The sequence below is a fragment of the Plasmodium coatneyi genome, chromosome 3 (genome assembly GCF_001680005.1).
Source record: "Plasmodium coatneyi strain Hackeri chromosome 3, complete sequence".
Classification (NCBI taxonomy): Eukaryota; Apicomplexa; class Aconoidasida; order Haemosporida; family Plasmodiidae; genus Plasmodium; species Plasmodium coatneyi.
In genome coordinates, this window is record NC_033558.1 from 459,853 (window position 1) to 584,302 (window position 124,450).

At 39.0% G+C, this 124,450-nt stretch overlaps 17 protein-coding genes across 17 annotated transcripts in view; 8 read left to right on the forward strand and 9 right to left on the reverse strand.

The window, feature by feature from the left end:
* The window catches only part of PCOAH_00004870 (SICA antigen), a gene marked incomplete at both ends in the record, with an annotated part of 4,610 nt that extends 3,269 nt beyond the window's left edge, over positions 1 to 1,341 (reverse strand). Inside the window, 3 exons of the mRNA XM_020057302.1 lie at positions 1 to 220; positions 550 to 1,125; positions 1,264 to 1,341. The exon at positions 1 to 220 is cut by the window's left edge and continues 582 nt beyond it. Of these exons, the coding sequence (XP_019912944.1) occupies positions 1 to 220; positions 550 to 1,125; positions 1,264 to 1,341 (874 nt within the window). The remainder of the gene's footprint in view (positions 221 to 549; positions 1,126 to 1,263) is intronic.
* Positions 1,342 to 19,879: 18,538 nt separating this feature from the next.
* Positions 19,880 to 22,874, reverse strand: PCOAH_00004880 (SICA antigen; the record flags this gene model as incomplete). The annotated part of the gene is made up of 3 exons (XM_020057303.1): positions 19,880 to 20,293; positions 20,686 to 20,876; positions 21,161 to 22,874. 3 exons carry the CDS (start codon positions 22,872 to 22,874, stop codon positions 19,880 to 19,882), a joined length of 2,319 nt encoding a protein of 772 aa, XP_019912991.1.
* A 9,577-nt stretch (positions 22,875 to 32,451) lies between these two features.
* Positions 32,452 to 37,063, reverse strand: PCOAH_00004890 (SICA antigen; the record flags this gene model as incomplete). Its single annotated transcript, XM_020057304.1, is given in 9 exon segments — positions 32,452 to 32,760; positions 32,774 to 33,211; positions 33,663 to 34,484; positions 34,658 to 34,764; positions 34,806 to 34,922; positions 34,956 to 35,481; positions 35,634 to 36,496; positions 36,631 to 36,857; positions 37,035 to 37,063. 9 exon segments carry the CDS (start codon positions 37,061 to 37,063, stop codon positions 32,452 to 32,454), a joined length of 3,438 nt encoding a protein of 1,145 aa, XP_019912800.1.
* A 1,885-nt stretch (positions 37,064 to 38,948) lies between these two features.
* PCOAH_00004900 (KIR-like protein) lies at positions 38,949 to 40,960 on the reverse strand (the record flags this gene model as incomplete). The annotated part of the gene is made up of 3 exons (XM_020057305.1): positions 38,949 to 39,242; positions 39,535 to 40,386; positions 40,949 to 40,960. 3 exons carry the CDS (start codon positions 40,958 to 40,960, stop codon positions 38,949 to 38,951), a joined length of 1,158 nt encoding a protein of 385 aa, XP_019912918.1.
* An 8,074-nt stretch (positions 40,961 to 49,034) lies between these two features.
* PCOAH_00004910 (Protein kinase domain containing protein) lies at positions 49,035 to 56,999 on the forward strand (the record flags this gene model as incomplete). Its single annotated transcript, XM_020057306.1, has 1 exon — positions 49,035 to 56,999. One exon carries the CDS (start codon positions 49,035 to 49,037, stop codon positions 56,997 to 56,999), a length of 7,965 nt encoding a protein of 2,654 aa, XP_019912894.1.
* A 1,284-nt stretch (positions 57,000 to 58,283) lies between these two features.
* On the forward strand, positions 58,284 to 75,147 carry PCOAH_00004920 (Uncharacterized protein; the record flags this gene model as incomplete). Its single annotated transcript, XM_020057307.1, has 11 exons — positions 58,284 to 58,358; positions 58,629 to 58,731; positions 58,906 to 59,975; positions 60,200 to 61,005; positions 61,204 to 61,753; positions 61,905 to 62,189; positions 62,298 to 62,441; positions 62,629 to 62,945; positions 63,049 to 74,404; positions 74,521 to 74,914; positions 75,038 to 75,147. 11 exons carry the CDS (start codon positions 58,284 to 58,286, stop codon positions 75,145 to 75,147), a joined length of 15,210 nt encoding a protein of 5,069 aa, XP_019912869.1.
* Positions 75,148 to 76,412: 1,265 nt separating this feature from the next.
* On the forward strand, positions 76,413 to 78,814 carry PCOAH_00004930 (Thioredoxin; the record flags this gene model as incomplete). Its single annotated transcript, XM_020057308.1, has 8 exons — positions 76,413 to 77,180; positions 77,326 to 77,445; positions 77,557 to 77,654; positions 77,792 to 77,852; positions 77,944 to 78,038; positions 78,163 to 78,226; positions 78,450 to 78,596; positions 78,764 to 78,814. 8 exons carry the CDS (start codon positions 76,413 to 76,415, stop codon positions 78,812 to 78,814), a joined length of 1,404 nt encoding a protein of 467 aa, XP_019912841.1.
* A 1,275-nt stretch (positions 78,815 to 80,089) lies between these two features.
* On the forward strand, positions 80,090 to 84,076 carry PCOAH_00004940 (Uncharacterized protein; the record flags this gene model as incomplete). Its single annotated transcript, XM_020057309.1, has 1 exon — positions 80,090 to 84,076. The coding sequence occupies one exon, from the start codon at positions 80,090 to 80,092 to the stop codon at positions 84,074 to 84,076; it is 3,987 nt and encodes a 1,328-aa protein (XP_019912808.1).
* Positions 84,077 to 85,217: 1,141 nt separating this feature from the next.
* On the forward strand, positions 85,218 to 86,840 carry PCOAH_00004950 (Serine-tRNA ligase; the record flags this gene model as incomplete). The annotated part of the gene is made up of 1 exon (XM_020057310.1): positions 85,218 to 86,840. The coding sequence occupies one exon, from the start codon at positions 85,218 to 85,220 to the stop codon at positions 86,838 to 86,840; it is 1,623 nt and encodes a 540-aa protein (XP_019912777.1).
* Positions 86,841 to 88,456: 1,616 nt separating this feature from the next.
* Positions 88,457 to 92,318, forward strand: PCOAH_00004960 (Uncharacterized protein; the record flags this gene model as incomplete). Its single annotated transcript, XM_020057311.1, has 9 exons — positions 88,457 to 90,548; positions 90,649 to 90,767; positions 90,892 to 90,954; positions 91,096 to 91,155; positions 91,260 to 91,388; positions 91,573 to 91,741; positions 91,884 to 91,935; positions 92,025 to 92,066; positions 92,192 to 92,318. The coding sequence occupies 9 exons, from the start codon at positions 88,457 to 88,459 to the stop codon at positions 92,316 to 92,318; spliced, it is 2,853 nt and encodes a 950-aa protein (XP_019912969.1).
* A 937-nt stretch (positions 92,319 to 93,255) lies between these two features.
* Positions 93,256 to 94,948, reverse strand: PCOAH_00004970 (Calmodulin-domain protein kinase; the record flags this gene model as incomplete). The annotated part of the gene is made up of 2 exons (XM_020057312.1): positions 93,256 to 94,046; positions 94,150 to 94,948. 2 exons carry the CDS (start codon positions 94,946 to 94,948, stop codon positions 93,256 to 93,258), a joined length of 1,590 nt encoding a protein of 529 aa, XP_019912946.1.
* Positions 94,949 to 97,537: 2,589 nt separating this feature from the next.
* On the reverse strand, positions 97,538 to 99,598 carry PCOAH_00004980 (Queuine tRNA-ribosyltransferase; the record flags this gene model as incomplete). The annotated part of the gene is made up of 1 exon (XM_020057313.1): positions 97,538 to 99,598. One exon carries the CDS (start codon positions 99,596 to 99,598, stop codon positions 97,538 to 97,540), a length of 2,061 nt encoding a protein of 686 aa, XP_019912930.1.
* A 1,476-nt stretch (positions 99,599 to 101,074) lies between these two features.
* PCOAH_00004990 (Transcription initiation factor IIE) lies at positions 101,075 to 102,649 on the reverse strand (the record flags this gene model as incomplete). Its single annotated transcript, XM_020057314.1, has 4 exons — positions 101,075 to 101,160; positions 101,314 to 101,685; positions 101,808 to 102,045; positions 102,164 to 102,649. 4 exons carry the CDS (start codon positions 102,647 to 102,649, stop codon positions 101,075 to 101,077), a joined length of 1,182 nt encoding a protein of 393 aa, XP_019912906.1.
* Positions 102,650 to 103,859: 1,210 nt separating this feature from the next.
* On the forward strand, positions 103,860 to 105,013 carry PCOAH_00005000 (Uncharacterized protein; the record flags this gene model as incomplete). The annotated part of the gene is made up of 2 exons (XM_020057315.1): positions 103,860 to 104,679; positions 104,820 to 105,013. The coding sequence occupies 2 exons, from the start codon at positions 103,860 to 103,862 to the stop codon at positions 105,011 to 105,013; spliced, it is 1,014 nt and encodes a 337-aa protein (XP_019912929.1).
* Positions 105,014 to 105,189: 176 nt separating this feature from the next.
* PCOAH_00005010 (Uncharacterized protein) lies at positions 105,190 to 107,630 on the reverse strand (the record flags this gene model as incomplete). Its single annotated transcript, XM_020057316.1, has 2 exons — positions 105,190 to 105,234; positions 105,366 to 107,630. 2 exons carry the CDS (start codon positions 107,628 to 107,630, stop codon positions 105,190 to 105,192), a joined length of 2,310 nt encoding a protein of 769 aa, XP_019912904.1.
* Positions 107,631 to 117,205: 9,575 nt separating this feature from the next.
* Positions 117,206 to 118,232, forward strand: PCOAH_00005020 (SICA antigen; the record flags this gene model as incomplete). The annotated part of the gene is made up of 2 exons (XM_020057317.1): positions 117,206 to 117,232; positions 117,606 to 118,232. The coding sequence occupies 2 exons, from the start codon at positions 117,206 to 117,208 to the stop codon at positions 118,230 to 118,232; spliced, it is 654 nt and encodes a 217-aa protein (XP_019912980.1).
* Positions 118,233 to 119,408: 1,176 nt separating this feature from the next.
* PCOAH_00005030 (KIR protein) lies at positions 119,409 to 120,352 on the reverse strand (the record flags this gene model as incomplete). Its single annotated transcript, XM_020057318.1, has 2 exons — positions 119,409 to 120,185; positions 120,344 to 120,352. 2 exons carry the CDS (start codon positions 120,350 to 120,352, stop codon positions 119,409 to 119,411), a joined length of 786 nt encoding a protein of 261 aa, XP_019912955.1.
* Positions 120,353 to 124,450: the final 4,098 nt, after the last annotated feature.

Sequence of the window (124,450 nt, forward strand, 5' to 3'; positions counted from 1 at the left end):
CCACACTTGACTTATCTCCCCTGAATTTTCCTCCTACAATTCCATTCATGAAATATCTTATACGTAACATAGCTTTACATAATTCTTTCTTATTCCATTCACTCCCACCTGTCCAATCGGGAACATCAGCACAAAGGTGCTTTATTTCATCCGGTTCGTCTTCTCCTAACCTCTTGATTAAGTTATCAAAAGTTTTCTTGAAATCATCCCATATTTTTCTCTGCAGAATATAGGTAAAAATGGAGTACAAAAATATATAGACTTCACTATTGCATTTGTTCACAATTGATTAATCTATATATACACTTATATGTATCCACTACATTCTACATTGTAATTACTTACATCAACAATACTGCTCATATGTTTATTCCTCCTTATATGGTCGAACCATTTTCGTAACCATTTTTTCCACATTTCCTCTCCGTTGGATTGGTCTGTTTGTGCCATGCTGCCATGCCTGTTCTGCCTGCTTTTCGGTGGCAGGACTGTCCGTGGCGGATGTGGTGGTGGACGTTGTGATGGTGTTTTTGGTGGATTTCCACTTACCATATTTATTCCACTACCAGTACTACTACTGGGAAGACCTACTCCTGCGTCCTTTGCACTTTTACTTTCTTTCTGTGGACATGGAATTTTTGGTATTTTCTTATACATCTTTCCCATAGCGTACTTTTGGTACTTTACCATTGGCAAAATGTACTCTAAAATATTCCTACCCGCAACTTCCATTTTTGCCAAATTTTCATACTCACACTTATGCCATCTTCCACCCGTGTCCATATCCTGGCTGAGCTCCTCCATTTTACCAAATGCATGCTTCATAACCTTGTCTGCATCACAATATTTTCTCCTGTACCAATAGAACCACGCGCTCATAATAGCGCAGTAGACATATGCTTCCATTTCCTTATTTATGTCACTGCCCCCCCCCGCAGAGATCTTTGTTTGCATGTTCCATAAAGTCCCTAAAATGAATGAGCACACTTCTTTGTCTATTCCTTCCTCCAGCGTTTTACCCTCATACTCCTCGGCACACCCGCCTGCACCAATACCTTCCTCATCATTATTTACATTATGAACAAATTCTCTAATCCAGTTCCTTATCTCAGTCGTTAATTTTCTCTACAAAATAAATCATTGAGTACATACATCCGCCCTTTTCTTATTTGGGCACTCTACTATTTTATTTTGTAGCATACATGCACACTCATTATTCTTGCTTATTCTTCTGGAATAAATAATATGCAACTAAGCACCTACCACATCCTGAATATCCTTTTCTTGCATTCCATTTTCTTCGAACCAATCTCCCTTCAATTTATTCCATTTTTCTTCCATTATGACACATGCATTATTCAATATTTGTGTTATTTAATAATTCAATATATTATTTTATCAAATATTATGTGCAACGTACATTTTTTCTCCCAACCGTATTATTATCCTCCGACTAACTCTTCGAAAAGTCCAAAGTTACTGTTCCTTCTTCTTTTTTTTCCTTTATTCATTTTTTAGAAGTAATATTATACATATTTTATGCATTACTTCCGTCATATTATGTGCTCATTTTTTTCATTCTGTATGCAATTTTACACTTGTTCAAAACAATGTTCTCATGTGGAAGGTATTTGCATGCGCATTTGCTTCCAAATTTAATATAAGTTGTTCACGGAAGGGGAAAAAAAAAATCACTAAAAACAAATTATTATTTGAAAAAAAGATTACGCATGCTAGAATTGTTAAATCTACAGTTTTTCCATTAAAATTATAAACAACACATTGCGAATAAATTGCGAACAGGAGAGAAGAATACTCATGTACCACCGTCTGGGAGGGAACCAAAAGTGTGGCCGTAATGGAATTCTCACCTGCAATATGGGAAAATTTTTGCTCAACTTGAATTTATATGTATCACTGTATAAATACTCTCCCGTATATATCCCTAAAATTTGCATTTATTCCTTATTAAATGCAAAAATATTAGAATAAAAGGGGGAAAACAGTAGAATGTTCGCCTCTTGTTTTTCTTTCATTGTTTATTCACATATGTTTGCATATACCTTATTTTGTTCGGTATAAGTTATTCCTCAAGGGGTGAATTCCCCTTTTTTTCCTTTTCCTTTTCTTTTCTCCTCTATTCAATTTTTCCTTCTATGTGAATAATTAAAGAAGGAATGGTCTCAAAATAAATAATTATGACACGTATGAATTATTAATAAATGGGGCCACAAGAAGGGGAATTATTCCTAAAAACATTTCTAAAGGGAATATTTGCGAATAACGGAATTCACTTACAATGAAGTTGCTAAAATGAATAATTATGAGTAAAAATTTGCACGCACACAATCGTCATAATACTGTGGAGTGCTACAATTATTTTTTTCCTTCGCATTGAACGCATGCATTTACGAGGTCCGTGGCCCTTACATATAGTGGACGATTCCCCTGTCCGCCCCAATCTTCCTCCCTAACAGTTCTTACATTTGTAGTGTTATATATGCTTAATGAAAGTGCATTGACTCCTCTACTCATCTTTTTTTTTTTCCAACTGGAAATATATATACAAACTGATGGGAAAAACTATACTATCCCTTATTCTTTATATATACCTATTCATTGTGCAACTCCCGCGAATCTATAACTTATATGGGTATATACAACTTATATATGGACTGGTTTTCATAAATATATAGAGCGGGGTAAGGATAATAATCCTAATACGTGTGTAAACCTACATTTAGTATTGTCATATGGAATGGATGGCGGAGAATACGGGGTCCCTAATAGTGTTCTTGGTTCAGGGTTGATGAACTGTATGAACTAGCTAAAATAATTCACTATGTATGTAACGAATATTATGTATATATCGGATCGGAAATAAACTACATGTACTGTAAGAAGAGTGTGTATAGCCTCATATTATACGGTACGAATTTGTCCAACGTTTCTTTATACACGTAAGGGGCATGGTATGGGTGTAGGAGAACATTACATACACTTGCACATCAATAAATAATAGGAAGGGAAAGTGGGTGGGACTCTACCATCCCTGGGACAACGATGAAAGCGAATTGATAAAAATTCTTACCGTGTGCAAATGAACTGGTTTATGCTGATTATTTATCGGGAAATAGGTTATAGTGTTAATTCCTGTAATAGGATCTGCAGGTACTTTTCCCCATGCACAATCATGTCAGCCGTCCTGATTCCCGGTATTTTACTTAAGGGGCGGATTTTGTCGTTATACATGAAGAGCATAACCTTATGAATAAATTAGACATTAGGCCTACACAGGACAAGTAATACTTGTGTTTCATGTATGACCTGTACATATATAAGTGTAAATTCTGCAGAGAAAAGTTCACTACTGCAGATTAGAATATAACAATTGTAAAAAAAAAAAAGGGAGTACAGGTGCAGCACGGAACCAACATCTATAGAGTATGTGAATATGGCACATAATCTATATGGAGTTAACAGTGAATTTCTTGCTCCCCCACTACCGGCCCTTTCCCAATCATACATATATATATTTCTTATAATGCAAATACATTATATGCACTTTCCCCCATAAAAGAAAAAAAAAAAGAAATGTACTTTAGAAAATATTGTGGAATTATGAATTTCCTCCATTTGTGATCTGTAAACATATATTATAATAAATACCTGTAAGGATAATAATAATGAGGATGCACAGGGATGATGATGATGATGATAACAGTGATCGTCATCACAATGATAATAACAACCACGATAGAGGGCGGGTGATACATGCACATATATATATAAACATTCTTCCAAATGTATATACTATATATATATGTATATAGAGTCAAATATTTGCTGCAGAAGAAATATTACCGCACAAAGAAGTAGGGGGGGGAGGAATTTTTCTGACATTTTATACCTAATCTTTTCATCCTTTTTGAACTTTATTAACCTTTAAAGCGAAAATGGAAGAGGGGAAGATATACTAAACAGTGAAATGTAATATGGAATAGAGGGTCATGATGCATGAATACGTGAAGTATGAAGTTAATTGGAGGAGAAACGCATATATCTCAAATAATATAACATACGTTCTATAGAAATAAATTATAGTATACTCATAACAAGAATGAGGCAGCGGGTTAAATATTATGACTGAACAATTAGGAAATAGATGGGGTAGCGTGTACTGCAAAAAAAAAAAAAAAAATGGTTATTGTGACGGTAAGTACGCCCTTTTTTCATTTACAACTAATGCAAATTATTTTTTCTTTTTTATATTATATCCCTTCCTTCATTTATTCCATAGAGGTACACCCTCCTTATTACATATACATATAAGTAATGCACATGCATAAAGTAGGAACAATGAAGTTCCGCATACATATAAACTGTACACTACATACATATTAATAATTTTTAATAATCTATTAATAACAAATAAAATGTGCATTAATAATACCTATTAAAAATTTTTATTGAGAAAAAAAAGAAAAAAAAGAAATTACACCTCCCTCCTATATGAACCACAATAAATAAGGAATGAATATTAATATACTATTCTAGGTGATTTCATATAAAATATAATAATAATATAATGAAATAAATGTATAACGAATTTGAGAGCTACACTTATTTCACCTGTATCCACTCTATTATTTTAGTACATTCCCTTCCTACATTTCTACCTGAACTATGAAAACCTAATGATTTTAATGCATACATATGAATACGTTATCATTGCGTCATTATCATTGTTTTATCATTGTTGTTTGTTTGTTCACAAAAAAATTTTTTTGAGCAACATGCGCATCCTATAGTAGAGGGAAAAATAAGAACTTGCTACATACTCATAAAATAGCCGTAATGAATAGGTCAAAATTTTTACACTTCCCTTATTGAAGAATATAGAGGACCATATATAACCATGTGGGAAGAAGGAACAACATTTCCATATGGGAGGAACAACATTTTCCCTTAAAACACAGCTACATTATATAGAGAGGAAATATACACATATAAACAGTGACAGTAACGAAAATGTCTCCGCCGCATGTTATCCTTTCTTTATGCAGAAAAGTGAACATGCATAATATGCATATTATGCACACATTACATATTATTTGTATAATGTACTATGATTACTAAAATAAAGTGAAGGACAGGAATAAATATCTTTTACTAATTATCTCCTACAAAAGATGGACGACCCTTTGGATGCATTACCTTCAAGGAAAGCATATAAAGATTTCGATTCTAGCCGAGAGAAAAATGGTACCTCTAGTCTCCAGCCTGCCATTCTGGTGATTAATCTCAAGATTGCATTGGCGGCATATCCAAATAATGAGGATTTTATGGACAAGATTGCCCATGCCTGGTACTATGTGACGCAGCAAATGAAAAACGGGCATTTCAATGATGATCGCTGCAATTTTTTATATTTTTGGATTGGAAGCAAATTGCCTAAAGAACTGGAGGGCGAAAAATTCCATAATGCTATGAATACGACATACAGAACCTTAATAGGGCAGTTGCATGAACATGCATGCCCCCAAATAACCACCAATGATGATGTTACTTGGTCTCTCTTCCAACAAAGAAAATTGGTATTCGACTATTATCATGACTACCAAACTATATTCGACGCATTACCACCGACTGGTGATGGGGATAAAAAAAATTGGTGTAAAAGTGCTGCCTATAAGTCATATCTGGAAAGGGTTCTTGCAGTTTATGAGAACGTTGTTAATGGTTGTGCAAATGACCAAACTCATGATCCATGTTGTGCCAAATATAAAGAGAAGGTTGGGGAAATGTCCACTGGGACAGGTGACAAATATAAGGAATTATTAGGAAAAGAGTGTAATGCTGCAGCAGCAACAACCGAAGAGGAAGGTGTGCAAGCTGAAGATAGGGATACCAGCACCACTACAACCTCCCTCACCACCCCTATCGTATCTGCCGCAATACCCATAGTGGCACTTCCATTAATGGCATTTTCCCTTTACAAAGTATAATTACAACAATTATTCCCCCTACGATTAAAAAATATATATATGTATATATATGGACATATACACATATATATATGAAGTATATATATATATATATATATATATATATATATACATATACCCCATATATAAGTGCACATATATGTATATATCCATATGTATATAAAATACACACATTTCCATACCTCTTCCTTTTCTTTCCTTTCGTAGTATGGTCTTCTACCTTCCTGGATACATAATACTTTTGGTAACCATTTTGGTAACCAACTTAAAGGAAGAAGAAAAAAACGATCCATTGGACGAGACTTTGACGACACATTAACAAACGATGGAACAGACACCTCACGGATAAGTTCCACACTATATTCAACGGACGAATCTACCATATATGATCGTGGTAGATCACCACCACCAACATCCAGAGGAAGGAAAAGGGAAAATAATGGAAGACCAGGTCTTCAGAATATAAGTTATCAACGTATGTGATGTAATATGTACCATATTAAATGCGTAATGTTCCTCCTTCTTTTCTCCTGGGAGGAAGGAAGGTGTATAAATAAGCACGAATTTTATACAGTATGTAAGGGAAAGAAAAAAAATGGAAAATGACATTTTCCCCTTCTTTTTTTTCTTTCTTTTTTTTTTCATGTTAGCGGCAAAACATATTTAACACACCTGCCTCGTTTGTTCTTTTTTTTTTTTTTTTTTTTTTGTCCTTGATATAATTTATTCCAACAATTGTCCACTATAATAATTCCAACATGGTAATTCCCACTTTTTTTTTTTTTTTTTTTTGTTTTTGCCACATTTACATTTTTGAATAACTGTGCATAGAAGGGAAAAAGTACTGCAGAACGGAGGGAGGCAGAAAATATAAAGGAGAAAAAGAAGTATTGACCCCTTTTCAAAAGAGTATTTATATGTTTTAGGGAAGAAGAGAAAAATAGAAAAAATAAAATAAAGGAAATAAATGAAAATAAGGAAAAATTAATACGTGCAAAGTAATCTGTGCTGCAGAGTGGGGGAAAAGCTCAAATAGAACATGATATAACGTGCCCATCTTTCACATAAATGAGCAATCTGTTATGTATTCATCATGAAATAGAAAAAATAAGGGAGAAAAGAACTAAAGGAAAGAAAAGTAAAAAGAAAATTTTTTTAGCTCCCTGAGGAAATTCCGTCCCTTCTCCTCTACATACACGTAATAGTGGAAAGCCCGTAGGTAATTATATATATTATTCTAAGTAATCATGCAGAATACACCAATACAATAATAAACTACATGAATAGAAGGAATGTATATGAAAAAATTCGTTGCCCCTCTTTCTTCTCTTTTCTTTCCTTTTTTCTTTTTTATTCTTTTTTTTTTTTGTACATTCTTCAGTTCCTTAAGAAATTGCTCCTCCAACATTTCTGGCTTTAAGTATATGTACATATGCCATAAATTTCATACCTATATATATAAATATATATATATATATATATATATATATATATATATATATATATATATATGGTATATGTATATATTCGTACATTGTATTAACAACGCTCATGGTATAAACAATGTTACTTGAAAAATTGGAACAATATATATGTACATTGTTTTCTAAGAAAAATATAAGAATTCGAATAATATGTATTCGTCCATAACTTTAATAATCCTGGACAATTTTGTACAAAATTTATGCATTTGGACATTCTACATCTATGGACACATATAAGGAAAAACACATTCTTTAACATAAATTTTATTACATATACAAATTACTTACGTGAACTATAACCATGTCAACATCAACAAACGTAAGAGAAGAATTACTAGTTATTTCTATGCTTGTTTAGGATGTTCACATAAATATAGTGCACGGTAAACCTATTGCGGTATATAATTGAAATATAGGAATATATGGAAGCACCTACTTACATATATTCCACTCTTTCCACTTCCTTCTTTCGTCAATTATATGTTCGCAGCTCCTGGGTCCAACAAGGTTACCTGCACATGAGTACTTCTATGGCCCACTTAAGGAAAACAACGTCGCCGCTCAGAATTGCCAACATGACAGCAACTTCAGTAGTATACAGAGCCAACTAAGCACTTGTAGCGAAGGTAAAATTTCAAGTTTAGCTCACCAAATTGAAGGAGCCTACTGCTTTGTGTCTGGATTGAAACCATACAAAAAGTATCCAAACTATAAAGACCGTTGGTATTTCCTCTATTATTGGATAGGAGAACAAATATGGAATGAACTGAAAAGTGGAACAGAAGGGAGCGACAAGTTTTCAGGCTGCTTGGATGAGGTTTGTAAAATTATAAAGAGTAAATGTGAAAGTGAAGGTGCAGGGGAGGAATGTAAACTTACTTGTAGTAATAATATTGACCATAACACTTTCACGAATAGAAAAACAGTATTCGACTTCATCAGCAATTCCAATTACATACAGGATTATTTACATAGTGGTGATTCCGACTGTAATGAAAAATGGTCCACTTACAAGCAGAACATAGAACCAGCATGCGCTGCTGTGCAAAAATATTGCTCACCAGAAGGGGAAGGTATAAAAAATAGTGACCCATATTGTGGAGAACCTTATCAGAACGATAAAGCTCCCTGTACCGGGACACTACAAATATGGACATGTAAATCACCACCTACAGAAATAAAAGATACGGCATGTTCCCACGCTACTGGGGACTTACAGACCTTGCCCATATTAGATCCACCTCCCTCCCTAATCGACGAAGCGGTACGTGGTGCCACCATCAGAGCAAGCATCACCTCTGTACTTGGCACCTTAGGACTAACGTCAGTTCCTTTTCTGCTATATAAAGTACACTTAAAATTGAAATATGAACAACTTAACTAATAAGCACACCATCCATTTCTATATAAACAATAATTGCAGAATAAACATCAAATTTTATATATAGGTATATGTGTAAAAATTCTTCCTTCCTTAGACCACCTTCCTTCCTCCTTAGATCTTTTCATCCCTCCTGCTCCTTAGATGCCTTCCTTCCTTTTTCCTTAGATCTCTTCCTTCCCCTTAGACCTCCATTCCCTTCCTTCCTTCCTTAGACCCCTTTCTTTCCTTTTATCCTCCTCCTTAGACATCCTTCCCTCCACCCTAAGAACCTTCCACCTACCACACCTAACACAACCTCCTTCCTTCCATCTTTAACAACCCACCTAACAACCCACCTACCACCCTAACAATCCTTCTTCCTTCCACCTACCATCACCCTAACAACCTTCCTTCCAACAACCACCCACCTAACAACCCACCTTCCTTCCACCAACCACTGAACAACCATCCAACCACCCTACCACCACCACTAACAACCTTCCCTTCCACCACCCTAACAACCCACCTACCACCACCCTAACAACCCACCTACCACCACCCTAACAACCCACCTACCACCACCCTAACAACCCACCTACCACCACCCTACTACCACCACCCTAACAACCCACCTACCACCACCCTAACAACCCACCTACCACCACCCTAACAACCCACCTACCACCACCCTAACAACCCACCTACCACCACCCTAACAACCCACCTACCACCACCCTAACAACCCACCTACCACCACCCTAACAACCCACCTACCACCACCCTAACAACCCACCTACCACCACCCTAACAACCCTCCTTCCAGCTACCACCCCCTAACAAACCTTCCTTCCACTTACCGCCCTAACAACCTTTCTTCCACCGTACAACGCCAAACAACCTTCCCTTCCACCTACCACGCCTAACAATCTTTTCCTTTTTAACCCTTCCTTCCCTTTAGTATAAACCATGGTCTTCCTGGTTCGGTAATCACTCCTCGGGAAATGGAGGAAGAAGCGCCAGAAAGAGAAGATCCACCAGGAATGAATTCGACACATTAACGGACGATGCTTCCACAACAGATTCCATACTGAATGCAAGCGAAAATTCCACAGTAGGATCTGGTGCATACAACGCAAGACCGTCTACCAGAGAAGGAAGGACATCCGCTAGAAGAACAAATAGTAATACACTCGGGCGCCAGAATGTAACTTATGGTCGCATGTAAGACCTGGAAGGGAAAGCAAAGGGGAATGTTCTCTCCTCAAGGGGGCATAATTAACCATCATGAAGCTTATACGCAGTGTAGGAAAGAAAAAAAAGAGACACATTCCTTCTTTTTCCTTCCATTCCTTTCTTTCCTTCTTATTCCTTCTTTCCTTCTTTTTCCTTCTTTTTCCTTCTTATTCCTTCTTATTCCTTCTTATTCCTTCTTATTCCTTCTTATTCCTTCTTATTCCTTTTTATTCCTTCTTATTCCTTCTTTTTCCTTCTTATTCCTTCTTATTCCTTCATTCGTTTTTGTTTTTTTGTTTTTTTTTTTTTTTTTTAAAAAGTAAAAATGAACACACAACTTTCTCTCTCTTTTTATATACTACATTTTCACTCCATATTGGGGTTACTTATTTTATAAATATGTGCATGTTCCCATTCTCCTCCTCCTCTTGACTGAATGCGCATAAGTATGTACACACACCTTATAAGGATGGAAGAAGGAAGAATAAGTGATCCACATATGCATAAGAACTGCCCCCTACTTATATGAACAATTTTTAATTAATCTTTTTAGAAAATGGGAACAAAGCACAAGTTAATAGTGTATGTTAAACTTCCTACCCCCCAAAAGCAAAAGAATTCCAATCCTCCATATATTTAATAATTCCGACGTGTAAACAAATATTAATAATATAATGGCACATGTAAACAAATCCCATTACCATCGAATATATATAATAAATAAAGCACAAAAGCATAAGGAGGGATGTGTAGGATGTTAAACTATTCCTTTTTTTTTTTGGTACATTTTTGAATTCCTTAACAAATTGCCTCCATATTTGCTCAATTCTATGCAGGATAATTTAATATATACGTATAGGATATTTTGATTTAATAGAAATGGAACAATATGTATTATTCAGAGAAATAAGAATTTAATGTTCATTCGGAATCATTGAACAAGAATAATAATCGTACTCTCTCCTTAGAATATATGATTAACAGTTTAGAATAAACTATGCACAGTAGTATTCATAAACCGTGACAATGACAGTCACGAAGTTGCCGCAGGTTCATTCATTTGTTCCATTAAAAGGGGGGGATACATAACTATTATGAATATAATTCCCGTGTGTGACCTAATAAATTTATAAGTAAAAATGTATAGCACACATATATTCTCACAATGAAATTTGTAGGAGGATCCTTTAAAGGACCTACCCTCACGGAAAATATACTATGAATTAAATGATGCCACAACGAAACATAAAAAATTGGACTGCGATAGTGATATGAGTAATATATTGGGAAAGTACATTAAAAATAAAACTACTGAGAATAAAATCATGGGAGCATTCTGCTATGTGTATGAAATGGAAGAGATTGAACGGGAAGGAGGAAGGTGGTGCGATTACCTATATTATTGGATGGGTGAAATAATGTCAGAGAGTGTGAGAAGCGCAGAATTTAAGAATGTTATGAGTGAATGTTACAGCAGAATGATGGATTATAAGGAAGGGAGTGTATGCATCCCCGTGTACCCTGGTGATGACAGTAAGAAGTTCATAGCATTAAAGAAAGTATCTGATTACCAGGGAGACAAGGACTTTATAAGAAGAAAAGAAGAGAATGCAGGAGGACAGTGCCCTGTGCAATATGGAGCATACCTACAGGATGTACAGAGTGCTTATGAAGTTATACGTCAAGAATGTGTAAAGAATAAGGGGAAAGATTGGTGTGATGATTTTGTGGAGTGGTATCCGAATTATACACAGGAGGAAGAGTTAACATTGGAATGTACACCAGCAAAGGGTACACTTGAGGTTCGTTCTTACTCGTTCAACATGCACAATTCCACAGTGCACATATAGTACCCTTTTTATATTACAATAAGGATAAGAATATGTGAATATATTCTTCTATTTATATATGTAGGATCAACTCTTAAGTAAGTTACCCTCAAGGAGTATGTATAATGAGTTCAATAATAATAAACCCAATTGCAGCCAGGCGGATAATAGGATAGAAAGTATGGAACAAGAGTTAAGGGGTAAATTAGCTAATCATGAACACATGAATAATTATATGGATAGAATTGTAAGAGTCTGGTGTTATGTAGCTGATAAAAATGCAGGAAGTCAGTCCCCCGCGAAACTCTGTAATTTAATGTACTTTTGGTTGGGGGATGTAGTATATAAGGGAGGGATGGACACAGGTAAATTTAGAGGAGCCATGAATACAATATACACGACATTAGCAAAGTATTTCCCCGGATATGATTGTACAGATGTATACCACAACAAGGGCAAGCATCACTTCGATCAGATGAAGAAAATATTTAACTATTACCACGACTTTAATACCATATGCGCGCAGTTACAGAAGAATGAACCTGGTTATGAGAAGAATTATCACGGTTACCTAGCAGAAGTTGCTTCAGCCTATGAACACATGGGTCAACACTGTGGTAGGAACCCTGGAGATCCATATTGTAGGGAGTTCGAGGGGAAATATGGGAAATACGGGAATGGAAAATTATCAAAAGAAGCATGTACTAGAATATATGAAGGAAAAACTACAGAAGATGTAGAGGATAGGGAAGATTCAGGGGACGAAGGATTGACTGCCGGCGGGGAACCTGGAGGGTGTGGTGGACTGCGACGGGAAGTGTCAGGAAAATGTCCCCAGGACGCAGGAGTTATGAACAGTGCAGGAGGTCCAAGAAGTCCAGTTAATTCAGGAGTTTTACTGGAAAGTTCAGCAGGTCCAGCACACACCACATCAGGAGCAGCCACCCCTACGACCATCACTACTGCAACCATCTCTTCAGCAATTGGTACAATAATAGCATTACCAACACTTGCTTTCCTTTCATACAAGGTAATTACCACAGCCGAGAGCACAACATACAAACGTTTGGAAGTATATAATTAATTACATTCTAATAAATATATACACTTTTTTTTTTTTTTTTTTTTTTTCTTAAAAGAATAAGCATAGAATGAGCTCTATTATACATATGTACTACATTCTCTCCACCCCTAACACAACCATCCTTCCATCCTACCACCCTTAATAACCTTCCTTCCACCAACCACCACCCTTACACCCTTCCTTCCTTCCACTCGTAAAAACCCACCTACCATCACCCCTAATACAATTATCCTTCCACCAACCACTCCTAACAACACTCCTTCCTTCCACCTACCACGCCTAACACAACCTTCCTTCCACCTACCACGCCTAACACAACCTTCCTTCCACCTACCACGCCTAACACAACCTTCCTTCCACCCTAACTCCCCAAACACAACCTTCCTTCCAACCTACCACCCCTAACAACCTTCCTACCACCAAACAACCTATCACCTAACAACCTACCACCTAACAACCTATCACCTAGGAACCTATCACCTAACAACCCACCTACCATCACCCTAACAATCCAACTACCACCACCATAACAACCTTCCTTCCACCCTACCACCTACGACCACCCTAACAACCACATACCACCCATAACACCCCTTCATTCTACCACCCCTAACACAACTTCCTTCCACCCTACCATCTACCACCACCCTAACAACCCACCTACCAACCACCTAACAACCTTCCTTACACCCTAACAGAATTTTTTTTTTCTTTTCCTTCTTAGTATACCAATTTATTCTCTGGAATAGGTGGAACGCTCTCCCTTAAAAGAAAAAGAAGATCAACCAACTCTAACTTTGACAACACTCTAACGGACGACGATACTTCAACGTACAACTCAACATATGATTCAAAAGAAGTTTCAACCACATATTCTACAACAGCAGACACATCAACAATAGGTGATTCAACAATGGATGGATCTACCATATATAATGGATCACCACGTGTTGGAAAGGGAACCAATAATGGTAGAAGTGGAAGGAAAGGTCAACAACAACAGAATAGAAATAATATAAGTTATGGTCGCATGTAATGCGTTCCTTCCCTTCCCTCCCAGGAAGGTGTAAGTAATACGCAATGTCCCCATTCCCGCCCAGGGCACTATAGTAAAGTGAAATACTTTCATATAAAAAAAAAAAAAAAGGAACATGCACTAACTTTTAAAATATAATATAAGCTCAAGGGGGAAGTAGAGCTCATGTAATATAATGCATATATATTCGGTATGTGAAAAATTATTTAGAATTTAGATGTAAAGGAAAGCAAGGAAATGAAGGAAGGGAGCTCAGATCATATGATACACCTTCTGTATAAATAAAATTCTATATACTAATTCAAAGGAAAGGAATAAAAGGAAGAAGGTGTTACTTTTATTTATTAATCATAAATAGGAAAATATTTATACTATAGGAAATGCTCGTATATGCGTACACATATTCATTTATATATTTAATTTGTACAATTCCTGTGTATTATATTTTCCTTCTGTTCATTCCATAAATGCATGCTCACTATTTGGAATATGAATAAATATACAGAATTCTAATGTAAAAAAAAAAAAAAAAATAGTGCTCTGCATGTGGATCTGTATACAATATTTGTTAACAATTCCTAATAATCCTTCAAAACAGCAGTAAAAAAATAAATCAGTTTTACGTACTGAAATTTCCCTTAAGAAAAAAATAGCACTTCTCTATATACATAATAGTTTAGGCGTATAAATAATAACACAGTACTCTGTTTAGTCACATACAATCCAATAACATAGTGTGTAAAGAGGGAATGTACAGAAAGAGTTTTTTTCCTTTTCTCTATTTTGTTATTCCACTAGGTTTATTCCTACTTTTGCCCTATTTATGCGTAAAAGTTTAATATAATACATAATAAGTTATCACTACTGGAAAATTAAATAATGAGTATTGTGTAGGGGGAGGGAAAGTTTGGTATATACCTGTTTATTATAGTCATTGTGGAAGAAGTGAATTCCTTAAATATATGTTCTGTATAAATAAGTAGAACCCAATTTAACATAAATTTCCCATATACACAAGAATGTACAGGAACAATGGAGGAAGATCCGGAAAAAATACTGATGGTTCGCTCTTATGTGCTCGAGCAGGATACCTTAATATGTGTATAGTATTTTATAGTTAATGTAAAGGAGATGTACAAATGCTGCAATCCCCACTAATTATATTTATAGGACCGATGTTTTCAAGATTTACCTTCAAAGCTAAAGTACTACAATAAGTTCGATGACCCTACTACATGTACCTGTCCCGATAACGATCAAATAAGCAAACAGTTGAAGCAAAATACTGAAATTGCAAACTGCGCCGATATAATTGTAACTGCCGCATGTTGCTTATCTTCAATGAATAGCAACTATTTACCCAGTGATAAGAAGTGTGATGTTCTATATTATTGGATATGGGATGTGGTATCAGAGCAATGTGCGAAGAGTCCGTTTCAGAGTACCATGGAAATAATTCATACTGCACTAAAAACATGGTCTGTCACAAGTATTTGCGAGAGTACATACAATACTACCATTAACGAAGACCTATTCAAACATAGAAAAGCAGTATTTGATTATTATCATGACTTTAGTGAATTACAAACATTTTTCCAGAATAAGAATCCTACATGTATTACTCCTTATATGGGTTACCTTCAGAAAATTAAAGCAGCATGCACTGCAGTGAAGGATGCTTGTCCAAATGAAAGTAGTGGTAATGACCCATATTGTCAATGGTTTAAAAGAGAAAATGGACAAAGTAAAAATTACTGTGATGATCAGAAACTGAACGAACTGAAATCTATACTAGAACTACAACCGAGAGATAGGGAAGTAGAGAGTGTGAAGGAAGTTCATATGGGAGAAGGGCCACCAGGACAAGGACACATGGCAGCCAATAGAAACTCTTCCGCGGGCAACATCGCCCCAACCATATCCTCCGTTTTCTCTGTAGCAGGACTAGGCGCCGTCACCTTTTTCCTATATAAAGTAATAATAACCACTGAAATAGAAAGATTATGTAAACAATATAACTAATATGTGTGCACACACGCACCATAACGAATATGCACGTACCATCATTCTTCTTTTTATATGAACAAACAAATGTAGAATGAACTTTTTTCTTTATATATGCAGCACATAAGTCACCCCCTCCCCCTTACACCATTCCTTATCACTCTCCTTTCAGTATACTTCCTTACCATCTTTGTTACGTGCACAATTTGGAGGAGGAGGAGGAAGGAACAATAACAACAGCAGTGTAAGCAACAATAGAAGCAGAAAAAGAGGAACATCTGCCAGAAGGCGGAATTCGGACCTATTCACAGAAAATGCTTACACAACAGACAGTTCAACAATAGCAGAATCGACATTCGATTCAATAGACTCCTCAACAGTGTCTTCAGGAGTGGATTTAACAGAAACTTCCATGCTATACAATGGTGGATCACTACAACGACCACCTAGAAGCGGAAGTGGAAGGGGGGCAAATAATAGGAACAAACAAGGAAGGAATATTCGTTATCAAAACATGTAACACTATTGAGTAAACATGTTCTCTCCAAGCTCCTAAAATCGTCGTATGTGTATAATGCTTTCTTCTTTTTTATTTATTTATTTTTTTTTTTTCTTCCTATATTCCTTTTAAAAAAAAGAGAAAAGAAAATATAAAAAAAAAGAAATAATAAAATTTAAGAGAAGAAGTGTAAAATGCTCAAAATAATGGTATATATACATATAATATAATGTTGTGCATATATGCAAAAATCTTCAGCACACATGAATAAGGAATTTATAGTATACATATTACACAGAGAAAAGGAAGAAAAGGAAAAAAAAAGGAATCGCAAAAAAAGAAAAAATATGAATTTACTATAATAACTACACTATCATAAATAATAGAATGGGTGAGGGTGTATATTACGAATTATTATCATAAACATACGTAAGTTCCTTTTTTTTTCCCCTGTGGTACATAATGAATGTCACTTATTCGCATTATATATTTCCTTCCTATGATTGAATATTTTATAAATGTATGCTTCATTTATTACATATTGAACAATATATGTACACATGCATAAAGGAAAAAAGGGAGTGAACGAAAAAAAACAGAAGGATGGGAAAAAATTCCTTCCATAAGAAGGAGAAAGGAGGAAAAAAAAAAAAAAAAAAAGAGGGTAAGCTCCCTTTTTACAATGTACACATGCACTGAGGAGGGAAGAAGGAAATAAATAATCTGTATATGTATAAACTATGTTATATTCATACATAATTTTTTTAATAATTTTTCAAAAATAGCAATAGAACATGTTCTGATAGTATATGTGCAAAAAAAAAAAAAAAATTCCTCCCTACAAGGGGGGGAAGGAAAATTTCCGCTCCCTTCTATGTATGTAATAGAGAGGAACACATGAAAGGATAATAATAATAATGATAATATACTGTTACACCTAATCATGCAAAATCCAATAGCAAAGTCGATAAATATGGAATGTAAAGGGAAAGAAGAACTTAGCTCTTCCGTTTCTTTCCATCCCTCCCTCCCGCCCTCATTTTAGTATTTGAAGAATAAGTTTGTTTTATATTTTCTACCTGAGTTACTGTGTATATATAAAGAACTTTTGGGTACATACATGTAATATATTATCATCATTTAAGAATTAAAGTACAGTACTTGAGAAAAGTGAAATTTTAATATTCCTTCATAACCGTAACCATAAAGCTAACAGAAAATTTTGCATACTTCTTTTGTATAAAGTACATAATTTTGTGAACAATTCTTAAGGCAGAATATAGACCAAAGAAGTGCAAATAAAAAATGACGCTGGGGGTGGCAGTACCACTGAATGTTAGTTCTCCTTTTATATTTAAGGAATAATACATATAGAAAAAAATATTATTCATATATATATAAATATTCCTTGTATATATAATAGAATAAAAAATTCAAAAGGAAAATACATAAGAAAAACTTGCACTTACACATTCTTCCTTTTGACAACGATATATTTATAGCCACTGGATCCGCATAATTTACCATCACATAGGTTATTCTATGGCCCCTTTGAAAAGGACTCCAAAGACTGTGAAGTTAACGGAAAGGTTAATATACAGAACGCCCTGAGTTCATACACTGAAATTGCAAGTCAGACTGACAAGATTGAGAAGGCCTTCTGTTTTGTTTCGGGATTGAAACCATACAAAGAGTATACACTATATAAGAAGCGCTGGTATTTCCTATATTACTGGGTAGGAGAACAAATATGGACCGCATTGAGCAGTGCAAATAAGAAGGAGGAATTCCCCAGCTGCCTAAAATCGGTTTGCGACGTTATAAGTAGTAAATGTAGTACTGAAGGTGGAGATGGAGGGGGATGTAATATTCCTTGTTCTGAAAACCTTGACGGAGAATCTTTCACCAGTAGAAAAAAATTCTTTGACTTTACACAAAATTATAATGCTATAAAGGATTACTTATGGATGGGTTATGACAACTGTGGGAGACATTGGTCCCCTTACGAGCAGAGCATTAAAGCAGCATGTAAAGCTGTGCAGGAATATTGCAAAGTGGGAGGGAAGGGGCAACCCACGAATGGTGAGGCTGACCCATATTGTACACGTACTTATGAGAACGATAAATCATACTGTACGGGTGCGATGCTACCAAAATTAAAGTGTATGTCGAAACCTGACCTAGATAAAATAAGATGTCAGGAATGTACCTCTGATGACCAAGAATTAGATGCCTTGCACATATTAAGTCCACCATCCTCCGTAATCAACGAACCTGTTCGTCAAGCCACCACCACCACCGCCCTTTCTTCCATAATCGGCACCTTAGCAACCATAGGTGCCCCTTACCTTCTATATAAGGTAACAATAACAAATGTAATTACCATTATAATTATAATTGAAATATTAAAAATATAATTCTCTTCCACCCTACCACCTAAGAACCTTTCCTTGCCTAAGGAAGTACCTTCTTCCACCACTAACAACCTTCCTTCCACCTACCACCAACCACATAACAACCTTCCTTCTACCTATCACCCCTAACAACCGTTTCTTCCACCTACCATCGCCCTAACAACCTTCCTTCCGTTCAGTATAAACCATGGTCTTCTTGGTTTGGTAACCACTCTTCTGGAAATGGAGGAAAAAGTAATAGAAGAAGGAAAAGATCAAGCCAACAAAAATTTAACGAATTAACAGAAACTTCAACAACAGTGGACTTCACAGCAAGTTCGGAAACAAGTTCCACGTTTGATCCCACTACAGTACGTTCTACTACATACACAGGACATTCTACCAGGAATCGAGGAGCAAATAATGCACCGGGTCCTCATCAGAATATAAGTTACGGTAGCATGTAATATTAAATATATCCCCGCCGGAAGAACATAAATGACACTGAAATTTATGCTGTGTAAAGGGCGGAATGGAATTTCCATTTTTTTCACCCCTTTCTTTTTTGCCTCATTTTTTTCTGTTTTTCCCTTTGTTTTCTTCTGCTTCTTTTTTTTCGCTTCATTTGTATGTTTAAATAACTGCATGAAGAGAAGGAGGTACTCTGCGCACGGGGCGCGCAAAAAGCAAAAAGGTGCTGACCTCCTTTTCAAAAAGGTATTCATGTATTTTAAAAAACAAGCAAAAAAAATTTATGAAGTTAAAAAATTTTATAACAGAATGAATAAGAATTTTTTAATCTGCAATAAGAAAGGAATTTCCTCAAACAAATCAAAATAGAGTGGGAAGAAAATTATTTTTTTTCTTCCGCATATATTAATTACACATGAACATAAACAATTTAATGGAAAACAAAAAAAAAAGAAAAAAAAGAAAAATATATCTACTACACCCGAAAACCGGAATCTGAACTTGGAACCTGTTCCTTGGGATCATCAACCATAGGACGTGGTTTCTTAGGAACATTTTCTTCTTTTATTAACTGTGATCCCATAAATTCTTGAACCAAAATTTCAAAAAAGTCTTCCTGTACCAGTTTGGTGTTCCCCTTTTGACATTCGTTTAAGACTTCTAAATGAATATCAATAATCATGCGGCGACGTACACGACGACGACGACCAGGAACCCATTCTTTCCTCCTTTTTATAGGCATAGAACGAGGTTTACGTTCCTTTACTAAGGTATATGCATGTGGACCACCGTCGTCCACATGGTCAACAATCTGCTGTTCTAAGGAGGGACCACGTATTTGAGGAACTCTTCTGTAACGTATTCTTGTTTTACGAAGCATTCCAAAGTACTAAAAAAAAAAAAAAAAAAAAAAGGGAAAAAAATTGTTTCTTTAATAGGGGTGTGAAATGCTTGTTCATACAACAGTAATTACTACATCAAACCCTAAAATGTGAAATCCTACACACACACAACCCTAAAATACGAAATCCTACACATATACCCTAAAATGCGAAATCCTACACACACATCCCTAAAATGCGAAATCCCACACAAACCCTCACTGATTCATTCACCTTTATTTTTATTTATTTTTTTTTTTTCTCTTCTTTTTTTCTTGTAATATGAATTTTTTTTTTTAATTTTTCCTTTTTTTTTTCTTTCTTCTTTTCTTCTAAGATTAAATTTTTTTTTTTTTTTTTTTCTAGAAAAAAAAAAATTTTTTCCTTTTTGTTTTCTTACCCGCCAGAGCAAGTAGCTCATAACGGAAATACCAAGCACGGCAGGAGCCAAAGGAACGTACGGAAGGAAGGGGTTGTCCTTCATGTCAATAAGTTTGGCAGCAGTAGGGGTGTCACTACTGGCACCCCCAGCACCTAGAGAACCTCCAGCAGCACCAGCTGCTTCTTCTTCGGTTTCAGTGTCTTCTGCTGCTGCAGGAAAAGAGTAAGTAGAAGGAGGATGGAAGGATGGTCTAACGATGGAAGTATTGGAAGGAGTAGGGAAGGGGAAGATTTTTTTTTTTTTTTTTAAATGTGATCTCAGGACCTATTATGGAAATAAAATATTAGGAATCTAAAGTGATGTGTACTCACACCAGGGGTGGACATGAGGGGTGCAAGCATGGTTGTTAGGGGTGGACATGGGGGGTGGTAGGTGGAAGGTTGTTAGGGGTGCACAATTGTTGAGGAACTGTTTGAATTTTTTTTCCCCTTACTTGGTTCTTCGTTCTTATCCTTCTCTTCCTCTTCTGCCTCTTCATCTTCTTCGTCCCCTTCGGTCCCTTCAGTGTGGGCCTGAGAAGGATTTTCTTCTCGTGGAGGATCTTCTTCTGAGGGCCGGTCTTCTTCTTCCTGAGAACGAACGTCCTCCTCAGGAACTTTCTTCTCAGGAACAACCTCCTTTGGTACTTCAGGAACTTTGGCAGGTGGTGGTTCCTCCTCGTTCTTCTCTTCCTTCCCATTCTCTTCCTCATCTACTCCAGTCACAACGTTCTGAAGAATTTCCTTAAAGGCTTCTAATTCCTTAGCACCATTGATTTTTTGATCAGGCACTTCCTCATCAAGGCGTGCAGGGCTTGGACCCTCAGGCGAGTTTTTGCACCATTTCTCCCTGGTTAATTTTTTCATCATAGTATGCAACGTACTTGTTTCAAATAGATCGTAGTACGGGTCATCTGGGTTATCCTTCTGTCCCGTATAAGCAATATTTAGTGCAGCATCATAAGCACATTTCGCATACTTCTCACTTGCATCAAATCCTTCCCTTACCTGTTGCACAGCGTTAAGGGCATGTTTTATAACTCCATCCGATACACAGAACCATTTCATATACCACATCCATATTTTTAATAAATCACATACAGGAATACCTTTTATGATCTTTTTACATGGCATCTGCTTCCCCTGCTTCTGTTCTTTTTTGTTTTTATATTGATTTCCAACAGCTGTCGTCAATATTATATTCTTTATCATAATTTCACAAAAATCTTTATACGTGCTCAGATCCACTTGATCACTATCTTTATAATCACAAACAGCTAACATGGCACTCAACTCGTCATACTGTGCCTTGTCTTCTTCAGACACTTTGTTCGAAAAATGTGCGAACCATCCCTCAATAGTAGCTGTAAAGAAGGAACATAGTAATGGATGTAAGGTTGTTAGGGTCGTGGTTGGTGGAAGGTTGTTAGGTGGTAGGATGGTAGGTGGGTTGTTAGGTGGAAGGAAGATTGTTACGGGTGATGGAATGAAGGTTGTTAGGTGGTAGGATGGTAGGTGGGTTGTTAGGGGCGGTGTTGTACTATTTAGCTTACGTAAATCACTTATAGTAGACATAGTATTCTTTATGCCCTTATTCCCCAGGAGCATTTCCTTCACTTTTTCGCGTAGATTTTCTTTCCCATTAATAGTGTAAGTAGCACATTCGTCCCACTGACATTGAACACAATTATTGACCTTATCTGCGCATGCATCTTCGTGAAGTTTCCCCTGGTTAGTAAAAGCTTGTTTAACAATGTCCCCCATGATAGGACACTTGTTATTTATTTCCTGAGCGTACAAATTTAACATGAGACAACCTATCGCCTGCTCAAATTGTTGATTCTGAACAGGGTTCTTATTTTCACTTGCTTCATACTTAATACCGTATATACCTTTCAATCCTTTAACAATGTTATTACATGCCGTCTTTTCGCTAGTAGTTAGTGTACGAGTTTTGTCCGTACTCTTCTCGCATAGTTTATCGTTTGTATTGTCCTCTTTGCCTAAGGCATCAGCCAATTTGCCGAGTACTTTTTGGATGTCGCCCTCAATTTGATCCTGCTCATACAAGAAAAGGAGAGAAGAAACATGTATTTTTTGTTCGTATGAACAAAGAAAATTTATTGTCCCCAGCCCCTTTGCTAACATGCAGAAGGTGCACAATTCCATGAGTTATGCTTAACTGCAGTGAAGAATATTGCTCCTTACCCAAGTTAACGTCCTATTTCCGTTATCTAACCATTTCTTCATTACATCATTTAAACGTGTCTGGAATTGAGTGGTGCAGTTGTTGCCTATATAGGGAAATAATGAAAGTCAAGGGAATAAGTTTTATTTACGTCCATGAGAGGGTGGTAGGTGGGTTCCCCTTCCACTGAATTCGAGAATTAAATCATGTTTACCATCCTTTGTACTTTGCCTACAGGACAATGGAAAAAAAGAGAGAGAATATACTTTTTTTTTCCTTTTTTTTCCTACCACTACTTTTTAAAGCATGTATACATTTGTGTGTGTGTACTCTTATATATATATACACATAAATAAATAACAGTAATCGTAACCATACGTGTCATCTGAAGCAAGCGTTACTGTCATTCCGTCGTGTGTGGGACCGATAGTTGCAAAAAAGTCTTTCCCAGTTCGAATACCTTCCCTAGTTTCATCGCTTATTCCATCTGCTGCACTACGTGCACGACGTGCACGAGGCGGACCACGTGCACCATGTTCCATTTCCTCCGCTACCTTCGTATGGTCTTGTTGTAATTTACTCTTCTCCTGTAGAGTCATTTTTTTTTTTTTTTTAACCACACTATTTATTCAATGAATGGAATTGTTACATACTAAATGGAAAATAGTATTTCACTAAGTATCTACATGTGTGTACAACAGAACGTACACATACATCCATTCTTTATCTCTTCCTTAAAACCTTCCTTTTTTACACCTTAAAATCTTCCTTCTCTTTTCTGTAAACCTTCCTTCTTTACACTTTTAAACCTTCCTTCTTTATACCTTAAACCTTTCTTCCTTAAACATTCCTTCCACCTACCACACCTAAGAACCTTCCACCTCTACACCCTAAACCTTTCTTCCTTACAACTTTACTTCTTCTTTTTTTACTACCTTAAATCTTCCTCCTTTACACCTTCCTTCTTCACTTAAATTTTCTTTTATTCCTTAAGCATTCTTTTTTTACACGTTCCTTCATTAAACCTTCCTTTTTTACACGTTTTCTTTAACCTTCTTTTTCTTCTTCCTTAACCTTCCTTCTTTACACCTTAAACCTTCTTTCTTTTTCTTTTTTTTTTTTTCTTCTTTTTTTTTAATACACCCTTCGGGTGTACCCCTCCCTAAAGGAAGTACCTTCCTTCCACCAACCACCCCAACAACCTTCCCTTCCTCCCTCCACCCTAAGAATCATCCTTCCACCCCATAACAATCTAACACCACCTTCCTTCTTTACACCTTCCACCCACATACTACCCCTGAATGCACCCCCCTACACACTTTCTTCCCCCTCTCTTTTCCTTTTTTTTTTTATTTTTTTCTTTTCTTCGTTTTTTGTTTTTTTCTTTTTTCCTTTTTTTTCTTCTTTTTTTCTTTTCATTTTTTTTTAATTTTTTTTATATTTTCTTCTCAAGAAAAAAGGGACGAACCTTTCCTTGACCCCAACATGAAAATCCGCACCCCTCTGCACACTTTCCTTCCTTCTTTTTTTTTTTTTTTTCTTCTTTTTATTTTATACACCCTTCTGGTGTACCCCTACCTAAAGGAAGTAACCTTCCTCCCTACCACAACAAAAAACAAACCTACCACGCCTAACAAAACCTTCCTTACACCCCAACAAACTAATACCCCTTCCTTCCACCCCTAACACCCAAATCTGCACCCCGCTGCACACCTTCCTCCGTTCCTTCCATTTTTTTTTTTTATTTTTTCCCTTCCTTCTCTAAAAGAAGTGGCCTTCCTTCTTCTCACCCCTAGCACTCCTTCTTAGGTGCACTCTTCTGCACACTTCTCTTAACAACCTTCAAACCTAACAATCCACCTGCCACTCCTAAGTGCACCCCTCTCCGCACATCCCCTAAACATACATCCTTCCTTCAACCATGCATACTTCCTTCAACACCTTCCATGTATGTGCACCCCCCTCCACATCTTCCTCCATCCTTTTTTTTTTTTTTTTTTTTTTTTTTTATTTTGTTCTTCTTTCTCCTTAAAGGAAGTGACCTTCATTCTTTTCACCCCTAACAACAACCTTCCTTCCACCTACCACCCTACTACCCCTAAGAGCCTTCCTTTCCACCTGCCACCCCTAACAACCTTCCTTCCACCGCCAACAACGTTCCTTCGGCCAACCATCCCTAAAAATCCTTCCTTCCACCCACCACCCCTAACACAACCTTCCTTCCACGAACCACAAGTCTAACAACTTTCCTTGAACCCACCTACCAACCACCCTAACAACACACCTACCACTACCCCTGCTACTTTCTACATGCAGTGGGATGCATTCTTTTCCCATTTAAAATGCATGTACAAAAAGTACAATATCCTATTTGTCCTTGTACATTTAGAATTAGAATCATATATTACATACCCATCTGCCTTGGGAAAAATTTTCCTTTTTATCGACTATTTTCTTGTCTAATTCATATGTGGTGTGCCTGCGGGAATGCAAGTAAAAGGTATGGGTAGTTCATGTGTTCCGAAGGAAGGATGATGATGATGATGAAAGAATATGTTGGTAATTTTTTTATTCCTTTTTCATTCAAACAATCAGTATCATCCGAACGATCACCCTTACAATCAACCTTATAATTAGTCGTACTTGTTGATTGGGATTTGGTTTGAGGGGGTCTTGTAGATTGGGTCTTTTACTTTGTTATTTTTGTTTTTTAATTTCTTCCTGTGTAAAACGTTTCTTCTATTTCATTCTCTCCCATTAGGCCTCTTATTTTTAGTATTCCCTTTTAAAAAAAAAAGAAAAGAAGAAAATACTCACACATTTCTTTTTTTTTTTCTTTTTTTTTTTCTTTTTTTTTTCTTTTTTTTTTTCTTTTTTTTTCCTTTTTTTTTTCTTTTTTTTTTCTTTTTTTTTTTATTTTTTTTTTCTTTTTTTTTTTCTTTTTTTTTTTATTTTTTTTTTTATTTTTTTTTTTCTTTTTTTTTTTATTTTCCTTTTCCTTTTCTTTATCACAAAGAAGACGTAATCCTTCCTCCATACAAATATGCTCTACATTTCTTTCTAAAAAGAAAAAAAAAAGAGGAACAATTAAGCATCTCTTTTTTTTCTTTCCTATTCTTCCTTTCTGAACACCTTTACGCCTTATTAACCTTACGGTTCCATCACTTTACAGCTTCTCTTTCTTACAGACAGTGTCCATTTGCACTTTATATATGAACTGCGCATCTAAAAGTTGTGTAACATAAGAAGGAGGCCGGCCTCCTTTGCGAACGCACTGCGAACCCACGTACAATTTGGTAGGAGCACTTTTTTCAAATGTTCCATAATTGGAATTAGGAAGAAAGAAAATTATTAAGGTAAGAAAAGTTATGGACTTAAGGAAAACATGAAAATAAAAGCTTGTAACAAAATAAATCAATATTTTAAATATACAGTATAAAAAATTTGCCAAACAAGTCAGAATAATGTGAGAATTTGTTTTTGCCTCATATTGACCACACATGAACATGTAAACACTTTCATATAAAACGAAAAAATAGAGAGAAAAAAAAAAGGAATGAGGGAAGAGTGCCATCCTGCCCTTATACAGTACCGGCTTTGAGGTTATTTATCGTTCCTCCAAAGGGGGACCCATTCATTCAATGTTACATTAAAATATGTTACATTCCAAATGTGACGTCACATATTCTGGTAACCTACCATCCCATGACCTGCCCCTGTATTATTATTTGTTCTTCCCTTCGTGCGTTGTCCTATGTAGGCGGTAGGACGATCGGTAGTAGAATTGTCTATTGTGGAACTTGTTTCCGAACTTCCTGTGAAGTCCACTGTGGACGTTTCTGTTAATGTGTCTACTTCGTGTCCAATTGTTCTTTTTCTTCTTGTGTTGCTTCTTCCTCTCCTTCCATTTCCAGAACTGTGGTTACCAAACCAAGAAGACCATGGCTTATACTGAAGGGAGGGAAGGTTGTTAGGTGGTTGGTGTTAGGTGGTTGGTGTTAGGTGGGTTGTTAGGTGGTTGGTGTTAGGTGGGTTGTTAGGTGGTTGGTGTTAGTTGGGTTGTTAGGTGGTTGGTGTTAGGTGGGTTGTTAGGTGGTTGGTGTTAGTTGGGTTGTTAGGTGGGTGGTAGGTGGAAGGAATGTGGTTAAATGATTGAATTTTTTTATTTTGAAATTCTTTAGATGCCTACTTTGTATAATAAGAAAGGGGCACCTATGGTTGCTAACGTACCAAAGATAGAAGAAAGGGCTGTGGTTGTTGTGGTGGAAGGAAGGTTGTTAGGGGTTCGTGTTTCTTGATCTGTTTGGGGACATGTCGTACTTCTCTCATCTGCAGTTTGTGATTCACATTTCAGCTGTAAGAATTCCACTATATCACAATATACTTTGTACTTGTCTTTGAATTCTTTATAATATGGATCATTACTAGTTGTTCCCTGTTCCTTCGTTGCACAATTTTGTTTTACGAACTTACATGCTGGAATAACTTTTTGGCGGTAGTCTTTCCACTCTGATCCGCAATGGGGTTCACTTTTCAGTAAATTTCCTTCTATGGTATTATAATCGTAAGAATATTCCAATATTGTTTTTCTATGTTGGAAATTTTCTCTGTCAAGGTTCTCAGAGCAAATAAGTTTACATCCCTGATCCTTATATTTATTCTTTATTGTTTCACAAAGTGTTTTCACATTGCTTGGGAAGTGAAGAGTATGTTCCACATTTGTAGATAGCATATCCCCTAACCGGTAATATAGGAAAAGCCAATATTCACTTCTGAACGTATATTCATTTTGTTTGTACATTTTGGACACGTAGCATACCGCCCCTGGGACTTTATCAATTAGACCCCCAGTTCCCGCACGTTGACTCACAATGCTCTTTATACTAGTCGCGATTGAATCATCGTCATCACAGGTAGTCCCCTGTATTTTGAACATATTGTAATATGTGTTGTTCGAAGGAAAACTCAGTGGAAATGTATCCTATATATATATAGTTGGCAAAGAAGGGATGGGAAGAGGAGGAAGGGAGAGTGTGGAATATATATTACATATGCGTAGACATATATATGTGTATTCCTTTCACACATTTTTTTTCTCATTTCATTTTACACATACACCACAATCACACCGCACCATGCATATATATATGTAGGGTGTTACATGTACATTATGCGCACATTGTGTAATTATCTATGTTGCATAAAAAGAAGAAGGAGAAAGGAAGAGGAGGGGGAACGAGGAAGGAATGGGGGAAGGAGCAAGGAAAGGAAGGAACAATACCTTCCCCTTTCCCTCACACTTATTCCTTCAATTCTTTTCCTTCAGTGTTGTTCCTTACCATTTCTGACATTGTTATTAGGTATTCTTCGTATATAGTAAATTTATATGTTATAAAAGGTTGTTTTAAAGGTTGTATTAGGAAGGTTGTGTTAGGAAGGTTGTGTTAAAAGGTTGTGTTAGGAAGGTTGTGTTAAAAGGTTGTGTTAAAAAGAGTTGTGTTAAAAGGTTTGTGTTAAAAGGTTGTGTTGTGTTGCTGCTGTTGTTCCTGTTCAAATATATACACTTCTCTCTGTATATATGTGGAATGTGAATTTTATATTAGAAGGCTGTTTATATATATGTATTCAGAAGAAGTTTGTAAAAATTTTACTTTTCTTTTAAAGATTACAGAAGTGTACACATTCCACTACTACACTATCTCATAATATACCTTAATTTTTAAACAATCACAATACACATTATATACACATATGTATGTGTGTCGAATTATTTTATATATATATAATTTAATCAAGTTAAAAATGAGGATCTAGGCAAGGAAGGAGGTAAAGGAAGTAAACAGGAAATGAACAAAATAGAAGGAAGGAACGAAGAAGGAAGGGGTGTGGAAGGAAGAGTGGGAGGGAGGAATTAGCATCTACCATACAATTTCCTTATACTAGTCACATACCCTTGTTGTGCTATTAATAATATATTTTTCACGTGACCGTTTAGAGCATGTATGTTATTACATTACACCCTATTCAGTTATTATGTATATATAGGAAGGGAGGGGTGTAATTTTCTTTTCTTTTAGCAGAAAATGTTAACACGAAGCATTGTTATTATTATTAATTTAAATTCCCCTATTATTGTTATTATTTAACAAAAAAAAAAAAAAACAAAATACATTAATATGGAAAAGATGTAATATATATGTCAAAAGAAATGTGAAAAAAAACTCAGGTAACCTGGTGTGCACATCTTCTGCATGTGAATAAGTTCTTTATGGTGCACTTATCATAGGAGGGGGAAAAAAATTCTAAAGGAGGAAGTTATTATTAGCGATTATAAGTAGAAAAAGAGGTGTACTACAAATATAAGTATTAGGATGTGTATACAATTCTTCCCTCCATTTGAAGAATGTATACACATATATATATATATCCCTTTCCGTAAAAGGTACTTTGTACAATTTTTTTTTTCCATGCCACATATATAGTTCATTTCATTCCATAAATTCGTATACCTCATTCGGTACTGATGAATCTGCATATTGATGAATATGTACACACTGAAAGAAGAGAGATGAATACTCTACATATATGAACTATACTACAACATGTACGTTAATAATTCTTAATTAACTGCTCCAAATAACAATAAAGCATGAACTACAATATCATATGATGAAAATTTTTTTTTCCCCAATTTAAAAAGTTCGGGGGAGGAGGGGTCGAGGGAGTTGCATTCTTATATATAGTTAATAACCAAAGCACATGTAAATAATAATGTAATGTTCTTCTAAGAACTATGCACAAGAACACACCATATAACCATTCCACAATAGAGTACAGCACAATAGTGTAGTGAGTAAATAAAGGAACGTGTGTAAAAAAAGTGTATCCAGCCTTCCTTCTTTTTTGCCTCTATTTTGTCATTCTAAGATATTTTTTTATATGTGTATGCATTATACATATATACCTCATATATACTTATATATATACATATGTAATGATTCTGATACGTATACGTACACATATGTATGTATGTGTAATGTGTGCTACCACTACTACTACTACTATTCGAAAAAAAATATAAGTGTAATATGTGTACGTATGGTTTTTCACACACAGAGAATAAAAAGTGCAAAAATTGCCAAAATTCCAACATTCATATTCATCCATATTTCATATTCATATTCCACATTCATCAATAATCATAGAACAAACAGGCAAAATTTTTGCATATAGTCCCCTCCCTTTTGAATATATATAGAAAAGTTTAATATAAATTCATTACATATAGAAGCACATATATATTAACCATGGCAAGACCACTGGATGTTAGTTCTTCTATTCAAAAATACATACTACAATATTATTCATATATATAAATATTTCCTGCATATAATATAATAAAACAACAAAAGGAGAATACATACATAGAAAAACTTACAACTTACACATTTTCACTTTTTTCCACCGAACAATATATATTCAGCCGTCCGATCATACAAGTTTCCCTTCATATAAAAAGTTCTATAAGCAATTCGATGAAAGCAACGAAACATGTGATAGTACGTGCCAAGCAGAAATAAATGATTATTCACTGGCAAGTAGGGGTCTCAGTAATGATAAGGGTTCAATTGAGAAAGCACTGGGCTCTATATACAAAGTATACGGAAATACTGGTAAACCATCCATCAGTGAGGCGCGCCATTTCCTATACTATTGGATAGGGGACAAATTATCTAACAATAGTACTCCGGGAAGTAACCAATTTAAACTGTTCATAAAACTTATTTGCGGAGAAATAAATAAACGTTGTGGTACGGGAAGGAATCAATCATGTGGAATTCCGTGTGACAATCCTAACGAAGAAACTTTCAAGCACAGGAGAACAATATTCGATGGTTACTACAATTATGAGACCATAAGGAAAGAACTAAAGAATAATGAGTCCGCCTGTGAGCAGAACTGGTTGGATTACTTCATGAAAGTTTCTGAAACATGTACTGTGGTGGAGAAAGAATGCGCAGAAAGGGAGGAGCAAGATGGGAAGGAATATTGTGAAGAATTCAAAAAAAAGTACCTGCAATATTGTAATGGGGCGGAATTGTCAAAACTCAAATGTGAATTAAAATCTGCACAGGACCAAATAGAGCAGGAAGCACAGAGAGCAACACAGGGAGCAACCTCAGCAGCATCTTCTATAGCAAACGAAGCCGTAAGTAAAGCCACCACCACAGCTTCCGTTACTTCCTCAATGGTCGTAGTGGGACTACAAACAGCCCTTCTTTTATATAAAGTAAGTATACAGCAACAACTAAAAAGTGTGGACAATATAACTGAACCTGCATACACCATCCATTTTTATATAGAACAGTATATATAAGGAATAAACTACATTATATGTGTGTGTGTACTACATGATTTCATTCTCTCTTCCTTTCCTTCATTTAACCCTTCTTCTTTTAAACACTTAAACTTCCTTCTAAATCCTTCCTTTCCTAACCCCTTCCTTTCTTAACCCCTTCCTTTCTTAACCCCTTCCTTTTTTAACACCTTCCCTTAACCCTCTTCCCTTGGTCCTTCCCCTAACCCTTCCCATTCCCTTATCCCTAAAGCCGGAATCCATACCTTCACTCCCTCCCCCTTCCCTTAACCCTAAAATCGAAATCTTACATCCACTTCCTTCCCTTTATGTCTTTTCCTTTTAACCCCTTTCTTCCTTCTTAGTATACTCCATTATCTTCCTGGTTTGGTAACAATTCTTCTGGAGGAGGAAGAAGAAACAACAGAAGAAAAAGATCAATAACTGATCGTCACTTTGATACAATAACAGAGAATAGTTCAACATTCGATTCAATGGACACTTCCACAACAATAGGTCCAACAGACAATTCCACAGTACGTTCTCCTTCTGCGCACACAAGACAGCCTGGCAGGGGAGAAAGAGGAGCGAATAATAGTACTGCAGGTCTTCCGAACAATATAGGTTACGGTCGCACGTAACATCATCCTATATGTAACCCCTAAAAAAGGAATGTTTACCCACCTACGGAAAGAACAATAAATAACACCGTGCAAAGTCCGCACACAGTTTATATATAGTGTGTAAGGAAAGAAGAAAACTGACATTTTCCTTCCTTCATTCCTTCACTTCCCCTCATTTTTGCCTCATTTTTTTCTTTCTTTTCCTTCTTTATTTTCTTCTGCTTCTTTTCTTTTTTTCCTTTCTTACACATTTGTATGTATGAACAATTGCATGAGGAAAGAATACTCCCAAACAAGGCGCGAAAAAAGGAATGCAAAAAAAAAAAAAGTGCTAACATTTTTTAAAAAAATATTTAAAGAAAAAAGAAGCGAAAAAATAAATTACACAAAGATAAAAACCTATAACAAAAAAAAATTTAACACATTTTGCATCTTCCACAAAAAAAAAAAATTTTACAAAACAAATCGAAATGAAGTGAACAAAAAATTTTTCTTTTCAGACTTATATTCATTACACATTAACGTAAACAATTTAATATACACAACGAAAAAAAAAAAAAAAAAAAGGAAAAATTTTTCCTACACCCTAAAACCCGAATCTGAACTTGGAATCTGTTCCTTAGGGAAATCCTCCTTAGGAACAAAGTCTTCCTCCCTAAACCCGGAATCTGAACTTGGAACCTGTTCCTTAGGGACATCTTCCTTAGGGACATCTTCCTTAGGGACATCTTCCTTAGGGACATCTTCCTTAGGGACATCTTCCTTAGGGACATCTTCCTTAGGGACATCTTCCTTAGGGACATCTTCCTTAGGGACATTAACATCAGGAATATCTTCCTCAGAAAGTTGTTCCTTAGGAACAAAGTCTTCCTTCCCTAAACCCGGAATCTGAACTTGGAACCTGTTCCTTAGGAACACTTCCCTCAGGAACATCATCCTTAAGAACATCTTCCTTAGGAACATCAACCATAGGAACTTGTCCCTTAGGAATATTTTCTTCCTTGATAAATTCGCTTCCCATAAATTCTTGAACCAAAATTTCAAAAAAGTCTTCCTTCGTTGAATGCAAGTCCCCTTTTTGACATTCGTCTAAGACTTCTAAATGAATATCAATAATCATGCGGCGACGTACACCACGTCGACCAGCACGACGACGAACGCCCCGTTTTTTCCTTCTTTTCATAGGCGTAGAACGAGGTTTGCGCTCCTTTACTAAATAATATTCATGTGGATCACCTTCGTCCGCATGATCAAGGAGTTGTTCTTCCAAAGTTGAAGGACGACGTATTTGAGGAGCTCTTCTGTAACGTTTTCTTGTCCTACGAAGCATTCCAAAGTACTGAACAAAAAAAAAAAAAAAAAAAAGCGAAAAAAATGTTTCTTTAATAGGGCTGCGAAATGTTTGTTCACACGCAACAGTAATTACTACCTCAAACACCCTAAATGTGCGAAATTCTATAAAAACCCCTTAAATGCGAAATCATACACACAACCCTAAAATCTTACACCCCTAAAGTGTAAAATCCTACACACATCCCTAAAATCCGAAATCCTACACATACACCCCTAAAATGCGAAATCATCCTACACACACGTCCCTAAAATGCGAAATCCTACACACACATCCCTAAATTTGCGAAATCCTACAAACACACACCCTAAAGTGGGAAATCCTATACAAACACACCCTACTTATTCATTCGCCTTTACTTCTTTTTTTTTCTTTCTTTCTTTATTTCTTTCCTCCTTTCTTTTTCTTTTTTTTTACATCCTTTTCGTCCTTTTCTTACCTTCCATAGGAGATAACTCATAACAGAAATACCAAGCACGGCAGGAGCCAAAGGAAGGTAAGGAAGGACGGGTTGGTCCTTCATGTCACTAAGTGGAAGAGCCTTGGGTGTACCTGGGGCACCCAGAGAAGCAGCGGCAGCAGTATCTGTAGTTTCACCTGCTGGTTTAGTGGTGGGTGGTTTCGCAGGTTGTGATCGTGGTGCTTCTGGTTTGACTTCTACTTGTTTGTCAGGTTTTGGACATATGTCATTTATTTCAGTAAGAGCGTCCTTTACTTCTTGATCCCCGTTCGTCTTTGGGTCGAGCATTTCACCCAACTTCTTCTTTATATCATCTTTGTGTTTCTCGCAATCTTTACCTGCTTTCTTATCCAACAGGCCTTCATCCACGTTTAGTGTGCAACCTTCATAACTTGTATCCCTTGTGCAAGTAACACAATTACCATTCTTCTCACATAGAGTTCCTTCCTTAATTTCTTCATTCTTCGTGAAGGCATGTGTTATGCCATTCTTTACATCACATTTAGGTTTTTCTTTTTGCGCTTCTTCTTCCACTTTATCTGCATAGGCGTTCAGGAAGAGGCATCCGATAGTTTGATCAAATATTCTGTTATTTTTCCTCTCTTGAGGGTTGTTCCCATGTTCTGAAAAATTATATATATGTTCTAACCCCCTAGTAATGTATTGACATACCTTTCTTTCTGGACTATCTACCTGCCCGACCTCATCGCAATAGTTGTTCATATTTTCGTTATTCTTCGTCATCGCCTCAGACAGACTCGTCAGTACCCTTCCGACGTCATTTTTCGTCCAAAATGTACACTGCAGAAACAGGTAAAACGGGGAAGAACAAGAAATATATATGTGCATACACTCAAAGTGATTACATGATTTATGGTTGTCTCTCTCCTCCCCCCTTTTTTTTGTTATATATAGGAAATACGTGGTCCACACAAATGACGTTGAGTACAGTGGACAAAATGTTATTCCCTTACCCAGTGCTGCTTCTGAGAGTTGTCTGGATATATTCTGTCTTTGAACCAATTTACTGTTACACATTGAGCACGTGTACATAGGTTATCTTTCTTGCTACAGTCTTCACCTACAAGAAGGAAGTAGAACAAAGTGAAGGAATAGTGGAACGTATGAGTATTAGTAGTGTAATAGTTGAATGTGATGATACAATGGTGGTGGTGGTGATGTCGTTCCTGGTGGAACATTGGTTTATGGTGTGTCCGGTGTTGGTGCATTGGTCACAGGCTCCCTAGTCTCTGTGGGCATATTATTCCTTACATATGTCTTCCAGGGTTTTCTTTATGTTGCCATCACTGGTGAGCATTCCATCCACTTCAGTCTTTACATTGGTTTTATTACCGTTATCGCTTATTTGGCATTCTGCATATTGATCATACCTCTCACACTTAACACAATTAGGATCATGCTTATTCACGCACAAATTTGTATAGAAACTTTCTCCTTCTTTAAATGACTTTTTTATTGTATCCTCTGTAACATTACAGTCTTTTCCTCCTTTGAGCAACATATCTGCATAAGCGTTTAGAACTAAGCATTCCATAGTTTGATAAAATTGGTGGTCATTCTTGGCCTTCTGCTCCTTACTTCCGCCTTCCGTCTTATTAATGCTATATATACGGTGCAACCCCCTAGCAATGGACTTGCATGCTTCCCTTTCTGCAAAAGTCACTTTACTATGTGCCCATTTACCTCCATGACAATAACTGTCCACTTGGCGGTTTGGTTCTGATATGGCTTTGGCAAGATCAGGAACCCTATTTCCAACGTCCTTCCACATGTCAGTCTACAATTAGGAAAGGGGGATAGATGCATGTATATATATATGTAATTAACAACTACGTAAAGTTCTTATTTTTCACTTTTCCCAAATATATATACATTCCTCTATATTCATTGTCCACAGTTAGAATGCAGTGGTGAAAAGTAGCTCCTAACGTAATCCTCCTTCTTGCTGTCTAGTCTGTTTGTCTTCCACCTTTCTGCAACACACTTTGCACGTGCACAAAGGTCAGTTTCGTTGCAGGGAGCATTTGAGGAGGGTGCTGCTTGGGGTGGAGGATCAAGGGGTGGTTGTTGGGATTGGTGTTCAGTAACAACAGTTTCTTCTGTGGCTGGTTGTAAGTCTTCTGACACTTTTGCCTTTTTCTCCTTTCCTTCTTCCATCTTTGTCTTAACTTCTCCTAAAATTTTCCTTAAGCCTTCGAACTGAACATTACTGCTACTCACATTATCAGGGACCTCTGTTTCTGTTCGTCCACGGATAAGATGTTGCCGTTCACCCTTATCGGCACACCATTTCTCGCCAGTTAATGCTTTCATCATAGTATATAACTCACTTGTGAAAAATAGGTCGCGCACGTCAGATGGCAAATTATTTACGTTGTCGTCAGGAATATCAGGTACACCATCATAAGTACATTCGGCATAGTTCACATTTTCATTTAATGTTTTCCTTATTAGTTTCGCCATATCAAAAGCGTGCTTTATAACTTTCCTTGGGGCACAAAAATATTCCATATAATATGTCCAGGCCCTCAATAAATCACATAGGGTGATGTCCTGCACTATTCTCTGACAATCTTCTCCATTGTTTTTATATTGATTCTTTGGGTCCGTTACTAACATTATGTTTTTCATCATTATTTTACAGAAACTTTTGTATTTCTCCATGCCATCGCCAGGAGTTTCACCCAAAATATCACATAAGGGTAGTAGAATGCCCAATTCTCTATAGTTCTTCCTATCATCATCTTGTCTTACATCCTCCGAAAATAGATTGAACCATTGCCTAATAGTGGCTGTAAGGAAAGGAGGAACGTTGTTAGGTGGGTGGTGGAAGGAGGGTTGTGTAAGGAGTGAACAATCTATATATATATATATATATCCTTCCACCCTAACGACACATCAGATATTATGTGTAATGATTGCTTACGTTCTTCCTTATCGTCGTCGTCGACTTCGACAAGTTCTTCTACAAAGGTTCCATTGGGACATTTGTACTTTACTTTCTTTTTATTTGTGTTCTTAGCTACTGCTGTGCTCACTTCGTCCTGCGGTTCTGTTCGAGCTGGAGTCCCTGGACTCCAGTTATCCCTACTGATCGTAGGACGTCCCTCTTTATCGAAACTCAGAATTAAAAGAGGACCCTGTGTATTTTGCCTATAGGAAGCGGAAAAACGACGTGAGAAGAGTACTTTTTTGAGAAGAGCATACTTTTTTTTTCTGTACAACTATTTTTTAAAGCATATATATATATATATACTTTTGTGTGTGTACTTTTATATATATATATACACACACACATATATATATATATATAAGTAATCGTAATCATACTTGCCATCTGTAACACGAGTTATTTTCATTTTGGGGTCTGAACCGAGAGTAAATATATATTCCTCCTCCGTTTGAATATATTTACTTTTTCCATCTGTTGCACGTCGTGCACGACGTACACGGGGCGCACCATGTGCACCACGCACAATATTACCATCCCCCGCTTCCTCCTCTTCTTTCGAAGGATGTTGTTCATATACACTCGTCTTCGGTGGAGCCATTTTCTCATTAATCACACTATTCAATGGAATCGTTACTTGCTAAATGGAAAATAGTATTGCACTAAGTATCCATACATGTGTGTACAACGGAACGTACACATTCATCCTTTTTTCTTCCTTTTCTCCTTAAACCTTCCTTCTTTACACCTTCCTTCTTTACACCTTCCTTCTTTACACCTTCCTTCTTTACACCTTCCTTCTTTACACCGTCCTTCCTTACACTTTTTTTTGTTATTTTTTTTCTTAAATCTTACTTCTTTACACCTTTTTTTTTTTTTCCTCCTTAAACATTTCTTCTTTACACTTTTTCTTTTCTTCCTTTTTTCTTTAAATATTTCTTCTTTACTTAAATCTTCCTTTATTCCTTAAAACTCCTTTTTCTCCTCCCTTAACGTTCTCTTTTTTTACGTAATCCTTTCTTTCTTTGTTTTTTTTTTTTTTTATACACCCTTCGGGTGTACCCCTTTTTAAAGGAAGTGACCTCCTTTCATTCAACCCTAACAAAATCATTCTAACACCCCTAAAATCCTTCATTCTAGTACCCTTACACCCTACCTCTACATCCTTACACCCCTTCATTCTACCACCCTCAAAGAACTAACACCACTTCCTACCACCCTAACAACATGCATTCTTACACCCCTTGCTTCCACCCCTAACACCCAAATCTGCATCCCTCTGCACACCTTCCTCCCTTCAATTTTTTTTTTTTTTTTTTTTTTTTTCCTTCCTTCTCTAAAAGAAGTGGCCTTCCTTCTTCTCACCCCTAGCACTCCTTCTTAGGTGCACTCTTCTGCACACTTCTCTTAACAACCTTCAAACCTAACAATCCACCTGCCACTCCTAAGTGCACCCCTCTCCGCACATCCCCTAAACATACATCCTTCCTTCAACCATGCATACTTCCTTCAACACCTTCCATGTATGTGCACCCCCCTGCACACCTTCCTCCCTTCATTTTTTTTTTTTCCTTTTATTTTTTTTCCTTCCTTTTCTTTCTTTCTCTATGGCTATCTTCCCTATGGTGCACCCTCGTACATACTTCCTTCAACACCTTCCCTGTAAGTTCACCCTTCTGCACACTTCTCCTAACCATACATCCTTCCACCCTAACACCCAAATGTGCATCCCACTGCACACCTTCCTTCCTTCAATTTTTTTTTTTTTTTTTTTTTTTTTTTTTTTCTCCTTAAAAAAAGTGGCCTTCGTTTTTTTCACCCCTAACAAACACAAAGTGCAAGTTCGCGAATACCTTCCGCAACACACTGCATGAACTGCACTATCCTGCACACATCCCTCAAAATACTTCCTTTCATCTTTTTCTTCCTTCTTTTTTTCTTTTTTTTTTTTTTTTTTTTTGTTTTTTTCGTGCTCTGTGGGGAGTTCCTTCCCTTGATGCAGAGTTATTCATACACATACAAATGTAGGAAGGAAGAAAGGGAAAGAAATATGAAGAAAAGAAGGAAGGAAAAAAAAGAAACAAAAAAAAAAAAAAATGTAGGAAGGAAAAAAAAGGAAGGAAAGGGAAAAAAGATGAAAAAGGAATGGAGGAAAAAAGAAGAAGGTGTTTCTTTTTTTTTTTTCTTACACTGCATATAAGCTCTATTATGGTCATTTATGACTCCTCCGATGGGGAATGGGAAGGGATCATTCCCCCTTCCGTTTCCCTTCCAGGTGTTACACAGCGACGGTGTTACATACGACCGTAACCTACATTTGTTCTTTGATGATGACCTGGTGTATTATTTGTCCTTGTTCTTCCCCTGGTAGACTTTCCTGTAGCTTGTCTTGTGTATGCAGTAGAATGCACTGTCGTGGAATCATCCGCTGTTGTGGAGTCACCTATTATGGAATCCGTTATTGTGGAAGCATCGTCCGTTAATGTATCGAATTCATTCCTGGTGGATCTTCTCTTTCTTGTGTTGCTTCTTCCTCTTTCTCCATTTCCAGAAGAATGATTACCAAACCAAGAAGACCATGGTTTATACTGAAAGAAAAGAAGGAAATGGTCTAAGGAGGAAATGTTCAGGTTTTAGATGTTAGAAGGAGAGAATCTAAGGGTTGAAGGAAGGTTGCTAGAGGTGGTGATTGGTTGTAGGTGGGTTGTTAGGGGTGGTAGTTGGAAGGAAGGTTGTTAAGTGGGTGATTGATGGAAGGTTGTGTTAGGGCTGGAAGGGAGGTTGTTAGGGGTGGTAGGTGGAAGGAAGGGGTGTGTAAGGAGGGAAGGATAGGAAAAAAATACTATTATTTATATTCCGTAACTGTAATTATAATTGTACCTTGTATAAAAGGAATAGGGCCGCTGGTAATTCTAATGCTGCTATGGTACCAAAAGCAGAAGAAAGAGAAGAAGCTTTATTTGCTTGAAGAAGAGTTTCTTCTAGTTTGGTGAGTGTGGATTGTTGTTCTTGTTGTGCGAGATGCCGTTCGCTCTTTAATTTTTCTTTTACGGAGGTATGTTGCGAACTTTCCCCTAAGGTAGATGCTTCTGTACAATACACATTTAACGCTTCCGCAACACCGCAATGTACCATATACTTAGTATGGAAGTCGGAACAATATGAATTAGTACTGGTGCGGTCCTTCCCCTTGCAATCTGCTCTTATGGTAATACATGCTGAAGCAATTCCCTCTAAGTAACCCATCCATTTTGCTTCACATTTGGGCAAATTCTTAAGTAAATTTTTTTGTATGATTTTATGGTCGTAGTAGTAGTCGAATACTTTTTTCATTTGGGGGAGAAGTGTGTCGTTAACATCGCTGTATTGAAATCTACATTTGTCTGTATGTGTATTTCCCCTCAGCGTTTCATGAATTTCCCTCAAGAGGTCTAAGAAATTTTTATTACCTAAGTCATTCCAGTACTTATCTCCCAACCAATGGTAAAAGAAATAACAGGGTTCACCGTCCATTTTTTTGGTTGTATTCATGTTACATGCGGAACAGTAGGCCTTTGCGATTTTATCAGCGTCGGCAGTAATTTTCTTACAGTCGTTGAATTTACTTTCCAATGGAGACTTTAACTTATCAGGTTGGACATCAATGCCACTACAGTTGTTTATAGTACCCTCATCATTATTGAAGGTCTTATAGTACTTGCTATATGAAGTTAACTGTGTTAAAACTTGTGCCTATAAATATATAATTGGCAAAGAAAAGGAGTAGAATACATATATATGTAGACACAGATACGTATATGTATATATGTATATGTCTTTCCCCCACCCCCCTTCACCCTACTCACTTCCTTCCTTCACCATCCTTAGACCTCCCCTTTCTTCCTCCTCCATAGACCCTCCTTCCTTTCCTTCCCTCCTACCTAGACCTCCTTCCTCAGATCCCCCTTCCTTCCACCTCCATAGACCCTCCTTCCTTTCCTTCCCTCCTACTTAGACCTCCTTCCTCAGATCCCCCTTTTTTCCCAATACCCATCCTTCCCTCCTTACACACCCCTTACTTCCACCTACCACCTCTAACAACCGTCCTTCCACACCTAACAATCTTCCTTCCACCCTACCACCCCTAACAACCTTCCTTCCATCCAACACCATAACAACCTTCCTTCCATCCACCACCATAACAACCTTCCTTCCATCCACCACCCCTAACAATCTTCCTTCTGCCAACCACTTAACAACCTTCCTTACACCCAACCACCCGTAACAAACTTCCTTCCACGATATTCATCCTTACTTGTGATGACATGGTTTATATGTGCAGATGTATATATATTTCTATATATATGTGTATATGTATATATATGAAGTATATATACGTTTATACATAAATATGGACATATGTTTACATTCCCCCTATACTCATTCCTTCAATTCCTTTCCTTCAGTTTTGTTCCTCACCGTTTCTGACATTGTTATTACGTATTATGTGTATATAGTAAATTTATATGTTAAAAAGGGTTGTGTTAAAAGGTTGTGTTGAAGGTTGTTACTTCTTATATACACTTTTCCATATGGTGTATGTTTATTTTAAAATGTTGTGTCATATATATTTCTCTTCTCTTCTGTTATATTTATATATGTGGAATGTGAATTTTTATATATGTTATATAAAAAGGGTTGTGTGTGTTCCTTCTAATGTATATGTTCCCATACATTCAATATAAAAAGGGAGAGAAGGAGTGTATGTGTAAATTTTTCTATTTTTTTTTTTTTTCTAATAGGAACTTTTAGCATGTAATATTTATTCATTTGTGCTTTTAATTGTTATTATTAAAGGAGAAATGGTTGTTAAATGTTGTTAACACACATATATATTTGTGTAGTTCATATATGAAGAGTGCTTCTCCCCCTCCCTTCTGCCCATATGTGTACATTGTGCACATATGTTTATTCCATATGTAATAAGTAGAGTGTGCACGAACTTAGGGAATTAAATGGGGGAAGGAATGGAAAAAGGTATAATTAAAAGCAATTAGATGAGTGTTATTTGTGTGAGTAGGAATGTACACATACATATAATAACATTTTTTGCATACATACACTCCTTCCCCTTCCTTTTTATTCAGGATTTCTCAGTAGTAATAAAAGTTCCTTCTTCCCTTTTTTCCTTCTTTCTTTTTTCTTTTCTTTTTTCTCCTATAATTATTGATACAAACAGTTCATCCATATGGAGAATGTGCACCAGATTCACTTGAGTTATCCTTTCTTTGGTACACATTATATTTTTCACATTTATGTGTATATTCCTTCTTTTTCTATCTAATTTATATACGATTTGAAAGGGTTCAGGGTGTTGGAGTAGGGTTCAAAAGTAGGGAGGTTTAGGGAGGGTTAAAAGTTTTGAAGGGTTTAGGGTTCAAAGGAATAAGGTGTTAAATGTGGGAGGAAGGTTGTGAAAGTTTTATGGAGGGTTAAAAATGGTTTAAAACAGTTTGAACATAGATTACATGGGGAGTGGAAGAAGAACTCAGGCAGTATAATATATATATATTCTGTTTAAAATGTTTATGGTGTAATGATCGAAGGAAAAGGGGAAACGTATTGAAGAAGAAGGAGGGGTGAAGGAGGGTGCAAAATTGTCATAACAAACCGAACATGAATGGAAGGAGGATGGAGGGGAAGGGTTTAGGGTTTAGGGTTCAGGGTTCAAAGGAATGAAGGTTGTTAGAGGTGTTAGAATGAAGGGTGTAAGATTTTAGGGTTCAAGAAGTTTTAAAATGGTTTAAAAGGGTTAAAAGGAGGAGTGGAAAGATAAGTCAAAAGAGTTTTGCCTTTTCCTTCTCTCCTTCTGTATGGAAGGGGGGGACCCACATTATATATATATAGATGTACTCATATATATACAAGTATGTATGTATATGTGTATCATCGTTATTGTTCATTATTCCCATAATATTTATATTGTAACACACATATATATGGTTATATATCGAGTAATGTATAATGCATGTGCTTACTTTATACAGTGTTTTATATGCATATACCTCCCTTCTTCTTACTACATGCCAATGACTCCTTTAAATTGTTAAATGTATATGGAAAAAAAGAAAGAAAAAAGAGGAAGAACGCATGTACATACTCTGTTACACCCCATATATTATGCATTTTATGTCCTCCCGAATGTATGTTATACAATTGGATCATTAGGAGCTACTTTCTATTTCTATGTGAGTACGATAAATATGAACCTACATAGTACATTGTATATAGAACTATACGAAAAGAGTTCATTTAAAAAAAATTCGTAAAGGAACAAATTTGAGCACACATTAATGGTGTAACCACCCCCAGTTCACCACCCCCAGTTCACCACCACCACCATACCTCTTCCATGTGTTCAGAACAGCGTTCCTTCCTCTACATATTTTTCCCCTGCTAACTTACTTCATGTTGTGCTAGTACCTATTCATTTATTACACATTGTTCTACAATTCGCTCTATACATTCCTTATATATAAAAAATTTTGAGTTTATCCCCAGTAGGCAAGCATAGATCCTTTCACATTATGGTACCATATCCCCCAATTATGTCGAACATAACCACAATTATATCAAACATGTAGATTACCAATGCATGTTGCCCCATGTGGAGTGTGAACACAGAGTGAAAAACCGCTTTTTTTAACTGAACTAAAGTAAAAACGACATCGCACATATGTAGACTTCCCTCCCCCAGGCTCTTTTCCAAAAATGGCATGTGCTCGGCTTGGCATATAACCCAAGAGTGTAGTGAATTCTCTCTTCCCCCTTCCCCTCAGCTTGCCATTTCCACTCTCGCTGATTAGTTCCATGGATGTTTCCTATTCTAACTTTCCCTTTTTTTTTTTTTTTTTTGCACATTTGGGTGGGGTCGTATGATAATGTTAGGGGTGTGGGGGGTCCTCCAAAGGGGGAGACTCCAAGGGGAGGTACTTGAAAGGGGTAGACTCGAAAGGGGAGGACCCGGTCCTCCCCGGTGTACCACCTCTGGGGTGTCTCTCCATGTGGGGGGAACATGAACTGATCCCAATACTATGAACGTTATAGATATGTACTATTTTTATAGGGTATATATAAGCCATTTAGATCATACAACATAAAACTGTCCAATTGCACATTATTAATTTGCATAATTCAGGTGCTCCACATAGACATATATATAATTATATGGGTCACATGAACTATATGAATCATATAGATCACTCGGTTAGCTTAGTTCTAAGAACGCCAAGTGTGCGCGGTGCACTTGCGCACAGGGGCAATATTGCAGAGAAGAGTTCCATGGCAGGGTTGAACATTATCACACAATTTGGGGTCTCCCTGCCATCTTCCCAATAAGAACCATGGTGAGTAGCCCATATATGTATAAATTAAAGTTCATATTTCAGTACACAATAAAGGAAAGCCGCAGAGTTTTAATGGAACACATGAGGGTACAGGTTAGCCTGGATATATACATCACGCCCATAATTCTTAGTATGTGTTATGGAAAGTGCGCATTATGTTTTAGCCACTACTCCATATTTTTGAAGGCCAACGTGTACAATATACTCAGCAGAGTGTGTACGATTGGGCGCAGTATTATAACGGGAACAAATAAGCAATGGTCGTGGAAAAGCAGCTGGGTGAGGAGCACTGGGGGTACAAAAAATTGTGCATTTCCTTCCGGGAGATTTTTATATTGTTCCTTCCTGCACAATAACAGAAATTTGCAGAATCCCGTATTTGTATGAGCACAATACTACGGACCATGTGGCTCCGTTATCATTGCGGATTTACATTTCAGCAGACTAAATATGATGTCCGTGAATAATGCATTGCACATTTTGCGACACCTTTTTAACCTTAAAAAAAAAAAAGTTTAAAAAAAAAAGGACAAAAAAAAGATTCCCTCCTGCTATGGATATACTTACGCTGATATACAGAGTCGTCGAGGCAGGCACTGGCGTGGGGAAAAACACTTAACAGTTTGACACACAACACATGTGTAGAAGTAAATGTGTCCATTTTTGCCATTTTGTGCGATTAAATGCTCCATGGCGAGTAAAATGTATATATACACCAATGTGTATATAATGATGAAAGGAAATTGAAGCCATCCCATCAAATGGAAAAGAAAAAAAAATGTGAAAAATTAGTGTAAGAAATGGAAACAATAGAGTGAATGAATGAAAAATAATTAATGAAAATGGTGAAAAAAATGTCACATTGTGTAGACGAATCCGATGTTTTTCAGTGATACTATCACTTTGTACGCTATGTTCATTAGAAAACTCCAACTTATACATTTTTTTTATTAAAATAGTAAAACAAATTAAAATTCTTTGTATTCTCACGAAAAACAGTATGCAGTATATTCATTAAACCATGTCTCCCTTTTTTGTTGGCTTAATGTTCATTATTTCTACATATGACTTTTTTTGTCAGATAAAAAAAATTCCTTGCTAATAGTGTCTATTTTAAAAAGGATTGATACGGATAAAATATATGATTGTCGTTCGTAGGAAATACGCAGTATAAGGCATTTTACCACATGAAGCATCTGCAAACATTTTGGCAGTAATGGAAAAAAGGAAAAATTTATTTTAATTAATTTCAATTCTATGAAGCACATTGAGGGGGTTGTTGCTTTACGAATTATAATGCATAATTAGTTCATAATTGAAAGAAAAACAAACAGTATTATACGCGCACTCGTTTTTACATTATGCTTATGGTTAATGTAGCATATACACGTGCCTTTTATAAGGATAGTATGCTTATCCAGTATTTATTAAGACGGCTAATAAATTAACTGAGTTTTGTAGCATTCATCTTTTTTATATTCCTTCTGAGCGCTTTTCTACAAAAATAGTAATTTTACGTGAAACTTTATACATTTGTTGATTACTTAATGAATCATTTCCCCTTTTGGAATAACACTAAAGTGTGTTATAGAAGAAAAATGTTAATAAATTCCATTTGATGTATGGTGTAACCCCCCTTCCGCATGTGGCATAACATCCGTATGATTTAACATAACACACATATACATTAAGGGGAAACATACATTTTCATGTTTCTAAACTATGCATACCATTTTTTTGCATCACTTTTTGGATAAGCAGCTAAATTAGTAAACCAATAGCAAAACTTTTTCGCATTTTATAACATCACGTACTAGCCTCAATTTGACCGAAGTTTTACATAAAAATTCATGAATTGTCTAAAATGCTGAAAATATGAATAACACTTTTCTTTTGAAGCAGCATCTTAGATAACAGTTCCAAGAGCTCTTCGTAAATTTTCTTTGATAGCACCTATGCAACAATTATACATTATTGCTCTACACTAGCGATGATGTAACATGCTTTCCTTTAATAATAAAAATGAGACTACGTGAAACTGCAAATTTGATTATATGACAAAAGTGACATAAATTGTTTGGGCTTAAGCGAAGGAAATAATAATTATCGACAAAAGTTTAGAAAAAAATTACAAATTGCATGTCGCACTTTTATTACGAAAAATGAGGAATAGCTATAAAAATGTATTCTAATAAGTATAAATTATGTAATGGAACTTAAAATAGATAACAGTACTAATTCGTTTTATTTATTTTTTTTTTCTGCCACGTGCGTATCATTTTATGCAAAACTGTGAGGCAGCTTAAAGTAAACTGTTTTTTTACGTGCCATCTTTGTTAAAAACAGATGTACCGCATATGGGAAAAACATATTTGCAGCAGTCTGCTATGAATCTGCGAACCTGTTTTATTTTGCCATTTTTCACATTATGTTTTTTTCTCTGATAAAGTTAGCTTTAAAATATGCTAGTAAATTAAAGAAAAGCGGTAGGATAAAAAAAAAAAAAAAAAAAAAAAAAAAATGTGCTTTAAAAATCGACAAATGTGTGAACAATGTAGTTCAATCTTTTAAAAATAAAACGAATGCAGAGCAATGGACGCTCCATTAAGGCCACTCAGATTGGCATTCCTATAAAAATGTACACATATACATGATAGATTGATAAATAAATAAAAAGTACGAGATGTGTGTACTTTTTTAAAAATAAGGCAAAAACTGCAAACAGCGTCGAAGGTAAGGCGTATTTCGTTTCAAGCGAAAGTGATATGTATTTCGATATCTACAAAACGTCATTATCGCTATTCTAAAAAAAAAATTACGAATAAATTTTGAAGTTTTAAAATTGAAATTATAAAAGTTGTGGCTGTCTTTAGAAATATATGCCCATATGAAAGGCAAAACATGATGGTGTGAGAAAAAATATTGAGAATCCGTGTTCCACGCATTCCACATTTTGGATGTATTCTGGTCACACCTAGTTGAAAAGAAATTTACATCAAAACAGATATTCCTTTATTTTTGCAATAACTGCATTATGTATGTAAGCATCGCTCATAGTAAGGTAGGAAAAATTTATGTAGGAAATGAAATGTGCATTTTAGAAGTGCGCGTTTTTTTTTCCCCTTTTGCGTACACTTTGATGCTAAGTAAAAAGTGGGAATACGCAATTATGCGAAAAAAATTATAGATTTAAAGGTGTATATATATGCTGGTAAATTTTACTGCATTTATTGAAAGAAAAATGCGTACAGGCTTAACTTTGAAAACGTCCCGCTAGGTGATACTTCACGCGCAATAGTATGCCTATACAGGGGAATTTTCTAATTACGCAGAACATGGTAGGCAGGTTTATTAAACTAAATTTTCATGCCAAAAAAAAAAAAAGCCGCGAAAAGGATTGCTGTGTTCTTATTATCGCCTCTAAAAAAAAAAAAAAATAATCTACAGAATAACAGTGATGAATGTCCGTCGGGGATTATATGAAAAAAAAAAAGAAATACGTACATATATATATACATGCACTGGAAATATATTGTTGTACGCGCACAGGGATGTAAAAAAAAAAAAAAAAAAGGACGTGTACTTCTAAGGTCATTATTTTAAAAAATGCGAGCAAACTAAATTGTCTCAATTGTTTTTTTTTCTCTAATTTATGTTGTGCTTATTTTTAATTGCACTGCATAGTGTACCCAAATAAGGTTTGTTAGCGGCAAAATTGTAAATTAATATGAGGGGAAAATTTTTTTTTTTTTTAAATGCGTACAAGTACACAAATATTTTTTTTTAAAATGCGTACAAGTACACATATATATTTGTTTTAAAATGCGTCCACAATGTGTACTTTTTTTTTATTTTTGAAGTCAATAAGAATCTTTATTGACATTTATTTAAACGTCTAGTTTTAGAATTATAACTCTTTTTTTTTTTTAAAGTTTAGGATATTTAAAATTTTCACTACTGAAATTTCTTTCAAACATCTAAGAAAATTATTTTTAAATGTGCAAAGTTACAAAAGACGAGTTTTTTTAATAGCCTTAAGAGTAAAACACAATTTTCATTTTTAAAAATACCCAATTTTTTTAAAACATAAAGATATTATAAAAGAATTCATATTCAGTTACACATTTTTTTTTTAAAGCATTACATGGAATTGTTTTAAAAAGATTTAACTTGTTATACATGTATCATATGTTCATGTGTTGATGTATACATACACTTACACATATGCATACATAATGCTCCCAAATATAGCTTAGCGAATCTTGTTACAAAATAAAGAATACACGTATTTGTATATGTACATGTACTCATGCATATACGTATGTGTACGCACATGTACATATGTACGCGTACACATTTATATATGCATGCACGAAGGTACGCGTGCTCACTTGGTTGAGAAAAATAAGCCGCGTTAGAAATTATTTTTGGAATTGCACTTGATGAAAAATACGTGTGGTGCATGTACATTTTAACGTTCTATATTGTTTTGAAAATATTACACACGAGCCTACCTAAATTTCTTTATTTTTTTATTCTAAGCGATTATCCGTTATAGCGGCAAACACATGTTCTTCAAAAAAAAATTAAATTAACATAGCACAGCATAGAATAAAAAAAATATAGAGATAAAGTTTTTTTTCTTTTTTAATTCATTTCATGATAAAGAAACGTCCATACCATTAAAACGGCGTCACCAGCAAAATATTAAAGGGGAAGGGAAAAGATATAAGCAAACCTAAGCAGATAGTAAAAGTGAAACACGGAAAGTTATATGCATAGCGATAGTAAAAAGATAAAGGAGAGAAGAGAAAATTCTCCGGAACTTTAAATACACTATGAGGGTTCCCATGTTCCATTTTTTTTAAAGTCCCTTCTATTTTTCACACATCATACACTGTGGTCATTGTGTTTACTTGTAAGATTACGTGCCTTTTGCATAAATTACTCTGTAAAAAAAGCTACAAGTTTGGGTAACGCTTTTGTGGAGCAAAAATGGAAGGAGGCGTGAATGATGAAGGTGGGGAACACACTGTAAAAGGTAAAAATAGCAGCCGTGGTAAAGACAGAATTAGAGGTGGAAATAGAAGCGGAAGTAAAAGAGGCAGTAAGCAGGGAAGTATCAACAGTAGTAAAATTAGCACTATCAACAGTAGTAAAATTAGCACTATCAACAGCAGTAAAAACAGTAGTAAAAGTAGCAGTGCCGAAAGTAGTAAAATCAGTAAGAACAGTAGTAAAAATAGCATTGTGGGCAATAGTAAAAATAGCAGTATCAGCAATAGTAAGACTAGCAGTACCAACAGCAGTTTGAACAAAATGGACGTGAAATCTTCCAGTGATTCACGCGCCCCAAGTTGCAACAGTGGAGACTTTTGCGACCCAAGAAACGAATTCCACATGCAGAATACGGATCAGGAAAATTGCGGAAAATCACAAAAGGACAATATAAAATTCACACAGGTAAATAATTCCCATTCGAATTACGACAACCAAGCAGTTAGACAGAGTTACGACGCGATTACATCTAATGAACTAAGTGCGAACAAAGCAAATATGTGTTTCTCAAATAATAGCGCTATGAATTACCACCCCTCAATGCGTGATGGGAATAACAATTTAATAAAACCAAATAATGTGGGTTACTTAGATTATAATATACTGAATTCTAACCATGTCTACAATATGAATAAAGTGTACATTGACGGGAATCCATTCGCCATTAAGACAAGCACAACAGACAATAATTTACTAAACATGAGTTCTGATTATTTTAATAATGCAATGAAATGTTACGATTACCACAATTGTAGCAACTTGACATATCATACTGGTATGCTAAACACGAGCACATCAGAAAATCAGAAAAATTATTCCAACAACTCAAGTCCGCATAAAAGTGATTACTTGAAATATAACCTGTATTCTGTTAATTCTATACATAATAATCTGAACTTTTCCAATGTATCCAATTCGAATAATGTGAATAGCAACGTTACCACCCCTGCTTCAGATGCAATGAATTATAACCCCATAAGCAACTCATGCAACGTGAAGTACACACCTAACATTCTCGATTCTACACCAGTAAGAAATATCAACTTTTCGAAGGCGAAGGATCTCCATTTTATCCACTCCAACAAGGCATTTTTGCAGGACTCTGATTTGTCTAATCATTCCTATAGAAAATTAAAAAATGAAAATTTGTCGCCAAATTGTTGTACGCCCGTGTGTAATGTAATCTCCATCGTGGATCCTTCTAGATACATTTCGAACAATCGTAGCAAACATCCAAATAAAGACCTCTTAAAAACTAATGCTTTAAGTAGCACTGATTCTAGCGTAGCGAAGGAAGACGTGAATGCGTTCGTTTCTGCGGAACTGGGAATCGCTGGTAACCATAGGGCGAAATTGCAAACTAGGGGAACTGAAAGTTGTGAAGAAGTGGTGTCCCAGGAAAGTGCAGAAAGAACAAAGCGAGGTTACAAACACGAACGAGGAGAAACACGCAAAAAAGACGCAGGCATGGGGGAAGACAAACAGAGCGACAAAAAAAAGGAAAACACATACATACTGAAAAACGATTCAAATACGCAAAATAAAAAACGTAAAAGCTCAGGAAATTCATCAAATGCAGATTTCACATGTGGAAAACCAAGAGGAAAGTCTTCTGATCAAGACAGAGAAAGATGCAACACAAATGAACAGAAAAAAGATTTAAAGGAGGAAAACTTCGCAGTGACCATAACAAAAAACCAAAAGAGTAGAAGAAGTGTAACAAATGAAAATCAACAATTGAAGAATGAAGAGCAAAATTACAATTGTAAAAAAGATACACACGAATGCAGTTACAAAAAGGGCGCAAGAGAAATCCCCTCAAAAGGAAGCAGTAAAAATCAAATAGTTGTGCATAAAAGAAATAGCCAAGTTTTGACAAAGATAATGAATTTCCATGGTTCGGATGAAGATATAAAAAATGATTCCATCTCTCATAAAAAGAAATCTAACATAGAGCACACAAAAGGTGATGAACTCCCCGACATTGTTAAATCGAGTACGATAAAGGATAGGTTGAGATCACGATCATCAAAAGAACAGGCAGAAAAAAATAAAGCCTTACAGGATAGTACAAATGGGAAAAATCTGTCGAAATATGATTTCCTCATGAATCGAAATACCGTTTTTAATAATGTTCCCAGGGAAAATAAAAAAGAAGAGAAAAAAAAAGTGACCTCCCCGAATTTTTTTGAAGAAAAGTGCACCAATTCGAAACTAGTGCAAAACGATAATACGGTGGAAAAAAAAAGAAAACTTGAAGACATCAGCCAAGGAAAAGCCGACTCAAAAGGTGAGCCCGTCTCTGACGTGGTGAGCAAAAATGAGAAAAAATTGAAAACATTGAAAACATTGAAAACAAATGAGGATCCAAAGGATGAAAAAAATGCCCGTGTTTTAAGCAGTGCAGTTAGCACGAAAGGCAATAGCCAAAAAGACAAAGGAAAGGAAAAAGCTCGTCAAGACCAAACACATGTTTCTAATGCCAGCACGGGGGGAAATAAAAATTGTGCTAAAGCAAAAAATGGGGATGTGGTCAAAGGGGAGAATCTCGCTGGAAAGAAGCAAAATGAAAAAATAAATGAAACAGGCGCTTTAAAGGTGGAAAGTCGCAAAAAGGATGATAGGAAAGCGGAACAAGGAAAAACAAGTGAAAAAGTGAAGGAAGCCAAAAGGGCTATACAGGTCCAAAATGGAGAACACCTTCTAGCAGTGCAAACTACATTACTCCATAAAATGAAAGAAAAAAACAGTATAGAAGAAACGGACACAAAGGAACCAAGCGAAGTAACGGTCGAAACGGAAGAGGTTGCAACCGGAGAAAGTAATCTGGACAAGGGCGATAAAAAAGAGGCGTCTTTGCAAGGGAAATTTTCACAAAAGCAGACAAAAAATCCTTTGGAGGGAAAAAACTCTATTAGAGAGAACGGTAGAGAAAGATGCAGTAATGAAGATGGTAATGCGGAAAGGGGTTTTTCTCAAATGAAACTTCGACAGAGGGAAACCTCCAAAGCGAAAGGAATTAACAAAGAAGTGGCCAAACCAGCCATTCATGCAATCTGCGAAAAGAAAAAAACATCCCAAATGAACAACCCGATTAGAGGCAAGTGCGAAGCAGTTGCGAAAGAAGAAGGAGTAATGTTAGGCAGTACACAGGCGGACGCCTCCGTGGACGCAGTAGACGGGTATAAAAAAAAGGAAGACATCGTAAGAAAAGAGCAACCAAAAGGTCACAAGCGGTGTAGCAAACAAAACGGCCCCATGGATGAGGAAAAGAAAGGGGGAATAAGGAACATCACGGAACTTAAACCAAACATATGTAATGCACATCCCGCAAAGGAAGCCGCAGAAAAATTAGAGACACCCAATATTGCGAATAAGGATGTAAATAAAAAACTGAACGATGAAAAAATAAATATAATGGGCCCAAATGGAAAGGTACTCGATAAGGACAAATATAAAATTACAGACTCAGTGATTTATCCCAATGATACAAAAATTGTACAAGTAAAACTTAAAAAAAAAAAAAGCGTGAAGGTGTTAGCGCAAGATTTACAATCAGAGACAAATGAGAAGAGCGATTCAGTACATGAAAAGACAAATAAAATTTGGCCAAACTTGGGCTACATCAACTACGTAGGTAACCTTGTCGGGAACGGTTCCTTTGGCCATGTCAGAAAGGCTTTGTATAACATAGAAGATAACATAAAGGACTTAAAATTTTACATTGACAAGGTGAAAAGTCCAGAATTTGCACACCTGTTAAAGGAGTATAGCACGCTGAACAACTTGGAACACGATGACGAAAAGGACGAAGCGGAGGCAAACCCCGATGCTACCTACAGTAGTAACGCCTGCAGTTTGAAAAGGAGAAGACCCAATTCGCTTTCCTTAAATGATGGAAGCCCCCCAGTTAGTGACCAAAAGAAGGTCAATAGGGGTATCCAAAACGATATCACAAACTTCCAGATGAACAAACGAAAAGAATCTCGCAATATTCAGGAGCCCATTTTAGAAGAACATGAAAAAGAAAACCAGTGCCCTTGCTGTGACCTCAAAGGTAACGTCCCCCTAGCCATAAAAGAAATAGACGTTAATCGAAAAGGGATGGATTATCAATTCCTGAGAGAACAAGAAATGATGGGCCATTTCAACAGTAACGTCATTAAACCTATAAGCACAAAAAATGGAAACTTAGAGGAGAGACGGAATTACGAAATATTAATGCATTGTGCTCATGGGGACTTGAAAAGATTACTTCAAAATTTATTAATCCACAGAAAAAAAGAATTTGAAAAAAGAAAAAAAATTAACAAAATTTTGAAACTAATACATATCATTTTTGGCGAAAAATACAAATGCTACAAAAATGAAAATAAAGGAGAATATACTTGTATAGGTCTATGCTATCAAAAATTAAAAAATGTAAAAATGAAGTTAAATAACATCATAGTAGAGGTAGAATTACCCACACTGGACTTGATATATGACAGCATAAATGCGTACAATTGTGGACTAACCGAACTGGAGTGTAAATTCCTCTTCTTCCAAATAGCCAACGGAATTAGCTTCCTCCAAACATGCCACCAATCTAACATAATACGCTTAACAGACGTTAAGTTGCAGAACATTTTGGTGTTTACAAATGATCAAAATATTTTTAATCCCTTCAAGTGGCATTTGTGCATTTCCGATTTTGGCTGTTCGGTAATGGAATATGCAACTTATCACCTTGAAAATTTGAGAGGATGCACAGAACAGTACAAAATTGACGTACGTCAGTGGAAGCAGGAGTTAATCAATCAGCTCTCTTCGTTCTTCCAAGGAACAGTTTACACTATGGCACCTGAAGGCTTATGCTACGATCATAAGGGAAATTTTAGACATTCACAATATAACCCGTTAATGTATTTTTATGAGCAAAATTTTGGAAACATCGATGACAGATTTGCAGAGCTTCAAAAATCCGTAACAGGCGCGTTGGGCAATGTGGGTAAAGAAAAAGGGCTTAATAAAAATTCGCGCACAAACTTTTATTGCAGTGCTAAGGAGAACACGCAAGACAAGCAAAACGCACCTCAAGGAAATCCTGATGGTTCTAACAATGCTAAGGTGAACACGCAAGACAAGCAAAACATACCTCTAGGAAATCCTGATGGTGCTAACAATGCTAAGGTGAACACGCAAGACAAGCAAAACATACCTCAAGGAAATCCTGATGGTTCTAACAATGCTAATGGCGAAATGGAAAAAGAAAAGAATGCACCCAGTGAGAAAGATCCTTCACAAAAGAAAGAGCTACCCTCGGAAAAAGGCAACACGGAACAGGCAGGTAACGAAAAGTGCAAAGGGAAAGATCACTCCAACGTGAAAGACCAAGAGAAAGATAAAATGAAAGATCAATCGAACGATCAAGGGAAAGCTAAAGGACAAAGCGAAGTGCAGAGCAAAAAGGGCCAAAATGAAAGCAAAAAAAAGATGAACAACACCTCAACGGAATACTTCCCCTTCGACGCAAGATGCGACAGCTGGGCCTTAGGAATCATCCTAGCCGATTTAGGGAAATGCGGAATGGGTTCTTACGATTATATAGCATCAGAAAATTTCAGAGCAAGCTACATTAACTGTTTGGCGAACAGCAAAAATGTGGACCTAAATAGCATAGTAATGAACGACTTGAATTTCTCAGAGGGTGAAGAAGTTTTTTATCTGCAGTGTATAATGCACTACTACGACATTACCAGCTTGGAGTGGGGTGATGAATGTTTAGAAAATGAGGAGCTAAAAATGCGTGAACGCAAAGGGGACGAACCCAAAAGTGGGAGCACTACAGAAGAGAGGGGTGCCAACAACGGGGGTAATGCACCAAACAAAGCAGAAAACAAAGCAGCAAACAAAGAAGCAAACAAAGCAGTGAACAACGCAGTGGGCAATTTGGAAAACCGCCCTAGAGACAACGCCATCGCGCAAGACATGTACCAAGGTACGGACAAGCCAAGGGGAAAAAGACACAGAGACCACAGGTGCTCACCAGGCAGAAGCAACTCCTCTAAGCATCATTCGAAGAGGGCCAAAGGGATGGAAATCAAACTTGAGGATAATGTAAACGATTTTTCAAAGCAAAGTAAAGGAAACCTAGCCTTTAGAAGAAATGATCCCAGAAATGAACCCAGAAATGACGAAGAAAAGAATCACATCGAGGGAAACAATTCGGAACAGGGGAAGAAAAACAAAACAGATGATGACGACGATTCTGAAGACCTAGAGTTATTTACAGACCTATACCGGGAGTTCGTCTTAAAATACAAAGATCTAGTAAAAGAAGATAAACTTCCATATCTAAAACAAGAGTTTGTGAATTATTTTAAGGATAATAAATATATGATAACTGGAAAAAATATAGAAAAAAAAATCCTATTCCTCTTTCTAATAATTAATAACAACCTAATGTACAGTGACGACAACGAGTATCACTCCTTCCTTAAAACCGATATAGCCATAAGGAACATCGGGTCAGGCATTTTCAAATTTAGGGACAAAGGAGAAAAAGAAAAATATCTCGTAGACTTTAGAGCCAACTTACATAAGGAACACATGAATGGAAACAAGGACTACTGGCATAGTCGATTGACCAATAAATATTTGGCCTACATTTTAAAAGAAATTTGTCATAAAAATTTTTGTGATAGAAAAAAAAATATAAAAAGATGTTTCAGCAGATTTGAGTACCCCCTATATTATAGTAATGACTACTGGAATTTATTGACTCTACTTTTGAATTATGTTCCTTATGAAAGATTACTATCCTCTGAAGTTCTTGGGCACGATTTTTTCTCAAATCCAAGTGAAAAAATTAAACACATCGTAGCTACTGCAGACGATGATTCTCTAGACTTGTTTTCCCAAAAAGAATTGTTGTATGTCATAAGGAAGAATTACGTCCAAGAAAAGAAGGAGAACAAATATGTCTGCAATCCTTTTCTACGGAAAAATGAAGATAAAACTGCAACAGAGGAAAGCGAATCCAACATGGGAGACAAATCTCTTCAGTTGCGTTCAAACAAAGGGATTTCAAGCAACTGCGTAACAAAGTCTGTAGAAAGACGAGTCAGTGCAGGAAGAGAAAAAGAAAGAAACTTGTCAAAAATGAGTTGCACCGTGGGAAGTGAAAAGAATGCCAATCAGCAAAAGAAACATATGACGTCTCTGCACAACATCATCACTGAACACATGAAAAACAGGTGCGATTTTTGCGACAAGGTAAAGGACTGTCTAAATTACAGAAACGTTCTGGAGAAAATCAACAAGCTGGAAAACTCCCTTTTAACGGTTAACCAAAGGGACCAAAGAGATGTGAGTAGAACGTGGGGAACAAATGCACCTGTAAGAAGTACACAAAATTGGCGCCAACGAAGCATCTGCAACAATGTGTATTATTTCCTAAACGAAGCGTCCATTTTTGCCCAGCTCACTAAATTAGACATATTCATGAAGGAGCACCTACCATTCGAGCATCTGTACCTGCCCATGTGCAATGAAAAAACGAACAAGGATAAATTACAAGTGAACTTCTTCTTCAAGCCAATGTACTTTTATTCCCTCCCATACAAAATTATACACGCATGGTATACAGGCCCCCTGCACATTTACTTGAATCACCCAGGCATTCCTGATTACATCAACTCCATATGTTTAAGAGAATCGCATACTTTAAGAAGGAAAGAAATTCATTTTTGGAATTGTGAAAATATCGTTATGCAAAGTGCACTGAAACTTAAGCGGCTTTTAAACTGTTCCGATGATTTCCTCTGTACCCCTTATGTGTCCCATATAATAGGAAAGCATTTGCTAATTAAGAAGCAACTCCTTTTAAAAGATCTTCATAAAAAAGAAGAAAATGCCTAATTCTTTCTTCTTTTTTTTAATTAAAAATTTGCTATTTAATAGCAGTCAAATTTTTGCGTGTCCCTGATGTTTCGTTTCAGACTCGGCTTTTATTGGATTTAGAATTTCAACTTTCGAGTTTGAATTTTTCCCTTTTTCAATTTTTTACTTTTTAAAAATTGCCCTCTATTTAATGAGCGCTGCGCATTCTACATTCCCTTTTTGGTAATTTTTTTTTTTTTTTTGCGCAGTGTGCATAAGCGCACACACACGTGGGGCGTGGCTTTTTTTGTGCGTTTTTTAGTTTTTTTCCCATACGTAGTATTCTTCTTATGTATATTTTCCCCTTTTTTTTAAATGATCCCATTATGTAGTAGTATGTGTAAGTTGTTTTTAAGCTCGCAGAGCACACGCAGTACACACACCCTTTTTAATTCACGCAGTCTAAGCAGTTTGAATAACAGTTTAAATAGCAGTTTAACTGTTCGCAATTTCGCGAATGGTATTTCTCTCCCCCTTTTTTTTTGTGTACAATGTGATACATTTTTACACGACTTTGGTTATGATTCCAAAGGTAGTAGATAAAACTTCTTAAAATTATGAAGTGTTAAAATTTTTTAACAAAAAATAATTCCACAAAAAAAAAAAAGAAAAAAGCAGCAGAGGAGGGGCAAAAAATCGCTCCCATGTTTTGGTAAATAGCTTCACACAAAGGTTCCAAAGTTTCGCTTAAAATCGCGTCTTTTGTACAGGATATAGACTTCCTTTTTCAGTTATTTTTTTCTTCATTTTTTGACAAAGCGGCGGTATTGTGCATTGTAGAAATGTCCAAATGTTCAAGTTGCGAAATAAATATCACTGTCCGTATCGTGTTCTTATTATTTTTTCCTATAACGGGGGTATACATCTTTTTAAGCTCTCCGCAAAGGGGAGAAAAGCGCGTGAAGCACAAACTTGTCTTTCCAATTATTATTCAACAGGAATTCGCATTTTCCATAGGGGATGTATAGCGGAATGTGTGGGGTGCCTGCCTTCTTCCCTTCGCTGCATTGATGCATTGATACATTGATACGTGGCTATTTGGCTATTTTTTTTTCCTTCATTATCACCTTAACCGTTCAGGCAAAAAATTGCCTTCTTTAACACTCCACGAATGAGGCTAGGCGAAATGCCTCAAAAGGGAGAAAAAAAGATTTATGTGAAAAGAATACATGAACTTTTAACTCCAAATTGTGGCATCTAATCTACATTTTTTCTTTTTCCAAGTGTAACTTGAGATAAAATCTGAATGAAAATGTGAAAAAAATGAGTGCAAAAAATATTGAGATTAAGCAGAATGTTTTCTTATCGAACATTTTTTGCGACTCGGACAATTTGAAGGTAACAAAAAAGGGGGCACACACCATTGCACATGTAGATGGTCACGGTCACATTTTGTGTGAACATACATGTGTGTAACTTTTCTCGAACTAAAAATGCCAAGAGGGGGGAGACATAAAGATCGTTATAAGGGCTGCAGCCAAGATGGCACAAATTAATTACACGTGTTAACGCGCAACACTTCGTTAGCTGCCCTTCTCTACCCTGTGGGAATTCCCAAAAAGAAATAATGTGCACATGCAAATTGGAACTCCCCACCTGAAAACGCAGAATTTAATGCGGAGCAGCCCTAAGAAAAGGGCCAGGGAAAAGGACAAAGAAAAGAATTACTTGTCGGCCCAGAACTTCTGCTACGACAAGGAGGGCGATGAAGGTGAGCCAAAGGGAAAGACAGCAGATGGGTGTCAGGCATATTGGTACCTAGGCAGATAGATAAACAAACAGGTTAGATCAGCGCAGGGGGCTAAAAATAGGCAACCGCTGGAGTCACCACGACACTGTATCTGTTCACCTGCACGTGTGCACGTCCAAATCCATCCCAACGCAGACATCTTCAAAGTGGAAGAAATTTACGACCGGGATTTCTCGTCGAAGGAAAAAAAATGCAAGCTGTTCGTGCCGTTCAAAAACAAACGGGAAAGGGAACCCAGGTTTATCACCATAGAAAAGATAAAGAAGAAGTACAAAAGCATCAACATATACGATGCGCTAAATGACAAATTGAGATTGCTCGATTCGGAGGAAGCTAATTACAAGTGGCAAGACATACTAAACTATGAGGACGCGTCTTTCGACATATTCACGATAGACGAAATAGTGCAGGAGCTGAAGGAGGAGGAAATTGCAGAGGATCAAATAATAGGGGAAAATAGCCAAAAAGTAGAAACAAACAAGTTAGTAAAGGAGTTAAATCATGAAAATTTAAAGAAAAAAAAAGAAGAAAGGAATATCGTTCCGTTTAAAGCGAAAGGAGTGATATCACCACAGAAGAACATATTTCAAAGTGTCTTTGACGACATATACATTTATGATTATAATTATGAGTCCAACTTATTTAGGGTAAAGAAAAAAACGTCGAACGAATTTTTCGAAATTCATCGAATGCAGTTTTTTTTTACTAGCGAAAATCCAATATTGTATGCAGAAAAAATTTTTAACGCCATTAAAAGTAGATCTACCAACTTGAAGAGAAAGCTGTACTTTGCAGAAATTGACAACAAGTTTTCGCACCTCAATTGTATACTAAACCATGTGGACGAAATTGCCGAAAGTAATTCAATCATTAAGGATGCCAACGATTTGCAATCTATTGCAAGCAATTTGAACACCTTTTGTAATGTATGTTTAGGAAGAAGAATTTGCAGCAACAGATTTTTTAATTTTCCCAACCAGTTGTACAGAGGCCAGAACGAAATAAAATACTATAACTACGATTTCGAGAATAAGAAGAATATCATTAAGCAGTGTGTGCTTCTGGAGAATAAGAAAGTCATCAAGACTTTTTTGGACATTATAAACAAGTGTGCCTTGATTAAGATATCCATATTTGACACCACCATTTCGAGTCCCTACGAGATGAACGACTTTTTCCAGGCGCAGAACGCGTCCATTTTGAAGGTACGCCGGGGTGCAAAAGGGGATAGACGGAGAGAGATAAAATAAAAAAAGGGGGGTGCCCTAAAAGGCGAGGCGAAATTGGATGAAACGGCCTATGCAGGGTGTATAAACGGGAAAGCCCATATGTATGCGTATGCTCGTACGCGGCTCAGCATGCAGCACACTGCCACTTTACCATCTTCATGTCAACATCGTGCTAACATTGTTTTTTCCCCACCGTGCAGTCCTTCGAGCGCGTGAACAGCGCCTGGATGAACGACATGAAGACGATCATCGAGGAAAACCTGAAGAACTGCACCAAGGGCAATTACAACCTGAAGGACATCTCCACGGAAACCTTCAAGTACACCAAAATAAGGATCTTCTTCAACATATTAAAATTGATCATCGAAAGAAGAATAAACGAAATGCTAATAAGCAACATGGACGAGTTTGTAAATATGTTCGTGCAAAACATGGTAAGCTGCAAGAAGAATAAGAATTACCTGCCCGTATTTGTAATTAACGTGACGAAGAAATTTGACCATTCCAGATTTATTCTAGATAATAGTCCCCTCTCCTTTTTTGAAAAGTTGGAAGACCTCATATATTCCATGCTCATAAAATATCAGCAGATAGAAAAAATAGAAAAGTTAGTAATTCCACAGGTATTCAAAAATGATAAATTTATTTTCTACAAATCTATCAAAGAAAGTGATAAATTTATATGTGAAAAATTACTACACATAAAACATATTTTTGACGAATCAAAAAATATGATAGATAGCTATTTATCAAAAATTAACAAACACGCTGATATTCTCAATTTCAATGTTAATGAGGCGATAAAAAATATTGACATAAATACAAGTGTAGAACATATTCAAAATATCATTTACAAGAATCTTGAAAAAATACAAAACATTAATGATACCATTGAGGATAATATCAACTTGGGTATCTTCCTCGTCAAATGTAAAGACATCAAACTTTTTATCATAAATGAGATTAATAATTATATCAAAGCTTTGACTAACATCATTGTCCAGCGGTAAGTTTTGCAAATTGGGTTGCTACGTTGTGAGGGTCGACATGATAACAGGGGTAAAGGGGGCGAAGGAAAGAGTCCCCTTTAGGATTAACACCGCATTTGCAACCGATTTTACCCACCACATTGCCTTCGCAACCGATTTTACCTACCACACCGCGTTTGTACACCGCGTTTGCACACCGCGTCTGCACCCCGCAGGTACAAAGAAAAATACACGTCCAACCTCATGTTCTACAACTCCATCATCGTGCGGCTGAAAAAAAAGACCAACAAAATTCAGGACATCTACGAAAAGGAGGAATACATAAAGGACATGAAGAAGAGCCTCGACTTCGTCTCCCACGACATCAAAGAAATCAACGTCCTCTTCAACTGCCTGAACAAGCTCAACTACAAATTTTCCAACGATGATTATTTGTCCTACTGGAAAATAGTAAACCGGCCCAGCAAGATAGAAAAGATCGTCAAGGAAGTTAATGAGCACATCGTTAAGCAAAAAAATATTCTCCTCGAAGAACTCATAAATGACGAATCCAAGTTTCAGAGCAGCATTGTTGATATGAAGGAAAATGTGCAGTCCATCAAAAGCTTCAACGATGAGGGGAACTACTTAAGCATTAACAAGTTCATTCTGACGGTACAGAATCAGCTAGCCGTTCTGATTAAGGAGTCCAAGGAGATCAATTACAGGGAAAAGCTCTTCAACATTGAAATATCGGATTTCTCCATCCTTCCAAAAATTCAAAATGTGAGTCAGACACATGGTTTGGCCGGGAAGTGCGTCTCCTACGTAGCTCTAATGAAGCAGCACATATGGTTGCACCTTGTCAGATTAATTTCCCATAAAAGTCACTTCATATAATGTGAAAACATCGCTGCATCGTCCCTCACCTTCGCAGGAGCTAAACCTGTACTACACCTTCTGGCTCATATACAAAAGCATAAAGTCGATGGACGAGAGGTTCGACAAAAAAATAAACTCCCTTAATCACAAAAAAATAGAAGAAGACTTTAACCTGATCCTGAAAAATATGAACAAAATTAACAAGCACGCAAATGAGTACTACAAAAACAAGAATGGGTTAATCAAAAAGATGAACGAGAAATTAACCTTCTTCAATTCATACGTGTCTCTGTTAATTTCGCTGAGGAAGCCGAGCATAAAGGAGAGGCACAGGGAGCAGGTAAGGCCCCGAACAGATTTGCGGGTCCCACTCAGGGTATACACTCCGCGTGAAGACATCATCCCCACTTACACCCACATTGATGTGTGCATCTCTTCCACCATGTAGATAGCCAAAATTATCGACGACAAGAACAACATCGACTTCAACACGATCACTTTTAATGAGCTCCTCAAGCTAAACATAAACAACAAAATAACCAGCATCATTAATATTTGTGAGAAGGCCAATAAGGAGAATGCCATCGAGAAGGTAAGGTGTGAGGATTGTATACCGAAATGGGGAATCTTGACGGTATCACAGAGGGAGAAGTGATTCACTTTTTCCCCGTCTAAGAGAAGACGCAGCTATTTCACACGGTTGGCGTTTTGTACACATAGACATTTACGTGTAAACACTTTTTCCTTTTTGGCGCTGCTATGCTCCTTTCGTGTGACAGTTTTTGGGCAAGATAAAAAACAACTTCAACAAAATCGAGTTCCAAATGAAGCAGGAGGAGAATAACAAAATCTGGATCATCTCCAACCTGAACGAAATTTTGACAAAAATAGAGGAGAACCTGGTGCTGAACCAGAACCTGCTCATAATAAATATCTACGAGATTTATCACATCGATATAATTAACAACCAGAATATGATGATGAATGCGAACAATATTATTCACACGTTGAAGAAGAGTCAGAATTTGTTTCTGTACCTGAGTCGGATCTTCGTGCTGACGGACATTTCGAAGCAGCTGGCCAACGAGTCGAAAAAGTGGGCACCAGGAGGAGGGTTGCTAACAGCAACTTCGCTGTTAAATCATCACTTTTCACCTGTTAATCTGTTCATCTTGTCACCTTTTTCTGTACCCCCACAGGTACAAGCTGATTTACAGCAACTTCCACAACCTGTGCAAGCTCATCGAGGAAGACAAGAAGCTGGAGAAGTTCTGCGCCAGGAAGGACACCAAGGAGAAGCTGGTCGAGCTGTACAACAATCTGAACCTCCTCCTAAAAAGCATAAACGAGTACCTAGACCTGAAGAGGGAAATCTTCAACCGATTCTACTTCCTCAGCACAGACGACTTGATCAACCTGATCTCTTCAAACATCAATGACCAAATAAACACCTACCTATTTAAAATTTTTAACAGCATTTACAAGCTAGTCATCGTGAATGGACATATTGTGGCTTTTCAATCCCAAAGGGGAGAGCAACTCCTACTCTGCAACGAAATTCAAATTGAAAAAAAAGAAATTACGGAAATCCTCGTAGAAGTGGAGAAGGAAATGTTCTTCAGTGTGAAGAAGCAAATCTACGATAACATTTTGGAGTATAAAAATTTGATGGACATAAAGGAGGATGATTTTCTAAAGAGCAACAATGATATTAAGAGTTACTCTCAGCGTAAGTCCTATGACTACGATTCGGTGGACTCCGCAAGCAGTTTCTCCTCCAGCGGGAGTATAGCCGAGGAGGGGGATTCCCCAGAGGGGCAGACACGTGACGGGGGGGTTGCCCAAGATGGGGGTGCACCGCTTGATGCGCCACAGGGGCAGTCTCCCTCATCCGCCATGCTGCCCTCGGTGAACAAAAAGGTCCTCTTCTCCCTGAACAAAAACAGCCAGTTCGTACTGATCATAAAGAACCTCTTCTGGTCCAACTTGGTAGAACTCTTCCTAAAATACAACAACCTGAGTAAGTATAAGAAGATCCTGAATGAAGAGCTATACGAATACATTAACATAATAAACAAGGTGGACAAGAAGAAAAGCGTCCTCCTACACACACTGATCATATCGCTAGTTCATAATAGAGACATAGTAGAAGAGTTAATAAAAAAAAAAGTCAATGACGTGAACAACTTCAACTGGTTAATACAGCTGAAATATTCCTACTACAACAAAAATTTGTATATAAAATATCTGAACGAGTCTTATATATATGGTTATGAGTACATCCACAACGACAATAAAATTATACTCACCAGTTTGATAAATAAATACTTCATATCGATACTGCACTCTTATAGCTCCAAGCTGGGGGTATGTTCTGTAGGGTTGGCTGGCACAGGAAAGACAGAAACTACAAAGTATTTTTCTAAATTCGTGGGGAAGTTCTACTTCGTCTACAACTGCAGTTGCAACATTAATTTTGATTTTTTGAAAAATTTATTTTTTGGAATTGCCACGAATGGCATATTTTTTTGCTTTGATGAATTTAACAGAATAACTATCGAAGCTTTGAGTGTGCTAGCTCAGCAGCTGTGTAATTTGTTCGGTGCCAAGTCGAGGAAGTTCACCAGGAGGAGCGGGGTCAATTGTGGTGGGAGTTTTGCGCAGATTGGAAACCCAGGGGGTGGTGACACTGCCGATGAGGTAGTTGAAGAATCCCCTAGGAAAGGGCACACATCCCAACAGGGGATACCACTCAGCGGGGGAACTCACCTAACTGGAGGTGGAACACACCTAGCTGGTGGGGGAACCCACGTGGGCAAAAAGAACATGCTTTTCTTCGAAGGGAAATACATAAAAATTAACGAAGAGTTCAACATATTCATTATCATAAACCCATTTTACAAAGGCAGGAGTGCACTGCCTAATAATATCAAGGCCCTGTTCCGTTTTTTCAACTTTATTAAGCCCGACTTTTTCACCATTGTGGAAGTCATGCTATATTCCAAAGGTTACAAATACAGTAAGGTGTTGTCTAAGAAGATTATCCTCCTCTTCGAACTTTGTGAGCATAATTTAAGTCCACAGAAACATTACAAATATGACCTGAGAACAGTGAAGAAGATAACCTACGTCATGGGGAAAATTATCGTCGACAAGGACAACAACAATCATAACAAGAACATTTTCTACGAATATAAATTTCTCTTCATCGCAATTATCGAGTGTATAATGCCGTCCATAGTGAGGAATGACATTTATATCTTCCTCACCATTATGAAGAACATCTTCTATGAGCTGTACGCCTACAACCAGTCCCTGAACCCGTCCGGCAAGACCTGCAGCGCTATTGACTTGAAGGGCATCCTGTCCAGCAAGAGGAACAACGACAATAGCATACTCATGTACTTGAAAAGTTTCTACTGCAATATGATGAGCGAGTCGGTGGGTGGTCACGTCGGCGAAAGGAGAGATGACACTAACCAAAATGATGACGGTGATAAGGGGGAGGAACCCCAGTTTGGGGACGGATCAGGAGACAACACGAAGAATCGCGAAGTGGACGATTTGGAAATGGCCGCTAACGACCGCAATTACCCAAAGAGCGGTACAAAGATGACGCCAAAAGAAGACTCCCACCAAGGTAGAAGCAACCTGGAAATGCTACCCGATTCAGCAAAAGCACCAGCGAAGGAAGAAAATCACCAAGGCAGCAAACTATTTCTAAGCAAAAAGGAAATCGTGGAAGATTATCTAAAAAAAATGCTAAAAAAGAAAATGCTCGAATTAAATTACGTATGCACAGACAGATATGTGAGCAAACTTATTCAGCTCTACAACATGATAAAATTTCACACGGGAATTCTCTTCCTCTCTTACCCACTCTCCAAAACGACATCCTACAAAATCTTATGTAGAACCATAAACACGATCAACGATAGGGAGATAATTAAAAGAAAAATCAACGACTACGTTATAAATGCCAACGTGGTAAGAGAAATGGATATGTTAGGTTTTTACGAAGAGGTGTCAAATAAATGGGTTCATGGAATATTAACAAAAAAAATAATAGAAATAAATTCTACCTTCAATAGAAGTGATTACCTTAACATTATTTACTTTGATTGTTATTTGCATTCCCTATGGATAGAGAATCTGAACTCCGTTTTAGATGAATCGAAAATTTTGTGCTTGTCTAAATGTGACATAATCCCAATATATGATCATACTCGTTTCATAATGGAGACGCATGACTTGAAAGACATCACCATGGCTACAGTAAGCAGGTGTGGTTTAATCATTTTAAATAACTACGATTTGGATATAGCTTCTTACATCTGTTCCTATGTGAACTCCCTGACAACCAATTTCGATGCCATTCACAAACACATTTTGATAAATTTATTTATCGTCTTTTTTTACAAGTCCCTCCTCTTCATCAGTATCAACAATTTATTTGTCTACACATTTAATGAGTACTACTATTGCATTTCTTTTATTAAATGTATCGATAGTTTATTTTCCTACTGCTCTTTTGAGATTAATGATTCCAGTAGGGATGAGAGCTACCAGAAATACATCACATCTATCTTTTTGTATTCCTTAATTTGGAGTGTGGGTTCTAATACGTACAAACGGGGCCGAAAAATATTTAATGACTTCCTTTGCAAGGAAATTGTGAAGCATAATTTGAAGTTAACTTTTGAGACACTCGACGGGAGGTTGATAGATGTTCGGCAGGTCAAGGGGGGCAGTGCACCACACACGGTGGATATCCCCGATATGGACAGCATTTTGGCTAGTTCGCTCATCGGTGAGGCCAAGCAACAGGTGGAGGAGGATCCCCTTATCAACGCCAACGTGGATCATGTCTGTAGTGATGACACAAGTGACTCCCAATCCGTCAGTAGTGACGCCTCCTCCAACGTGGACATCTACAACGAGCGAAAAGAACCCATCGAGCATCACTACGAAAATATAAACAGTATGTACGATTATTACCTGCGTGCCACTAGAAAATGCAGGAATCTGTTCAAGAGCTACGATCCACGATTGGGGGAAGGTCAAAATGGGTGGCTCCTTGGCAAGTGCTACGGGAACTGCAGTTCCGATTCGAATTCCAGCAATGATGAGAGGTACCTGAAACGGTGGGGTGGACGAAAAAGGAGGAAGTACCTGAACGAGCACGCCCCGGGCAGCGTGGACGACGTGCTGCAAAGCGTCAGTTACTACAATGATGTGTACGGATTGGCGGGCAGTGATAAAAAAAACGATGGTAGACAAAGCGATGTTTGGCAAACCGGTGGTGGACAAAAGGGGAAGCGCCCACGCCCACGACGCAGCAGCGCCCGCCTGGATGAGCCCCCCAAGGAGAGACGGACCGTCCCGCTTTCAGAAAACCAGCTGAGGATAAACCTGTTCGACTTTTACTTCAAATACGAAAAGAACGTGATGAGCCACCTGAACAACAAGGAGAACAAGTTCACCCTGATGGATGAGTGCCTGAGCCAAACAGACATGTTGATAAAACAAAAGAAGCACTTATCCATGCTTTACAATATAGATATTTTTATGAAAAATAAAAAGAGCATTATCATATCTGGTTGTAGTAACATAGGGAAAACGCTCACCGTGGATTACTACCTAAACAAGGTGATGGCAAAGGATAAATTCTTCACAGTGGATTTTTACTTCTCCTACAGTACTACGAGTAACCACGTGAGGAATTACATCGAATCGAAATTAATCAAAAGGAGGAGCAACTTCTACGGAACGACAAACAACAGGATATGCGTTTTCTACATTGACGATATAAACATAGAAACGGAAGTGGGTTCTATAAAAAGGAGTCACTACTTATCTTCGCATGAATTTTTACGTATGCTATTTAATTATAAGTTTTTCATAGATCAGAACTTAGGGGTGAAGTACGTTGAAGATTTGACCTGTCTAGCGACGATGAACAACGCGTATACGAACACAACGCACAGTGCCAGACTGTTTAACAACTTTAACATAATATATTACAACAATTACAAGTATAGGGAAATTTTCGACATTTTTTTTTGCAGCCTGAAAAGCATGTTTAGCATTTACGATATTAACATAAAAAGTTTGGCCACCAATTTGGTACAGATGCAAATAGATATCTACAAAGGAGTCAAAGGAATGAAACACAATTACTACCTGTACAATGTAGAGGATCAACAAGGGAAGGAAATCTTCCTTCACTCCTTTAATATAAATAACATGAGGGATATATACAAGTGTGTAAATTACCTGTCCAAAAATATCAACATTAGAAAGGAACAAATGTTGCTATATTTTCTGTACGAAAATAAGGCCCTTTATGAGGAAAGTTTTTTCTCCAAAAATGCTAAAAAAAAATGTGAACAAATTGTTAAGACGACTTTTAAAAAATACTTCCCCGAGGAGGAGTATGAAAAGGTTCTCAATCAGTATGATAATGGTCTGCTCTTTTGTAACTTTCTAAATTTGTACCAAAATGTGTATGAACAGGTCTCCGATTTTAACGACCTCTACAATTGCGTGTATGGATATATATCCGAATTAAGCAATAGTGAGAAGGTTAATATAATCCTCTTCGATAACGTTCTCATTTACATTTGTAAAATAACCAAAACGTTTATGACGGAAAATTCACACATTCTTTGCATTGGCATCAACGACGCTGTGAAGAGGAAGGTCAACAAGATCTGCGCGTTCATAATTAACAAGACGCTCGTTGTATCTGAGCTGAACAAAAATAGTAAGTCTTCCCAATTTGTAGAAGAAATAAATAGGTGCCTCTTCGATTGCGGCATTTATGAAAAACAATGCGTCTACTATCTTAATGATGAAAATAGTAGCCTCGATTTTGTCCTCGAAAATCTGAACAACATTTACAACTACGGAGACAGCTACCTTCTCTACAATGAGGAAAATTTAAAGAAGATATACAGTGAGTGTAAAAATAAATGTGAAGAGGAACACGTGGTCAGAAGTCTAACCAACATATACAGCATTTATAAGAAAACCATTCGAAAGTGCTTTCACGTAAGTCTGAACATTTCGGCCAGCAGTTCCGATGCCATCCTCAAGTTTCCCTACATCCTGAAGAACTCCCGCATTATCTACTTCGAGGAGGACAACAACGAGGGCCTGCACGTCATCACCAAGAATTTTTTCAGAGACGCGGAGGGAAAAGGCGTAGACAAGTTGGCTAAGGTGATAGAAGGTCCAACTGGGGTGGTAGACGATTCGAGTAAGAGGATAGACGATCCGGTTAAAACTATAGACGACCAAGTTAAGACGATGGATGAACCCACCTCTGATACGCCCCCTCGTGCGCTGGCCTCCATCGACCTCGAGGTTGTGAACCCCGACCAGGACCTCAAATGCCTGGAAGGAGTCGTCGAGGACAAGGTGTTCATCCGGATCCACAAGGAAGTCATGCATCTGGCGAAGAAATACCAAGAGGAGAAGCAGGTCTATGTGTGTGTAAACTCCAACAAGTACGTCCACTTCTTGCACTACTTTGAACACTTTTACAACATGAAGCGGAAGGAGTTCGACAAGAATATTGACCTATACAGAAAGGCGCTCAACAAACTACACAAATGTGAGCAGGACATAAAAACGATGAAGAACTACCTACTCAACATGCAGCCAGTATTAAACAGCACAAACATTGAAATGAAGAAAAAGGTGAACCAAATGGAGAGAGAATCCAAGGAGGCGTACACCAAACAAACGGAAATAAAAAAAAAAGAATGCGAAATGAAGACAAAGATAAAAAGTATAACACATTTAAAAAACGAAGTGAATGAAGAAATAACTAAAAGTTTTGCTCTCCTTAATGATTCACTAAATAACTTAAACAAATTGAAGGTAGAGCATCTGAGAGAATTGAAAGCGTTTGTTAACCCCCCCTCGATTGTCGTCATGGTCATGCAGTGCATCCTAACCTTTCTAAAGGAAGACGAAAAGTACCTACAAGGCAAGTTGATCAGACCCAAAACATTGAACTATTGGATATTAGCACAGAAAACCATTTTTAGAGATTCTAAAGTTTTTCTGGACAATTTAAAAAATTACGATAAAAATTTAATTGAAGAAGAAATGATCACAAAAATTTCTCCTCTCATTAAGAATAAAAATTTTAACCCCAAGTTTGTGAGAAAGGCGTCTAAGGCATGTGAAACTATGTGCCAGTGGATCCTCGCTATTTACCACTACTTTATCATTAACAAGGAGCTGAAGCCTAAGAAGGAGGAAGTTCTCACCTTGGAAAACGAAATAAACAAAGAGCTCAGCTACCTGGATGCATGCAAACAGGAGCTAAGCATCGTGAACAATAATTTGTGTACCATCGAAAAGGAGAAGGAAGAAATTACCATCAAACAGAATGAACTAGTAGACAAAATAGAAAACATAAAACAGAAAATTCAGAGATCCAAAATGATCCTCTCCTGTCTCCTCGAACAAGAAATAAAATGGAATAACAAAAAAAAAAACTTAAAAAAAAAAAGGGATCTACTTATTGGAGACTGTATCATCGTGTCATCCCTCATCAATTACATGTCCTACTTTTCATACGAGTACAGACAAGTCATTAAGTTAAAAGTGCAGGCAATTCTTAACAGACACAACATTAAGTATACGAAGGATATTTCCATCTATACCTTTTTGGAGTCAAAAATTAACATAGAAAAATGGGTCTCCTATGGACTGACGAACAGCAGGTTCTACTTTGAAAATATCATCATCATGAATAACAGCATTAAATATAATCTGCTCATTGACCCACATTTCATCGTCACCAATTTTTTAAAAAAAATTTACCATAAGAAGAGGGACGTGGAGATTTTGCGAAATAACAGCTCCAACTTTGTGGACAAAATAGAAAGGTGCATGCAGCTCGGGAACGTTATCCTTTTCACACACTACGATGACGATTGCAGTGTGCTGTTTAACGCACTCTTTAATTACAAAATTGGGAAAACCCTCCTCAGCTTTGGGCGCGATCGGGCGGGTGCCAATGGCAACAACCATGTTGCTCGGCATCGCCAATCGGCTTCGAATGAATGTTCCCCACAGGAAGGGGTGAACACATCAGACAAAGTAGATGCAACAGATAAAGTAGCTGCAACAGACAAAGCGACCGTATCAGATGAAGTGACCACACCAGAGGGAGTGAACGGAGCGCAAGGAGCCCCCCTTGGGGAAGAACCGGTTAAGGTGAATGCACCCCCCGTGAACGGCACGCTGACCCAAAACAACTGCGTCAACTTCAACAACAAAATCATCACCGTGGATAGCGCCTTCAACATCTACTTCATCGTGTATGGAAGCACGAAATTCGATGACAACACGCAAAATCACCTCAACGTGATTGACTTTAACATAAACCTAGACATCCTGGAGGAGTACTTCCTAACGAATCTGATTGATAAGCTCTTCCGAATCACCAATGAAAATAGAAGCGCCCTCATTCATCAGATCCACGACCTCAACAAACAAATGGTAAAACAAGAGGAAGAAATTCTACACATATTAAATTACAAGGAAGACATCCTTAGTGACGATGATATAGTTATCAGTTTTGACAACGCCAATAAAATATACTCGAAAAATAAAAAAAAAATGAAAGAGTATAAAATGAATAAGTTGGAAATTACCAAAATTAGGAAGAATTACATGAGCATGTCGGAACACATCTCCGTCATTTATCACTGCATGAATAACCTAGTCACTTTGAATCCAATGTATAACTTTTCCATTTTGTCTTTTGTGCAACTCCTAAATATCAGTATTGACAAATCGGAGGAGAATAAACTCCTCGATAAGAGAAAAAAAGACATACTAAACATCTTTACCAGGAAGATCCACTACGAAATTTCCAGAACCCTATCCGAGAAACACCAACAAATTTTTTTTTTCTACCTTGTGTGTATGATAAATATATACAAAGGCGAAATAGACTACGATGATTATTACTTCTTCGTGTATGATGAGTACCCTAAGGGGGATGACATTCGCAATGAAGTCTTCCGAAAGGTACAATCTAAGCGGAACAGTAAGCCAAATGGTGATAAGGTTTTGGGCAACACCACTGTATTGATGGACTCTTCTTCCATTTTGAAGGAACCATGTGACAGTGGCAAAGGGGAAGAACCCCCCACTTCGGAAGACGACATGGACGATCTCAGCGAACAGGAAGATCTCCAAACTGGCGTGGATGACGTGTCTATTCATAGTCTTGAATCGGACGGATGCAACCCTCAGGAAGGAGAGGAATATTCGAGTAATAACCAGGCTACCGCTGAGGAGAGCACAAAAGAAGAACGAACCGCACCAATGAATGGTAGCCACCTGGTGAGCGGCACCGTGGAGGAGTTCCTCCTACTCCCCAAGAGGAGCGAAAAGGACGACTTTTTAAATTCCTGCGAAGGGAATGTGCTGCTCCAGGGAGGGGGAGCAGAGGAGGGGCATACCACTAATGAACGTGCCACTAATGAATGTACCACCGATAGCGGGGAGGCCCAATTCACCTTCCACTTCGAAACGAAGAACCTGTCCTGGCTAAGCGCGAAGGAGTACATGAGCGTGAAGAAACTAATCAGGAAGGAAAAATATTTCCTCTTCTTTAAAAAGGCCTTCAACGAGTATGAACACCTATTCAGAAGCATCAAGACAGACCACACGATATTGCAGCACAAGGACTTAAAGCATCTCCTAACAAACTTTGAAAAATTAATCATTTTTAAAATTTTCCGATTTGATATTCTCAAACTTAATATGAACAACTATGTAGATGCGTGCTTAAACATAGGCTCTCAGAGCTACGCGAAGGATCTATACAAATGCTACGAACACTCGTCCCAGAATAAACTGATCCTAATTTTGTCTGAACATAGGCTAAGCACAGCTAGCGAAATTATGATGTTGAGTGAAAAGATCACTGGAAAGAATAACCTAATAATTTATAACAAGAATGACAAGAACTACTTGTTGCAGATCTTAAATGATTCCATTAAAAATGGGTTCTGGGTACTAATCGAAAATGCTCACCTGAATATCCATCTCATTTTGGAAATTGAAAAATATATCGAGGCCTGCAATATACAGTACTCCAACCCGGATTTCAGAATCTGGATCAGCACCAGCTCTGTGAAGAGCTTCCCCGACTACCTCCTCAAGCTCTGCGTGAAGATCACCTTCGAGAATGTCCACAATTTGAAGTCGGGGCTGCTCAATATTTACACCAACGTGGCTCAGGAGGAGGAGGCCGACAACGATGATGAGAATGAGGATGAAGGGGAGGCGGATGATGAAGAAGAAATGGACGATGAGGAGGAAGCGGATAACGAACAGGATGAAGTGGAAGACGATGATGATGAGGAAGATGAGGAGGACAGGGAAAATCACCTACCGTCCGATCCGCTGGGTGGACGGCCCCCTCGATGTGGAACCCCGCGCAGAGGCATCGTCGACGTTGGCGCCAAGTGGGGTGAAAATGATAACCCAGAAGGGCCCCCAAACGGAGGAGGGGAAAAAGGGGATAAGGATCTACCTAAAAGAAGAAACGATAGGAATCAAAAAAGGAAGCATAGAAGGGGCGAAAAAAGAAGTGAAAATGAAAACATCCTGATGAACAAACTGAACTTCAGCCTCTGCTTCTTCCACGCACTCATCCAGGAAAGAAGCAAATTCAAGAGCAAAGGATTTAACAACTGTTACGAGTTCACCGATATCGAGCTAAAATTGTCGAAAGAAAATATCATCAAATTTTTCAGAAACAAAAATATAGACATAAATCTGTTACTTTACCTTATTGGGAATATAATTTATGGTGGCACCATAATAGACATAACGGACCAAAGATGCTTTAACATTATCCTCAACAAGTACATAAATGAGAAGGTCATTTATTCGAACAATGAATACAAGTTTAACAACTATTATTACTGTCCTCACAGTTCAAATAAGAACCTCTTCCTAAGGTATGTGAAGTCCTTAAATTTTATAACAGATTTTTCTATTTTCAATTTACACCCCTCTTTGAATACCCTATATTTACAAAATTACAATTTAAAAATTTTGAAAAATCTGGAGAAACTAGAATATAATGTAACAAAAGACAAGTCGGATATGCATATCTTCTGCATCATCCATGTCTTGACGCAGCTCCTTCCTCCATTCATAGACGCCAACAAATTAAACGACTTCTTCATCAGCAACTTAAGCTGCTCCATCATTACCTTCCTCAAAATGGAAACAGACAAATATAATAATCTGTTAAGGGTCATATATGACGACTTAACGAATATAATTAATTTTGTCAAGGGGAAAATGAATTTTTCAAAAATTTCTCACACTTATAATTCGATCTCTAATTTGTGTGTTCCCAAGAGGTGGATTGCCTGTTCGTTCTTTACAAATTTGCAGATTTTTCACTACGCCAAATTGATTAGCCTTAAGGTTTCCTACCTGAACAGATATATCTCCCAACTGGATAACCGCGTCTTCAACTTGGCCGCTTTCATGTCCCCACGGGTGCGTCCACTATGAATAAGTAGCTAAGCAGAGCCTTATCTTGTCCATTTTTGTCATTCCCCTTTCAACGTAACATGATATTCACCCCCATGCGATATTTCCCCCCCTCGACGCAGAGCCTGATGCTGGCCATCCGCCAAAAAATTTGCACAGAAGCCAAGATCGACGTTAATAACGTCAAGTTGAAGTACCAAATTTCCTCCTACTTTAACGAGGAAGACATCAGGGAGGACGGTTACTTCGTGGGCGGCCTCTTCATCGAAGGCGCCATGTTTGACGCCACAAATATGGTCATAAAGGAGTCCACAGAAAAGTACCTCTACTGCCCCATGCCCTACATCAAGGTCTACTTCATCACCAAGAGCTCACCCGTAGTAGGGAAGCCCCTCTCCAGGAATGCAAAACCTTCCAAACCTGCCAAACCTGTCGCTGTTACTACCAAGGGCCGCTTGCACGGCTCCAACTTCCACATCTTCAAATGCCCCATATATAAAAATATGCACAAAACGGGTAAACAATGCGTGGAAGAGACTCTCTCCCGCAGGGGCGTTCTTCCATTTGCATGCTCATTGGAGCGGTTCACCTGCCCAATTCACCTCCACGTTACACCTGTGTACACCCCTCCCCCCGCAGACAACCGGCTAAACAACAACGAACCCATATTCTACTTAAAGCTAAACTCCAAGGAGAGAAAGGAAAAATGGATTGAACGAAATGTTTCCGGCGTGTTAATACTTAAATGAAGGGCTTACCAAAAAAAAAAAAAAGGAGGGAAAATACAAACCACACTTAATGGAGGTGAGAGGGTTACCCACACGATCATTTAAAAACGTCACGCGGGATGATTCATTCGTGTGGTGCATGATTTTTGTCCCCACTCGCGAACACTGCGCTGATTTACCATAATCACTTTTCTTATTTTTTTCTCCCCAGTCGGTCATTACACACGCCACGGTGTAACATTGTCACAGCGCTAACTTAACCGCTTCATTTGAAAATGAACAAATTTACCTGCGCGATAAAATGTGCATCCCTTTCTTCCCCTCGAGGTGTTACAAAAAAGGGAAGAAAATCCGCTCGTAATGAGTGCGCGGTTTGGCAATTTGGTCAAACGGGGGAACAATGTAGACGAACTGCACAATCGAAAAGGGGGCTCCCCCACACACACATTCTATGGTTCCCCATTTGGGCTGTTACACTTTACAAATGTTGTTTCACCAAACAAATTCTTCTCATTCACACCTCTTCAATTTTCGGGGGGCCCAAAAAAGGGGCACACTGTGTTGTAATGTTGTGTTCACCGCTTGTGCAAAAATGGTAACCCTCAGCGCTGCGGCATACATTTAGCCATTTGTTCAAAGTGTACCTCTTAAATTACCCCCATGGTGCTGAGTCTACACGGGAAGATTCTCATTCGCTTGTTGGGAATCCCCTTTTTTTGGGAGGGGCATTTTTGTTGATCTTCCTGACCGATGGAGCTGAATCGCGGGAGGGGAAAAAAAAAGGGAAGGGCCTCCATCACTGGCGAAATGATAACAAACAAATCAAACCAAGTGAAACAAGAAAAAAAAAATCAAAGATGTTGGTAAACACTCGCCCCGTGGAAGCATACTGGAGTAACCGCGCCTATGAATGGTGCAAAACGAGTTCCCTTTTTCCTGATCAGAAAAAAAAAAAAAAAAAAAAAAAAAAAAATACGACGTTGAATGGGTTCCAATATCCGCAGTTTTATGTTGCAAAAAAAAAAAAAAAAAAAAAAAATCATTTATAATTGGGTGAATGACGAGAATGTCAAATTCGCACGTTCGCCAGATGGGCCACATTGGAAGGCCTCACACTTCTGCAAAGCAGCTCCCTGGAGCGGAAAATTCCATGCAATGACATTGCGAGGTTGTCGAAATGTTTCCCCGCGAAGGGTTGAGGGTTGACAGTTGACAGCTGATATTTGCAATATAAGAGGTAACGACATGCTAGCCTCCAAATTTCACAACGTCAGGCGAAAAGATACATGATGCATATGAACAGCACACGCGTAGCTACGCGCGCAGCAGTCTCAGGCATCATGAGCCCCCCGCTTTGGGCACAGAACAAAGGATGGAGTAAAATACCTAGACTGAACGGGGGGAAGCTTACATTTATAAGTAACAAAAGGAAGGTCTCCCACCTTAACTACACGCATGCAGCGGGATACTACTACCACCCCTTTACCAGACATGGGAAAAATGAAAAGATAAAATTCTGCAAAAGTGCACAGAGAGGTGTAGGGACCTTCACCGAGTATGAACAGAACAATATTATGTCCAGTAGGAGGAAAAAAAAAATCTACCTGTGTGCCCTAATTTTTTCGGGTGTGTTCGGATACGCTGCCCTTAAATGGAACGAAAAAAGGGACGTCACTTGTTTCCTGAGCGAAATGAAAGAAATATCAGACGATATTTTCGATAAGCTAGATAACATCGTGCTGTTCGTTTTAGATAAAAACAAACTGAAGGAAGAGAAAAAAAAAATCCAAGAAATTAAGAGAGAAATTGAAAAACTAAATCTTAAGCATATTAATTTTTTGTATACCTACCATGAGGAAAGCAAAGATTACGCTTGCTATTTGTACAAAGGGCGGCGCAGGAGAAACATCACCAAGGAGGAGTTAAGTGTCGACACGGTTAAGGACATCTTCGAGCCATTTTTCACACCAGTTAGCGAAGACTATGAGAAGGTGAACGAGGGAAATAAGGGAAACTTTCCTGTCTGCGTGACGCATGACACATTTGAGAAGGAGGTACGAGTGGGGAAACAGGCTCCCCAGTGGGTGCGTGGGAGAATAACCCTAATGTCGGGACACCCCTTTTGGGTACCCCCTAAAAGGTACATCTTTACCTGTGCACAGGGGCAAGCTCACCAAAACGCGCCCTTTCCTCCCGCAGATCATTGAAGACTCGAAGAGAAACGAAATACTCCTCGTTCTGTTCGAGAACACCTGCTTCTTGTGCTTCTTGTACAAGCCTTTTATAAATACCCTACATAAACTGTTTAAGGAGAACAACGTAAGGATGTGGGCCTTGCAACATTTACCGAGCAGCTTTTATCCCCCCCCCAATTGGGTAACCCTCTAATGTGTGTTATTTCCCCCGTCCTCCCCGCCGCACCCTTTGCAGATTCAGCTGAAGCTGAAGAAGTACAATATAGAGAAGAACGACTACGCGCCCAACATGATAATCTGCAGGGGCACCCCGACCTTTTTGCTTTACCACAAGTACTTCACCCATAAAGAGCGCAGCGCCGTGTCATCTGTGTTCCCTCTTCTCTGTATATGGATGCGCGCTTGCAAACGTGAGTCTGCATGTGTGCATGTGCCTATACCCACATGAAAATGCTTATTCCCCTCTGCAGTGGCAAAGGAAACAAACTGGATGAGTACAAACCGAATGACATCATCAACAAAATTGATCAAGTGAGTTTTGGCATCTGTGCACATTCTCTCGTTTTGCATACCCACATTCGTTGCACACATTGCTGGCAATATGCTTCCCCATCATTTGCAGATTATTAAATCCCCAAAAGACATCAAAGAGCAAATGGTGGAGAAAGCAGAGTTAATTCACGCAAGGATGCATCAGTTTGGCTACCTGACCATGTGGTATGTTTGTGTCATCGCTGACTTGCCACTTTTTTCAGTTAAATGGAGTGCATATGTATCATATATGCTCCTTTGCGTGTTTCACATTTTTTTACTTTTTTAACTTGCTGCTCCCCCCTGACAGGATGACGGAATCGAAAATTATAGAAAACATGCTCATAAGAAGACACGTGAAGGACATTCCAAATGTATGGACAGTTGACAACAGAGAGAACGCGAACTCGTTACATGTGTTTGCTTTTTTTTTTTTTTGCATACGCTTATGCCCATTTGGAGGGTGCCCCTCTTCGGTCGCACATTGCTAACATATGTGACGACGTACACTGTGCATAGCTTAATTCAGTGCATCTTAATCGCATTTGCTGCGAATTATACACAATTGCAACTTTCTCCCTTTCCTTCCCCCCCCAGAGCAATGACGATGACGTCGTTTACAATGAAATATTAACTGCCCTCATAGAAGAAGACACACAGAGGAACGATTTAATTGAAGACAGCTTGAATTATACCAAGGAGAAAATAAACGCAGCTGAGAAAAGTTGCTTTGTAGCGGCCATGGTGGGTGTCCTTCACGTCTATATGTACATTGAGCGCACATAAGAGTGTACCCCCCTACGTAGTCCCCCGCAACTGACCACAGCACAAATAGCCAACGTAAACGTAAGTGTAGCCTTCCATGTAGCATATTTAATTGGGGATGTTTATTTTTTTAATTTTTCCCTCAGATGATGGCCAACGAGCTAATTGACGAAGAAAAGAAATACGAAGTTAGCTAAATGTGATTGCCTGTTCAGAATTTTTTTTTTTTTTACCAGAAATTATGAACAAAAAAAAAAAAAAAAAAAAAAAAAAATTAGGTAGTAGTAAAAAACCGCCACAAAGGATGGTAGCAAAGTATGGCGGTGAAGGAGGGACCCCTAAATAGCTACAACAAATAGAACAAAACTTAAGAGAGAAGCATCCCAATTTTTAAATGCACCAATTAATAGCCTATTTTTGGCTTTTTCTTTTTCACATTTTTAAATGTGTGCAAAAAAGCAAAAAATGTATGAACGTTCAGAAAGTTTTTGCAACACGAATAGCTATGTTGTTCCATTTCAAAGTGTGCAAAAAAAAAAAAAAAAAAAAAAAAAGGGAATTAACCAGCCGCTTTGCTGAGCATAAATGTAGAACAAAATTTGCTCCTTCGTTCAAGCAGTTTGTGTTTGGTTTTAGCGTTTTTGCCAGGAGGGGAATGTTCTTCCTCAACATCGTGATAATTTTATTCTTCCTATGTGGACACCAGCATGTTGAAACGGCTGGGGCTTTTCTTTTACAGTTTTGAACGTGGCATATGGGTGTGTACATGTCTATTTGCGTGCTTATGTGTACATGTACCAGTAGCAACCCTTGTGTATGTTTTTTTTTTAATCCCCCTTTTGCGCGAACAACGCGATATTTACTCCTACAGACAGTGATAGGAAAAAAAAAGAAAAGAAAATATATTGCTATATGTTTTAATTTTTTTCGCGTTTTTTTTTTTTTTGAGTCCATTTAAAGTTGCACCCCTTTGTCCACCTTCTCATCCTACATGTTCCAATTCAGCGTGGTTATTTCCTCCCTTTTTTTTTTCGTTGTTTTAGTTTTTAGCCTCCCATCAATTTTTCCATTATTTTTGTTCCCACGTTTTTGCACCCACTTTTGTTATTGGCTTTTACGCCTGGCTGTGATGCCACACATGCTGTGCATTTCCCCCCTAGACATAGCTAAAAAGACCTTTAAATAAATTGCAACTTCTGCGCGGCCGACAGCGTATGAAGCAATCCTCTAAAGGCTACTCATTGTCAATGCAGATGGGAACATCCTACCATTGTCATTCCTTTTAACTGCCCATCAAATATTTCGCATTTAAAAGGTATTTTTTTGCAAAAAGTTGTGCAAACTTTTTTGTCGGTGGTGGTTTAGAAAATTCTTGCTGATATGTGTCACCCTCGTGGGGCCGTTACAATTGTGTAGTTCCGGTTGGTGTGCCAGTCTACCGTGCAAGGCACGCGCGTGGCACCACTCACAAAATGGGGAAGTCCAGAAAACTAAAGAACCTAGTCAAGAACGTGCAGTTTTTCGTCAAAAAATGTAAAGAGAAAAACAAGAAACTGCTCTCCCTCAGCAGTCTGGACGAAAAAGACGAAACGCTCAACTCGGGAACCTTCACAGATGAAAAAACGGACGGTACTAAAAGCTTCAAGGAAAATTCTGCTGAAAATATTTCCAAAATGTCAAGCGAATCCAAGTATGACATAACACACGCAGATTTCGCCACTGCGTATAGTAGGCAGTTGAGAAGATCACAGACACAGGGGAATTTGCATACCTTGTCTGATTATTTCGACAGAAGAATTGGTAAGAAAATGGTAAAGTTTGTGAAAGATGGAGGGAAGAGACAGCTGGTCGGGGGAAGTATGGACGAAGGCGTATCATTGAATGATGAAGAAGAATTTAGAACGGAAAAGAGTTACACTAGCAGTGTAGAAATTAAGAAGAAAAAACAGTCCAAGGATAGAAGAATGGAGGAAATGAGAAATGAAATTCTGGAGTGCGACTTGCACCTCCTCAGTATATACAAAAAGTTGGAAAAGGGGGAGAAAAGTGGGCGACCGGTCAGGAGAAGTGGGACAAAAAAGGGTGGCGGTAAGAGCAGCGGCACAATGAACGTAAAGGCCCAAACGATGAAGACGTACAATTCGGAGGTTATGAGCATAAAGAAGGAGCTTTCCCTGCGGAGGGGAAAGACCCACGGGAAGGGGAAAACGAGAAAAAGTGGCAGGGGAAGGGGGGATGAAGGAAAAGACAGGGGTGGTAGCGCAGGGGGAAAAATAAAGGGGGAATCCCCAAAGGAACAAGCAAGCAGAGGAGTGAGAGGAGTGAAAAAGAGAGCACACGAAGAACACATCCAAATTAAGCACAGCTTCTCAGGAGGAGATGCCCCCCGATTCGATTCCAAAAGTTCTTTCCTAACAAGGGGGGAAACCTTTTCCAAATATCATCAGATAAGTTCTTCCAAAAACACATTTGACAATTTGTATTTCTTTCAAGAAGGACTAGCCAATAGGTTGAACAAGAAGCAGAACACGTCCTCCTTCGACATTGGCTGTATGTACATGAATCCTGCTATAAGTACAAGGAGCTCCAAAGATTTGGGGCCAAAGGGGTCGAAGGAAGAAGGTGTTACTACCACTACTGCTATGACTGCTACGAGTGTTTTGGCTGCTACTGCCAATAGTACCTTCCTGAGTAGCTCCAAAAGTTTTCGTCGTTTTAAGTTTTTAAGTGAAAACAAAAAGAACATCGAATATTATAAGCAGATGATAGAGGGTTTGGAAGGGACGGTGGAGAAGTCCAAGAAGCGAAGCAACAACAACAACAAAAGTGGCAACAAGAGTAGCGGCACCGCCACGACCAATGGAGTCAGCTCCATAGACAGCATCATTAAAATTATAAACTGCCTCCTTCATGACTATGTCCCCAAGTTGATAGACAGGTATGAGTACTACATGAACACCCTAGACGATAGGAACAAATTACTCAAGCAGAAAATTAGGGAGTCCCTAGACTTTGGGGATCTTCAATACGAAGAAATCAGGGAATTAAAATCACAGTTGATACAAAAAAATCAGGAAAACAAAAAACTGAATGACACTATAGAAATGCTGAAGGATAAACTGTCATACGTTAACGAAATGGAGTTAAAAAATGCAGAATATCTGGACGAAATTATGCTCATGAGGAACAGGGTTACCTATTTGGAGAGACTGATTGAAGAAAATGATCAGTCCAAGGAGTCACATGAACTGAGGAAAATGAGACACAACTTGAGAAGGCTATACAACAAAATGAGGACTGAGATGAGGCACATGAAGACGCTAAAATCGAGATCTTTTAATCGGCACAAAAAGGGGAAGTTTTCTATAAAGAGGTGGATTCGTTTGGAGGAGAAGATCAACGAACATCAGGCACGCATGCTTAGCCTTGACCGTCAAGGGGTTGCCACTTTGGAGCTTAACCAATTGGATGATAAGCAGAAAAAGGAACCAAAGCAGTACGCAGACAAAGGTGTGGACACGAGTGATATGCAGGGCGTGGAGAAGGCAGGTGACGTCGTAAGTAGCAATACCCAATGTGCGCAAACTGGAGAAGGAGAACAGGTTAAGAAGAGCAAAGTCCGAACGAAGAACAAAAAAATCAACACGATTGTAAGCAATCGCACATTTCTGGAGCTACTGAGGAGGGAGGAAAGTATGGCGGCGGTGGGGAGAAACGGTCCACTTGGGAGAGGCAATATAACGAACCGAGGTGATCCAATCAATCGACTCAGTCGGAGTAGTCTACGCTTTGGAAGCGAAAAGTGCACCCGCATCCCCAAGGAGAGCTACCCCTACTACCACTACTTCTACAGCAATATGCTGATCCCGTCGGAGGGAAGACCTGTTGTCAGGACAGGTCGCATTTTGCCACCAACCCAAGTGGAAAAAGAACCCAATGTTGCTTTCCCCCCCAGGGTGACTCTATCGGATGAAAATTATTTATCCTTATGTAGTCAACTTAAGGAGTGTATCTACCAGAACTATTTCGAGGAGTGCGCCGCGGAACCGTGCGACGATTCGCCTGACCAGGGAATGCAAAACGGGGGAAATCTGACCATTCAAAGTGGTGAAAATGGGGGTACGCAAAATAACCAGCCTCTGGTTATCGGCCATATGGTGAGAACCCCCCAATGGAAGAGCCCTTTCTGGAAGGAAACCCCCCGAAGCGATGACGCCTCCACCCACTCGGTCATCAGAGGAAAGAACAAATGTTACAAGATGCTACCATTCGACTGTTGCAGCAATTTGAATAGAATTTTAACTGGTGAAATGAACTGTTCTTCTCTCCTCTGGGGGTGTAACGAGGCAGCGCACAGTCAAGGTAGTAGCATTACAAATAGGAAGAGAACTGGTCGAAGGAGGTCAAGCACATCGAGCAACTCCTCCTGGGGAAGGAAAGACAAGCTTAAGATGACACGTGTGGTCAGGAAGAATCACCCATTTTTACGTAACGATACGATTCGATCTAAATGCAAGCATAGGTATTATTACCACCGGGTTGGTAGAGCAGCGAATGGGGAAACGAACCAAATGGCTACTTGTACCAGGGGGAATGACCACCACAAAGAGGAGCAGCAGAATGAACACACATGCTTGGAAGTGACCGAGGGAGACGGCACATACGAGCTCCAGCAACCACAGAAATGGAACAAGGGGGTTGACTTGGGGGGGAAGATCCTCATGGACGGTGAACCCGGTAGAAGTATATACGATAAAGAGCGGGTGGATAATTTTAAAAAATTCCTCACCATTTATAATTCACATTTTGAGGGAGACAAGAAGGGTGGCTTCATTGGCAGTTTTAGAGAAGAACAAAGTGGTCCAACATTTGAGACGGTTATGTGCGACCAAGCTGTGCAGGCACAAATGGGGGGGAACGAAGAAGAGCACGCATACACCACAGGGGTGGACACATGTACGGTTAACGGGGTTTCGAGTAGAAACAGGGGCGGAACGAACAAGGGGCATAGCAACGCCTACCAAATGAACAGCCACTACAACTGCTGTCGTGTTAATCCGCTTTACAGCTCACGCCATTCAAATGAGGTCCACAATATGAGCAGCAACGATTTAAACACAAGTTGGGGTGCGCTTGACGTAAAAATGGGGAATACCACCCCCTTTGCAGCGAACAGTAGCAACTGGCCTGAAGCACTCACTGTTAGCGGAAGGGACACGAATGGAAGTGCCTTCCCCCACTGGTTAAATCCACTTCTTCACAGAGACGTGGCACACTTGACCCATATTCCTCCTGGCCACCTACCCAAAAATGTAGTTGGATCTACAGGGAATGAAACAGTTAGGTATCACAATTCACTTAATCAGTTTTTCGATATAAACACGAAGGATTTTGAAGCCATAAATAGGTATCTACATGGTCATGTGTTGTACACACACACACGGGGGGAGGGCGTATAACCCGATCAAGTCCCCGTTTGGAAAGTGGGGACTGCTGATCCAATTAGGTGAAGTAGCTTCTTCCCCCAACATACACACTGGGAGGTTCCATTTTATTCTCTCCCGCACAACTGCATCTGCTTTTTTTTTTAACCAAGGAACATTCATCACCTGCATTTTTAATGCACCTCCTCACAAATGAGTCATTCTATGCACAGTTCGTGAAGGGAAAAAAAAAAGTTCATTTTGCTTTTGTGATTACCCCCATTTGAAGCCAAAAAACGGGGGAACGGTAAAAATGGATGCGCACGGAGTAAAGCGCGCTGACGTTTTAATATCATATAGGTTCAAATTAATTAGCAGTACAGTTTTTTGCCCCCTTGTTTGGGCTTGTGCTTTTCTTTTTTTTTTTTTTTTCCCTTGTCGTATTCTCAGCCTGATGGGATGATGAGTTATTCTGCCAGCCCCGAGAAGGTACACTTGTCATATACTCATCTGTAGTAGCCCTGAAAGCGTTTGGAGCGCCCTTCCTCTGCTGATCCGTAAAAAAAAAACGTGACAGTCGGAAAGGGGCGGGAATTCTTCTGTACCCTGTGCAGATAATTGTGAGCATATGCGCAAGTATCCACATGTACAAGGTTGGTGCGATATGCCTTGTCAGATCCAAAGTGTTGCGCCTGCCACTGTAATACAGGAGTTAATAAAAAAATATAAAACAAATTTACTCATTCAAACCACGCTCCAACGATTAGAAGCTCCTTGAAGGAGTAGCTCATCGAAGGGAAAGATCCAAGTGCCTCCGCACGGTTCCCCATTTTTGTGAAGTTAAAAATAAAAGGGGAAGAAAAAAAATATACATATATATGTATTATATTATTGCGTGAAGGAGATTCTTCTGCCTTTTCACCCCCGAAGTGCCCTTGCGAAGAAGCCAAACTACTTCCAAGTAGGGCCATTTTCCCAAGAGTTCTTTTTTTTTGGCCCATTTGGTGGTGGGTGGAATCCGCGTTATATGAACAGGTGCACCTGCAGGGGTGTTGCGCTAGCACGTAGAAGCGTAAAAAAAGGGACCCCCCACGTGAGTTGTTCCCCATTGCGTCTTAACGGGCTGTATCCTAATCGGCTGTGTGTCACCCCGAAGAAGTTATCTGAGAGACCCAGAATGGTGCTGGACATCAACCTGTTCAGGAAGGAAAAAGGGGGCAACCCCGAAAAAATTAAAGAGTCGGAAAGGAAGAGGTTCCATGACGAGACGAACGTCGATAAGGTCATCGAGTACGATGAGAAGTGGAGGAAGTGCATTTTCAAATTGGAAGAATTGAAAAAAAATATTAATTTAGTGAATAAAGAAATAGGGAATAAAAAAAAGCAGGACAAAAATGCAAATGTGGAAGATTTAAAGAAAAAAAGTTTAACGATGAAGGAGGAAATCCCTCAGCTGCAGAATCAGGAAAGGGATTTACTTAAGCAGAGAAATAAGTACCTCAGTAAGGTCGGTAATTTGCTTAACAAAGACGTGGTAACTTCGAATGACGAGGATAACAACAAGGTGGTGACCACCTGGGGGGTGTGCAAAAAATTGGAAGTGACAACAGATGAAGCTTCAGAAGAGAACAAAAGCGGTAAGGGGGGCAACAAGAGGGAGGTTCCAAGTGGCAGCTCGATCGGTGGTGGTGTCGTCCACCCGAATGGCAACATCGGCGGGAAGAAGTACTACTACCACTTTGACCTGCTGAGGAAAATCGGAGGGGCGAATTTCAAGAAGGGCATCCAGGTGGCTGGTCACAGGGGTTATTACCTGACCGGAGCAGGCTTCCTCCTACACAATGCAATTTTGCAATACGCAATAAACTTCTTAGTGAGCAAAAATTACACCCCTGTGTATCCCCCCTTTTTTATGAAAAAAAATATAATGGAGGAATGTGCTGAGTTGGACGATTTTGAGGAGACCCTCTACAGGATTGGCTCATCTGGAGGTAACCCCACAGGGACGACAGGTACTGCTGCAAGTGGGGCACCAGTTTCTGCGACCGTTGCCCAGAGCGATGACCCCAACAGAGACGACTTGTTCCTCATTGCTACGTCTGAGCAGCCACTGTGTGCACTGCATAAAGATGAAACGATCGAATCAAAGTATTTACCCTTGAAGTATGCTGGGGTTTCTTCCTGCTTTAGGAAGGAAGCAGGAGCACACGGAAAGGATATTAGGGGCATTTTACGAGTTCACCAGTTTGACAAAATAGAACAATTCTGTGTATCCCTCCCTCAAACAAGCAACAAGGTACATAAAGAAATGATGAAGACCTGTGAGGAGTTTTATCAGTCACTTAACATCCCATACAGAATTGTTAGCATCGTATCCGGAGCACTAAACAACGCTGCTGCGATTAAGTATGACCTGGAAGGTTATTTCCCTTCGAGCAATCAATACAGGGAACTCGTATCATGTAGCAACTGCACGGACTACCAGAGCAACAACCTAAACGTTAAGTACGTAGACTCGAGTGTCAAAATTAGTGACGTGAAAGAGGAGGGAAAGAAAAAGGGAAACAACGGGGGTGATTACAACGATTGTGATGAGGTTGGAAGTGACCATGAGGAATTTTTGCAAAACTTCCAAACGGAGAGTAGGAACAGTGTGCACCTCCTCAACGGCACCATGGTGGCGGCGCAGAGGTTCCTCTGTTGCCTCCTCGAGAATTACCAAAACGGAGAGGGCATCGTCGTGCCGGAAAAACTACGCCCATACATGAACAACGTTGAATTTATTCCCTTCATCGAGTGAGCTACGCTGTTGCACGGTTGCACGTTTGCACGATTGCATGGTTGCCTGGTTGCATGACATGGCACCTTTGTACCACGTGTACGACGCTGCCATATCGTACATCATTTCGTACACCGTTTCTGCGTGCATATTTTTTTTTTTTTTACCCCTATATGACCACCCCATCATTGTGAACACCCTTCACGGGGAAGATCCCCTTTTTGCAAAGCAGCAAAGATAAAACAGCAACCAGTCGCTGTAAAATAACGCGTCGCGGCGGAAACTTTAAACCAAGCAGCGCGTATGTAGCTAGTTTATTGGAGGAGTGGCCTACTGGCACACACAGGGTAAACTTTCTTCTTCGCAACCCACGTTTTAGAAACGAGGCGACCGCATATTTACTGATCAGTGGGACGGTGAAAATTGGATAAGACAATAGCGTGCGGGTGGTGTAGAGACGGATGCGTCGCGGTCGCCTCCACCCCCACCCATGCAGCTATCCACATTCTGCCGTCTGTTATCTGCCATTTCGTAGCCCCACGCAAGAAGGAAAGAGCAGCATATGAACTGACCCACTTGGCCATTTAAACAAAAAAGAAGAAAAAAAAAATAGCACCATTTTCGTTATAGAGTTTTGTAAAAAAATCAAATGGCGTACTAAGTTCACCCCGCTGACTGCAGAACGAGCAGCCCTTCCGATGAAAAGAGGATAGGCCTGTAGGGGTGTGCGCAAGTATGCACATGCGCTTGCACACGTTTCCACTGTTCCACTGCTCCAATGCTGCTTTGGTACCTACTGCTTTGCTGCTCTGTCACCCGCCAACATTTTTTTTTTTTTTCTGCGCGCCTGCCAACAGGGAGAGGTTACCGTGTGTTACTGAATGTTTGCCATTTTTTTTGGGGGGCAGATTTCCCACTCATGTGTATGTCCCATCGAATGGTCACCCGAAGTGGTTGCTCATGATTGGCCGCATCCAATTGTGGCCAAAGCCACCATATCCCAATTTTACTGAAAAAAATTAAAGACCCTCTTAAACCCTGTTGGCAAGCACGCAAAGAAAAAAAAAAAAAAAAAAAAAAAAAAAATTATAACCAAAATTGCCGTTTCCCACGTGTGTCATTTTTTTTTTTTTTTTTGCCACCCTTTTTAAAAGAGGGGTGAGGAAGAAGCAACAATAATTAATAAACCCATCTGATTGTTTGTAAAATTGGGGGAATACGACAGACTCTTTTGTTTGCGAATCGTGATATCCCCCATTGTGTTTGGAGCTGGCCCTTTCCGACTTCGTTGTGTAAGGGTCTCTCTTTCTCTTTTCCCCTCCTATGCATGTGTGTAACGGCAGAGAGTGATCCACCGCGTGTACACACACTGGGCATATAATCCTTGTCAGATGTTCTGTGATTGTCAACGCCATTTTGAGGCTAGTGTAACTCCACCTACAGACCCATATGCTTACCCTGTTTGGTGTACATGCTACCAGCAGTAGAGAGCGGAACGGGTGAAGGAAGGTTTCTCAGTGGAAAAGAGGAAGGTAATAGTACAGATTGGATGGGGAGATTGGCCCCCAATTTATGCGATACGCGAAACCTACACCAAAACTTGACCTAACGGTGAAGCAAACCGTGGTGCAGAAAAAATGGAAGTCGCCAAACTGAAGGAAGTAAAAAGGGAAGCGAGCACAGGGAGGAGGATGATAATATCTCCCGCCGAAGTAGAGGAAGAAGAAATAGGAAGTATGCCCGTACGTGTAAGAACCCAATCGAAGGGGAAACAAACTTTTACCAAGAGGGAGGACGACACAGACGTGTCACATGGTAAGAGTAGTAACATGAAAAAACTGTTTAACGGAATTATAGGAAGCCAAATGAAGCATGCAAAGAGTGTTATCGAAGGAGTGAAGGAACACCTAAGGTGCACAGCAAAGGAAGCATCCAAAAATATGAACTACCCCTTCTGTAAGTCTCCTTGTAACATTGAGGACCTTAAAAACACCATCTACATAAACGAAGGGGAAATCATCATTAGGAAAAACGCGTATAAAAATTTATTCAGTAGTAGGAGCAGGGGTGAAAACAGGGAGGAAGACACACCTGACTTGAAAAAGAACCCAAATGAAGACATTTTTTCTTGCAACAATAGAGACATAACTTTTAGGGGGACGCACAACTTTGGCTTCCACGTCGAGCTCTCCTGTCAAAACGAAAAAAATAAAATTATCGCCTATGCGTACGATACGGATAGTAGGAAAAGGATTCCTTGTGTTTACCGGTGGACACGCATCTACTGTGATAAGAGGTGTAACATGGTTAGTCGCAGTTTTGCCGACTCGGGTGTCGCTGCAAATGGTAGCAGCGTTGAAACGGTTGACACGGTTGGCACGGTTGGTGGTTCTCCAGATGGGGGAAGCCCCCCTGAGGTAGCCCAATATGGCAGCGAGTACGAGTTAACCTGTGATGACATAGGACTCAAAATTTGCGTTGAGTGTTCCTACGTTAATGGTGGACAGGTGAAGGAAGGCACCCGGTGTAGGTATCCTCAGAACAACGCGTGCACGTCGGTAGGAAGTTGGCACGAAAGCGATGGGAGTGTCGATAGTAAATTTGCTGACCAGTCACGTTGCAGTGACGTTCAGCTGTATAACGACGTTTCCTCGTTTAAGAATAGCTTCACGGATAGTAATGACAGAGATGGATCAGGCATGCATTCACATGACATAAGTGCGTTCCGACGTGGAGATCGAAGCAGTGGTCCGTCCCGCTCGTCCAGTCGAGTCCCTCCCGCGACCACCAACCATTATACGAGTAGGATAAGCGAAAGAGGAGACCTCCACATGATGAAGAAAGAGCCCTTCACTTTGGATCCATACGAATCATCCCTGAAGGAAAAAGATTTCATCTGTGCGCCCCCCAAAACGAGTGACCACCATCCGTCGAATAGCTTTCCCCCCAATGGGAAATACTCAGGAGTGGCAGTGGCCGAAGTGGGACCATTCAGTCTGAACGAAAAAACGAAAAAGATGCTCCAAACGGTTATCCAGAATGATATTATAAGGTATCCAATATATGTTCTCCGGAAGAGCATCAAAGTGGATGATAATGTTGCGAATCCTTACGAAAGAGACCCAAATAATTTCCTCCCTACAAGTGCAAAGCAGAGAGTAAAACATTTCGACGCGTATAACGACTGCACCAGTGTAGATGAACACAGCCTCAGCTCAAACGTGGACAGTGAACAGGACGACCACCTATACATGCTTCACATTCACAAAAATGAGATAAAACTTGTAAGTCAAAATAACGTTACAACACACATGTGGAATTACAAATTTAGTGATGTCTATCCTTATGTGGAGTTTTTACGCCGTGCGAATAGCTGCAACGAGGAGTTTTTTCTCCACACCAGCGATGAGGAATACTATGTCTGTAAATGCCTGCACAAAAGGCACCGAGATTTAATTGCCATAATACTAAGGTACATGCACGCAAATTTGCACATACTCAACGATTACATTTTTAACAACATAAACGAAAGGTTTGAAAATAAAAGAGCCAAAAATATTTTTGACAACGTGGATGTAAACTCCATCCTGGAAAATGTGAACAGAGAGCTCCTCACGCATCGAAAACTCAACCACAAGTTGGTGCAGAAGATTAAGAAGCTACGTGGAGAGAAAAATATACTCGAGGAGGACCTTAAGAATACTATTGAGGCGTTCCAGGCTCAGCTTGGTAGGGTCTTCTCATCCTACACGCTGGTGTCTATGAAGATACGCATGCAAACCTCTGCCGCACGGTTCATCCATATCGCCAATCCTGCCCCTCCCCGCAGACACCGTGAAGCGGTTCAAAGATGAAAACGAACTAATCAAAACGAATGAACACCTGATGAAGGAAATAAAGCTATTACAGGATAAGTACAAAAATGTGGACTTGTTTTTTAAGAATAAGGTAGGAGAATCTGACAGAGGGAATATCCCCTGTGCAGGAAGCATCACTACGTCAGTCCATCTGCATGACTGTTTAGTACCCCCTTTTCATTACTCACTTTTGTGTGTTTCCAACTTAACAACAGTACAAGCTCCTACTGAACGACATCGAACGGTATAAAAAGTTGATCGACGAGAGAAAGACAAAGGTAACTGCTATTCCCCCCTTTAGCTTCTCCCACCGTAACAGCAAACATGGAATCTTAATCAGTGGAAGAGCGTGGTGATGTTTGTGCTCCCTTGCCCATTTATTTGCACACCGTCAACCCTTTTTTCCCTCTAACGAATAGGCCATCTCCCACGAAGCAGAAACGCTAAGGGTCAAATTGGAAGCCGTGGAGCAGGAAAAGGTTAGCAAGGTGGAAATGGATGGAGCAGTCTTCCCTCCTTTCTTCGTCCTCAAAAAAATGTTTCGTCTACCCAAATGATTTGCCAACCTTCCACCACGTTGCAGAACGAGCTGCGAAGAGAGACCATTAAAATGAATAGCTATTACGAGGAAGAGAAAAGAAGCAAAACGGAGCTGCAAAATCGGTTGGAGGATCTGCGTTTGAAGATGGAAAGTCTGAACAAGTCCCTGGAGGTATAGTCGACGATGCGATTGCCTTGGGGTGGCGGAGCGCTCTGTCCTCCGTTTATCCTCTGGGAGATATCTGTTAAGGGCGCTCTGTCAACGTGTTGAAGACGCTATTGAATGAGGAGCTCCCCCATCCATGATGACGTCACTTCACATCGCGTCGTTTTACTTATCTTCTCCTTAAAAATAGGAAGAAAAAAGCAAAGGAAAAAGCGCCTCCGGATGCATGAAGGAAATAGAAGAACTGAGAAAAAACAACCTAATTCTACAACAGAAAAATATAGCTATATCGGATCAGGTGAACCTCCTCGTCACGGAAAAAAACAGACTCTCCAAGATGGTTGACTCGCTCACCAAGGGTAGGGAAAACACGAAGCGGCGCACCGCAAATATGAGTGAGGCGTCTTCACTTATGGAAATGAGCGGGGATAAACCCGTTGGGGACGCAAAAATTTACTCTCTCACCGTCGTTCACCTTATTGGCATTTTTTTACACTGTAGACATTGAGAAGGCCAAAACGAACGGAGGTCTTCGAAGCGCGGACAGTCAGAAGTAAGCACAGCAAGGAACAACGGCACGCTTTAACTCGGCTGTTTTGCTTCGCCAACTCACCCCTTTACCGTGCTCCTTCCCCCTTTCAGGAAAGGCCCTAAGCCCCTCCCCAGTGATGCCCCCAACCAAAGGTGAGTTGCCAAAAAGAGCGCCACCCTGCAAAACTGCAAAGAAGTTTAAGTGCCTTTTTCCATCCATACGCATGATAATTTACTAACCGTCACACCCACCATTACAACACATACCGTTAACGCAGCACGAGCTCCCCCAGCGAGGAAGACAACCACCAGAAGCTACTAAAAGAAGTCGCATCCCTACGAGGAGAAAACGAGCTTTTAAAAAAAAGAATTAAAAAGTTTGCCAAATTTAATTCCATGGCTTGATTGTTTAATTGTTTTTTTTTTTTTTTTTTACCTCCATCTGTGTGTTGTGTGCTGGACCAAAATGGCCACACGAAATATATGCACATGGGCGTGGTCATTTCAGGGGATAAGTATAAAGCTGATATTAGATGGTTCCCCGTTTGTTGTTTTTCAAGCATACACTTTTTTCTCCCCTTACCAATGTTACCTGTTATGTTGCCTTACGCGGGATGGAGAAAAGGTTTACACCGTTGGTGTCCTGCTCCAGTGACGCACACACACATACACGTGTATCCACCATCCGTGCGCCAATTCTTCCTTCTAGATTATCAAATTTCAAACTTTGTTGTTCGTTCATATAAGTGTTTGTTGTTGATTTGTAAAACGGATAGAGAAGTGGGTCAGTTCCAAATGGGAAAAAAAAGGAGGTGGAAAAAAAGGAAGTGGCGAACTAGATGCGCCGCTATATATGCAGGTGCACCCGTTGTACAATACACCTCCAAGGGCCACGTTAAGGCAGTCAGGTTTTCCTCATATTTCGTATGTACTTATTTTCTCCTTCCTCCTCTTTTTTTTTTTTTTTTTTTTTTCTTTTTTTGCCACGAGTGGGAAATAAGGAGCAAGCGCGCAAGGGGCGCTCGGGTTGATAATTTACATTTAAAATGAAGCGGAAAGAGAGGGGGATGGGGAAAGGTATAATAAAGTGGGGCAAAGTATGAATATAATATGGTGAGATAAATGGAGGGAAGGCATCATACCGTGGCCGGGGGGCCCCCGCCCCAAGGGAGGATCAGATGTGGGGGAGGGGGCACCTGGTTCCGCACACGTGATCGAATTAATAAGGTTAATTATTGCGAGGAGGGGTGTAATTGGGGGGAGGCCATCATGCGCGTTGCGGGGCGGCGCGGCTCGACTGAACTGTCCACTCGATCATCGTACTGATCGAACCAGTCACCACCTAGTAGTTGCACATTTTTACGAGCATGTCCCGGAATTCCTTAAAGTCGATCTCCCCGTCGTTGTTCTGGTCGACCTCCTTAAGCACAGTCTTCCAGCATTCGGGTCCCACGTCACTGAGCCCGAACAGCTGCGCCAACTCGTTGGCAGATATTTTCCCCGAGCCGTCCTTGTCGAACAGTTTGAATGCCTTCTCCAGACGTTCAGTCGACAAGAGTAATTTCCTGTCAATAGAAACGGTTAAAAATTCTGAATATTCTATGTAGCCATTTTGGTCCAAGTCGATCGAACTCAATATCTGATCCACCTCATATTCTATAGCTGCATTGTCCAAGTCGCTTGTATCTTCTCCCTTCAGTTTTAGTAGTTCCTTGTAGCCTATTATTAATTCGTTTCTATCTAACTGTCCATCTCCGTTCTTATCCATCCGTTTAAATATTTTGGTGAGTTCTTTTGTTTCATCTATGGTGGTGAGTTTCGATCCCATGTAGAGAAGAGCTGCCTGTGCTAACTTCTGAGTGCTTTGAAATTGCCTTATATTTGTGATGCTCAGCTCCAGGGAAGGAATGTCTATGCTCACGTTGTCTTTACTCGTCATGAGCCTTATCCACTCATGTTCCAACGCATCCCTGGCGGAAATCCTCACTGCACTTGTGTACATGAGCATTTTTCTAATCAGGTCCTTGGCCTTATCACTGATTTTTTTAAACTGGGGTAGGTCGAATGTGTACTTTCCCGTCTCGACTTTCTTCAGAATGTCGTATTCGTTCGATCCGTTGAAGGGCGGGCACCCTGCGGTGGTGAGGTGAAGAGTACACATGGTGATGTGGTTACGTGGTGATGCGCTCAGATGAGGGATATGCATTTGGCGCGCCTTAACTGCGCTATGACTCACCTGAGAGCAAAATGTAGAGGATGACGCCGCAGGACCAAATGTCGCACTTCTCGTCGTACGTGCCGTGCAGTACATCAGGTGCAATGTAATACGCCGTGCCGATCTTGTCCTTCATCTTCTTGCTGTATTCGAAATGCGTGGACAAGCCAAAGTCAATAATCTTAATAATCATGTCTTCCTTGTTCTTCGTCTCTAGTAAAATATTCTCAGGCTTCAAATCCCTATGCACGACGTTATTTTTATGCATGTAGGTGATGCCACTCAGAACCTGCTTTATAATTCTCGCCGCATCTACTTCATAGAACCTCTTCCTGCTAATAATCTCGTCGAATAGTTCTCCCCCAGAGTAGACATCAGACACCAAGTAGTAGTAATTATTGTCCTCAAAAAATTCATACAGCTTCATGATGTTAATGTGGTCTAGCATCTTTAACAGTTCCACTTCTCTTAGGAGACTTTGCTTGTCCGTTTTTCTCTTTACATGTTTCTTACTTATCACTTTTATAGCATACTCATGTCCTGTGTGTTTGTCTCTACTCAGGATAACCTCTCCAAAGGATCCTTTTCCCAATATTTTTATTCCCTTGTATTGCTCATTAAAGACTACGTTGCTATTTTGTATGAACATGCCTGGTCTTAACTTACTACTGTTAAAGCTATTTTGGGCAATTTTTTTAGACATCTGCAAATTATTTTCCTTCTGGTCCCCTTTTGCATTGCTTCCTTTCAAGTTCTTTTTGTAGCTTCCTTTGCTTTCTTCATTTCGTGTTTCGTTTGGCGTGGAGATTTCTTGGCCCATTGTTTTGAGAGAATATTGGAGGGGGAAGCAGATGCCTTTGTTGTGGTCCTCACGAGGGGATGTAGCAGATTAGGGCTTGGCTCTGGAGACTTGGGCGGGGTGTGAAATCGGCATGAAGAAGTGGATTGACGTGGCAGGTGATCAGGACGGGCAGAAGGGGCAAAAGGAACAAAAAAAAAAAAAAAAATACATAAACATGAGCACGAATATCGACGTTAACATCAACGCGAATGTTCGTGTTAGTAGGAACGTTGTCAGCTTTTCTCCCGTTCTCTCTTTCCCACTTGGCCGCTTCTTAATTTTTCCCTTTTTTTTTTTTTTTTTTTTATTGCTAATCTTCCGCCGCTGACGTGTAAATGCGCACACATATATACATGTGTACGGTTTATATATAGGCTGGTCAAAAATATAGGGGATAAAAAGGAGCTAAACAGGGGACAAAAAAAGGGAGTGGAAGGGCAAACACAAAAAAAGAAAGGTAAATTTTCATACAACTTCACATCAGTTCGCGGCAACTTCGCGCCTGCTGAACCAGCACGAACAAAACACATGGAAGCACATGCACGCGTAGGTATGCATCTCTCACTTTTGCGCCTCTCTTGCGTGGGAGCCACCCCAGCAGTTCACCCACGCATGTATATAATGTGTGTGAACATACGCACATGTGCACACTTGCTCTTTCCCCTCGCCAATTCAAATGTGCATGTGTTTAAACAACTTTCTCTACATATTTTGCTGTAAGTGATAACGCGGCCATTTGGAGCATATTTCAAGTTTTCCCAGTTGCCTGTTCTCAAATACTGTTGCAGTTTCAGTCGTTTTGCCGATTTATCCACAGCTAGCTATTCTTTCGCAATTTCCCCATTTTGGCTGTTTTTTTTTTTTTTTTTTTTAGTGTGCATGCCCCTCAAAAGGGAAAACCACGTGCACAACAAGACGCTCTTGTCGGACACGCGGCACAAGGGAACCCCGCAAATGCGTGCAGCAAAGTTGTACAGGTTTAATCACATTTAAGCATGTGCATGGTGAGAGTAGAGAAACTCCCATGGGAGTTGGCACAACCCCTTTTTGCACGTTTTTACGTGGTAAATCGATGTAACATTTTTTTACGTCACGCTTTATCGCGCACGACTTGTGGGCTTGCTTCCCAAAGGCGGCATCTTTGTGAAATGTTTTAGTTACCGTGTGTTGCAACTCTCTGAGGGGGGAGGGTATATCTTTGTCTTTGGTACGTTCTTCCCTTTACCTATGGATTGTTCGAGTGGAGTCATGATATTAAATGGTCTTAAAAGGACAGGAAGTGTAGCACGGAAGTTTTTTTTTTTCTTTTTTTTTTAACACAACAAGGTAGAGGAGGTCTGTTCACACAAATGCTAGCCACATTTTGCCAAAAAAAAAAAAAAAAAAAAAAACGAATAAAAAGGTTAGTGCCATGTTGGTAAACATTTCGTGAAGGGGATTGCAAAGGTAAAACTAATGGATGCAGTGGAGGCAGGCACTTCTACGGTAATGTCACACCAGTGAAGGGGTCTCACTGAACGGCGTTATTTTATTTTTTTCTCATCACTCCAGAGGATGATTTGTGGAGATGCCCCTCTGAGGGCACATAAGGAACGATCACAAGGTTGGAAAGGAAAGGTTGGGTCCCATCATAAGGACATACACAGGGGAAGCGTATCACAATTGGGGACGTAACACGGGGGACAAGCAAAGGGTTTGGAGGAATATGAGCTTACTTCAAAATGGGGCTACTCCGAGATTGGAGGAGTTCGCAGCTCGTTGGTCCGTTTTTTTTCTAGCTTGTTTGTCAGCTTCTTTATCAGCTTGATTTCGCTAGTGTGTTCTCTTTAGCTTTCTTTTTGGAAAACGCTATTGGACACTTACGAGGGATGGAAAAAAGTTACGTGTGTAGAACCTCGACTGTTTGATGTATCACGTAAAGTGTAAGCTTTGCATAGCTGCGATTTTTTTTCTCTTCGCACCGTTTTCCTTCTGACCCTGCTAGACAGCATCGATAACAAAATGAAAAAAAAAAAAAAAAATTTCCAAAACTTGAAATGTGAATAATGATCTCGCAAAAGTGCCTTGAATATTTTCTGCACAATCTCTGGAGAGGTTTCGCTAGGTCCATTTGCCAGCTTGCACAGCGCGGCCTTTTTCCATTCACCTCACCCATATGCACACAGACACACACAATATCACAGTTTGGGTGTGTCTTTTGTGGTAAGACAACCTTGGGGAGGGAAATTTCTGCCCGATTGGGAAGTGGAAGAGGGAAGGAGTTTCATCCGCTAAACGGATGTAGAATCGGTGGACATCTGCGTACGAAGAAGCCCTCTTTCTGGAGTCACCCCTTTATGGGACATTCCCCATAAGTGCACACACACACTGATCGGCTCAACAATAATCATCCCATTTTTGAAAAGTCAAACTTGAAATGTGAACGAGTTATTTTTATGGGGAAAGTGGCTCCTGGGAGATCCATTCAAATGATTCCATTTTTTGCACACCATGGGGGTGGGTAAACCAAAATGGCTGTTTCTCCCCTGTCGTACGTACACACATAACGAGGGAGACTTTTTTTTGTTTTCAAAAAGTGAGTTCTATTTCAGCATATTGCAGCGCCTGTAAAGCCCAATATGGCAACTTATCCTTCAACTCCTTTACCATTTCACCTTTTTGGTCTTCTGTCAGGGTTGTGTACGTGGGTGGGTAGAAACTGGGTTGAGTTGGCTCCTTTGGGGGAGGATCATCACTAGTAAGTGTAGTCCCTGTAGTAGGTGTGTTTTTCACTAATTCGTTTTTCTCTACATGTGTTGGTTCATCTTGCGTGTTTGTCGCCTGGGGGTGGATTGGTCCCCCATTTGATGTATCCCCATTTGGGGCAGCCTTGTCATTATCGGGGATCTTATAGTTCCCATTCTTGCACCCGATGACGAAGTAGTTGTACAGGAAGGTCGTGACGAAGAGGTCGATTTTTTCTGAAAAGATTGCAACTCGCAGGAGGTAGCAAAAGTGCAAGGTAAAGTAAATGTTATGGATGGTCAGCAGGACATTAACAATTGGGTTCTTCTTCGAAATAAGTAGATGCAGAGCCGATTTAGAAAAATTAGAACACACATAACAATGGCATTTGCTCACAAGTGGAGAGAAATCAAAGGCATATTTGGCTTGCTTCAATTTTATCGTTCCGTCATAACTCAAGGCAGTGTTAAACCTAGCCGTCCTCGATGCATACACACAGTCGTACATGTCGTAACCCAGAAGAGAGCAAAAGAGAATATCAACGAGGTAGCCAATGCCCATAATGTATCTGCATCTATTTTCTGGCAAATGATTCCATTTTTTATTTTTCTCATTTGAGCAATGGTGCACTACGTTGAAGAAGTCCCTTTTTTTTTCGCCACCGCAGAGTCCCCCCACAGCATAGCCATTCAGTTTCTGTTTCAATATGAACTCCATCGATACGTTTCTCAGTCTTATATGGAGACCCCCCTGGATTATTCCAAAGAGCGTTTGTTCTCTTTCCCTGGTATGGGCTTTTATACACCTCTGTAGCCACCTGTTCGTTCTGTGAGTTGCCTCCTCTATCTTTTCCACGTCCGTTTCCGTTGCGGGGCGCACGTCGTCCAGGGCCATGATGATGTCGCTCCCGATTTGGTTCTGCAGTCTTATGGAGCTTTCGGGCGTCAACAGAATTTCCCTCCCGGTAGTGCTGCCGGTATCCGTTTGGATAGAGGAAACTTCTTCCATCACTTCGACGATCCCCCCCACCGCACGAACGTTCTTCCGCATAACCTCAGCGTCATAGATGTTGTCGAAGAGGATGCCCTCCTCCAGTATCTTTATTCGCTTGCTCAGGGACACCATCTGGAACCCCCCAGAGTCGGTTAGCATCGCATTGGGAAAACGGATAAAGTTGTTAATGCCCTTGTTATCCACAAAAGTTGATACGTCAAATATGTTGGCTAAGTGGTACGTGTTGCTCAGGATTATGTCGTTGCAGAGGAGTTGCACTTCTTCCTGCACCAATCCCTTGATGCAGCTCTTCGTGCCGACAGGCATAAAAATGGGGGACACGACCACGGTGTTCTTCTTGCGTGCCTGGTGGCCCTCCATCTGCTTCCCCCCTGTGTACTTCTTCCTAATCAGTATTAAATTGATCCTGGCTCGCTTGTGCTTCTTTATATTTATTAGCTTTAAATTTTTCATGTACTTTCGTTCTTTCCTGGGGGTAGTGGCCCGCCTCTTCTGCTTCTCCCCGTCGCAGCCATCCTCTCCTCCCTCGTCACTCGAACTGCTAACCACATTGGACAAGTACAACTCCGCTTGGCCACCCCTCGATCTGAGAAGAGAGATTTGTTTATTCACGTCTTCCATGTCGATGTAGGCAAAGCTCTCCTCGCAGAACCTCACAAATTCGTTGTATTTCTTATAGTCCTCTTCCGTGAAAAAGTCAAATGGTATGGGTTCCTCATAGGAGCTACTCGGGGGAGACTCCCCCCTGGCCACTTCACCTCCATTGCTCCCTATATCGCTTCCAACTTTTATTTTTTTTTTTTTACTCTTTTGGTTTCCGCTTGAAGGGGAGTTACTCTCCGGGAAGGAGGCCTTCTTTTTTCGACTTAACTTATCATTAGGTTCTTCCATGTCGAGGTGAAGAAAGTCCAGCTCAATGATTTCACTTAGTCACGGCAGAGACGCGAGGTTAACATAAGAGTTGTTCCTTTGCATGGGGGAAAAAAAAAAAATAATCTATGCTATTTTGTTACAACTTCATTTTAACAACCACTGGAAAAGAGGTAACCCATTGGAGTGCAAATTACTTTGCAGTTTTTGCAAAATTGTTGTTCTTTTGGGGGGAATTTCCTCGATGCGGTGGCTAACCTGTTCGTGCTTTATCCTCACGAATTAGATGCACCACCGTTGGGTTAGGTTAATCAGTCGACCTCTCATCTTGCAGTACAACGGAGCATTATTGGAAAAAAAAAAAAAAAAAAAAAAAAAAAAGCTAAAAATTTTAAGTAAACCAATTTCTTTCCTCCCTTTTTAAATCAAATTTTCCTCTTTTGTGATTCCCAAAACGGTTGCTAAAATGTGGAGGCGGGTTCTAGCATCTAGCAGAGTCAGTCCACTGTCGAGGTGTTGCGAAAATATTTTCAATGGAAGATACCACTCTCCACCGCTCGGTCATAGCGCATGGCGGCAACGAAATTTGGTGGAACATGCCAGGAAGCCGTGTCAAAGTTTTACACCTCCATTGGGGGGAACTCTACGCGGCTACCTCTCCGCCTGTTTTTTCTACCCCGTTACATTGATGCAACTGGCTGAACGCACCAACAAAGATGTGTTTCCACTGTTCTGTTCACTTAAAAAATATAAACTGGCATTTGGAATGCGATCGGACAAAGGGGGGGAGACATGAACAGGTTTAATTATGAAGCCTTGGGCAGGAACAAGGGTAGAAAAAAAAAAAAAAAAAAAAAAAGAATGACCCAACGGGGGTCTTACAAATAAACGGAGAAACCAAAAAAGCAAAACAAAGTGGAAAAACAAAATGGCAAATGATAAAATCAACGGATGCAGTCCGGGGACAAAAAATAAACGTCGTGACGCGCAAGGCTGCCTCCATCTGTGACGTGCCAACAGGTGACTTCAAGCACATCCCGCGTGTCGATCTTCTGCACGAAGGAGTTAAAAAAAAAAAAAGGCGCTTATCAGTAACTACTAAAGAAAAAGCGGGGAAAAAAATCCCCCACTCCCTGTCAGACAAAAACATACCTTCTCCTACGTTACGGTGTAGACATTGCAAACCTTTTCCTTCGACAGATTTGCACGAAGGATCACTCAGCATGCACACACATACACACATATGCACGTATGCACCTCCCGAGCGTGTAATGCATTCCAGAGAGGAAGCCATTTTTAATTTGTCCCCTGCACAGATCCTACAAGGGACATCAGAAGGATTTTCTTCCTCATCATGATTAAGTTAGACAGTTCAGTTACCCGAGTTAGGGTTCAGGATGACGGTTCGTCCACCCTCGGGGTGCCCCCTTAAAAATGAATTACCCCTTCAAGGTAAGCGGTCTGCTTCGTCCCCATGGTGGGCTCAAAGGGGGGAAGTCAAATCAGGTCCAGGTACTCATCCTGCAACTCCATGAAGCGTTCGAATTCGTCCTGAGTCATGTCTTGCTGCAGTTTCTGGGCATCTAAAGGCGGCGAAAAGAAAAAAAATAAAAATAAAAATAAAAATAAAATAAAATGAAAAAAGGGTTTCCCCAACGCAACAGCACACGCGTGATCACTACTGCCACATTTGCAGAAGAGGAAACAGACAGTCACACAAACCACAATGTACATACCCATGAGGGAAAACTCCTTCTTGAACTTTTCTATATAAAACAGGGGCATTTCCGGCTCATTGGTCTTCTGGGTACCCTTCAGCACTACCATTTGGCTGGCACTTTGTTGCACCCGGGCCAAGTCACCACTTTTATGTTTTGTCCTTCCTGTGGTGTGGCCCTTCTGTTCAGTTTTATGTTCCACTTGGTCCTTCGCAGGGCTAGTGCTCCTTCCGCCAGTGGACGGGGCTACTACTTGGTGGGTTCCTTTTTTTCCCTTTGCATTCATGCATATTTTTATTTTTTTGTCTGACCGGATAACGCTGCTGCAGGCGTCCGTGGGTGTTTCTTCGTTCTTTGCTCTCTTCTGTTCGGGCACCTTTCCGGAGTTGCCTACGAGGGGGGCAAGCACGCGAAGGTGATTGCATGAGGGGGAAACAAATGCAGCAACGGTGTGGCACTGTTACACACGCACACGCGGTGGCTGACTGGCTCGCCAAGACGCAGGACCCTACTTTGAGACACTTGGGAGGAGTTATTCGTGAGGGACAACTCAGAAGAATTGTTCGTCATGGATTCGTCAGATGAGTTATCCTCGGCGAGGGAGTGCAGAGAGTTGGGCACCACCCTGCTGAACTTTTCCGTGTAGAGGGGAATGAAATAATTTTTGAGCTTTTCCGTGTGCTCCTTTAGGATGTTGATGTACTTGGTGTATCGGTTGTAGATGCGGTCGTTGCTGCTTTCGTCCTTCTCCTGCAGTGGTGGGGTCAGATGCGGTGTGGTATAGTGTTATGGTGTGGTGATCAGTGCAGTGTGTGGTATTATATGCGATGTAATATGCCAGGTGACATGCTCCCCTCTTGGCACTTACGACGAGTTCAATTTTATTGTTGCAGAAACAGAGGAAGTGGGCGTCGTAGGAGTCCAGCGGGAGCAGCTGAGCATCCAGCTGAGAGTACGTCGTGTTACAAAAGTTACAGACATACATATCGTTGTCACTTCGATCCTTCTTCAGTTGCACCTCCATCTGCCTAACTCGATAATCTATCACATAAACGATGTAGTTGTTCAGGCAGTAATACACTTGGAAGGTAGAACCCCTTTCCGTGGTTTTAAGTTTCTGTACTTGGATAATAAACTTTTCTTTCAAAAGTTTAGAGAGAATACTTCGTATCTTCTGCTCGTTCATGTTGAGGCAGTTAATTATGTCCTTCTCTAAGTAGAGGCATTCATTGTGGACAAACAAATCGAAAACAACAATTTCCTCATCGTTTAGAAAGAACCTACTCACGTATATCATGAGGTGCAGGAAGAACCTCTTCTCCTTGTCGTAGAAAATCTCCTTCGACTTCTCCATCTTGCGTTTCCTCACTCAATGTAATTTGTAGGGGGGGAGAGAGACGGACTAAGTTGAGTGGGCATTACCCTGACTTCAACCTATCGTACCTGCTTATAAGTATATGGAATGACAACATGGTGAGGGAGTGTTCTTCAGATAGACCAATCGGTCAACTCGAATAAGTACATGTTGTGTTCCTTTCCGCCTCTGCAGTTGTTGCGCGGACCACTTAGAACGGCTACTTCTTCCAAGCGGTAAATGTCGTTGTAAAGAAATCGCTGCTGAAGGATGTAAGATTGGATGATCGGCATGCCTAAACTTCGCAAAGGGGGTCCCAAAACGAAAAAACAAAAGAATAAGAGGCGAGAGAAGTACGTAATTAAGCAAGCAGCAAGAATGGTGGCGCTTCGTTGCTTCGCTCATTCGATCATTCGCTCCTTCTCCGCTTTTCCACTTTGTTTTTTTTTTTTCCGAAGTCGCCCTTCCATGCAGCGCGTTGTAGTAGGAAACGTTCGGGGAGTCGGCGTGAGGTTGAATTTTTTTTTTTTTTCCCTACATGTGCTTGTTTCGTTATACAGCGAAGGTGGGAGAGAGCCCTTGGAAAAGTTCCCGAGTTGGTCCCTTTGAATTTCGTTCACCTTGCCTTTTTCCCCGCCCGTCCTTTGCCCCCTTTGTAAGCTTTTTTTTTTTTTTTTTTTTTCCCCTGCAACGATGGACCGTCCGTGCTACACTCCCCCCAGTGGGAAAAAAAAACAATGACCCTCCCGGTTATGGTTCCAAGTGGGGTTATTAAACCCTGCATGCACAATTACTTACTCGTCGAGGGAGCGGGTCGTCCCCTTTTGCACGTGCAATCCCCACTTGGGAATTGCCTCCTTCGCCACACATTTTTTAAGGCGCAATTTTTATTTAACCCTTCCGCTGAGCGTGCGCGATGGTCCAGGCGGAACTCCCCCCATTCGTCTGTGCAGTTGTTACTTCCGCTCGTGCCCATTCGTTTGTTCTGTTTCGTTTGCTTTGCATTTATTTGGTGAGCAGTTTGGTTAGCACTTTATTTATTTTTATTTTTTTTTTTTTTGTCGTTCTCCACCGGTTAATCCTTCACGGAGAACTCACCGCGCGCACCTTCGCAGCGAAGAGCGCCGAGCGGGACGCCACCTCGCCAACCGTCTGACTGGATAACCAACGCTACACGGCTACACCGCTATACTGCAGCTTCACGATGAAAATGAAAGCAGAGAGTGAAGACCGGAGGGGTGACAAGGAACGGGAGGTCATCCTGCTGGGTATCCTCAACATAGAAAATGTGTACGGCAAGGATTGGATTAAAAAAAAAAAAGAAGTGAAGAAGGACCTGGAAAACAAGTCGGTAAAGTTAAACCAGGCCTTTAAAAATCCCACGATCTTTCACGAGCGCTTTGAGTTCCTCAATGTAGACGAATACAGTTGCGTAAAGAACAACTACATTTACAGCGCCATCGTTATTTTTAACCCCAACTTGGGTGGGAATTCCTCGGGGGAGAATATCGGGGAGGATGCACCCGTTGGGCAGACAAAAGTGAAGAACACATGTGTGGTCAACGGTGGGAAGAACGTCATGCACACCGCACGGGGGGGGGCGTCATCAATCCGTGGTGGAACCACCTCTCACCCGGGTGAACCCCCCGTGAACAGGCCCTCCCAAAAAAAGGAAGGAGTGGGCGTCCTAGTCGTTACGTGCAAAAAAACGGACAGCGAAAAAATGAAGCATATTTTAATAAAGATGTTGAAGCAGGAAATAAAAGTCGAATGCACCGCACTGAAGTGCAAAGACAGCTACCTGTCCAGCCTCTCCCACGTTCGTCGTGAGGACAGAGAAGTCAAGGGGAAGCACACTGAAATTAGGCACTTGGACCGACAAGCAGCCTCCCCCGATGTAACTCAGTCACGTCTACAGTCTACAGTTCCCCTTGCAGCGCCGTCCAGTGTTCCCCCCCCGTTGGACGTGGAGAACAAGCCCTTCAACGTGTCTCGGAATAATTTCTTTAACATGACTGCCTACATATATGGTAAAGAGGGAAGGTTCCCAAATGCACACATCGATGCACACGTCGATGAACGGATAGACGTGGTTACGCTTGCACATGCTCACCACTAACCGTATGCATCCCCCGTTTACACTCATACGAACTACTTACCCCCCCCTTAGGATCATCCAACCTGTTAGCGAACACCAGCTTAATTCTACGCGAATACGGGGACGATGAATGGGCAGAGCGTCTCCGGCGGACGAAAAAGGGGAAGGAGCAGACACGCGGGGGGCCTCCCCCAGGTGCCCAGGATACATCACCGACGAGAGAAAGCGGTCTCATCAAGACCTTCACGTCGTTGTTTAAGAAGTGAGGTAGGTTTCTCAGGGGGAATCACAAAAAAAAAACACATATATATATATATGTATATAAAGGAAAAAAATCACCATGTGTATGCAAGTAGGGATAGGCACACAGAAAAGGACACCTTAACACGCAGAGAAGAAATGTGTACGCGCGAGGCGAATCGGCCTGGCGTCTTCCCATTCCTCATTGCCTCAAGGCCTTCTTAACGTCGAAGTGCTTCGATAGTTCCTGCAGTTGGGGGGAAGAAAAATGGGAGAAGGTGATATATAAACACACGTTCGTTTCGGCGATTGAGGGGCTGTTCAGTCAATCTGGTCGCGTATTCTCCGCAACTCCCATTTTGACGCTCCTGTCCTCACCTGGCCATCGTTAAGGTACACGATGTTGTCGTAGATGCTGGCCGGGATGAACGGGTAAAGTACATAGATAAACACCTTGAAGGCGAGGGAATAATTAAAAAAATAAATGACCTTTAGGTTATGCAAAAAATCTGTAACGAGTTGGAAAAGATCCTTGAAGAGAGACAAGACGTTAGTAATTTGGGTCGATATACTTTCAGAGAAAATGAAAAGCAACACAAAGTGATTTCGCATGAAAGAGTTGAAGTGAAACAATATATACAGAAACAACAAATGGTAGTTATACGTTTGAGGGAACTTAAAAAAATTGACGACCATTGTTTTCCTTCCATGTTCATCTATCCCGTATTCGTAGAGAAAAGAATCCTTTTCAAATTCACTGTATTTGTTTTTTACATTGTACATGCAACTGAGACGGAGACAGCGCTCCAGATTTGCCATCATGTTGTCTTCCCTTTTGTTAATTTCATGTAACTTGTAGAAATTTTTATGGCCTTCGCTTTCCGTCTTTAGACTTAAAAACTCCGTGTCTGTTTCCTTGAAAATGTCTGACGACGCGGGGGATGTGAATGAGCCGGCCGAGTCGGACGACGCAGCTGAGGAGGAACTGAATGACGAGGATGAGGTGAACGATTTTGGCCAGTCCGATGACCGGGGGGAGGCACGGTTAGTAGTAGGGGTATCCTTCCTGGTGGTGTCCCACTTCGAATTGACTATCTCCCCCGTTTTAACTCTTCTGCGGTGGACGCGCGCTCCTCGGGTGACCCTCCGGAGCGTCCTGAAAATGCGAATGCCCCTGTTACGCACATCGATGGACCCCAATTTGTTTCCCAAAATAGCAATGTTCGCAGAGAGGAACATTTCCTCACGACATCTAGGGAAAAATATAGACGCGTACTTCAAGGTCAACAGGTACAAGTCATTCGAGTTGGTAACGAAGACAATCGACCTGATGGCGTTATAAAACTGAGGCAACAAAAGTAGCGACCGCAGGCTCTTCAGCAAAGTCACCAAAAAAATATTTATGGGAAAGAACAAGCTAAAGCAAACGATGGGGATCGAAATGGATTGTATCCTTTTATCTACACACACGCACAGAATCTCCTGTACACATAGGTTCATGGTATTATGAGTAGCTAGGATATATTTACTGTTGTACTTTGGCAGCACAACGTGCAGGACGTATTTGTGTATTCCATCGTAACTGTTCGTTAGATACACCTCCCCACTTTTCTTGGACTTAATTTCCATCTTGTCCTCATCCTCTAATTTCATCAACGTCGATGAGTACAAATTTTCGCACACCGTTTTGGTAAACCGATAGTTGTGGTTGGCAAAGAGAACAATCGCATCCGTGTCTACTGCGGAGATGTCCCCATTGAAAAATGTTATTTTGCTGTTCATTTCGGGGTGCACCATGTAGGTTTTGTGTTTCAGGGAGAAGGCATAAGTTTCGTTCAGCGCCTCTCGGGTCAGGGTTGCCGTGGCGCGCCCCCCGCTTAAGCTGCTATCATTCGCGCTGTGATTATTCGTACCGTCAACATTTGTATTGGCTCCATTTGTACCGGTTGATGGGCCAAAGTTGAACAGCGCGTCCTGCCCGCCCTCCAGGCACCGTTGCACGTTGGGCACCTTTGTGTACACCTCACTCAAGGCGGCATAGTCCTCCTTCGTCACGACGAAATTCTCCTTGTATGAGTTGTCGTCGCTGTAGGTGTAGGTTATTTCTGCGCGATTGCCTCGGCGCCGGGGGGAAGGGGCGGTGACCTCCCCGTTGGGATCCCCCCCACCCCTAACCTTATCATACGATCCACCCAAAATGCAAAACAGGAGGAAGTTAAAATATGAAGCGTCAATGGAACTGATCAGCGGGTGGAAGGCCAAACTGGGCGAGAACCTCCTCTTTGAAAAAAAATTTTCTGCATCGAAGTTAAAGCAAAAATCCTCATCGTCAATGAGTAGCGTCTCCCTAATTTTGTTGTATATGTGTACATAATGGAAGAGGGAATAATTCAAATGGCTCCAGGGTATGAGTTCCTCATGGTTAATGCGTTCCTTTGTTTTCTTGTCGCTTGCCGCTCCCTGGTCATCTGCACACAGGGGGGAATCCTCTCCTCCATTTATGCTCCTGAACGTGTTGTTAATCTTTGTGTAGAGGTCACTCACGTTTAGTTCACTTTTGTCTACCTCCAGGTCAGTTATCAACTCATCGAACTCTTCCTTTAGCCAACAGAAGGCCTCGTTCAGTTTATCACCCACGGACATAGTGGCCGGGGCTGTGCTCCAACGCGTACCCTGACTCTGCCGGTGGGCTAGCCACGGACTGGACCCAATGTCAGTGTGGGCATGCAACCTCAGTTAGCCAACTCGTGTGGGGCGCCCCCTCTCAGGTGATACCAAAGCGGCATGTAAGCATATGCCGTTACAGGAAAAAGCAGTTAAAAACAAAAAAAAAAAAAAAAGCCAAATCTCTCCATAGATCGCGCATAGGTATCCATTTATCATTTATAATCCCACACGGTCGAAAAGATTTTTTAAAAAAAATTGACGCGAAAAATAACTAACTTTTGTTTGTCCCCCCGAATAGGAAAAATGTTTGGTTTGGTAAACGGGACGGAAAAAAAAAAAAATACTCGTTAAAAGAAATCGCTGGGATGGCAAAACAGTGGCGTAAGGGAAAAAAAAAAAAAAAAAAAAAAGCGACGTTTACGCGGCCATCGTGGGGAAATCCATTTCTACACGAGAAGCATTTTTCTTTTTTTTTTTTTTTTTACGTCCGGGGATATAATATTCCACAACTGGAAATGGCAACCATTTGGGAACGCTGCAGACTTCATATGTTGGACCACGCACAGGGGGCCACTTTTTCACCTCAACTTGTGTGCGTCCGACAAAGAGAACTTCGTGCATATGTAGCAAATGTGGTGATACCTTCACAGGTTTCCTTTTTCGGGGATAGTTGTCTTGACATTTTGGTGTAAAGTATATGTACTTTTATAGGTTGTGCAACAACCCATGCATTTTTTTTTCGGATATGTTGGCCATTTTTTTGGACATTTTGGTAAAAATTGATCTAACCTCCCATATATTTCATCGCATCATGTGCGAACCCATTGATAGCATATTGTTATACACACCTTCCAAGGTTTTCAAGCTTACGAACCACGCGTAACCCATTTTATTAAGAAGAAAAAGAAAAAAAAAGCAAGAACAAAATTACACGCAACTCTGACAAGAATAAGTTAACTTAAAATAACAGAAAAAAAAAATTCACAAATATTTGTACATAAAATTAAACTGAAAGAAAAAAAAGAAGCAAATATGCGCGAACATACAGGCATACACATATATATGCGAATTTTACAAGCCGTGAGCTTGCAACCTCACATAAGTGTACCACAGAAATATAACACATTTAAAGCATTGCCTTACATTTAGCATAGGGGCGCGAATTATGTGTGCCCCTTTTTTTATGTGTTACCCTCCTTAAAATTTTATTTGGACCTTCCACTCTATTTTCATTCAATTTGTGTGCCACTTTTTTGACAATTTTTTTTGCAAATTTTTGTTCATATCACTGTGTTCGCGCTTATATGAAAGGTTGCAATTTTCTTGTATGTCCATGTTTCATAAATACTGTGCAAGGAAATAAAACACAAGAAAAAAAAAAAAATAATAAAGGGAAGTAAACAAGGACGGTATTCAAACGAGTACATTTCTCTAATTTTCAAATATACCACGGCATAGGTGTCCATAAATTTTGAGCGTATACCTTAATTTTAGCACATCCTTCGGGCATGACTTCTATCATCCACGATAGAGGACGTTATCACATAATACACCTTTTTACGAACAAAAAGGAACATACTAAATAATGCGCAGAGTACTCATACTCCAAATTAAAATTTTTTATTCTTCCGTAAAACATATGGAAACAGGGAACACTTTTCCACATCCTTGGGTGAAAAAGAAGTTAAACCTACACTACACCGGGAGAGCATTATTGAAGCACATAAAGTTTGGTGTGAAAATTTAAAGATCAGATTATAGGAATACCAAAATAATATGAGATGTAAATAATATTCTATTAAAAAAAGACAACCTTAAACCCTGAAATCCTAAACCCCAAACCCCAAAAACCTGAACTCTAAACCCTAAAGCCTGCAGCCTCAATCCTGAAACCTAAACCCTGAAAACTAAGCCCTAAACTCTTAACCCTAAACCCTGAACCCTGAAACTTAAACCCTGAATCCTGAACACTAAACCTTGAACACTAAGGCCTAAACTCTAAACCCTAAACCCTGCAGCCTCAATCCTGAACCCTAAACCCTGAACACTAAGGCCTAAACTCTAAACCCTAAACCCTGCAGCCTCAATCCTGAACCCTAAACCCTGAACACTAAGGCCTAAACTCTAAACCCTAAACCCTGCAGCCTCAATCCTGAACCCTAAACCCTGAACACTAAGGCCTAAACTCTAAACCCTAAACCCTGAACCCTGCAGCCTGAATACTAAATGCGAAATCCGAAATCCAATACGCATAAAATCTGAATCCTAAACCCGAAATCCCATTCCTATACCACTATACCCTCCACCCTGAACATTAAAACCTAAATGCAAATTCCTATACCCTAAATCATAAATCCGATCCCCATAACCAAAAACCTAAACTAGAAATACAATACTTATACCCGTAAAACTTCAACCCTAAACTCCAAATCCAAACCATATACCCTATACCCTAACCCCTAAAACCTAAACACGAAATCCGACTTCCTACTCATTGAACCCCACACCTAAACCCCTAAACGCTAAACCCTAAAACCTAAACCCCTAAACCCTAAACCCTAAAACCCTAAACCCTGAACCCTAATCCCTAAAACCCTGAACCCTAAAACCCTAAAACCCTGAACCCTAAACCCTAAAACCCTTAAACCTAAACCCTAAAACCCTGAACCCTAAACCCTAAAACCCTGAACCCTAAACCCTAAAACCCTGAAACCTAAACCCTAAAACCCTGAACCTAAAACCTAAAACCCTGAACCATAAACTCTAAACACCCAACCCTAAAATTTAAACCCTCAAGGTTAACCCTAAATCCTGAAGGCTAAACCTAAACCCTCAACCGCAACCCTAAATCCTCAACGGTAACCCTAAATCCACAAACCTCAACTCTCAAGCCTGAATCCTAATTCCTACACCCTAAACGCTAAAACCCAAAGCCCTGAACCCTAAACCATAAACCCTGAACCCTAAACCATAAACCCTGAATCCTAAACCATAAACCCTGAACCCTAAACCCTAGAAGCTAAAACCCTACCCCCTAAACCCTAAAATACTAAACCCTAAAATACTAAAACCTAAAATCCTAATCTCTACAATCTGAACGCTGAATCCTAAACCCTAAACCTGGAGCTCTGAAGCCTGAACCTTGAACACTAAATCCTAAAACTTGAATCCTATAACCTGTATCCTAAATCCTGAAATCCTAAACCCTAAATCCTGAAACCTAAAGCCTGAACCCTAAAGCCTGAACCCTAAAGCCTGAACCCTAAAGCCTGAACCCTAAAGCCTGAACCCTAAAAGCTGAACCGTAAACCATTTTTTTGGGAAATTGCGTTTTTTGTATTTATTCCTTAAGAATTTTTTCTAGGGAGAATCTTATTTTCGTTTTATTTGTTGGCACTTTCTATGTGTAGCAATTATTTATTTAACAATTTTATCATAATGCGCAGGGAGAGATAATATGAGAGAAAGGAGAATGAATTGATGATGAGAATGACTCATGTTGAACAAATCAGTGCTACACAACATGAATGAACAAATATTAGGAAATAATGGAATAAGAATTTCCATTAATTTTATTTTATTTCTATTTTATATTTGTTCGGAACCCAAAAAAATTAAGTATATAAAGCTAGATTCGTTCACTAGTATGGAAATTCAAGTTTCACCACATTTTATATGGAGTGAAATTTCCATTACATCAACACTTCTGCCCTACAGTTCCGTGAAGAATGTTCTCTCTCCTGTTGTTCGCAATTTATTCCCAATGTGTTGTTAACAATTTCTATTTAGAATTTATATGTTGGAAAATTTTGTGTTAATTAGTATTTTTTTCGTTACAATAATTTGTAGTAGCAATTTTTTTTTTTCTGTTTTTTTTTTTCCCTCTGGTCAACACTTCGGCTAAGGCAAATTTTTATGGGAGGAGCACATCTTCCCACAGAAAAAATTGCGTTAAACCTAAGTGTAAAAGTTGTACATAAAATGAGAGAATAAAAAAAAAAGGAGAATAGAATAATGTGCTTGTATGACGACAAAAGAAAAGCAAATAATGTGCTGTATGACGACAAAAAGGAATACATATACATATATAAAATATATGCCCAACAATGTTTCTTTTAAAGAATGAATAAAAGAAAAAAGGAAAGGAAAAAAGAAGCGAACGTGAAAAAGAGCGAAAGAGGAGTGAAAAAAAAATGAATGAAAAAAAATATTCCACACATACTACTTCTGGAAAGAAAGAACCAATCAATCATAGAAGAATAATATAGGGGGAAAAAATGTACGTTGCACATAATATTTGATAAAATAATATATTGAATTATTAAATAACACAAATATTGAATAATGCATGTGTAATAATGGAGGAAACATGGGGTAAATTGAAGGAAGATTGGTTCCGGAAGAAAGGATTGGAAGAGAGAAAAATTCAAGATAGGGTATGTATTTAATGCCCTACTACTTACTTCAGTAGTATGAGTGTGTATAATCCTTCTGCAAGTATATTATAATATGTAATAGTACAATGGCCAAGTGGGAAAAGGTGGACATATATGTATGCACTAATTTAATTTACAGATGGAACTGCTGATAAAGATTAAAGAATGGATTCAAAGGTTGAATAAAATTAGCGAGGATGATGATGGAATTGCAGAAGACTGGTGTAAACAGAAATATGAGGGCAAAGAACTCACGGAGAAAGCAGACAAAAACTGGTGTGCCTTTATTTTAAAGAACTTGTGGAAAATGCATACGATAGTTTCACTGGAGGAGAAAGAAGAAATAAATAAAAAAATAAGGGCATATGTGTATTGTACTATTATGAAGGTATGGTTCTTTTCATTCAAACAAAAATATTGTGAAGCTGACAGAGTTATGGAGCATGCCTTCGGAGGAATGAAGACATTGTGTCTTGATTTATCCCGTGGTAAGGAGTGCTATAAATGTGAATATGGACAGATAGAAAATATAGATGTAGGTGGTGTAGATGCCTTAAAATACATATGGGGAATTTTCATGAAGAATGAGCATGCCGTCGGGAGAATGTATAGCAAACTTCCCACAAATTCGTGTAAGCAGGTGAAAAATGTTGGAACAGCTGAAATACAAGAGTTACCAGATTTCATTCACCCTCCACCTCCTCCAACACGGCTTCCAACAACAACAACAACACAGGTTCGGCAACGTACTCCACAGAGCAGGCCGGGGCAGACCGTCCCCAAGACAGCACCATCCAACGGAGAAGAAATTTGGAAAAAAGTACACGAACAATGGTTCCAGAAAATAAGGAGGTACCCCCATTTGAAGGACGTTATTAATGTAAGAAAGTAATATTAAGAGTACGGGTGGGAAATATGTACGTATATATGTACGCAGGAACATATTATAATTCGCAAATATATTACATATAGGCATATATGTTCATGTAATGTATAAAATGTAGGATCACATGTGGGGTAGAATGCAAGAAATATTTATTAATCTTATGAGCACACTTCCAGGGGAGGAGGACGGAATAAGACATTTATGCAATGAAGGAATGGATGAGAACAATGAACCAATTACTCCATGGAATAATCCAGAAAAGGAATTATGCAGGAATATGATGTCAGTAATGTTATATACAAATGGATTGACGCAAAATTTAACAGTAAGGGATAAGGTCAAAGGGGAAGATGTAGTGGACACTTACCTTCGGTGTTTAGTGGGAAATGCAGTATTAGTGGAATTATATGGAAGCAACTGTCGTTTTAATAAGGTACTCCCATATGCTTCAGGAATAGTAGCAGGAACAGTAACCCAGTTGCATGGGAATAATATGACGGATGATGTGTGTAGTGCATTTAATCGTCAAGATGCACAAATAGGGGGAAAACTTATTAGTAAGACTATAAGTGACTGGATAAACGACGGAAAGTGGAAAGACCAAAAGAAAGTGCGGAATTATAACGCAATAGAAACACAAGGAAAAAATTGTACCCAAGATGCGACAAATGGAAAAGGCAGGAAGGAAACAAAGGGGTCTCAGGAAGAAAATAAGGAAAAGAAGGACATAGAAGAAAAAGTAAGCGAAATAAAGAAAATAATGGCAGATAAGAATTATTTGTCAAGGGAAGGTGCAAACCAAGTAATGGAAAAAATGGATCCGAATGATACTGAGAGTGAAATGAAGAAAAAATTAGAAAGTAAAATTGAAGAGCAAGTACAGGAAGAGAAGAAAGCAGCAGCTGCTCCATCGAAGGCAGCTGTTGCAGCAACAGTAAAGAGTCCAGCCTCCGAACAACCACCCCAAGCAGCAGCATCAGCAGCACCAACTCCACCACCCCAATCCCAAGCATCATCACCGGTAACCCCCTCCAATGATCAAGTTACCCCTGTAGTAACTGATCAATGCCCATCCGAACCAAGTCCGGAAGTAGAACAGAAGAGGACAAAACTAAGAGAAGCATGGGATGCAAAGAAGAAAGAGTGGACGCAGAATGGAGGGACATTAGATCAGGTAAGAAAGGCAAATCTCGTGTGGTAAGCTGTGTTATGATATTTTTATAAAAGAAAAAGAAGGAACGTACAAAGAAGGAAGGTTTAAGGAAAAAAAAAAAAAAAGAAATTTTAAGAGGGAAGGAAAAAGGAAAGTTTAAGGTGTAAGGAGAAGGAAGGTTTAAGAGGGAGTAAAAAGGGAAAATTTAAGGGAGTAAAAAAGAAAGGTTCAAGGGAGTAAAGAAGGAAAGTTAAGTAAAAAAGAAAAAGAAGAAAAGGAAAGAAAAGGCGGAAAAAAAAAGAATAAGGCAGAATACATATGATTATATATTCAAAGGAGAAGAAAAAAGAATTAGGACCAAGCACGCACCCATATATACTAATAATATAATTTAAAAATAAAAACGTTAAAACAAAAAAAGAAAAGAATCAATTAAAATAAAGGAATAGAAAAAAAAAAGGAAAAATAAAGGGAGAGAAGAAAAAAATGTTGAAGGATGATTCTAGGCTTAAGTTTCAGGGAAGGTGGGTCCCGGGTTAAGGGTAAGGTGGAGAGTAGGTGTGATATGTGGATAATAAGTGGAAAATTGGAGAATAGGACTTCTGGTTCAGGGTTTAGGCTTCAGGTTATAGGACTTCGGATTTCTGGTTTAGGGGTTCAACAAATATAGCCTCATGTTTTAAAAAAATAAAGGGTTCAGAGTTTAGTGTTTAGGGTTCAGGGTTTATGGTTTGGGGTTTTGGGATTTTAGGGTTCAGGGTTTTAGGGTTTAGGATTCAGGGTTCTAGATTTAGAGTTTACGATTTAGGATTGAGGGTTTATGGCCTATTATTTTAAGACAAAAGGGTTTTTTGAAGGGGAAAAACTCCTCGCAGACAAGTAGCCGGAAATGGGGTGAAGGTGAAGCTGTGTTAACCAAACAGGGGGACAGAGTGGACAAGGGGGAAAGGCACCAGGCGAGGGGAAGAAAACCGGAAAGGGGGTCCAACATAACAGGGGGGAAGGAATCGGAGAAAGGGCAACAGGACAGAGGGGGAAAGTACCGGGCAAGGGGAGGATGAACTGCACAAGGGGAAGGACACCGGACAAGGGGCGGAAGGAAGGGGGACAAGGCGTGAAGGAACCGGACATGGGGGGAAGAGAACCGTACAAGGAGGGAAGGAAACCCGACAACTCGCGTCGAACCGAACAAGGGGCAACCCTCCAGTTGCACCCTGGAAAGGGTGCATGCAAAAAAAAAAAGAAAAAGAAATAGAAAGAAAGGAAAAAAGAAAGAAAAAGAAGAAAGAGAAAGGAAAGAAGAAAAAATAAGAAAAGAAGAAAAAATAAGAAAAGAAGAAAAGAAAAAGAAATAAAAAGAAGGAAAAGAACTAATTAAAAGAATATATTTAAAGAAACAGACAATTTAGACAATATATATAATGGAAAAAGGGAAGAGCATTCTATTAGGACTACATATATGAAGGAAGGAAGAAGAATAAATCTGTATGTTTCATATGTCTATTTCTTCCTTCTTCCTTATTTTTCAGGATAATGTAAAAGAAGAAGTAAAAAAAATGATGGATGAACTGAAGGGTTATATGGAAATGTCGGATGCAGCTCCAGCGAACATAGCGCACATATGTGGTAGCATAAATCATACAAATCCAAACTGGAAAAGACAAATGAAGGATATATGCAAGAATATAGTAAAAATAATCTACTGGATGGAAGGATGGGACAAGGGTAAAAATAGGTGGGGAAGGAAGAATGGAAAGAAGGAAGAGTGGGTGCCGTACTTAGAATGTATAATAGGACATACAATTATATTGGAAATTCTTAAAGAGAAATGTAATATGGATCAAGTTATGAGCATTATCTCTGGAGCTATGGAAGGAAAGGGAAACAAATTTCCAAGTGGGAAAAACGGAATAGAATGTGACTGGGTCAAAGAGGAGGATATAAAGTCTGGGAACGATTTATTTGGGACACAAGTACATGAATGGTTAGAAGTAGCGAAGAAAAAGGATGGTGGTGTTTATGCTGTTGAACAAATAATGACTTGGATGAATTGTAAAGGGGAAGAGAAAGAGCAGGAAGAAAAGAAACAAAATGGAGATTGCCGGAATGCAAGAATTGTAGACCTATTAGGGAAAGGAAGATCAAAGGAATTACGGAAATTAGTCAACACAGACCCTCCAGCATCAGCATCAGCATCAGCATCAGCACCAGCACCAAAGAAAGTAGATAAGTCTACTGTTGTAGATTGTGAGAACCGGGAAGCTGATGCTGACGCAGATCCCAGTGCATGCCTTAATCTAGACGGTGATGATATACCACCAACAGAACCGTCCACTGCTCCTTCCAATGAATACCAGGAAGCCACTGGGACTACTGGTCCTAAAGGTGCCGCCGGTAGTAAGCCGGCTACGGTTGACGTAGCTGAAGATAAAACGCAGCTTTCTTCTACTCCTAACCTTAACAATTCCGGTTCCCAATCTCCAAACACTAGTGGTACAGACACTCAAAACCCATCCATCTCCAGTTCCTCTAAAGCTGAACAGGCTACGGCTTCTGCTCCAGCAGTCAATGGAGTTCAGACTGCAAAACCCTCAGCTGCTGATTCACAGCAACCTCCTGGAGCAGCTGGTCCACCTGGTTCACATAGTGATGGAGGTGGTTCCGTTGGTAGTAATTCTCAAAGAGATACTTCACCCACTACCACTGCTCACCCAGGTAGTGGTTCCCAACAATCACAACCACCACCTACAAGAGAAACAACAACAACAGCGTCATCTGGAGTTCCTACTACTAAGACAGAAGGTCGTGGAAGGGGGAATGGCGGAGGCAACGCGCCTTCCGCTCTTCCAGTTAGTAACCCTATAAACCCTTCTGATTTTACCCCATACCTTCCTACCATTCCTGTCATCATTGGTACTTCTGTCATAAGTTATCTCCTTTGGAAGGTAAGAAAAAAAAAAAAAAAAAATGAAATGAAAAAAAAAAAATTAATATTTCAAGAAAAGAAAAAAAGAAAAAAGAAAGAAACAAAAAAAGAAAAAAAAGGCAGAATGAAAAAAAAATGAGAAAAAAAATAATGAAAGAAAGGAGTGAAGGATTGGGGGTGTGTACAGGATTTCGCATTTAGGGGTGTGCTTGTAGGATTTCGCATTTTAGGGTGTGTTTGTGTAGGATTTCGCATTTTAGGTTGTGTTTGTGTAGGATTTCGCGCTTAAGTTCCGCGTTTCAGTTTATTGGATTTCGCATTTTAGGGAGTGTGTGTAGGATTTCACATTTAAGGGGTGTGTGTGTGCCGGATTTCGCATTTTAGGGTGTGTATTTAGGATTTCGCATTTTAAGGGTGCTTGTGTAGAATTTCGCACTTCAAGGGTGTGTACATGTAGGATTTCGGACTTATGTTAGGAATAGTACTTATTCTTCTTAAAAGCAACACTCGCTCCTTTTAAAAACACATTTTCTTTTTTTTTTTTTTTTAGTATTTTGCCCTACCAGGCAAAAGAAAACGTTACAGAAGAGCTCATCAGGTGCGTCGTCCTTCAATCTTACAAGAACAACTCCTTGCTCATGTGGACGACCAGGATGATGGTCCACATGAATACACCTTAGTAAAGGAGCGAAAACAACCAAGATCTGCTCCAACGAAAAGGAGGAAAAGGGAACGTCTCGACCGCCGTGTTGGTCGCCGCATGATTATTGATATTCATTTAGAAGTGTTAGACGAATGTCAAAAGGGGGACAACAAACTGAACCAGGAAGACTTTTTTGAAATTTTGGTTCAAGAATTTATGGCAAGAGAATTTATGAATGAAGAAAATGTTCCTAAGGAAGATGTTCCTAAGGAAAAGGATGTTCAAAGTTTAGATTCCGGGTTTAGGGAGGAAGACTTTGTTCCTAAGGAAGGTATCCCTCAGGAACAGGTTCCAAGTTCTGATTCCGGGTTTAGGGAGGAAAACCTTGTTCCTAAGGAGGATTTTACTAGGAAAGACGTTCATAAGGAACAGGTTCCAAGTTCAGATTGCGGGTGTAGGGAAGAAGACTTTCTTTGTAAGAAAAATGTTCCTAACAAGGGGGTTCCATGTTCAGATTCTGGTTTCGGGTTTTAGCGTGTAGTAAATATTTTTCCTTTTTTTTTTTTTTTTTTTTGTTTTGTATAAAATTTTTTACACGTTTATGTGTAATTAATATAAGTGGAAGTGAAAAAAAAAAATTTTCTTTTCACTTTATTTTGATTTGTTTTGGTAAAATTTCTTCTTTTATTGCAGATTAGAAAAAATGCTTACTCATTCTGTTATAAAATTTTTTAACTTAATAATTTTTTTTTCGTTTTTTTGAAATACGAGTATATTTCTTCAAAAATGTCAGAACCTTTTTCCGCATCCGCGTTGGGAGTATGTTTTTCCCTTAGCTTCTTATTCAAACAAACACATGGAAGGAAGGAAAAAAAGGAATGTGAAGAAAAGAAGGAAAAAAGAAAAAAAGGAAAGGAAAGAAAAGAAAAGGAATGTAGGAAAAAAGAAGGAATGAGGGAAAGAAACGAAGAATGGTCATTTTTGCTTCTTACATTGTATGCATTCTGTGTGCGGTGTTATTTATGTTGCTTTGACGGCAAACATTCCTTTACAGGTCTTACATGTTCTGGTAACCAATATTTTGGCGACCTACATTGCGATGACTATTTGTACTATTATTGGTTCTTGTTCCTGTTCTTCCCCTCCGAGACTGTACACCATATACTGTTGATTCGTCCTCTGCAGTTGGACCTATAGTCGAAGTTTCTGTTAAGTCGTCAATATCACGCCCGGCTGATCTTCTCTTTCTTTTTCCACTTGAGTGGTTACCAAACCAAGAAGACCATGGTTTATACTGAAGGGAAGGAGGGTGGTGTTAGGGTTGGAAAGAAGGAAGTTTGTTAGGTGTTTGGTGGGTTGTTAGGGGTATTGGTGATACGTAGGTTGTTACGGGTGGTAGATGGAAAGTTGTTAGGTGGTAGGGCGGAAGGAAGGTTGTTAGGGTTGTTAGGGGTGGTAGGTGGGTTGTTAGGTGGGTGGTAGGTGGGTTGTTAGGTGGGTGGTAGGTGGGTTGTTAGGTGGGTGGTAGGTGGGTTGTTAGGTGGGTGGTAGGTGGGTTGTTAGGTGGGTGGTAGGTGGGTTGTTAGGTGGGTGGTAGGTGGGTTGTTAGGTGGGTGGTAGGTGGAAGGAAAGTTGTTGGGGATGGTTGGTGGAAGGAAAGTTGTTGGGGGTGGTTGATGGAAGGAAGGTTGTTAAATGATTCAATTTTTTTTATTTTTTTAAATTTTGAAATTTTTTGTTGCTTACTTTGTATAATAAGAAAGGAACAAGGGTGGTAGTTACTAAGGTACCAAAGATAGAAGAAAGAGAAGAGGTGGTAGTAGCAGAACGAACGGCTTCGTCTTTTGCTAAGGATGCTGCTGTTTGTGCTGCTTTTGTTGCCTCGGCTATTCTTTCTTGTGCAGTTGTTAATTCAGTTTTCAAGTCTTGTAATTTCTTTTGAATGTCATCCTTATGATTTGGCCAAAATTGTTTACAGTATCCACCCTCGGTCCCCCCACACTTGGCGTCCATAAATTTAGTGGCCGCTTGAACTTTATCGATGTATGTGTTGAAGTCCGTATTGTGGTTATTATTATAGTGCTGTAGATATTCTTTTATATTGCTGAAGTCATAAGAGAAATCATTTATTATTTTTCTCTCGTCGAACTCCTCCTTGTCAATAGGTGCACAAGCAATTTCACATTTATGGTTCTGATATGTATCATTTATAGCACTGCAAATAGCTTGTAGGGAAACATTGGAATTTCCGCTTGCAGGGCTCTCAAATAATTCATGTCCTATCCAGTAGTATAGGAAATGACACGGTGCATCATTGGATGAGTTGTCTTTTCCTTTATACATATAGGATACGTAGTACCATGCTGCTTCAATTTTATTTCTAAGACCATCTGTATCATTAATTGAAACAAGAGCAGTGTCTACTTTCTCTGTGCAGTTATCTTTGCATTTTTCTGCGCCCACATCGAACTTATCATAGAATTCCTTCTTTGAAGGTAAAATATCCAGAAATGAAACCTGTACATATAATTAATAATATATATATTCCTCCATTATTTTACACTACGTCATGCATATGTAAAAAGTATTATATGTACTTATTATTCAAATGCTCCCCATTGGAATAAGGAAATAAAGCGTCTTACGTGAGCCATTCCTTTTTAATATGCATAATTCTTTGTATATAATATATTTCCCTTGAAAAATTTTTCATACAATTATGTAATAGCGAAGTATATGAGAATTTTGTTTGTTTGTTTGTTCTGTTTGTTCCTTATGATGATGATGATTGGATTGTAAGTGTGAAGTGTAGGGGTGGATGAATGGTAAGTGTATGATTGTGGAATTTTTATTTTTCTTTCCTTCCTTTTTCTTCAATAATAATATATATTTCGTTTAATATTTTCAAGGAATGGCGACACATTATATGTAGGTATTAAATCATGACACGTACGACCAATACAAAGTAATAATAAATGTAATGGGAAAGTAATTCTGAAAAGAAAAGAAAATTAATTCCCTGTATATTCTACCCATGCACTATATTATTGAATTGTATCTGTTTGTTCGGAGCCTTATAATACTGTTTATTTCATTCAATTATTATATATATAGGAGTGTAATTTTTCCCTTAAACAGAAAATTTCAACAAGAACTATGAATTCATGTTTCCTTTTTATTTGACGGATTGTTGTTAAATGTTGATCACGTGTATAGAGTATAGTTCACATATGTGCAAGGTACTCTTTCCTTTTATATACATGTGTACATTTATACATATTTAGTATATGGATCTTACATTTCTAAAATAAAGGCGTACGTTATAAATAATTGTAATTATCATATATGAATGAGGAGAAGAAAAAATATGTACACACATCCCACCCCACATTAGAATGTGTTGCATTGCACCCCTTTTTTTCTATTAATGACCATCCGAGTGTAATAATTTTTCCCTTTCCTTCTTTTTCAGATGAGTACATTACAAATGAACTCATTCATACAGAATACATGTATTGTGCTACTTCAGCTTCCCTCCTCCTTCCAAGTATATATTATATTTTTTACATTAATGTTCCTATATTCTTTTCATTATTTTCATTTGTGGTACCTACATTACGAGCAACTCACTTACATGAATAAGATGTGCACTACACTAATTGAAGTATACTCCCTATACTTCAGTACATATTGCACTTATATATATTCAGGAGCTTTTAATTTTTTCTTTCTCTTCTTTATATATAATTATAAAGAATTGAGAAGGTCAAGGAAGTTCCAACAGGTTCAAAAGTATGAAGCGGTTCCAAATATATATGTTTATATGGTTGCCCCATAATCATGCTAATAATCATGATTTTAACACATACACACATATATACGTATGTACATACATATATGGACAACGTATGCAAATAAGGGAGGGACAAATTTAAAAGGGGAAAAAAAAAAAAAAAAAAAAAAAAAACGTTATCATCATCCCCCCCCCCTCCAACATGCGCAGCTGTGCTTGCCAAACTACAATATAGTGTGGTATGCCAAAATATAGTATGGTATGCCACAATATAATGTGGTATTTCACAATGTAAAATGTGATACGTTATAAATAAAAGTGCAGAATAACTCCGTAATTCCTGTTAACACGTACCCTACCACCACTCCTTTCTCCTCCTATTTTTATGAAGCATACATGATATATGTCTAGGGTATGAAGAGAGTGTGAACCAGAATTCAACAACTCCATAATATAGCTGGCCCTGTGTAGAGCATACTGTAAATGCATTTATGCAACCTACATACATACATGTGTGTACACCTAAAGGAGTGTATTAGTACAATTTCCACACACATGAAAAAAATGTCATCCTGCGTTATATAAGAAGTAATTGTTAACCCCCCCCACCCACACACACACATTATGTACATATATGTGTGTGTGTACAGGCACATGGCATGTATATGAAATATAAGGAAGATTGGACCATTTATATGCAGAATTTAACTTTTTTCTCCCTTTATACAAAGCATTGTGGACCGTTCCAGTGAACACTTCTGTATGAGGGTGTACTGTTCGTACGTTTTATTATAATGGGTTAGAATGGTAACATTCCCCACATCGTCGTCGATCTCCTACATGGGCAAATAGATAACATGCAGCACTTTATAAACAAGTGCTGTAAATTTACTATGGTTCATTGTTTTAGTTCCCCCTCATAGGCGGCAGCAGCAGCAATATTCCCTGCTTTGTGTCGTATAGACCTTTATATATAAGTGCATATATGTGTAGTAATTTTTTCCCTTCCTTGGGGACAAAGATCCCCCTTTGGGTGCACAAAGTTCCTTTAGGGAGACAGTTCCTGTTAACCTATGAACAAAGTTTCCCCTTCTTTCCACTTTCTCTTCCTTTTTTCCTTTCTATGTAGAAGTAAAATTCTATTTAAGGGGGGGAGAGGGGGGACAAAGTTCCCCCTTTGGGGGGTACAGTTTCCTGGGTAAAAGTTCCCCCCTTGAACAAAGCTCCCTTTCTCTTTTTTTCTTTTCTATGTAGAAGTAAAATTAAATTAAGGATGGGTAGATATAGAAAGGGAAATGTTTTTCCCATTCCTTCCCTTCCTTGCTTTTTAGAAATGGTGCAACTTCGTTGTACCATATTCATATGTCCTTATTGAAGTGTACTAGATAAGGGTTCCTACTATTCAGTACTGCTCCTATTAAGGTATTTAGAGTGGGAAGGGGAACTTATTCCATGGTGCCATGTTTTCGACATGCAGGAACTTTTTGTGTGCATAATTTCATTTGGAACAACTTTTTCCTAACATGACTGCTAACTAATTTCTTCGCAAAAAAAAAAAAAAGATGTTTGAACCACTTATGTGTGGAAGTGTCACTCCCTCTGCGAGGATCAGTATAATATTAAAAAGGGGGCATGGGAATAAGTAAGTATATAATAGCACCGAATGAATGAACAAAGAATGTACGGAATTCTCTGTTTTAATGGCATATCAAATGGAAGGGTGGGATGGATCTGTGTACTGAACTCTCTCCTTTTTTCCATAAGAATATTCTATAGAGAATTCTGTCTTTAGTCACATATTATATAATATTATGCGCGATACACATATCATAATTATTGCTGTACCCATAAAAACAAAAGGGAATTTTCGCAGTTTAAGTATGTACACTCTCCATAGAAACTGAAACCATAATATATACAGAACCATTCAATCCATAAATCATTTTTATACTCTTTCCTTCACATTCTTTCTACATTCTTTGCTATATTACACATATATTTCATATAGAATAAATGGAAATAGTTCATTCATATACTTACACAACATTATAAACCGTACACTTCATTCCATGTATGATTTATAACTGTATGTTATAAGAAATACCTATAAAAATTATTATAGTACATTTCTCTAACCATTCATATGCAATAACATGATACCCACAAAAAAGAGGGAACCGTAGGAGTACACGCTCTTAACCTTCCTTCAATTCCCTCAATCATTATGAATTTTTGTACCCTTCTGAACCCTCCGAAACATTTCTGAACCTCTGTACACAGATTGCGTACTAAATGAAAAATATGGAACCCATACCCCGTTTCAATTACTCCTAATTATTTAAATAAAAAAATAAATGATGGGAAAGAAAAAATAATATAACATTACTTTGTGGAAGGTAATCTATATTTAGAGGAGAAGGAAGAGTGATTAGTTCAAGTTGTACATAATGTGCATATTGTAAGAGGTAAGGAGGGAATAATATTCCGTATATAATGTGCATTATATATATTAATAATTTCTAGTAATCACCATTTGAATAACAGTAAAACCTAAATTCATAATACATGCTAAAAATTCCTACTCAAAGGAAGGAATACTACGTTCCCTTACATGCACATAATAATTGGAGCGCATAACTATTCATGTAATGTTCTGAATAATTGAATGCCACCCTCTAAATATAGAGAACAAATAAAAGGATTTTGCAGAATTTTTACTATTTCCCATTCACTTCTAATATTTCCTTTCCTTCTTTGCCTCTGCTCTTACTACAATTATATATACGATAATTTGATACACTTTTATGTGTTAACATTGCTTGGAAGATTGTGATGTGTGTATTAGTCAAAGAAGTAAAAATTGATACTGATTCATTCACAATCATTATAGAACGAACGAAAATTATATGTACTCCTTTTTTTTTGAATGTATAAATGAACAAGAATTTTCATTATAAAT